This window comes from Melanerpes formicivorus, unplaced genomic scaffold (genome assembly GCF_026170545.1).
Source record: "Melanerpes formicivorus ecotype bairdi unplaced genomic scaffold, bMelFor1.0.p_v2 SCAF_32, whole genome shotgun sequence".
Lineage (NCBI taxonomy): Eukaryota > Metazoa > Chordata > Aves > Piciformes > Picidae > Melanerpes > Melanerpes formicivorus.
The window spans coordinates 5,560,474-5,704,652 of record NW_027142384.1 but is presented as its reverse complement, the minus strand read 5'-3'; the positions used below and the strand labels follow the sequence as shown (position 1 = coordinate 5,704,652).

The 144,179-nt window shown below is 39.2% G+C and overlaps 2 protein-coding genes across 7 annotated transcripts; one reads left to right on the top strand and one right to left on the bottom strand.

Annotated features, from left to right (window-relative positions):
- Positions 1–51,018: 51,018 nt before the first annotated feature.
- EFR3A (EFR3 homolog A) lies at positions 51,019–117,799 on the top strand. 5 transcript variants are annotated; one of them, XM_068155527.1, is made up of 27 exons: positions 51,019–51,082; positions 55,935–55,988; positions 62,811–62,900; positions 71,831–71,907; positions 73,746–73,873; positions 75,377–75,527; positions 86,898–87,019; positions 87,732–87,881; positions 90,100–90,237; positions 92,963–93,041; positions 93,844–93,979; positions 98,205–98,369; positions 98,835–98,949; positions 99,493–99,544; positions 101,960–102,132; positions 102,568–102,643; positions 103,783–103,944; positions 105,345–105,476; positions 105,957–106,024; positions 107,135–107,262; positions 109,256–109,291; positions 111,348–111,436; positions 113,198–113,246; positions 114,513–114,616; positions 115,209–115,258; positions 115,935–116,029; positions 117,711–117,799. In XM_068155527.1, exons 3-27 carry the CDS (start codon positions 62,888–62,890, stop codon positions 117,713–117,715), a joined length of 2,493 nt encoding a protein of 830 aa, XP_068011628.1. In that variant the 5' UTR covers positions 51,019–51,082; positions 55,935–55,988; positions 62,811–62,887; the 3' UTR covers positions 117,716–117,799. The 5 variants fall into 5 exon arrangements, with proteins under 5 accessions (XP_068011628.1, XP_068011627.1, XP_068011624.1 ...); XM_068155526.1 differs by having other exon boundaries at positions 90,103–90,237; positions 115,935–117,790; XM_068155523.1 differs by having other exon boundaries at positions 115,935–117,790.
- A 2,558-nt stretch (positions 117,800–120,357) lies between these two features.
- On the bottom strand, positions 120,358–143,289 carry OC90 (otoconin 90). 2 transcript variants are annotated; one of them, XM_068155522.1, is made up of 13 exons: positions 143,262–143,289; positions 138,805–138,870; positions 138,094–138,268; positions 134,427–134,539; positions 133,031–133,159; positions 131,382–131,423; positions 130,501–130,557; positions 128,361–128,411; positions 127,745–127,801; positions 124,987–125,136; positions 122,596–122,770; positions 121,454–121,560; positions 120,358–120,985 (listed from the first exon to the last, which is right to left on the bottom strand). In XM_068155522.1, exons 1-13 carry the CDS (start codon positions 143,287–143,289, stop codon positions 120,675–120,677), a joined length of 1,461 nt encoding a protein of 486 aa, XP_068011623.1. In that variant the 3' UTR covers positions 120,358–120,674. The 2 variants fall into 2 exon arrangements, with proteins under 2 accessions (XP_068011623.1, XP_068011622.1); XM_068155521.1 differs by lacking the exons at positions 138,805–138,870; positions 143,262–143,289 and adding an exon at positions 138,524–138,744.
- Between the last annotated feature and the right edge of the window lie 890 nt (positions 143,290–144,179).

Sequence of the window (144,179 nt, the reverse complement as noted above, 5' to 3'; positions counted from 1 at the left end):
TCCAACTCTACCCAGGTGAAATTCTCTCTGAGGATGCTGTTTCAGCCACGCCTCTTGATTATCCTTATCATTAAAAAATGTCTTAATGTCTATCCCAAAATTTCCCCTCTTTATTTTCAAGCTATTGCTTCTTATCACATTATATTATCCTCTGAGAATGGTCTTCTTTATATTTATTGTTACACTGAAGCTATGCATAAACTATGACCACAACCTTCTTTAATCTTCACTCTAATACATTGTATAAACAGAGCTCTCTCTCTGTCTCCACACACAATTTTTTCTCTAATACTTTTATCTTTCTTGTCATCCTTTGTATTTCTTTGGTTCTCTGCTGCCTTTCTAAATGCTGCCGTTCTTTTGCTGACAAAACCTGGGTTTTTTTACCAATGGCAGTAGAAAAATGAACAAAGAAAAGAAGTCTTTTGACACTCTCACTTTTCCCTTTACTAAATCAGATAGATTAAAGGTAAAATTTTCTAGTTCCATTTTCTGCCTGTGGTTGTTTCTATCTTTTGACCACCAGGAAAGATCATAAATTACCTGAGAGTTACAGAGCTTTAACTGTAGTCACTGTCTACAGCAGCTATCTGTTTCATACTCATTAAGTTTTCCTTTCCAGTACATTTCTCCAGGGACAATGGCACAAAATCTAACAACAATAATAACCATTGTGGGGAAAACTGAATAGTCCAGGGACACTGTTTTCAGCATATCTTTCAGAGATATGTTCATCAAAGGTCTGTAGTAACTTAATGTTTCTGTCATCAGAGATGAAAGTGTGTCTGTATGTAAGCAATGAAATGGTCTTTGCAAAGCTGCTCTTCCACAAATGCAAATGTGTGAATTTGTAGAATGAGCTGAAGATGGAATAATGTTTTCTAACATTTCCCACGGAAATTAGTTTAGTTCCTAATGGCCCTGGGCTAAATTAATAAATATTGCATTTCTGTCTATATTGGCATTGTTCTGCTTGGCAGAATGAGTATCTTTGAGTCTCTGCATTTGGATGTGAAGTTGATCACTACTTTTCCCAGCATTTTTGTGTCCTGGTATAACTAAGCCTCCTCATGAAAGCACCTATATCTGTAATCTTTGCTCTTACCAAAACACAGGTATTCATTGGTAGTATGACAAATATCAGAGGCATCTGGTTTTCATTACTTTTTCCTCTGCAGTCTAGATTATTCCGGTGCTAAGCTTACATACTTATACATCGGTTTTGTGCACTAGAAATTCTTTTGGAGAACCTGTGGAATTTCCTGCTGTTCCTGAGATCCCTCTGTCTGCTGAGGACAGGAATCTGCTATTACACCAGGATTTGGGAGGTTTCTTCTGTTATCAAAGGGGAATATGTGGTTGTTGAGTTATGAGGAGAAAAAAGGACCAAATAATTCACCTATCAATATTGTGAGGTTCTTAGATTCTGATTTCTCAAATACAGAAGAATAAACCAATTTCTGATGTTCTGTTCATGCTAAGTTCAAAAGGAAAGAGAAAGTCAGGACTGAAAAAAATTTTAAAGGTTTCTTTTTCCATATCCATAATCCTTTCATTCCCCTGAACACAATGTATAAACAGCTGACACTGTATACTTTATTTATTGTGTTTTCTCCTGCAGCAACTATCCAATTCATCTGCAGAATTCGCTAATGGGAGGCACATAATATTTGTCACTTTGATGTATAAATACTAACTAATCATGAGGTGAGATGGAAATGCATATATATATATATATATCCTTTGACTAGGAAGCCCCTGTACAAAGCTAAATGTGAGGAAGAATTTGAGGCTTTTAGAAAGATGGCTTTTGTTCTGCTGTTATGTACTGCTCTGCCCCATTACCACAAGTTCAAACCTCACATTAGTGAATCTTTACACGATGCCTATGTGATATAGCAAAATAGCATGAAAATGTGCAGCAGCAGAGAGAGAAATGAGGTTAACACACCTGCAGGCAGATCCTGTTTTGGCACTGTCAAAAGTAGCCCTTAGACTGTTTATAGCAGAGTGTTTCATTTAGATCTTTAAGCATTTTGCAGTTGTCTGGTAATGTGTTTTATCTGTGGTATTGCTAATACTGTTACTGAACCTAGAGTTGACCGATTGCCTCTTAATTTGAAATAAATCACAAGAATTGAAGTTTTCCCTTGCAGCAGTCACCATGGTAAATTTTATCCTTCCAGGAGCAAATACTCATTATGAAGTGAATAAAACAGTTTGGTCTTTAATATTGCATAGTATGCTTCAGGTAACTAGTTGCAGCAGAAGGTAGAGGCAATTTTGTTTAAGGGAACTGAAGTTCACTGCTTCTGTAGTTCAGGGATAAGGAACAGGACAGCCATGTGGAAGACCTTCACTCTTCTCGGTTTTCCTGTTCACTTTCTCCAGCACCAATAATAGGCGAGTTAGCATCTTCAGACGCTGAGATCCCGAGCCTTTGTATTTAAATACAACCAAGATGAAGCAATGCACTTTGCTATGTGCTGTACAACACGACTCAGTGAGCCCCCCCGTGGTTTTGAGGCTGTCTAGAGGAACTGAAACAAAACCACTGAAATTGTACCATTTACTGATGACAGTTCAGCCATAATTATGGCAGCGTGACAGGGAGCACAGAGGAGTTACCACCCTATTTGCTGCCTCTGACTTTTCTTGATGTGCACTTGCTAAGGATATGTGTATTTATACATATTTATATTGTTGTGGATAATATGTAAAGAATATAAAATAAAGAATTATCTGTTATCTACAATCTTGATGCTAACTCTTGTTAATAGGGAATCTTGGTTAATAGGGAAAGTTTCACTAACTCTTCCCATCAGTACAGAGATACTGGACTTGCCCAAGCATTTTGATGAGTTTAAGGGGTTTTGTGAGGCACTTCACAGTAGATATGAATAAAACAAAATAACCAGGAACTGTATTTTTTTTTCAAAATATGGATGTGGAAAAGTAACAACTTTGCTTACTTATTTTATTCACAGTGCTCACTAGAAGGTTCGTTTAGATATTGCTTGTGAAGAAGATACTACAGAAATGGGCATGGCCCATGTAGCCTCAGAAAAGTAAATGGCTTTGTGCTTTGTTCTGAGAAAGGCTGTCATTTGGATTTGAACCAAATGGCTTCACAGGAAAAACACTGTCTTCTTGTGCCAGGGAAGTCTGCAAACAAACACTGCATTTGAAATTCATCTGAGTATGGAGAAAGTTAATCTCTGTGACTGTGCTCTTCTGAAAGCTTATGTACAATACAAAATCACACCTTCACTCTTTCCCCTTATTTAGCTTGGAACATCTTTCTCAGTTCTTGGACATATTAATTATAAGGACAGGTTTAATTGTGCATTCCACATCCTTACTGTTGATTTTTGATTTTTGACTTGAGAATAAAGCTGTAAAGTTGGTATGAACCCACAGTGAATTGTGAGTCTTGATGCTTATACATCTATAGCCACCAGAACACCAGATGGGAACATGAATCCAGCAGTGTCTTCACATCTCAAGAATCAAAAGTGACTAAAATGCCTCATGATTAATAGTGCTATGTACTGCATGATGGTAAATAGTGGGATGATGACCCTACACATCCCCATGACTATACAGCCTGGAGTCGATATGACTGTTCCACTGACTAGCTAATGGCTGCTATAAGTCAGAGGCTGAGAAACCACAAGGTGATACAAGAATAAGTGTAGGTCATAGAGTGGTTCAGAAGGATAAGTGTGGAGTCCTGTACCTGGAAGGGAACACCATGAACCAGTACAGAATAGGGGTTGACCCACTGGAAAGCAACTCCATGGAGAAGGACCTTGGAATCCTAGTGGACAGTAAGTTATCCATGGCACAGCAATGTGCCCTCGTGGCCAAGAAGGCCAGTGGTATACTGGGATGCATTAAGAGCATGGCCAGCAGGTCAAGGGAGGTTCTCCTCCCCCACTACTCTGTCCTGGTGAGACCTCATCCAGAGTATTGTGTTCAGTTCTGGGCTCCACAGTTCAAGATGGACACTAGATAATGTCCAACAGAGGCTAAGAGGATGATTAAGGGACTGGAACATCTGTCTTATGACAGAGACCTGGGGCTGTTTAGTCTCGGAAAGAGAAAAAAAAGGTGAGATCTTATTAATGTTTATAAATATCTGAAGGGTGGATGTGAAGAAGAAGGTGTTAGTGCACATTATCAAAACTCCACATGGGGAGACAAAGAGCACAACCTTTAAACAACAAAAGGAATTGAAACACATCTTCATGAGTGATCATGACAAGGATACTGACAAGCCCTGCCATCTGCAGGAAGTGGGGTCATTTGCAGAGGAGCATATGATCAAGGAAGCAAAGATTTATGGGTTGGTTTCCCTTCACCAAGTTTCATACCACATGTGCAGTGGTGACATTTGGCCAGACCGACTGAACTTTAACTCACAGACATTTCTCTGAACTACCTGTAGCAGAGATGGCAAAGATTTAACAGAAATCACTTTAATTTACTGATCTACTTCCATTGTGCTAAATTTACTTATAAACATACCTATAGACCCCAGCACCTATGTGCTAAAGTTCTTTCTAAACAAGTGCCCAGAACCTGGAGACAGCATGGCAGCCCTTGAGGTTTTGGAGCAGAGTGTGACTTCTGCCATTACCCAGGTCTGAACAACTGTGCAAAGCCAAGAGCTCATAGATACCTGTGAACTGTCACAGTATTCATATGTCAGAGTTTGTAAGCAAACCAACTTTTTCCAAAAAAAAAGGCTTTCCAAAAGCCTAATTCTGATCTGGGTTTCAATAGTCCCATGTCTACAGAGGTCCTGATTACATGAATATTCAAAACCTAAAAATCCACCTTTTGAGTGAGAAAACAGACTGACACTTTTAGTACTGCATTTTCCATATCTTGATGAATACATCCAACAGAGCTGTCATTCATGGAACAGCATGATGGTGAAAAACAGTGAGTTTCTCCATGATCACTCTTACAGGGATGGAAAGCAAAAACCTCAATTTCTCAGAAAGCCATTTTCAGTTTGCTCCAGAATGTCATTAATATATAACAAATGTGAGCTGGCAAGCATCTGCTTCTTAGCAGAAAAGCGGAGTATTTTGTTAGGGCTGGGAATAGTTTAATATCTGTGATAAATCATCTGTAGGAGGTAGGGAAAAAGGAAAAAATAACATTGCTACAGAGCTTGTGCAGAGAAGCACTGTGACTGTCTAGCAGTCATAGCAGAAATTATTTATACTAACACCAGGAGCTTTGAGAGATCACAATTCAGTAGCCAAATTTTGTTCCACATCATAGGAATTTAAACATGTAAAAATTAAGCTAAATGTGGTCACTATAATGAAATTTCACCATTACAACCCTTTTTTTTTTGGAGAAGAACAAAACACAACCAATTAAGCTCCTGCTAAAGGGATTACACAACTACATTTGGATCAAAGAACATGGGTCAACATGAAGAAGAGACTAGAAGAAGAGACTAGAAGCTAAATTAAAGTAACAATGGCAACAAATCAAAAGAATAGCTTTAGACAGTCTGAACTAGAAAAAGGCTGCTTGTGCCAGCATGGGAGAGCTAGTCTGCTTTGCCATATTCTTAGACAGTACAATAAGAGAGTATAAATAGACAGACAAGTAGAGGTAACCACAGATTCAGAATAAATATGAGGTCGATGAACTCCACACTTAAAAGATTTCTCTCAAATTACCCTGGCACATTAAAAGCCACCAAAGTCTGTCTTTACCTTTATCCATGATTAGTATCCAGATTATAAACTGCTTTGTACTTCAGAGCCTCGACTCCTGAATATAAGAAGTAAAAGGTGAGATGAGGACATCCCAAATAAAACAACAACCAAAAAAAAAGCTATGCCTTATTATGCCTTCCAGCCTTAGAGTGCTCTGGTTTCTCCCTCACAAAAGCAAGCAAGAAACAAGGAACTGAACTTTTCTGAATCCTTTACTGTGGATCAGCTGTCAAGAGACTTCACAAGGTGTGGATATTTCCACAGCCTGGTAGAGGTACATTTTATTTTTAAAGAGGAGGTAAATCTCTACTACAGGGCCAAAAGCTTAGCTGACAGAAGATTATATCTATATCTATATCTATATCTATATCTATATCTATATCTATATCTATATCTATATCTATATCTATATCTATATCTCTATATATCTATATCTATATTATTATTATTATTATTATTATTATTATTATTATTATTATTATTATTTTAAATAAAATCATTATGTAGGGGTCTGTGGGCATAAATTAATTTCCTTAGATATTGTGCAATTCCTTCCATCTTAGACAGATTTTAGGTCAGCTTCCAAACTACAAAACATTCCTTTAAGGTTTCCCCAAGAATTCTTTGAGTGCTTCCACTCATGACAGAATGCTATATTTCAGAGAAACAAATTCAAGTCTAATAGAGTTATAATCATACTGAAGAATCTCATATGATTGTTCTTAAAGTCAAGAGGACGAATTCTCAGCAGCAGATACTTCATGTCAGTTATCATACAGAAACCCTGCTTGAGATTCCTCTGGGCTAAATACTGTAACACTTTCATTTTAGGCACTTATCCTTCAGAACAGGATCCAAAATCCAGAGCTGGAGGTCCTGAAGGAGGATGGGGAGGTATTTTTGACTGCAGCCTGATATAAATTTGTCTTGTCAGAACTGAGCCTGAGAATCAGCATCCAAAGCCCTGGACAGGTGTCTTTCTTAGCCATTTAGTGTGCTCAGGGACATGACACCTGTCTGTAGATTCAAGGTCTTGAGCTACTCAAGAGAATCATTCCCCTGGTTCCCTCTCCTGAGTTTTATCTCCTCTCCTGAAAAATGTGTTCTTAGAAAACTCAGCTGAGAAACCCAACCTCTTGCCTGGAGCATCCTACGGGATTTCAGAGCATTGTCAGGATATCACTCCATGTTTTCAATGTCCAGGCCACTAGATGGAGTGGTTTCTGTATAAGTTTTGGAATTAAATTGGGAATTGTCTGGAGGACAGAAGACTTGGGGACATTTCTAAGCTAGGAAATGAGCCAACAAACTCCACTGATGCCTTTTGAAATGACTTGAAATAAACTTTCAAGTTTATGTCAAACATTTTATTAATGGATGTGTAATTCAAAAAGTATTATTTCTCCCAAATAGTTTCCTAATGCACATTCCACTGCACTTCTAGTTCTCAGATGCATTTTGCCTTTTGGGCATCTTGGGCAGAAAAATATTCAATTAAGGGCTGGCAACTGGCAGCGCTCTCAGGATGGCATCGCTCTTGCCCACGCCTGGCATATTGCTTAGCAACACCAAGGAACATTTATTGCACATCCTACTATTTATGTTTCATGCTTCACATGTTGACTTTCTCTCCTGCCTCTAAGTTCCTCTGATGGAATTGCTGTATGTTAGATGCCCCAACAGTGATGGACAAACATGAGCCCTTGTTCTGTCCCTCTAAACTAAGCAGGCAAAGAATTTAACTTGCTGTGACAAGCCTGTCAGCTCTCCCTGCTTGTGGTTATGGAACATTGCAGCACATGATTGATATCTAGTATACACTTGTCATTATTAAAGTAATGCTCTGTTCACAATTACAGTGAGAATGCTTGCAACCTTTGAGGCTGATAACAATTCCCCTAGAGTGGTTTTTAACACAGTAAGGCATTAAATTTCAACAAGGGTCTGCCTGCACTGCCCTGTTCACACACTCCAAAAGATCTCCTTGCCCTTTGGTATCTCATTATTTTAGTGGTACAGCTGCACCTCCATACTGGTATTGCGCTTATGCACTTCTTCCAAGGAGCACAGATGACTGGGAAAGACTGGGAAAGACTTGGAAGCAGGAGGCACAAGTAGCTAAGAGTGACCAAGAACACCAACTCCACTCTTTTATAAATATTTTTACTCTTCTTGTTTTTCTGCCTTTAGAGTGCACATCAACCAAAAGCCCAGAATGGCACCGTAACATGCTATGCTACAGCACAGCAGCTGCAGTGCCCATAAAAGCAGTAAGGTCTGGGAATTTTTGTCTGAGAGGCTTTATATTTTAAATACATGATTCTGTTTACAGCTGTTGAGAGATCAACAGCTCAGCATAGGTGCAGAGTAGAAATTTACCCTGCTGCTCCCAAAAGAACATTCATTGGGGAAGAAGGAGAGAGGAAATGCTCTTTAATATCCAGGTGAATTTCTCCACAGTGAATTAAAAGGTCTAACAAAGGACACAACCTGTATGTACTGAATAAAAAAAAAAAAAGTGGAAATGGAGAGGAAAATACCAATGATAGCTGTCTGAAATGAAATGGACTAGATTCATAGAGGTGTGTGGAAACCTCTTTTTGGTCTCATTTCATAGTACCCCCACAATTTCACTTTGGGAAGTGGGGCTTCAATTTGATTTAAAATAACTATCTATGCAAGAAGCCAAGCTATATTCTGGGAACAAATCCCAGTAATTGAACATGAAAAATAAACTATGACTATATACCTGATGCACTATTTCCATTTTTCTTATGCATTTGACTGGGGAAAAAATGAGAAAGAGCATCTTATGAAAGATTTTGTATTCATTTAAGATAGTCATATGTAGAATAAACATAGGGAGCTGGGATTGTTTAACCTAGAGAAGAGGAGGCTCAGGGGAGACCTTATTGCTGTCTACAACTACCTGAAGGGTGGTTGTAGCCAGGAGGGGGTTGGTCTCTTCTCCCAGGCAACCAGCACCAGAACAAGAGGATACAGTCTCAAGCTGTGCCAGGGGAAGTTTAGGCTCGAGGTGAGGAGCAAGTTCTTCACAGAGAGAGGCATTACCCATAGGAATGGGCTGCCCAGGGAGGTGGTGGAGTCACCATCCCTTGGTGATTCTGTGATTCCGTGAATATTGAACACTGTGACTATAACACAACTCAATTTGAACTCTGATGCAAATGGAAATTACTTGTATATGTAGTCAAATGCCACATTTCTGAGGAAGAATGGAATACTCTGTGGGAAAAAAAAAAAAAAAAAAAGCATATTTGTTTGGAAGAAGGATATTAAGTACAGTTGGGAATATAGACATTTTCAGATTAAAATCAAATAAATTACACTCACATAAAAATGTGTCAGTTGTCATTATAAAATAAATGAAAGCACAACAGTGGCAAAAATTCTATTACAAGAGTCAGGAACTCAAATTTCTCATAGTGTTTAAGTGCTGTGAATTAGAGTACATGCACACAAGGTATTTTAGATTTTCTACAGAAATTGCAGTGAAATTAGACATTTTGCCTAAGTTTTCAAGGCACATCTAACTGAAATGTCTTTGGGATGCAGATAAACTTTACAGTTGTTTTGGTGTTGTCTTGAAAGAATCAACATAGATTTGAAAGGTAATGATGGATCACTAAGAGAAAAATAATTGCAAGGGAGAAATTGGCATGCATATCCAACTGTTCATCACTAAATGCTGTAAGCCACACAGCAAGCCTCCTCAACAAAGAATCTAAAATAACAGTAACATCCTACTCAGTATATGGAATAAATGTGGGGAAAACAGCATGGACATATGTATCAGTTAATGTCAGTGCTCATTCTGTCAGTGTCTGAAGATAGGATTGAGTGGACTGAAGAGGATGAGTGTGTTCAAAACCCATACACTCAGGGAAAGTGGCAGTTCACTCACTCTCATGCAAAGTCAAGAGGGGTAGGGTCAGCATGAAGTGCAGCAGTACAGGCTTGGGAGAAAGGCAAGGCGCCCTGCTTACAGCAGTGGCCCCATCAGTGATGGAGGCTCATACTCTGTTCTGTGAGCTGCTAGAATGGGGAGGTCCAAGTAGCTGTTTATCACCATCTCCAGTGAATGGTAACATACATACACCAGCTGTGGCCAGAAGCAGTTCTCATCAAGAAAAGACGGCAAGAACAGAAGGACATATTCTAAATTTCTGGTGCAGTCTCAGGAAGCCTTAAAAGCTCAGCCTCTGATCTGCCTGGCCACTGTCATCACATCATCTCTTCAGACAGAAGCTTTCTGAGGCTAAAGACATCTGAAGACAGATAATCTATAAAGTTCAAATACATCTTGAGCTGCTGGTAGACTACCACAGATGGCAAAAACCATAAGAGAGGTAGAAATATAGTAAGGGTGAAAGGATTTAAAATTAAGTAGGGACTACTGCTAGTCAGAAAATGCAGGTCAAGGTGGTACAAGCTTTCAGGAAACCTTATGTCCCTTCAGGTCTCCTAGTAAAATATTTGAAAGGAGCTGATAAACATTTGCTGGTGCAGAAATGTTCTTTCCTTCAGAGACTGCAGAAAGTGCAAATTGTTTTTAAGATGGATTCACTACCTCTTCCAGGAGAATTCCAAAGATCTGCTGACACCCACAGGCAGAAAGGTAAATTTTGTTTTAATTCCAAAAGTTCATGCTTCTCTCTCTCCCTAAAAACCAAACCAAACCAAACCAACCAAACAAAGAAAAAAACCCAACAAAACAAAACAAAACAAAAATCATCCAAAGTAACTCAGGAGGTGGGGGCTTGCCGTTTTGTCCAACAGGACTGCAAAAACATCCCAAAGTAGCTCATCTGTAAAATACTATGCTCATGGCTGTAGATAACAGGCCACAATTCCTGCTCTGAGGACCCTGTAACAGAAGTCTGAAATAGGATTTATTTACTCCTTTATACTTGGCTTTCTGGAGCTTTATATCTCTCTAAAACTTCTCTCACTAGACAGTGAAAACTCTCATGGTGAGAAGAGCTCAGGGGGCCCAAAGCATGCTTCAGGAACTGCTGAAAACCATGCAGTAGGTGCCCTTTGGTGGCTTGCCCAAAGGAGTTCCTCACCTGAGGTTAGCCGGTGGTACACAGGCACACTGCCTTTTAGGAGAGAGGTGCTTTGAACTATCTCACTGGTCAGAAACACTATAGTTGTTTCATGTGTTACCTATTATCGGCTCTGGGAGAGATTTAGCCTAAGTGTATGATTTGGGACCTCACTGCTGAGCTGACATTTGCATTACATCTGTTGCCAGAAAAGCAGTGACAACAAAGATCATTGAGACTTCACCTGAATATAAGAATTGAGAAGAACTTCAGAAAGAAGAAAAACAGAATATGTGGATGGGAAGAGGGGTATGACTGGGAGGAGCAGGATCATTAAGTATCATTAAGCATCTTCATGAAGTCCAAATGAAGTCTTAGCAGATTTTCTACGTTGCCAACAAAGTAGTCAAAGTCAAACAGGATGGCCAGGAAAATTATGTCCCTGCAGCTATGATTAATGTTTGCCATTCAACCAGACAGAAAGAACTTTCTCAAAATAGAGATAGAGCCAATAACAACTATTGGAGGACAAAAAAAAAGACTGAAAGATTAGGTCCAAGCTACAATTAGAGGCATCACTTTGTGCTGATCTGCAGAACCCCACAGTGGTATAAAAATCTGCCTCTTGTTCTGCAATCAGCAGTCAAATGTGGGAAAAGAAAAATAGGGAAGCATTGTAAGGTGAAGCCCTGAGGGAAGGTGCAACAGTCCAAAGAACTACTTGACAACATCCGTGAAGTAAATGAACAAAACATGATATTAGGTTTATTTGGAGAGCCCATGTGAAGAAAACTACTTTTTAAAACTTGTGCTTCTTTTAGCCAGTATGTCTCTGACTCACTTTAGTTTGGGAAGAAAGGTGAGGGAAGTAACCTAGCAGAGAAAGAGAAAAGAGTGAGTAAAACCAAGGCTGAAAAGTCAAACCAAAATCTAAAATGTATGTTGTGAGGTTAATGAATACAAACAGCTCAGCTGGGGTGCTGCACATTGAAAACTAGTGATCACGTAGAACAAAGGAATAATTGAGAAAGGATGAAAGAGAAGCATACGGGGCCATGTTAAAAGCACATTTACACTGTCTTGATGGAAGTCCAATGCTTTTTCACAGAGCTCATTCAGTGAAATTGTGGAGATGATTCAGTGAAAATGTGGTCCAAATTTGGAAAACATGATTTGCCACTTTTTTTTCTTTTTCGAATGCAAACATTTCTGCTATTCTGATTTTTGCATAAACAGCTGTTTGTACAAAATAGCTTGGTTTTGATAGCCAATTTTAATCCATTAGCTTCCCTCCAAGTGCTCCCAAAGCTAAAGGTGAAAACAACAGCAGTCTACAAATTACCATTCCTAATTACAGCAGCTCAAGGGCTAAGGGTTTGAATGGACACAGGACAGAATAGCAGGGTTCATGGACTGATTCATGAAGGGACACCAGCAGAACTGAAAACCTACAAACCCACCTTATAAATGGGTACAGGAAAAAGCAATGAGCCATTAATTGTATTTAAACAGCCTGGACAGGTCCCTGGAGGTGTTCAAGAGGGGATTGGACATGGCACTAGGTGCCATGGTCTAGTAGTCATGAGGTGTTGGGTGACAGGTTGGACTTGATGATCTTTGAGGTCTTTTCCAACCTTGTTGATTCTATGATTCTATGACAGCAGGTCTGTGCACAACTGCTGTGCATTGAAGAGTGGAAACCTCACAGCAGGACAAAGTTTGAATTTATGATAAATATGGTAGCCAGGTATGTCATACCTGAAGGAATGTATCTGATGATGGCTACTGCTAAGTACACAGGCTGCATTCAGTTTCTAAGAGAGGTTTCATTTGTTCTAATCTATGAAACAACAAATAGAATGGGTTGACATAAGTGTGTAAGGAAGCAGTAGCCTTTCCTATTAATATCACCTGGGGCACATGCTTTGCATTGCGTTATGTAGAGGAGCTTTATGAAACTAAGCCTTCGTCCTTCCCAGCTCCTGGTTAAAATGCTTTGGACACTTACAACCTCAGAAATTTCCTCTGTACTTGCCTTGGACATTGCTGTACACCATTCAATGAATGTGAAATTAATCTTTTATATTCTTTAGCAATCATGGTAAAAGTACTTAAGCATAGGGTCAAGATAAGGTAAACAGTATAAATCCATCACCGAATGGTTCTATTAAATCAGGATAATTTTCTTAGTAACAGTTATGCAGCTTTGCAAATCTGTCTTTACACTGCTTCCTTCATTCTATTGGTTTGTAGGTTCTTGTTTCTGGGTTGCTGCTTTTTTTTAACAACATTAAAAAAGAACAAAACACCAAAGAACTCACACTTCTGATATAAGTGAAGATTCCTGAGCCTAAGCATGATCAGAGCTTTTGTTTGTCCCATACAGCTTTGTACCTTGTTATCTATGATTTTTGCACGGTCATGGAAGGATCAGCTTTTGACAGTTTTTAAACTGAAAGAAGCTTCTGAGGAGCATATTTTTAATCTGAAAAAAAACACAACCCCTCATTGAAGTTGTTTAGCCTGAAGGAAATGAGATGGGATGTGTTCTGGTGCAAGACACAATTGGAGACTTCATTAAAGCCTCTGGGACACAGAGACTGCCAGGGCTCGCATCTTGCAGGAGATCTGGGTTTTATCAGACTACCTGCTGTGGACCTGTTGCATTCAAGCAAATGAGTCTTTGGAGGTTTGTTTGTTTTGCTTTGCTTTGTTTTTTAATTAAAATGTTTCCAGGAAAACGTGTCCCCCAGAAGAATATACCTGGTAAAGCAGAAAAGCCTACCTAACCAAAAAAAAGCTCATTGTAAAATGACATATTCCAGGTAACAAAATCCCAGAAATAAAACTGCATTTCCTCCTTCAGAGCTCAGTAATGGTGTTTATAAAAAAAAATTGACTCTGCTGTGGCACATGTTCAACACTCAGTTTTGACCTTTGGTATTGGCTTAGAGCTCCGTGCTATAAGATTTCCAGTACAGAAGGATACAATACGATGGTACAAGACAATCAAAAGAGATATGTAACTTTATAATCTTTATTTGAAACTTAAATGAAGGATGCAACAAGGGTTTCTGATGGCTGTGCCTGAGTTTTAAAAAAATGCCAATAAAAGGAAAGACAAAGATCACCCTCAGAGCTCAGAGTATGCTTTGTAGTGGGGGTTTTGCCCTGGGATTTTCTTTCTAAGAGAAAGACAAATAAAACAAAGGAAAACAAGCTCCAGCCGAAGAGTGGTAAACAGATCCATAAATGTGCACATTGCTTCCAAAGCAAGGTGGTTGAGGTAAAAAAATATTGGAATCATTGAAAACAGATTAGAGGATGCCCTAGGGGAAGTGGAGTAAGACAGCTGGACAAACCTTGATGGGCTGAGGGACTTGACTCATTCCCAGAATGACTATACAGTGTCCTCCTAAGAAGCCATTAAATTACACTTCTGAAATTGTGTGGTTTTGAGGTCTGAAAGGGGCTATTAGTCTTTTCTCAGTAAACCCAGTAATAAGTCGGTAGACTCAAAGATACCTGCCTGAAACAGTGTTACCTGGCACATTACACACAGAACCTTTAGAGAGTTTACTTTTTAAAATGGGGAGACAGCAGAACTGCAGTTCAAATAAGCAAAAAAGACCAGTACAGTGTTCAAAGTCTCCTAAAGTATTAGGAGCAAGACAAGCATTTTTTGTTGTTTATTTTCTTGTGTATGACTCCCATACTGGTAAAACCACCCTGAAAATTAATTACCAGTATTATCTCCCATCATTGGCTATCCATTCCCTTACCAAGGAAGACGCATGGGATGCAGAGGTGGGAATGTGTGTGCAGAGGGAAATTTCACCTTTCTCCTGGATAATTAAGAAGTCCCACCAAACATCTTTCTTAAACTGAGGGGCCCAGAACTGGACACAGGACTCAAGGTGTGGCCTAACCAGTGCTGAGTACAGGGCAGAATGACTTCCCTGCTCCTGCTGGCCACACTATTCCTGATGCAGTACTACAGGCTAGGGTCAGAGTGGCTGAAGAGCGGCCAGACAGAGAGGGACCTGGGGGTACTGGTTGATGGTAGGCAGAACATGAGCCTGCAGTGTGCCCAGCTGGCCAAGAAGGCCAATGGCATCCTGGCCTGCATCAGGAACAGTGTGGCCAGCAGAAGCAGAGAAGTCATTCTGCCCTGTGCTCAGCACTGGTTAGGCCACACCTTGAGTACTGTGTCCAGTTCTGGGCCCCTCAGTTTAAGAAAGATGTTGAGTTGCTGGAGCGTGTCCAGAGAAGGGCAACAAAGCTGGTGAGGGGTTTGGAACACAAGCCCTATGAGGAGAGACTGAGGGAGCTGGGGTTGCTTAGCCTGGAGAAGAGGAGGCACAGAGGAGACCTTATTGCTCTCTACAGCTACCTGAAGGGAGGTTGTAGAGAGGCAGAGGTTGGGCTCTTCTCCCAGGCAACCAGAACCAGAGGACACAGTCTCAAGCTGCACAAGGAGAGGTTTAGGCTGCATGTTAGGAAGAAATTCTTCACAGAAAGAGTAATTGGCCATTGGAATTGGCTGCCCAGGGAGGCGGTCACCATCACTGGAAGTATCAGTATCAGTATCACTATCACTATCACTAAGGTTGGAAGAGACCTCAAAGATCATCTAGTCCAACCTGTCACCACAGACCTCATGACTAGAGTAGGGAGGACACTACTGCCCACTGCAGGCTTGAACTCACGACCTTCCACATTAAGGGTCTTATGCATTACCAACTGAGCATTTAAGAAGAGAGCTGGTGAGGCACTTAGTGCCATGGTTTAGTTCATTAGACAGTGTTGGGTGATAGGTTGGACTTGATGATCTCAAAGGTCTTTTCCAACTTGGTTAGCTCTGTATTCTGTCTGCAGCCTGATTCTAAAAACACAGCCTTGTGTCAAACCAGAAATGCAGGATGAAGACATTAGTAGGCATTAGCATTTTGAGATAGTTTATTTTCTTCATAACGGGCTTTCAGCAAGCAGATGCAGTCCATGTAAACACGGTATTTGGTGTCAGTGCACAAGCATGACATTGTCAGCTCTCATTGCAGCAATGATGCTAGCAATGCGAAGAACTCTGTGAGTGGGAAGAGCAAGAGCAGAGCAGTGCATTGCTGATAATTTCTTATGGATGCACTACTTTTTGTCCAGATCTTGTGATATCTCCAGTATTGTCTTCAGTATAATTACGACTGCAATTACCAGCCTGCTTTGCTTCTCTATGTCTGCCAAATATTGTCACATTCTCCTTCCCTAGAATAAATGCTAGCTTATCTTCTTGATCTTCAAAGGCCTTCACTTGCTTCTGCCCTACCTTTCTTATCAGTCAGTAGCTAGGTTGCTTCCTTCCATTGCTCTTTAGGTGGCTGTATTGTAGATTTAAATCCTCCTCCCTGTCCCAGATTCTTTTCTGCCATCATTTTTTTGTGTGAGATAAATACAATTTTAAAAGTTTTAAGCCTGCAAGCCTGTCTGCACCGTAACCCCACCTCAAAACACACTTTGGCTTAAAGCAGCAGCTGCCATAAGAAACCAACTGAGCTGCTGGTGCATTGTCGCCAAATCTGTTGACTGGGAATTACAAACACAGTTGGTTTGTTTTGATGTTTCCCATTAATGTTGTTACCTCAAACTTTTTCCCTACTGTTTATTATTATTTTCCTTCTTCTGTTATAATTTCTCAGAAAGCTGAGTCAAGTGTTTAGTGCCTGGAGCTAAAGTTCACTGTGCAGTGGGATGAGACCTGGCCAACATTCAATTTGGTTGTCATGCAAAGGAAGGGAAGGGACTTTTATGTTTAGGAAACATTGTGGATTCTGGCAATGAAAAATGTAACAAATCTTAGCTGTCACATCCTAGCAGTTTACAGGCAAGGAAATGGAAGCCTTTATCCAACCAAGTATAGCAGAATTTTGATCATGGATATACTAAAATATTAGAACATTTGTAGCCTAGCCATGTGGAGGTGGTGTTCAGTGTTTACCTCACAGCTTGATTCTCCACAGCCTCTCCACTGCAGAGACTGCCTGAAAACAAAAGGCATCTTATTCAGTTTCCCATATAAGAAGCTATTCTTTGAAGAGATGCAAAGAGGTTTTCACAGCTGTTAAAAAAGTAATGCCAAGACACTTGACATACCTCTCTTCTAAATTATCTCTGCATTGCAGAAGGGCTAGAGTATTTGTACAAGCTTATGTTGTGCTGCATCTGCCTGCAAAAATATGATTTTGTGGGTTCCTAGTGAACTGTACTTTAAAATATCAAAGACCTCACTCTTGCTTCTCTTACATCTCTTACAACTTCAACTTGCTATTCTTAATCTTCCCTCTAGCTACCACCCACCTCCTTGCCTGCTGTTCTCAAACTGGTCTTCATTAATATGTGCAGAGGATGAGCAGAGCCTGTCAAAGCAGGGGCTGAATTAGACCACTTCTGTGGCACTTTGGTGCCATGTCAGTCTGAGGGAAGGAAGAGCTCTGTGGATGGTCTGCAATAATCCCTGCCTGCAGCTGTCACCATTCTGTACCTGATATATATGGTCTGTGGACCTTCAGTGCACAGATCAAGCCCTTCATGCCAGTCTGAGGTAAGGGAATTTATGACAGTGCTGGCTCCTGAGGAGCAGACAGTGAGAATGATCATTCCCTTTCTCAGAGGCATGAGTGGCAACACTGAGCTTCTGTTCACCAGTACTGTCCTGGCTGCCCACTCTGGCTCTAAGTAGGGTCTATTAGAAATGGTTACATTGTGTGCCGGGTGGAGGTACCTGGCATGGTGCCACTCACAGTCCCTTTCCCTCCTCTGCCTATTCTGCTAAGCTCACTTTAAGCAGTGATGAAGTTTCATGGAGACATGGAACCAGGAGACATGGATTGAAGAATAGCTGTGGAAATGGCAGCTCCCTGGTCCTGATAAAAGCTGAGAGTTTGAGGAAACTGATGTTTGCACTCTCACGGTCATGAGATGGCTTCACAAAGGCCACCAAGAGAAGAGCTAGGTTAGGTAGTGGGTGATCCTAAGAAGCTTTGTACTGTGATGATGTTTGAAGGAGGAATAATTCCCAATTCTCTTTACAAACACAGAGATTCTTCTAATTTCCAACAACCTCCAGAGTGCCCACCCAAAGTGAAGTGCATGGTTCATTCTATTGAGGCAGGTGTCTCTTTGGGTCAGATAGGAAGGGAAGAAGTCATATTTTTTGCCAGGTAATAAGACAAGCCCAGTGTAAAGATCTCTATAGCTCTGTATGACAGCCTGAACATCCTGAAATCTGTCTCTTATATCCTGCTTCTTTATTATTATTATTTGTGATTTCCAAAGTAATTTTTATATATCCCCATTCTCCATATATAAAGCAGGAATAATTATTTCTTCTTTCTTTCCTTCCTTATAAACTTGGTAAAGACTAGTCAGTAGGGGTCTACAGTAATACAGTCATATAGAGATTGCAAACCAGATAGGTGCAGAAAAGTCATATGCGTTTGGGTTAACATGGATTTTACTCTGCCTTTCAGCTATCAGTGATGTCACTGACTACCAGTGCATTAGGAACCCTTAGAAAATTTCACTGGTTTCCACAAAACAAAATGTGATCACATTCTTTTGCCACCATCTCAGAAGCTGAGTGGTGTCTAAAGAAAGAAAGGTAACAACTGGTTTTCTTTGGAAAAACACATTTAAAGCCTCAGAGAAGCTTTAGAGACAGGGTAACATCTGTCGTTGCTAGAGAGGTCCATATTTCCTCCCCAGCACTAACTGCTATATAAATATCTTTATAAATGTCAGCATCTCCCTCAGCAACAGCCACCCAGTCTACTTTTTCAGGCTCTAGAACAGGTACTAGCCAGCATCAAATTTGCCACGTTTCCTGCCCATGCTCTCATTTCAAATATTTATGCTGTTCTTCATGTAGATTTAATATCACTCACTAAGATGTTGCTAATGAAATAAAAAAGCTCAGAAACCTCCTCTGCAAAGACCTTGAATAAGTGTAAAAATATGCAATTTCTGCATGTGAAAGAAACAGTTTTCCTCTCTAACAAAAGGTGCGAACTGCAGCATTTTGTTGATGTCAGGAACTTAACTCATGAGAGCCACCTTGCTACTGTGAAGGGGACAGCTCATGGAAAGACATTTGTTCATATTTTACTTGTTCTGCTTCCCACAGTTCAGGAGTTATTATTATCTAGTTCCTCAGCACTACACATTTTAAACTGAAGCTCTAGCACAGTTTTAAGATGTGCAAGTTCCAGTTCAGTCTGCATTTGCTATAATTTTACTGGGGGCTTTCTAGCAGTCCATCTAGTAGGAGACTCAAAGACAACTCATAAGCTACTGCTCACCAAAACAATTGTCAAGGGTGTACTCTGACACTCCTTCCCTTCTTTGTCCTCAAACCTACCTCTTACTATAAAACTTTCATTTGTGTTCAATTTGTGGCAGCTAATACATTTCACTTGGGACAGTCAGTGATTACTGCCAAGAAGCAAATGTTATGTAATAATTTCAACATCTGCAGACGTGGGCTGTTACACATTTTCAGCAGTCCTGGCTCACTGGAGATGTCCCAGAGGACTGGAAGCTGGCCACCGTTGTGCCCATCCACAAGAAGGGCCGGTTGGATTAGCCAGGGAATTACAGGCCTGTCAGCCTGACCTCAGTGCCAGGCAAGATCATGGAACAGGTCATCCTGGGTGCAATCACACAGCACTTACAGGATAGCCAAGGGATCAGGCCCAGCCAGCATGGATTTAGGAAGGGCAGGTCCTGCCTGACCAACCTGATCTCCTTCTACGAGCAGGTGACCCGCCTGGTGGATGTGGGGAGGCCTGTGGATGTAGTCTACCTGGACTTCAGCAAGGCCTTTGACACCGTCCCCCATAGCAAACTCCTGGCCAAGCTGTCAGCCCATGGCTTAGACAGCAGCACTCTGAGCTGGGTTAGGAACTGGCTGGATGGCCAAGCCCAGAGAGTGGTGGTGAATGGTGCCACATCCAGCTGGCAGCCAGTCAGTAGTGGTGTGCCCCAAAGATCAGTGCTGGGCCCCATCCTCTTTAACATCTTTATTCATGATCTGGATGAGGGCATTGAGTCAATCATCATTAAATTTGCTGATGACACCAAGCTAGGGACAGGAGTTGATCTGCTGGAGGGTAGAGAGGCTCTGCAGAGGGACCTCGACAGGCTGGACAGATGGGCAGAGTCCAACGGCATGAGATTTAACACATCCAAGTGCCGGGTTCTGCACATTGGCCACAACAACCCCATGCAGTGCTACAGGCTGGGGTCAGAGTGGCTGGAGAGCAGCCAGGCAGAGAGGGACCTGGGGGTGCTGGCTGATAGTAGGCTGAACTGCAGTGTGCCCAGCTGGCCAAGAAGGCCAATGGCATCCTGGCCTGCATCAGGAACAGTGTGGCCAGCAGAAGCAGAGAAGCCATTCTGCCCTGTGCTCAGCACTGGTTAGGCCACACCTTGAGTACTGTGTCCAGTTCTGGGCCCCTCAGTTTAAGAAAGATGTTGAGTTGCTGGAACATGTCAAGAGAAGGGCAACAAAGCTGGTGAGGGGTTTGGAACACAAGCCCTATGAGGAGAGACTGAGGGAGCTGGGGTTGCTTAGCCTGGAGAAGAGGAGGCACAGAGGAGACCTTATTGCTCTCTACAGCTACCTGAAGGGAGGTTGTAGAGAGGCAGAGGTTGGTCTCTTCTCCCAGGCAACCAGTACCAGAGGACACAGTCTCAAGCTGCACGAGGGAAGGTTCAGGCTGGAGGTCAGGAGGAAGTTTTACACAGAGAGAGTGATTGCCCATTGGAATGGGCTGCCTGGGGAGGTGGTGGAGTCACCATCATTGGAGGTGTTCAGGAGGAGACTTGACAGGGTGCTTGGTTGCATGGGTTAGTTGATTAGGTGGTGTTGGATGATAGGTTGGATACGATGATCTTGAAGGTCTCTTCCAACCTGGTCTATTCTATTCTATTCTATTCTATTCTATTCTATTCTATTCTATTCTATTCTATTCTATTCTATTCTATTCTATTCTATTCTATTCTATTTGTTTGATAAATAACGCTGTTGGCTGTTAAGGTTCAGATAGGCTTTGGGTGCCCACAACAGAATGGTGCGAATCTAAAAACTGGAGAACGTGTTGATTTTCTTTTTATTCCGAGCTGTAATTGAAAATACAATTCAGTATGTGCTAAATTAATGATCACAGGCACGAATCAGATGGTTGGTACAGGAAAAAGAATCCACGCGCCATGTGCCTGTTTCTGCTGCGATGTGTTGGTAATTAGTTTAAATATATCTGTTACATCTGTTGATTTTTGGTTCCACTTTTGAGTTACAATACAATCTTCATCGTTATTTGAAAAATAATTTAATTCCATATTGCAGCAATTTTTTGTACAATACTGTAAATAAACCAAAATGAAGTTTTGCCATGTCCCAGGACTGTAGGGGCATAAATGAAGGGATGGATAACTCATTTTAACACAGACATAAAATACTGTTTAGGCTGGCAAGGTGCTAGGTTTCTCCATTTTGTCATAAACAACATTCAAGATTACATAACAGCTGTAAATATAGGACAAAAGCCATTCATGGTTAAAATAGGACTGTCAGAAATGCTGCCTTTCTTAATTATTCATCTACCTGATTTAGAGAAACTTTGTTGTTCCAGCAGCAGATTTCTCACCTCCAGTGTAATTCTCACCTGTGCTGAGCACCCAGTAAATTGAGGTATGGTTTGGAAAAGATGAATTTATCTCCTCTTCCATGATAAACATATTTTGTTACTCTTTGTCATATCTGAGTATGCTTCTTTGTTCATAAATAGTATTTATGAACAAACCAGGCATCATTTTGTATGCTGGTTGTCTGTAAAGACCTTAAATATGCAGCGTTAGCTCTATTTAGGACAATGTTCAAGCACCTTGTATTGTGTAATCACACACACGGATGCTTTCCTGAGCTGGAAATAGATAAATATGTCCATACCTGAGTGATATTTACCTTTTTGTCTATAGCAGCTATGAGAATATTCCCTTGCCTTCTATTCTAGCAGGAGAGTTGTGTTTACACAACAAGTGCTAGTTAAGGCCTTCAGGCCCTAATGCATGACAGCATTTTCCACTCCTCTTCTGTGTGTCTCACATATTATTAGAGCTACATCAAAACCAAAAAGCTTGGTAAAGAGTCGAGTCATGACCATATGAAGCCATGGTTCTGTGACCTGACTGTCAGGGATTTACAGGTTGGCATTTGAAGTGTTGGATTTGATGTTTAAACACCCAACATATTGAAACCCACTATTTAAATGAACTGTCTTGCCCTGTACATCCTCCTGCCATAGGAGAGATCCTCAGGGGTACAGAATTACTTCAAAGGAAGGAATCAAAGGGGACACTGCCCACCCTTGCGGACTGGCTGGGGTAAGAATCTACTTGTTAAGTGTGTCTCCAATAGTTCAAATACTTTGATCATAAAATTATGATTTTCCTTTTTTACTCTGATAGTCAACATTGGTGGTCAAAGAGCCTTTAAATGGAATGAGGCTGGAGCACAAGCTTAACACCTTAAATGGATCTGGACCACAAATTGTATCTGCCATTAGGTTACCAAGCTGTAGGAAATATTTTTAAAGCATAGCTAAAATCTGTCAGACCTCAATAGTTCAGAATTTAATCTGTAAAATCAAAATGGATGCAAAATGTTTCACTTTAGAAACTGAAGAACTGAATCAATTCATACAATAAAGTCAGGATTTGTCCAAGGAACAACAAAGGGTAGAGACAGGAGGAATGTACTCAGAGCACAGTACAGTAGTGAGAATCAAATGGGCTTAAGCATAATTTTTAGGTTGTGATATCCCTGAGGACTGCTACAGAATTGATGTTAACTGAGTGGAAATGCCATTCTCACTGATTCAGTCCTAAAAAAATGTTTGTTTCAAAAAATCCATTTCCGGAGAAGGGAGGAAGGAAGTGGAGCAGAAATGGAATTTCACCTTAAACCTTTGTAAGCAGCTATACTTTAAGAACTCAGTCTAAATATAAAAAATAAAATCTGCAAAGAGAGTGAGAAGGGTGCATAAATATTTCTCTCAATAAGCATGTTCCTGAGTTTTACATCTAAAACTAGTGAAAAATTTATATGAATGTGATACTAAAGGAATTCACATTTCTATTAATATTTCAGGAGCCAAGCTTACATATTTTCCCAAAAGATATTTGATATTCTTGTCTGGCTTAAATGAAATATTTTCCTCCAATCTTTAAGAATGTAGATCAGGAGAAGAACTGCCTTTTTGGTTTGGTTGGTTTGGGTTTTTTTGGTTTTTTGTTGGTTTGTTTTCCTGGACAGAAAGGAGCATTCATGTGACTTTTATCCATTTAGGACAAAACCAACGAGCAATCCAACTTCCTGAACTTACTGCAATCTCAACTGCATACGACTTAGATTGTCAGGTTCACAGAAAAACAAATTACATTCTGACTGATGGATTTATCCTTCCTAAAGATGTGAATAATAAAAAAGAATTCTCAGGATGCATTTATTTTTTGTGAATTTAATGGGATTTTCAACATTTCATAGTGTGGAAGTACCTTTTTTGATGGGGAGATGGATCATTAGCTCATTAGTTAGGAATGGGTCTAGAATAATTTCACCCTTGGCAAAACTGCATTATCACTTCTGAGTGTATCACAGATGGATCCAACTGCACTGCTCTTTCAGTTATGGCATCACTGTTTCCCACTGCTTCATGAAAGTAGGAACAATATACTTAAAATATTCTCCTCTGTTAAAGTTTAAATTTTGTTTCCATGTAAATAATGCATGTGTTCAGGCACTAGTGCTACTGTCATTAACTGTGAATAAACCTGGAGCTTTCCTCTCTGAAAGTACAAATCCACACAATTGGAGCAAAAGCAGCAACTCTGTCACATGCTATCAAATAACAGGCTGCTATAGTCACTGCTACTCACCATAGGGAGGATAAATCTGCATTCATTAAACACTGTTTATAACATTGAATATGGAGATGCTAGCAATGTAGAGACTTCAACTGATCAGTTTTAAAGGGTCAGAATGAAGCATGGCGTGAAGGCACGTTGCACATAGCTTTGCTTGGAAGTACTTCTACCTCACTATTGATTTCTCTGGCTGTGCCACAGTCATTAACTAGGGTAGTTGTGTTATTCAAAACAAAACAGACTAGAAGCAGCAATTGCAAATGAAATTAATAAAGTAATCTCTGTTTTGCTGAATGTTAACAGGCTAATTGTTCTACATACACTTACTGAAAGGCTGTGCCTTTTTTGTGTGTGAAAGTTTACTTAAAGGCCGAAAATGTGCCTTAAATGATCAGGCTACAGCCACTGCATGCTGCAGTGGGGAAAGCAGCAAAAAATGCTTTTTTCTCAAGACTCAAAGTCATGAAATCTCGATTTTAGGGAAAGGCTGTCTTCAAATGCCTGAGAAATAACCTATTGCATTGATATTCTGCCAGAGCCATCCATCATTGAGGATACAAATGTAGAACAAATAAATCTCTTCATTAAGGAGAAAGCCAATGTCAATACTGTACACAATGTTTGCAAGATCAACTCTGTGCTCTCTACAGGCAGGTCTGTTTATAACTGCTGTGTTCAAAACTGAAGCCCACTGTTATTTCCATGCTCTGACAGCAGTTACTATCACACTGAAATCCAAATAGTAAGTTGCACCAAGCATTCTTCAAAGAGAGGTTTTTGTTCTTCAGGGTTAGCTCCAGAGAAAAGGAAAGAAATGTCAGCACAGAGGCAAACATTAAAACTCATTTGTGCTCTGGGAGAGCAGGAGTCCAGAAATCACACTGCTTTTTCTATCACAGAAACAATTATTTTGCAAACAATTCTCATTTCTCTAGTTGTCATTAACATTTTCTCTAACATTCATTGTATTCTTCTGTGCCTGAAGTGGAAGAATCCCTTACAACTTTTAAGGGTCTCTCTACCTTCCTATTCCACTTTCAAGCTCTGTGAAGAGGGCAAAATTGAAGTGATGCACCACCCAAGGACAAGTGGATCCCTATCATATGCTGGGTAACTGACATTTTCACTTAGTGAATATACAGATTAAAGTGTATATAGCTCTCTTTATCTAACCAAACACACATTCTCTTCTTCATCACTCTGGAAGAGGCTGAATGATGTTCCCACTGTTAGCTATGTCCATTCCAAGAAAAGGGGACAGAGGAACAGGGTTTAGGGTCATCAGTGACTCTAGACAGCAGTGGATCCAGCTACTAGGATGCCGATAAACAGGTGATGGGTATCAGCCTTAAACCCTGAACCTGCTGAACACATTTTTGAATCAATGATGCAAGCAGAGAGCAGATGTTTAGGCTGTGGATGCTTACTTTGTTGATATCAGTATGGTTGAGTTGCTCTGTTCTTTTACCTGAGAGAAAATAAAAGGTGGTTTGGAATACTACCCCTGACTTTAGGTGGCAACCACCAGTCTGATGAGGAGTAGTCATGACCAGTAAACTGCAACATGTTAACTGGGTTGGGAGAAATGGGCAAAACTATCAACTTTGCAGTATAAAAGAACTCAGTGAACACCTTGCCAGTTTTATAGTCTCATTAAATTAAACCAAATTACATCAAATCACCTCTGAGATCTAGAGGGTAGAAATGTGCACAGCAGATCTGCCTATGTTTTAAATTCTGCATGAACTATGGATAAGAGGAGTGTGTCTTTGCAGCTCAGTTTCATTGATGTCTGAGCTAGTATTCATGTCAGGTTTCTTTTAAGGATACTTGAATGACTCTATTTTTAGATTTCACTGTGATCCCATTTCATCAGATATTGCATGCATAATGCATTCTCAGCAACAAAAATTTTAATCATAGCATAAATCAGCCGAAAGATGCTACAAGAAATCAAAGTCCTAATTGTTCTGCATGGGAACTTGAGTAAATGGATTCTGGTTTTTAATTCCTTCACTCAGAAAGGATCTATGGAGTATTCTCCCCAGATATGTAGGTGACTGGGAAATATGTGTTGCAGGGCCCCTCAGATTCAGTCCCAAAACACAAAATTTCATAATTTAATCTGAAAGCAGCTTTTACCTTGACAGATTTGCTTAAGAAAAATTAAGACTAGAATTGGGATCTCTCATCTGCATAATTCAGAGGAAGTACCACTTCTCTTTGATGGCAAAAGAAACCGTCGCTGATCATTCACAATTTCCAAACCAAGGAAGAAAAATCTGCAAAGTAATTTCAGTGCAGTCCCTCATGACCCAGAAAGCAAACCCTTCACAGGCACAGAAGGCTCAAATACATCCCATTTAATTTCCAGTAACAAAGATTAAATATTTATGACTGTGTCCTGTTAATGTGCTAAGGACATAGAATTCAAATCAGACACCTTACAGAACATCAAAGAGCATGGAATAGGAATTTATAGACCTGTTTTTCATCTAGTAAGGCTTTTTACTCATTGTTTCTCTTTCAGTATGACAATCCAATTAACATAACTCTAAAGCTTTAAAAAGCAGGTCCATTATGTTATTTGTGGGGTACAGATTGTGTTCCTTTTCCTTACAGTTACATGGAAGTGACAGCACCAGCCATTTCAGCTCAGCTGTTTGTGCAAGCAGGTATCTGCTCTGTGTTTCATCTTCTCTGAGAAGCAGAGGCAGGACCAGCTCCTGAGATGCCCTGTACAAGGACACTCTGGTCCTAAAATAAAATACTCAGGGATTAGGATAGGTCTTGTTGCTTTAAGAGCCACTCTAGGTTGGATGGATGAACCAGATGTAAACTGCAGGTCAGCAGCTGTGCTTCTCTGTCTTACTAGAACAAATGTTGAGGAAAATTACTATTTAATCTATGGCCATAACTATGACAGCAGGAGTACTCTTTCCTGACCTCAGTGGCTCTTCTTCACCAAGTGAACAAGATTTCTCTTCCACAACCTCTGCAAGTTGGAAGATACTTTTGTATTTCTCTGCTTCATGGTTCCATCACATTTTATCTTGAAATTATCTCTTTCCTTTGATTAGCCATTTTATTTCTCATTCCCCTGGGTTTTCCATCTCTGTTTCTATTGTATATAAATGAGCTGCTGAATGCTCATTATTAGTCCCTAAAGTCACATAAAGATTTCCAGAGCATGATAAAACTCTCCCTGAGTATGTTTTGGATAGATTAGAGCCTAAGAACTAAATGGAAATGGAAGATACAATACCTCCCATTAGTTTAAAAAGAATTGGAGAGGAAACATTTATCTTTTCATAAGGGAAAGGAAAGAAGGAACACACTGATGAGTGATAGGGAAGGAGAAAGAAAGTAGCCAGGCAGCTAGCAAGAAGGGGAAAGAAGACTACTTCAGCCCAGTCACTGTGATGTGAAATCCTTTCTGTCCTGACACCATTATGTTTACTCAGACTATTGCATCACTACTTGGTAATGATATCATAACACAGCGATTTTCAAAGAAGTAGGGGTAAAAAATTCAAGCAACTATCTTCTTAGTCAGTCAAGCCAGAAAGAAGCCCTCTCTGCAAGCAGAGTAGTAATAGTGCTAGCAGTGCTTCAGCCAGCCAGCTGTTAATGTGAGAGGAGATTCTGTGTTCCTAAGAAAACATCAACACATTATTTCCCTAGTTAGAGGCATGATTTAGTTCCTCAAGGATCTTAGTCCCAGCAGGGCATGAACCTGAAGCAAGGGAAGGCTGTGTGCAGCCGGTCACCCTGCCTGCTTTGAGCCCTGTACCAGCAGTCTCATTTCTCCTGGCTGGGTATAGAAGCAGCAGGGAGAGCGGCACTCCCAGAGGGCAGTTCACAGCAACTGGAATTCTCATCCTTAGCACCGACTGCTTGATTCATCCTTGATGAATTCCCCATCACATATTGCAGCTTATTAGATGAATAAACATATCAGGAAACCATGTCAGTTTGGAAAACCAAATCAATCTCTTTTTTTCTTAATAAAAATACTTCCATGGTAAGAGGAATTTGAACAGTTTTGGATTTGTCAGGCAAATGTCATCTCTGGCTGTAGTAAATACTTCTAATATTCTCATTTCAGTTTGACCTTTTTGTACTTAGTGCTGTATAAAATACTCCCCAATGTCTGTGGTCAAGACATTAACTTAGATCTAAGTCCAGGGATGTAATGAGTATTAAAAAGCCAGAACAGGAGAGAATGAAAGTTTCCAGCCTTTCTAGGTGGGTAGAAGAGCATATTCTTGAGTGGGATACAGTTGGACCAAAGTTTCCTCAAGTGCAGGGTAAAACTGAATCTTATCATCCTCTCCACTAGTGCTTGTAAGAACTTACATCATTCTGCTGCATTTTCCCAAGCCCTTCCCCTCATCTGAGGCCATTTATACTATCGAGGATCTGTGCAGTCAGTGCGTTACATACACTACAATCATGTTAAAATCATCATGAGGGTTTGCAAACAGGTTCTTACATTTGTATACACAAAAGACCCATGGTGAATCTTTGCATCCACAAGAGCAGACAAGCAGTATTTACACACTGCGAGGCAAGGACAGGATGTATTCCCATGATCATCCCTCTCTCTACATACCCAAAGTGGTTCTCAGCACTTCAAAACTGCCTGTAATGCTAGAGTCCAAGATGCATTGTCAGTTAAAAACCCAACTGAGTTGTGTTACAAAAGTCATATTAATTCAAAACAGTGCCTTACAGCTGATGATCTGTCCATATGACATTTCATTTGCTGCCTTAGGCAGTTTTCAGAAACAATATATATTAATGACTCACATATCAATGAATTAAAGTCAAGTCAGAAAAAAATACTGTGTGTAAAACACTATTTTTAATTGGGAACGTGAGATTTTATTCAGAAACTATAAAATACCCATTATTCAAGCAATGATTTCTTACCAATCAAATGCAAAGCTTTTTTTATTGCCTTTTGCTGTGTTACTGAAAAATGCCAGATCTGGCCCTAGAAAATCATTGTCATACTTAAAGTTTGTAGTTAAAAAGGGAAATAACTTTCACTCAAATACTTTGTGTGTTTAGAATCTTTCTTTCAAACCAAACAAAAGTAAAATTATTATATGTTGAGAGAAACTCTTCTGAGCTCATGAGCTGCTGCTACTTGGCTTAAGCACTTTTCCCTTATTTTGTCATTGGTTGTGCTGTGTCAGGTCTCAATATGAGGGTCATGACAGAACAAATGTTAGGAGTTTTACGAAGTTATTACGATACTTTATTTTTTTTATTTACATGACTTTTATAAGGCAAGTTGGCGTACTGCTGAGCTTGCTAAAAGACAATAAGAAAAAAAAAACCAAGCTGGCAGGTAAAGATGTGCAAAAGAGCAACATAATGGATCATAAGAAGGATTGCAGAGAAGGAAAAGAAAAGATATAGCCATTTAGTTTAGTGGGAGATGTCCCAGTAACCAATTAGTGAGACCAGTGGACATACTTTCTACAACAGCTGAGTTAGCAGAGAGATGTAATCACTAAGCAGGCAGAGGAAAAGGGGGGTCAGTGGTGGAAAGTAGTTTACATGTTCTGAGGCATCCTTTGTATGTAACTGTGTCTCTCCAAATAACTGTAGAAATCCTAATGGAAACGGGGGTGGGGAGTGGGGGTGGGGTGGATAACCCTTAGCTGAAGAAAAGCAAAGTCAAACGAAGTGAAATGCATAAAACTATGGGATGCAAAAATCCATTTTGACTTTCCTTGTTTACCCTTTCACCTGTAATTTTTCTGCCAAACCTGGAAGTACTCAAGAGCTAATTCAAACCAGCCTGTAAGGAAAGCACAGAATTTGACTAAATGGCTGTGGTTTTGTGTTTTGGTTTTTTTCTGTACTGGAGAGGCATCACTATTTGGTCAAATGGGTCCAAGCAATCCCAAGCAGAAATACAGGCTTGGCAGAAGATGGATAGAGAGCAGTTCTGAGGAGAATGACTCGGGAGTGCTGGTTGATGAGAAGCTCAACATGAGCCAGCAATGTATGCTTACAACCTGGAAAGTCAATTGCATCCTGGGCTGCATCAAAAGAAGCACAACCAGCAGGTCAAGGAAGGTGATTCCTGCCTTCTACTCCCTTCCTTCAAGACCTTACTTGGAGTACTGAGTCCATCTCTGGGGTCTTCAGTATAACATTCAAAGGAAAAAATCCAGACATTCAGGGAAAATTAAACATCATATGAAGTATCACTCTTATTCTCTTTAAGAGACAATTAAACTCAGGATTTTTTAATTTATTCTATGCATTAGTAGTCGCAAGAAAGAAACCATTATGAACAGTATTGAAGGTATTATAGTAGCAAATAATAAGTCCTGAGAATTGTGAATTAGAACTGCGCACAACTGCGCATCAAATCTAAACGAGCTATAATTACCTTCACTTTTCACACACATGAAAATAAATAAAGGACATGTTGAATTGTTATATGTAACCAGTTATAAAGGGCTGTATTGTGGAAATTTAAAGTATGGTAATTACTCAAGTATTGCTATAAATAGCACACTATAAATTTCTCCGTGACAAATATACAAATATGTGGCATTTGGTGATGGTGTTTCAGAAGGTGTCACTGTGGAACTGAATCAGATCTTCCTTGGGGGGGGGGGGGGGTGGGGGGGTGAGAAAAAAGAGCAATCTGTAACTCTGACAACAAGATTTAGAAAGTTTCTGAGCCATAATATATAGCACAATATTTTTGCCATGGAGCAGGTCAGGAAGGTAGGGACAATTTTAGAAAAGGCAGAGAAACTGACTCCTCACCACATTAGCTATGTCTACAAGTGCAAGTTCCAACACCCCAGGCATATTGCAGTTTGGATAATTAAAGTGTGCATAGCTAAAATTCCTTTCCTGGTTAAGTGGACATCACCTGTCCTTACTGGCTTCCTTTAGTACACTTGCTTTCCAGGTTTCCTCTTCTGTTTGCATCTCTTTCTGTTTTCAATTTCTTTCCTCTTCTGTTTTGAATTTCTTTCCCCATGCATGTGTCAGCTTGAGCCTTTTTCCATGCTGAGTTTCATTTTGTTATTTTCAGCTCGGCTTTGAATGAGCTAGATTATGCTTATGCTGCAGAGCTTTGCCAATCTTGTCATACCATCTGTTTCAAAAATTAGAAGAGAACTTGAATCCCTTAATGGGATGAAATAACTGTACTTTGCTCTGGGAATTTTCTTCGTGGGTTATGTTTTTTGTTCACTTGTTGATAGTTCCTTCTTTATGGCTCAGTAATTTAAATACCATTATGTTCTCTGCTATTATGTCTCCCTGAAAGCTTCATTTTGCCTATGATTGCTGACACTCTATGCAATTCAATTTATTTTGCAGTTCTGAACATGAAATCTACACAGGTTTTCTAAAAAATCAAGCATTAATAAAGAACAGCATATTTGAGATGAAAACTATGGGTGCCTTCTATTGATAGGTCATATAGATTTCAAGGACAATAAGGAACAATAAAGGGAAACATTTTTAGTACTCCTCTTCTAAAGCACTTGTGATTTTTACTTAAAACTGATTTTTAATCAGATTTCTTTTGTGAATGCAATTGCTCCTTCCTGTAGGAAATTAGATCTAGAGGATTTCTGAGGAGTCAGTGGGCATGTGCTCATCTACTCCCACAAATGGAAAGCAGGCTGAAAAAAGGTGCAAGAGAAAAATGAGAGGCCCAGGAGCCTGATTAATATGTGACAAAAGGAGTGAGTAAGAAGTGTTTCTCCTAGAGTCATAGAATTGCATCCATCTTTGTGTTCATCTTAGCAAAGTGTCAGTAAATGTGAGCATGTAGGTCTGCAACAACTATACTGTTAAAAGCTATCCTTTCTACTAACATAGCCCCACGTATGTGTGAGAGTGAGGGTTTTGTTTTAAAAACCATTCATTCATTTCAGCATTTTCTAGTGACAGATTTGGACCTGTTTCTCCTCACCTGAGGATGAACAAGGCAGCTGAGAGCGGAGCTGAAAGAATCCTTCACGGCATGGGACTTTCAGCAAAAGCACCACCAGACATTTTCAAGTCTGTAAAGAAACAAAAACCCTGGGTTTGTTTTTGATTTTTTGTTTTCCCTTTGAGACTGAGGAAGAATACAACAGTGTCAGGGGATTCAAGAGAGGCTGAAGACTTCAACAATTGTGGGAAGTGTAGAAGCCGATGACTGAGCTCTCTATTTCAAGATCAGTTGCAAGCTGCTATCAATGGGAAACATCACAGGTCTTGCAGTCCTTACTCTCTCCTCACTAGGTTTATCTTCAGCACTTTAAGCTTTCTTCCTCCAATTGAGTTTTGTCTTCTGTTGGTCTCGCTGGAGCTGTTCTGGGAAGATGGCTGTAGAAATATATACTAGAATAGGAAAGAATGAGTAGGAGTGAGTGAGTAGTAGGGGTCTGTGCTGTCCCTAGAGTACATAAACCATCAGCAGTTAGCCACCCTGAAAAACACAGTGGGCACAGCTTTAGCCCATCACCTTTAGACAGTTATGTATTTCTCTATTGCCTGGAGCTGGGCAGAAGAAAAGTCACTAAATATTTCTTACTTCCTTCCTCTTTGGTTTATTCAAACAGAACAAAGATTATAGTTAAAGTTATGGGCATGGATTCATTTCCAGAGTCAAGTGAACTTAGAGAAGTAAAACCAGCAAGTTCTTACGGCATCATAATCCTTTGCAGACCACTGTTCTTGTGTTTGTTTTGAAGGATAAGATGGTACAAAAACAGGGTCAGAAAATACTTGTGTCTATTAGGAAGGATTAGACTAATGCTTCATTTCGAGAAGCAGTTTTTCAGATAGTATCATTTTTAATAAAGTACTCATTCTTTCTTCAGCCAATCTCATCTTCTAAGCCCTGAAGTCTTCTTTTTCTTGTTCCTGTGGAAGTTTTGATTGCACAAGGGCTGCATGTGTTTATGAGGTTTAAGTTGCTTTTAATTTTTTACATTACTCTTTGTGATTAATGATTTATATGAACTTTGTGGAAAGTTTATTTTTCAAGTTTGGTGTTACTAATTCAAGGCATCTATTCTTTTTTTTTCCCTCCCCCTCTGGATTCTTTTAATAGTGCATTTTCATGCAGTTCAGTTCAATGAATAATGAAGCCATGTTTCATTCTAATTAGCTGTCACATTTTTTAATAGCCCACAAAATAACAATAACAAAGTGATTTAATTTTCTGAGACAATGTCCAGAAGTTTGGTACATAAACTCTAAACCATTGTTTACCTTTAAACCATAAATCAGAAGCCTGTGGCACTTTACTATGTTAACAGCACAAGATTATAATGTGATGGACTACACACAAAGAATTTTAAGTTCCTGCAGTGTCAAGTTTTGGTAACAGAACGGTATAAAGATTATACCAGAGACTTCACGCTCACTAAAAGGATGCATTTGTGTTTTCTGCACTGTGGGCTCTGCACTGACAGAAAATAACCTTTTCTTCTGTTCCTTAAATGAAAGTCATTATAGAATTTGAAGCTCTAGAAAATCTGTTGCCTCTAGGACTTCCTCAGAATAATAATGTTATTATGAGCAGTGTTGGATTTGTGCCTGATGGGGATTTGGTAGCTGGGGAGGGGTCTACTGGTGGGGCTCCTGTGAAAAAGCTTTGAGAAGATTTCTCAGATCCAAGCTGGGCCCAAAGATGGGCCAAGCTGACCAAGGCTGAGACAGCCAGTACTTCTGTGATAATATATTTAAGGCAGGAAAACCTTTTGGGCAAGTTCCTTTGTTTCAGGAACTCTTCTTTTGGAGAGGAGTGAGACATGAGAGAGAGGACCATGCAGACACTCAATTTGGAGATGAAGGAGAGCAGGAGGCACACCTGAGCAGCCATTCACTGTAGTAAGAATAGAATAGAATAGGAATGGAATGGAATGGAATGGAATGGAATGGAATGGAATAGAATAGAATAGAATAGAATAGAATAGAATAGAATAGAATAGAATAGAATAGAATAGAATAGAATAGAATAGAATAGATCAGGTTGGAAGAGACCTTTGAGATTATCAGGTCCAACCTATCATCCAACACTACCTAATCAACTAAACCATGGCAACAAATGCCCCATCCAGCCCCTTCCTAAACACCTCCAGTGATGGTGATGGCAAGCATTGTGTGGATTACAGCCCAACAAGATGACCCATAGAGATGGGAGAAGTTTGTGGAGGACTATCCTGTGGGAGGGATGCCACACTGCCACAGGGAAGGACTGTGCAGTCTTCACCCTGAGGAGGAAGGAGCAGCAGAAATTACATGGAATGAACTGGGACTGACTGCAACACCCCATTCCCTACCCTGTGCACCACTGAGGGGGAGGAAGCAGCAAAGTTGGGCCCAGGAAGAAGGGAGAAGTGGAGGAAGGTGTATTTAAGATTGGGTTGTATTCCTCACTGTCCTCCGATTCAACTGGTAAATTTGTGGTGGTTTTGTTTAAATTACATCGATTTTGTTTCCCCTAAGTTGAGTCTGCCTTTTGCCCAAGACCATAAGAGAGTGAGCCCTCTCTGTCCTTTATGTGGACGCTCGAGCTTTTTCTTGTATTTTTTCCTCCACAACACGCTGAAAGGAGCGAGTGAACAGCTCTGTGGTGCTTTGTTGTGGCTGGGTGAGTGAATACCACAATTTGAGAATATAGTCAGGCAGCATTAATCTTAGGTCCTCACAGATCTGAGCTCCTGGTTCTTTGTGCATGAAATGAGCCATACATGAATTCGTTTTCTTCAGAATTTTAAAGTGTATGAAAGCAGTAAATTGCCTGCAAATACCTATTTATGCCAGTCCGTTGGTGATGATACTTGTTAACCCTTGATGCTGAAAGAGAATTAGTCCTTGACAAAATTAAACAAAAATAGACAATAGTTATGAGATTCTCATAGTTTCTATAAACATCTAAATTTTAGATTATTTATATTTGTAGGTACCTGGATTACAATAGATCCATGTTGGCTTTTTTCTTTTAATTGCTAATAGACTTCCAGGATTCTCTCACCCTTATGGCCCTACTTACTGAGAGGATTTTTTACTCATTTAATGTCTGTTGAGAATGAGTCCAGTTCAAAGCAAGGATCAATCTTTATAACAAACTAGAGAAATTCCAGAACAAAAGTTCACATAAAGTGGGCTAACATCATCAGGATGATTGATTAGAACCCCGTTGCCCAATTCTAGTTTCATTTAAGATGCTGTATTGGTTTTAGCTGGGATAAAAGTTACAGCTCATATGGTGCTGAAAACAGTGCTCATAACACAGGGATGTTTTAGTTATTGCTGAACTGTGCTCGCATAGCATCAAGATCTTTTCTGCTTCTTACACTGCTAGGGGATAGGCAAGAAGTTGGGAGGGGATGCAGCCAGCCCAGCTAACCAAAGACACATCCCGTACCATATGATTTTGTGTATGTTGTGCTCAGCAACAAGAACTGTGGCGAGAGGGAGGGAAGCAGGGGGATGTTCAGAGTTCTGTGTTTGTCTTCCTGAGTAACCATTACATGTGATGTAGTCTCACCTTCCTGGAGATGGCTGAACATCTGCCTGCTTGTTAGAAGTGGTGAACAAATTCCTTGGTTTGCCTTCCTTCAATATGTAGCTTTTGCTATACCTACTACATTTTTTAAATTCAACTCATGAGTCTTCTCACTTCTACAGTTTTGATTCTCTCACCCATCCTACTGAGGGGGACAGAGCAAGCTACTGGCCAGAGTTAAACCAGAACAGATGTCCTTGCATATCTGGAGTATCCCTGGGCTGTCGGCATGCGGCCATCTCCACGAGAGAATTTGCCTACAATTTGACACTTTACGGGACTTGTGTGGGCAGACTGATCCTGCTGCCTGCAGCGACGGCAGAATAACTGTACTGTTATAAATTCATCACAGCAAAATATTGTGTTACTTATCCCAGATTTTGATTAGATTTATCAAAGAGGTAGGGAGGTTAGAGGAGAGCTTTTCAAGGATCACACTGCAGAAAGTAATCCCATCGAGAGGTGGTGCTGTATGTTCATTTTAGAGACAAGTTTTACCTGATGTTCAGTGCTGGTTAAGAGAGGTGGGAAGCAAGTACCATCCACCTACAACACGGTTGTTGCAATCAAACCATTGAACTCTTCACAAGAGCTCTGCAATATTTGTTGCCCTACTTCTGCCTACGGAATCTATATGCACTCCCACAGAGAGATTTGTGCAGTATAAAGTGTGCATTAGCTGATTTTCACCTGTACTGAACCCTTTTTTTTCAACTGAAGCGGTCCACAGCTTTAGTGGCAGATGCTTTTACTGTCAGTGATACAAAACTTGAACCTTTATTACTGAAATTATATTCTGTACACCTCATGGTTCAGTTAACCATTATGGGTAGCTGTTCTATTAGAAAACTAGCAGACAGAAACTGGAAGTTATTCTTTAAATATAGCGTATATCTCATTTGGCCAAGGAAACACAAACCCCTGTTTGAACCAATGTGTTGAGTGTGATACTAAGCAATAGATTTGCTACCATCTTATTTTATTGAAGACAGACTCCTAGGACTGGCAAAAGAAGTAAACACTCTGGAAAGATCAAGAAGAACTAGGACTTATAGGCTGGTCAGCATCAACTTGATCCCCTGGGAAAGTCTTGCACTTTGGGAGGAATAAACTCAAGCATTAGTACAGCCTGGGAGACAACCAGATATAAACTGGCTTGGCAGGAAAGACTTTTTCACTGTGAGGATGGTCAAACTGTGGAATGGTTTTCATAGAGATTGTGGATTCTCCATACTTGGAAATATTCAAAACCAGAATGGACACAGTCCTGAGAAATGTGTTCTACTTGATTCTGGTTGGATTAGATGATCTCAAGAGGTCCCTTCCAACCTCACAGATTCTGTGATAATATTCTATTACTGTATATGTAAAGCTATTTGTGTGACTGCCTGTACCAGCTAGATTTTTCCCCAGTGACATGCTCTCTATGGAGTCTTCTTTATTACAAAATACAGCAGAGCATGATGATGCTAGCTACAAAACAACTGTTCCTGGTGTGTAACATAAGAAATTATTTCATTTTTTTCTTAACAAGAAGATATGAACCTCCCAGATAAGAAGTTATGTCAGAACCTCTTCTAGAAAACTCCCAATTAAATTGGTTTTTGAGTTGGTTTTTTTTGTTGTTTTGTTTTAAGAAAGACTCACTAGAACTCACATTTGTTTCTCTTCTTATTTTCAGAAGTTAATACTGTCAGGAGCAGCATGTGCCTGCTTGAAGACATTTATAGATGTGATTATGATTTCATGAGTATACCATTTTAAAAATGCTTTAATTGCTTTATTAAAGTATTCCATGGGGCAAAGTGAAGCAGCATGCATCACAGGGTGTAATTTGTGCTACAAAATATGTTTTCTGCAGTTTTTAATTTGCTTAGTTTCACAATACATGCTGTTTCTGGAAAAGTGGGTTGTTTTGCTACATTAAAGCTGTTTGAGCTGCTGCAATTATTATGGCAGCTTCTTCTGAGTATCAAGATAAATCTTTAAGACCAAATTCTAACAAGTAAATTCCTTAAGTCGTGTGGTGGCCTGACCCTGGCTAGCTGCCAGATGCTCACTCAGCTGCTCTCTCACTCCTGCATCCTCTCAAGGGGGACTGAACTCCGTTTGCAAAAGGAACACAGTAATTTGAAAAATCAGAAATCAACTGAAGTGCAAAGCAGTTAACCTCCAAGAAGTAAAATATGAAACTAGAACTAATGCAATGTTCACATTGTGGTGTATTAGAACATGAAACTAGAAATAAGGTAATGCTTCACATGTTGGTGAAAAGAAGGCTGTGCACCACGTGCTGTGATTTTGGACAGCTCATGTTATTTTGTGTGGCAAAGCCCTGAGTACTGGATTTTAGAACTAATGCTTCATATGAGTCATGAATAAAAGCTTGAAATATGACACAAGTGTAACTGTCTCAAATATCTGAAGGATATAAGAGAAATCTAATTCTTGCTATTATTGCTTACATCTTACAGTAGTTAAGCCAGTTTCATGGTTTGGGAGAAGCAGGAAGTGGAGTAGATTAATACATTCTTAGCGCTTGGATTGCTAATGCTATGTGTGCTTTAACTGGCCAAATAGCAGGTGGGAGGAAGGCCAGTTTGCAATCTTATCAGAACATCTTGCTCCAGTACAAGTGCTTTTGCATCACTGGAAGTGAATGTTTGTTGCAGAAGATGTAACAATTATTGATCTCATTTCAAGTGTAAGGAACAGGAGAACACATGAAGTGTCTTGCCCCTGCGTACATAGCAGGGCAAGAGTCTGAGTCCTGCTCACGAAGAATGCTTTTATTTACGGTAAGAGTAGTTTATAAAACACTGTATTTTTCAGCCCGCAAGCAAATTTAGCAGGAAAGATAAGTTTGCAACAAAATGTTCTCACATAAACTTTATTCCCTGCAGATACATTTATTAATCAGAACTGGAGGATGTATAAAAATGTTTCTGCAATCTGACTGCAAGATACATTGTAAAAGTAGGAGCTACACATCAGTGTCACAGCATATCTCTAGAGATCCTGAAATTAATAGCTCTATTTATAACTGAATTATATTCTGAATCTTGGCAATGGCAGGGGACATTGTGTATGAACTACACCATGTTGACATTCTAGTGAGATACTGTTTAGTTGAAGAACTGAACTGGGTCAGCCCTAGCAAAGGCAGAATCTATGTCAGGGAGAAGGATCATGCTGTCCCTTAATAATTTCTGAAATTTGTTTTCTTCCTGTGGGCAAAACACTAGGAATTTGTTCTGCAAAATGCAAATATTCAATTACCAGTGAGTCTTTCTCATTTTTTGTCTCCTACGTCTAAATGTACCTCACAGCTTGCAGGCGCTTTTTCTTGTCTTGTTGCTTTCTGCACTTTCCTTATTCCCATCAAATTGCAGACCCTGAAGGGTGGAAGAAGTACCATGGAGAACAGACTGGAAGACTCCCTGGCGCTTGAAACCTGCAGGATCAGTAGAAGTGGGTGATAAAAGAATGTACTAAAGTTCCCTTAATCCTTTATGTTCCCCTTACTCCAGCTTCATCTTACTTGGGTTCCCTCCAGAGAGAGAAGTTACTAGAAGAAAGAGAATCTTTAGCAGTGCAAGTACATTTATCTTAACACTGAACTGAGTTAGTGTGTTACAAATGAGAATCATGTACTGCTTCTCATCTACATTCAAATGTGTCATTCACCTCAGCAGATGCAACAATAGGCCTAAACCAATTCATTTTATAAACGAATAATTCTGTGACAGAGAATTCATTAGCACATCCCTCAGTATGCTGAATCAGCAGGAAGCTTAACAGGTCTTCGTATGTTAGGGGAAGAGCTATGCAATAGGTGGCCTTTTGGAGCTGTTCATCATTTTTAATTCAAAGTCTGGGTGACATAAGTTGCTGGCCTCAATCCCTTCCTCATCAGACTCATCATCATATAGGAAATCAACTACCATATCAGGTAAACAGTGTGACTGTTTAACTGAGATTTTAATATCTTACGGGAGTCTCCTGATCTGTTGGGTGTTCTTCCTCAGCAAAGCACGGGATGGAAATGTGTGTAGGTTACCTCTCCAGCCATCACATCTGGGGATGTAGATGGGAGGGCAGCCTGAGGCTGATTCAACATTGAGAGAGCAGCACTGAGAAATTATTCCTAGTCTGGAAGTTCACCAATCTTTACCTCCTATCCTCTACCTTCACTCCTACCCTGCCAAACCTTCACTCAGCCACAGTTTAATTAATGATATAATCATAATTAATCCTCAGAATTAAATAAAGCACTTTCCCAAGCTATTCTGATTTTAAAAAATAATTTAAAAATATCAAAATCTGTTGAGAGTTTCAAAGACAAGGAGAGTCATGGACAAATATTATTCAAGCTCATGACAGACAAGAAACCAGACAAATCCATTCCTTATGAAAGCTACGAAAGAATAAAACCAATCTGATATGAAGACATCACAAAACCCTATCAATTCCACCTGTTTTGGAGAGCCATTTTAAAACTCCCTAATGTGTTTTTTAGTTTATCAGTTGTCTTTGAGAAGTAAAATTAAGGATGAAGTCACAGCAACTATCAGACAAAAATTGCCTTTTTTTTCCCCATTTCAACTTGCTTCAAATACAAGTGACTGCCTTTCATTATCCTGATTTGCTTCTTGCCACTGTACAGTGTTCCTGCAAAAAAATCTTTTCCCTCATTTATTTTTATTCCTTCTTTTGCTTTAAGAAGTTTTGCCCTGTGCAAGAGAGCAAAAAGATAATCTGTTGCAAGCCAAGTGGAAAGGTATAATTTTATGGACCACTTCCCTCTGGAACAGGAGTGATAAGGTAGGATGCAGTGTGTCTCCTGTTCTGGTACTACACCATAGCTGGGAGAAAAGAAATATTTATGCAAGCCTGTTCCTCTGAAATGGTCACAGACGATGACAAAATGATTATGTGACATCAGTGCTTTCTGTCTCGCCTTTCAAAGAGTATAGAAGAATACAGGGAACATTGAAGTATCTTGTGAATCAATAGTAAGGAGATGCAACATCAAAGTGAATGAGTAATCATGTCAGAAGTTTGCAATCAATGACAAACATCTGTAGTATGAGAAGATGCAGGGTGGATTAATCTTTTTGTATTTTATACAATACTTACCAAAAAAGGGGAAGAAAACAGTTTGCCTTTAATCTCACAGAAAATCTTTTACTGTTAATATAATAAATAAATATTTCTCATTGTTGCCTTTCTGTTAACAATCAGATGCACAAGTAGCAGTTGTAAACTAAGAACTGCTCTCTCCACAGTTTTTGTGCATAGAAACAGAGTAACACCAAGGCTGTACAAAGGTGATGCCTTATTATTTTCATACTATAAGGAAAGCAAATTTTAGTATTAGGCCTACATGAGATACATGAATTTTTCTCCTTTTACACTAGAATATACGTAACAAGGTTCATTAATCGTAACATGAAAGTCCAGTTGAGTGCATGATGGAACTTCCATTCTGCTAGGCCTTACTCCTTGTGAAATCAGCTTTTCTGTTTTCAGAAGCCATAAGGAAATAGTACTGTCATCCATGACTAGTCATACTGAGGTAACATATGATGGACCTATTTTCCAGGTGCAGAGTGAATGTCATCACAGCTTCCAGAGCTATCCTGATACACAGAAAAGAGAAGGAGAGAAGGAATGAGAGAAGGAGAGGAAGAGGTGAATCTGACAGATCTGTTTACAGAACTGATTTCAAGTTCTGAACATTTTGTTAATATTTACAAAAGGAAAAAACAAATATCTATCTTTACGCTGCACAATCACCAAGAGAGTGATTATGTGTTCAATTCAAATCCCACACCCGTATCTTGATGTCACAGAAGCATTTATACAGCACTTTTTTTTATTAATAAGGTCCTGAAGAAGAACCTTTTGGTGTAGATGACCTGCATTTTTCTGCACAGACTTTTGCCACACATTTTAATGATGCACACATAACACTTCACATCTGTAATAAAAATACAACGCATTGCAAAAGATTTCCCAGCTAGACACCATTTTCATCAGGTAATTCTATCCAATTATGTGAATAATAAAACCATTTTAGTGGGAGGAAATAGATGACTGCCATCAGAGTAACCCAGTTATTCTTCCATAAATTAAAAGTAAGAAGACTGCATGATACTGCAATAGTTACAACAGGATATACTACTTCTAGGAGTTCTTTGAGATAAAAGTAAAAAAAAATCACTTATTTGGTTCCATTCTTCTGAAGATACAAAACATTACATATGGATTAAAGTCTATACTTAAAGAAAAAATCAATCTGAATTCAAAACTCTTCACACGACAAACCAGGAATGGCGCTTGCAATTGTCACACCTGTTTGATTTCCTCTCCATATACCAGCAGGTTGTAAACAATACTCTGTAAAGGAAGCAATAAGTTGCCAATCTTTTCTGTCCTCCGTGCAAAAAGACCATGATAACTCCTCAACAAGGTAACTGAGGGTTCAGGTACTTTAAGAACATGATGCAACTACCTTTTATTCACTGACCTATTTACAGTTTAAATAACTATATAACTATGTGCAAGGCACCTTAGGAATGACTGGAAGCTAACTTCCAGGGAAGAGATTCTTTCAGAGTCTAATATTTGTAAAATCTTTGGATACAAGGCATTCAGTTTGGTGCTCATGATTTAGGAATAAGTACTACCAATACCATTTTTGCATCTTTTTGTGCTTTGTGAATGAAAGGCCGTGAAGAAAATGAATGATTTCCTTTTAGAAAACTCTACTAGAAGCAGAAATTAGCAAACCTAAGGCCTGTGATTAGTCCTGTTCATATCTGTGCTGCAGCAATTTGTGAATGAAATCGTTGTTCTGCTAAAGCCAAGGAAATATCTTTCAGCTGGATGGTGATTTCTTCCTATTTACAGATTATGATAATAAGGATTTAAAAAAAAAATAATTAACTGCTATTGTTGTAGGAGCCGGGAACTAGGTTTGAGGATCAGGCACAGCAATTCCTTTCATCAATCACTTTTTACTGGGAGAAAGGAATCATATAATTATTTTAACTCAGCTAGCATTTTTGTTTGTTTGTTTTCAATACTAGGAGGATTGGAGTTTAGATGACTAGAAATGTATGCAAGCTCTCCTGCTTGAGAAACTTTGATGTGGAAACTAGTTCAAGTATTGCAAAATAAAGTTTTTATTCCTAAGAAACAACAACTTCTTATTCCTGAAGTTAAAGTAATTTATTCTGCAGGCTACTTCAAAAACATAAAGTAAACATCTCTTTCATGCTCTCTTTAAAAGGATGCCCATAAAGCTGTAGAAAATAGAAGCAATTGGAATATATAAGCAATTTACATACACTTGTTTAAGCTCAGAAATTACCTGTCCAGTAGAGACAGAACTGGTTAGTAAGGGCTATCGGTAACGTCCTGTTTAAAACTTCAAAGATGTGCTAAACAGTGTGAATGTCATTATCAGTTCCTCTCTCAAAATCATACCAAGATAAAGGACACATTATGGTCAAGCAACTGACAGTATTTTCTAGACAGCAGTCATAGCAGATGAACCTTGTATAAAGCAGATGACATAGGAAATCAAACCTGTTGGTGATTTTCTGAAAAAACATTTCCTAGAGTGGTTTTAGAAGTCAGCACTGTCTAAAAGCTCAATTTTAGCACTCTGTTCTCTTCATGTTTTGAGTGGGTTTTTGGTTTGGTTTTTTTTTTTTTCAGTCATATTACAGACTATCTAAATGCATCCTCACTCTTTCATTCTCTCATTTAGCTTTGAAAAGTCAGATAAATTTGCTGCTCCCCAACCTGCTCCCTGAAAGCAGGGATACAACTTATTGGATCACAAATTACATTGCAGGACATGGCACTTGGCTGTGCAAGTTCTAGATCACTTCATGCAAAATTAATGAATTCCAGTGCCTAAAGAAAAATAATATGAATAATAGACAGCATCGGGCTACTTTACTGACAGCAGTAATACAGCTTTGGAAATGCTGGCCTTACTGGCTGCCACCTTTTTGATCAGTTTTGGCCCTGAGGAATTTTCTTTGGTGTGATTCCTCATGTGAATCCTTCATGAAGGACATATGCCTTACAGAATCAGGCTGTAAGCATGCAGGATGCCTGGCATACTTGAGAGTAAAAACTGAACCTAGTTTCAGTTTTTAATAGTGATAGATGTCACATCAGGTCATGACCTCTTTCTAGACTGCTGAGTCCAACACAAAGTAGAAAAAGCAACACCTTTATCAGTTTTCTCTTTATGAAGTTGGCATATTGGCTTAACTAAATGCATGAAGGGGAGAGGAAAAAAATAATGACAAAAAAAGTTGGGAAATACTGTCTAATGTTTGTCTTTTATTCAGCATTTCAGCTCTGTACAGCTTGGTAGCAGGGGTAATGTGGAAGGCAAATGCGTAAGAGGAAAGCTGGTAGGAGATAACCAAAGAAAAACATGAGAAATATATATGGGGCTGGCAAGACCAAGGGGTTGTGAGAGAATTAGATTAATTTTAGTGGGCTTTTGGTAAGAGGCACTGATGCTGGCATGGCTCTGAAAGTCTCTGAGGTAAAAAAGATCAGAGTTTTTGCTCTATCCACATTTATTCTCTCCCACCCTCTCCATACTTGAGACTCCCTCTTCTTGTTTTAATTCCCCTGAACTATGGGACTCTTCACCTCTCCCACAACCCACACACCCTATCTTGCCCTTAGCAACTACTTAATGGTTTGTTGTTTTTTTTCATTTCTCCTGTAAATAATCACATCCACTCCTCTCCACCTGTGTTGTTGAGAAGGATTAAGAAAGGAAAAGATGGACTTTAGACTTCAGATACCAGGACAGAAGGTGAAACCACTGGAGATACTGGAAATAACTGGGTAGATATTGGGAGTATTCCAGGGGGTATTTCATACAGCAGAAGCAACTGCCTGTCTAAACAATACTCCAGAAGAAAAAACAACCAAACAGACATGTTTTGTGCATTGCAAACTCTCTATATCCCACACTTTAAGCTCTCTGTATCTCACTTTGAATGAGGTAAAAGTATCTTATCTACTCATTTCAAAAAGATGCTATGTAAAGCAAATTAACATGCTACATTTTGTGAGGAACTCAGACAGATACCGATAAGCACTATGCAAAAGTCTACATGGAAATTAAGTTTCAAAAGCAAAATCTGAAGAGGAAACAAAGGTTCCACTCAGACACACATTGAAAAGTGACGAGCAAACAAATTAGAGAACAGTTTCTTATTTGGTAAACACTAATTGGTATGTACATAAAACGTGGCAGAAGTCCGAGTCAAAGCAAATACATAAAGTATCTGCAGTGCAAAACTCTGTGCTTGAATTTGAGGGAGCAAATGAAGTAGGCACACGCCATCTCCTGGCATATCTTAAATAGAGCTCTACAACTTACATATTTCCCACACTGTAAATTTGCAGGAAAAATGGACATCTGACACATGGGCCAAATAATTATGACTGTAAGGAAAAAAACCCAAACAACCCTCCACATCCTCCCCCCAAAAAAAAAACCAAAAACCCAACAGCAACAAAAAGCCAACAGGAAGAAAAAATGTTGCACCTGTATTGTTATTTGCATTATGAAATCTCTCGAGGGCTTTGCACGCTGTAGCATTGTCTGAAAATTGACCAAAAGAGACAGAAAAGGTTAAAGCATTACAAAACATCTGAGCAAAAAGGTTTGGACTTTTCTGAAGCAGGAGAGGGAGGAATTTGTTTTAAAAAAGAAATGAAAGTACATGAGTAAATCCAAGTAATTTGTTAGCTACCTTGAACTGCAGCATTTCAATCAAGCAGCACTTAGGGCAAAGACCAGCTAACACAGAAAGGGTGGTGGGATCTATTATAGAGAACCTAGATGACTGTGTATTTCAAACACCAGTGATACCCAGGATCCTGTCCCTAATGTCACTCATGTTTCACTACACCACTGACACCTCCTTGCAGTCCCAGTCTCTCCCTTGCATCTATGCTTTAGGTTTTTATACCAGACCAAGACTTCTTGTCAGACTGACGTTACTTCCTGTAACAGGGTAAAGAAAACCAAGAAATGTTTTGGCATAGAAAGGGATGAATCTCCTACCTATATTTGATATTAGATGTTTAAATAGTTAGTATTTTCTTCCTCCCATTTCCTATCACAATGCAACAGCTTTTCATATGTAACTTTATGTCTATTTTCCCTAAACCTATTCCTTTTTTTTTTTTTGTTTGTTTGTTTATTTTCTGCATTTCCTTAGAAGTATTTTGAACAACTTAAACCAGTAGGCCAATTGGCATTAAGTCAGCACAACTCAACTCATTTCAGATTAATCCTGCCAGTTCACACAAGCTGAGAATCTGGCCCACTGTGATAGGAAATTAATTTTTTTTTTCTCAGCAGAGGCTTTTACCCACAGGCCTTTCAAAAACTTATTTGGTTACTTTAATGGATGTGACATGTCTTTCTCCAAACAGTATTAACAGGAAAAATACTGTTTGTCCTGTGATCAGTGGAACTAGTGCAACCTGACTGCTCATAGATTTGTGCTCACATACCTGTACCTCCACTGTGATAACCTCAGTTGCTCTCTTATCTTCTTAATGTTCTCATTCATCCCTCAATACTTTTAGTAGCCACCCCCCTCCCTCATTCCCTCATTGCCATCTGGGAAGAAAGAACACGTCAGGCCTGGCTCAGTGCTGTATCTATGCTGTTGGTCGTATCTGTAGCTCAGATGCACAGCATGCCTCAGCAGCCCAGGCCAAGTAACATTAAAAACATGTTGAATTCATGTGATGCTTTTTTCTCTCAGTGATAACACTAATTCAGTTTGCTTTTGCTTAAACTTTTACAGATTTTCCATAAAACTTCCAGAACCATCTTACCTGTGAGACTTCTATGTCTATCCATGGCTGAAATCAGCCTGCTGGTTCTCAAATTACTAGGGGATGACCAGTGTGATTAAAGAAGTCTTAGAAACCAAGGAAAAAGAGACAAAAATAAGTTGCATGAAGCATAATGTGTATTATCTACTATCAGAACTTTAAATGGCACAAAGTAAATGTTCTTTGCAGAAAAATTAGAGCACATTTATTCTTTTCTAGAGGGTTCAAATTGATTCCCCAAAACAAACAAACAAAAAGCTCTGAGATTGAAAATTGAAGAAAATAATGAGATTGTATTTTTGGATGTTATAGTAATCAACATTCCTATTATAGAGCAGAGGAAAAAGAACGCTTCGGGTGAAGATATGCAGAATATGGTGAGCTTAGTGGAATGGAACAGGGACTCCACTAAGACATGATGTCACTGATTTGCTATAGTGTGATCATCTGGGACCCATACAAACAGCCAGCTCTCTTTGCAGATAACACTTCACGAAATATGAGTTTCACATATAGTATCTGAGACATCACATTGCCATCTGTATTGGTGGAAGTTCTGCACCTCGTTCTCCTTCTGTCCTCAGTTGGACAAGTAAGGTAAATTGTAGTAACACAGACCTCATTTAAACATGGTACAATAAACCCATTTACTGTATAGAAACACTATCGATCCTAAAAATAAAAATCTGTCAAAATTTCTCCAATGTGTCAGAAAAAATATAATTGTAGAGACTTCTACCAGAGGATATTAAAATATCCTAATCAAAGTATGAGAAATATGCAATCCAATACAATAAGAATGCTTGTTTCCTGTCTGAATAATCTTGCACAATCTCTTTGAGTTTAAGACAATCAATGATGTAAAATCCAGCATCTGTGAATCATTTATATTATAAACTATTATTTGTCTTCAAACACATACATGTGTCTATATATATAAATTGTATGAGAGCTTTTCTTCCATGCTTGAGGATTCTGCAGTATTAGTATCTTTAATCTGCATGTGGATTTTATTCTCCAAGTACATATGGCTATAGTTTTGAAAAATATTTGGGGATTTTGGATGCAATTTGAAGATTCTTGCTCTGAGACATTTGCAAGACACTAACTTTTCTGACAGAAGCTGCTCAGCACTTTTTGAGAATTTCTGAAAAACTGTAATCATTCCAACCTATTTTTGCTGTCCCCCTGACAGCTGTCTTCCTACTGAGCATAGCTGTCACTGAGGACTCTCACTTGAGAAGACACTGGGGAAAAAACATCCACCAGGGACTGCTGGATGGTTTGAGGGGCTGAACTGGCATGAGCTCTCTGCTCTGCTATCAGGGCTGGTTAATATTGTCAGTTTGCATCCACTCTGCCTGCTGCCAAAATGAACAATGGCAGAGTAAATGTCTTAACACAGGCCCTGAGGATGTGATCTCTGCAGTCTAATAATGCATGATAGAAATAGCTTCTATCATCAACGACATTGGGATAGCCTTTAAATATTGTAGCTACCAGACATTAATAGAATGAACCATAAAAATAAGAGGTTGGAAAAATATACCACCAAGTAAGTATAAACAAAATGATTATTTAACTTGCAATTGATTATACAGATGAAACATATTTTAATGAAATGCATGTGAATGGTTTTCTTTACTGGTGGCTGAGCAAGCCATGGAGTCACTGCTGTGAAAACTACTGTTTTCTCACTATTGAAGGTCAAAATTAATTGCTATAATGGATTTTTACAACACAATGGTGAGCAGCTGTCAACTACTAATCAAGCTCTTGCTTGTTTCTGTCGATAAGTATTGTGTATTTCCTTATCTAAAACATTTTAAACTTCACTGTATCATTCCTGCAATATGTTGCTACATTAGTTGATACATTAATTCCTTTGGGAATTTTCCCTTTCTCCTGGAAAAGAGATCATAGTCTTCAACCATCTAAGACTAGTAATTCCTGTTGCCCTTCTGAACCTCCACTAGCATTGCAGAATAAGGTACTTTTTTGCTGCTTGCTGCAGATACTGAACATTTGATTACACATTTAAGTGAATTAGTAATCCAATTGGAAAACACAGAACTGCTACTGCCAAATTGCTCATACAGCTCACATTTTATTATTGGCCACAGAACAGGACGTTTCTGTCTCACGCTTCAGATATTTCTAGAGTGAAAGCTCTAAAAGCTGTGTGCACATTATGGTTATCAATAATAAAAACAAAAAGTCATGTCACATGGGATACATAGTTCTGCTCATGTGTGGATCAATACAGGCATGAATTGTTGATTCAGAAGATTTAGGCAAGAGTGGCCAGTCCACTTAGACAGGCTTAGGCTGAAGGGAAGTAATACCAGGCAGTCTGGCTGCAAGTTAGCCAGCAGCAAATCTGTATCAGTGTAATTAAACTTTTTCTTAATCTTACTGGGTACTTTGATTGTCCTCCTAGGCATGGTCAAAGGATCAAGTCCATCTTTCATTGACAGCAAATTAAAATTACTAAAAGATGGATATTCCTCTGATGTCCTCATTATAATGAAAAATGTTTGTATTCCACAACTAAATTTGCTACTCATTATATAACACATAAGGAACCTCAAAGGGATCAACACATACATATTCATAGACTACAGCTGTTTGCTCTGTTTTGAAATCGAATTAGGAAAACAGTTGTTTTAAATAACAGCACTACAATTATGCTAAGGGATTTACTGATTCTTATTGAATATTAGACACCACATGGTTTATGGAACAATGTCAGAAAAGAGGCCTGCTTTAAAACATACCAGCTCTTTGCAACAGTCTCAACACCTAATTGTTTTCTATGATTTGAGCTTTTTAAAGTTTACCACATATTTACAGATGTGACACAATAAAAATGGATGAAAACATTTTAGAAACTCTCAGAGAATTGAAGGTACTTGGTAAACAAACAGCAGCTGTAATGTCAGACAATGGAAACTTTGGTTTTAAACAGCTTTAGTGTTTCTTAAACAACAAGAAAAACAGAGTAATCAGGACATGCACAGTGTCACGTTTAAATCAGCGGCTGATTGAGCACCAGCCTGGCTTGCTGCTTGTCTCATTCAGTTCCCTAGTAAGAACAAGTCACTGCACTATTTGCCAGCATTTTCCTGAAACCATATGGCATGACAAGTATGCTGGAGATGGCACTCCCTTATGCACTGCTAAGAGAAAGATGAGACCAATAGCTTGAATGAAACACTTCAACAAAGAGAGCAAGTTGTCTTTAGCTGGTTGTCAGAAGAATAGTCTTTGAATTTGAAGCTGCTTCTGACATGAGGAGTAGAGACCATGACATGGTTTTATTTTTTTAAGCTGATGAAAAATTTATTGCAGCTTTCTTCTACATTTCAGGGAAGACCAAGGAGGATTATTACCACCAGCTATACTTAAAGCACAGATGTAGCTATGCAGAATTTCTCAACACTGACCACTGTTGGCTGAAACACTAATAAATTGTACTCTAACCCCAACAAGTATTGATGGGCAGTTTATAGGCAGTGACTCAATATGCCTATCTGTTGAAGGCAGGCTGTTCACTTTTTCTTAGCACTTTATATATTCCCAAAAGTTCAAAAATATGAGCTGTATTTCAGAAACCATAGAAACAAAAAAGGATTTTATTTTACTCTTTTAAGTCCCCTGGTTGCACCTACATGTGACAGTCTTGCTAATTCTATCAAATTAACATATGTTTTGGATACTGCTGAAAACTGTGAGATATGGAGGTCTCTTACTTCCCCAGTTTCACATTTTTAGGGAATATTTTTAAAATAACACAAGTCAGAAACACTGATCTTGCTTGATGACTAAACTTGGAGAATAGTGTGGACTCGTCTATTAAACTTCATAGTTGGGATGGAACTTCTTCCTTCATGACCTCAAGAAGCTTGTCCCTTCATGAACAAGCTAAATTGTGTGAGCTGGCACAGCACAGATGGGACACAGGAACAACCACAAAACCATGTTTGAAAAGCAGAGAGTAGATTTAGTCTTGCTACCTCATGAACTGAGAGATTGTAGACAGGCAGGGGTTGGTCTCCTCTCTCAGGCAACCAGCACCAGAACAGGAGAACACAGTCTCAAGCTGTGCCGGGGGAGGTTTAGGCTGGAGGTTAGGAAGAAGTTCGACAGAGAGAGAGTGATTGCCCATTGGAATGGGCTGGCCGGGGATATGGTGGAGTCACCATCACTGGAGGTGTTCAGGAGGAGACTTGATAGGGTGCTTGGTGCCATGGTTTAGTTGATTAGGTGGGTTGGATGATAGGTTGGACACGATAATCTTGAAGGTCTCTTCCAACCTGGTCTGGTCTATTCTATTCTATTCTATTCTATTCTATTCTATTCTATTCTATTCTATTCTATTCTATTCTATTCTATTCTATTCTGCAGCAGCGCTTGGGCAGGGGCACATAAAGGGGGGAAACCCAGGCACCATGGAGTTTAGTGCTTGCTACAGAGGGGAAAAGCTTTTGAACATGGGGTTTTTTCCTGTACATCAGAGGTTCTCAAAGATGTGGCTTCCACTGAGCTTATATCCTCTCCACGCCTCCTGTCTCCGGGCGCAGGCTACTCTGTGCCGCAAAGGCTGCTGGGAGTCGTGTCAGGCCGCCGCGCCGTGTCAGGACTGCTTATTCTTCCTCCCTGAGTCCCGGTCGTTGCTGTGTGTGGGAAGGGATGGGCGGAGAAAGGACGGGCACAGCTCCTCACAGAACTACCATTCCCGGCGTGCATTGCGTCGCGGGAAACTTCACGGTGGCGGGGGGGGGGGAAGATGGCGGCTGCTAGACCGAGTTGGAGAGGTGGCTACGGTAAGTCTGGGGCAGGGAGGAAGCGGTCCCTTTACTTGTTTTCGCCTTCAGGGCGGTCTTCTTTTCACGTTCCTCTGTTCCTTTCCCCGCTGTCTTTAGGAACGAAGAGGACGCACCAGATGCGGGGGCGAGGAGGGGGTCAGAGGGAGGCTAGGGCCGACCCGCTGCAGCGGGACCCTTCAGGGTGGCAGGGGCGGCTGGCGGAGGACGGCAGAAAAAGCTGCAGGACATTGTCTTAACCCGTGACCCGGCGTCCCGCACGCTGACGGCCGGGCAGCCGGCTGGGCTGGTCCGTGGGCGCTGCTAAGTGCTGTTCCCGGCGGCTGGGCACCCCGCCGTCCGTGTGGGCGAGCTGCTCACCGCAACAGCTGTCCCGGCAGGCTCGTAGCAGCGGGCGGAACCACTCTCGCCTTTCCCGGGAGAGGGCCTGAGGTCCTACCGCCGTTGAGTGATGCCTGTATGAAGCTTCTTCGGAAGGTCCTACAACCTTCCGTGAGGCCACCATGAACAAAACCTTGTCAGGAGGCAGTTGTGCCTGATGTGGTCATACTTCCCTGTGGCATCAGTAGAGCAGCGAAGCAGTGCAAGACTGTGGTTTTGGGATCTCCTTGATTTGGCTTTCTTCAAATGGACCATAATACAGTGAGGTATTACTGAGCATTAACTGAAAGCAATGCAAATTTATGAAAGGACTACACTGTGAGCTTTCTTAAATAGCTTCATCTTTCTTTAAAGTTAATTGTGCAGCAGGGAGCCATGCTCTAGATAATTGAACTGCAGTTTCACAAATCCCATTGCTGAGAACTAATATTCTCTTTTTGGTAGGCTGAATACATCTGGGGTGGTATCCTGCTGTACTTTAACCTCAGATACTAGGAAGAAAAGATCACAGATTATGTCATGGATTGAGAGATCTCCCAGATCTGTTGGAGAACTTGTGGAAAAGCCTGTAGCAAACCAGGCTTTTAATTCCTAGATCAAAATTGAGTTCACTAGCTCACATGTTAAACTTTGTAAAGCTACATAAGAGGTTTGCTGTGAAGATAGAGTAGGGAAGCTAAAGCAAGAGTAACAGCCAAGGCATTGGGGAGATATAGGTAATATGCTACTTTCTGAAGGCTATGCAGTGCATTCAAAATAATTGGAAATGTGTTCTAGAGTAACAAGTATTCAGGGCATCTTGCTGAAGGACTTAGTATATGGATGCTCTTAACATGTGGTAACATTTCCTTGAGAAATTGATGGTGTGGGGTGAAAATCCTAATAGTGGTGTCCTATTATATGTAAAGGCTAATGCATGAGTTTTGTTGAAGCCTTTTAATAACACTTTAGCTAGAATAGGATTAATTTCTGATTCAGCAAAAACCTCACCAAAAGTGGGAACTGGAATATGTCTGGCAATTTAACAACCATTTAAAAATTAAATGTCAACGTTTGGCATCCTGTTATGAAAATGCTTTCAGTTAATGATGAGCATTAACTTCTTTCTACATTTGATCCAAACTTGTTTGGGAGAAAAAATAAACATGTTTTATGTTACTTGCAAGTGGAAAAGGGCATCAGAATACTTATCAGACTTGCTAGCTAAACTTCAGTTATAATGAGAGAGGATTACGCTTCTGGTCGTGAAATCTATGTTACAAAATGTACAGGTTAGAAACCGCTTTGGTCGGTATCAGTGACTTTAATTGCCCAGCCTGACTAATGAAGTAATTCCTGTAAAATTACTGTACATTTAAAAAGTAGTAATATTCCCCTGTGGTGGGAATAGAGAAAAAACTGTTTGTCTGGATTTTTAACCTGCCACTGGCAGCACGTGTACCTAGGTGTAGGAAAATTGCTTTTCATTTTGCCAGTGAAATGGATATTGAGTTAAACGAGTGTTTGAGATGGTGGGAAGAGTTTCCAAGGAACACTTATTTCGTGTGCAGGGCTTTTCCTAAAGCCATCTGCTCAAAATTGAATTCTTTAAGGTGATGCAGGATAAATATCCTTTTAGCTGTGCCTGTTTAGATGAACTCATGGGTGAGAAAACAGGGTTTGCCTCATTAATACAATGGACTCATGCATGGAATTGCTCCTCTATCTGAGAAAGTTAACTGAAAATAGTCAGGTACAGATACTTGTCACAGAATTGCACTGGCCTTTGTAAATCCATCTTAAATTGCTTTCTTTTTGATTCTGGGAGTTGTATCTGGAGCTTAGCTGCCTATATTTAGGAGTGAGTGTGTGACATTAATCTTGCATTGGATTGGACATTTGTCTACCTTCCAAACTAAAGGCATTGATTAATTTTTCAAACAGGAAATATGAGTGGGGAACCAAATGATATAAAGACTTTGTGTAGTGGGTTCTTTTTATTTTTTTACATCATGCCTACCCAGTTGGATTTTTTTGACTCTTAAGGGTGCTTAAACCAGTATTCTTCTTTGGCTTAATTTGGAGGAATGGATAGGTGCCCAGCTGGTAATTGTGTCCCCTCCCAAAATCTTGCCCACCCCTCAGCCTACTGTTAGGAGGCAAAATGCTAAAACCCACAACCTCAGTGTGTTATCAACACTCAGCCACAGCACTGCAAAACACAGCACTAGGAAAGGAGCTCTGGGGAGAATCAGATCTCAGCCAAACCTAATACGGTTATTTAAAGTAGTGACAAAAATCATATATAAGCATATAACTGTAAGATGATCAGAACTAGTAAGTAGAACAAAGTGTGTTCTTACTCCTCTGTTAGTGCTGGAATATGAGAGAATAATAAATTGATGTTGGATTTCCTTATCCTAATGAAATTGCATAGAATCTCCTTTAAACTGAAAGTTCTTAAGAAGAATCACCTTTATTCGTCATACAAATATTGATCAGCCTTTTAAGGTACAGTCACTAGCCCTGACTGTCCTTTGATTATGTTTAGAATTACTATTACATCCTTGGTAAAACAAAATAACTTTTAATCCTTCATAAAAATAGACATGACTCTTGTAATTTACTCCTTTAAAACCCAATGCAGGAGGCATCATATAGGTACATAATATCCTTAACTTGCTTCTGGTGATCCATCAAATGTCACTGAAAGACATGGAACATATCATGGTTTATCTTATGGTTTGTAGCCAAGTTCTATGTCATCAAATTCTGCATTATATCTTTTTTTCACCTCCTCTTGATATGTAAAATTTAATTCAGTGACAAACAGCAGAGAAGACTCATAGTGGGAAGCTTCTTACTTTATTTTATCTCTGCTTCACTGTAACGGATGTCAGCATCTGTGGGGCTACATTTTGCCCTGGGGGTAACCAGCCAGTGATGGAACACTTCATGGAGAGGAAATTGTGTAGTCTGTTCTGCATTTGTAAGGCAAAGCACTCCATATTGAATTTACAGTTCCCGTTACATATCAAAAAAGATCATAAATCCAGTGAACAACATGCTTTAAAAAAACAACCAAAACCACAATCTTCAGTTTGAACACCTGTCTTAGTTGCTTATACAACTTTTCTAGTAATTTCTGAGGTTTTTTTATCTGTAGTTAGTGGACTTTGCTAGGGGCAGCAGTGATAATGTTCTAGCACAATTTATTGAATTCCTCATTGCTAGTGTTGGTCAGTAAAATGCCGTTGAGTCTCTGGCCCTTGACTCCCTTGAACCTCTCATCAGGGTTGTTGCAATTTTATGTTGTAATACTTCAGCAAATCTTTCTGCTGTAATCTCACAGCTAAATTCATAACTAAGCTCCGATTTAGAGATTTCACTCTTCTATGTGTCTGTTGGAATCAACAGCACATTTTTTTTTCTTTTATAAAATTATGCTCCTTCTAAGTTTATCCTTGGAGAAGGACACAGAGCTTTGTAATAGAACAGGGTATTTTAAATAAATTACTTTGAAGTACTATTTTTAGTCATGGTTGCTATTAGCAATTTGGCTGAAGTACATATACAGTGAGAATAAAGTCTATTTTTAGAACTATCAACACTGCTTTAATGCTTGATCATTAAAACCTATTTTGTGACTAAATAAAACATTTTTTTTTCTTACATTATCCTTACCAGGGGTTTATTTATTCTTTTGGGTGTACATGTACAAACTACTATTAGTTTAATTATTAAAAATATTTTACATTTTATTTTATCTCTGAAAACAGCAACACTCAGGATCTTTGAGCATTTTTTTCTCATTAGTGACTAGGTACATTTTCGGGGGGGTTACGTTTGACAGTTAATAAAATTCCAGTGTGCTGCTTTAATATAGAAAATTCTTCAGATGCTTTAATATTAACTAGATGGTTGATTAGGATATGTTAATCCCTAAAATGGATTCCTGTAACTTTGATTAGTTGCATCAAAAATACCTAATTGCATCAAAAATCCTTTGAGCAGCTACTGTTTGTAGTAGTCTGTTCTTCAATCTAAAAAAGTCTGTGTTGTTTGATCGTAGGACAAAAATGTCTTGGGAAGTTTTACTCAGAGTTTTCAGCATATTTTTTCATTGTATAGGACAGACACCTTCCACAGACATTTTCATGAGGAAGTGCTGTCATTTACGTCTGCAGAAGTGTCCTGTAAAGCTGTACACCTTCAGCAGCATGAATAGTGGCAGTTTAAAAGGTCATCCCAGTAAATAGAGAGAAAAATGTTTACTCTGGCATCAGATGCAAGAAGAGAGCGACTAAATTTCAAGAACTGGAAAAACCTACATATAGACTGGTCAGATAAAATATTTCCTGGGTTTCTGTGGTAACAGCCTCTGGTATTGGAGCTTAACAATGTGGCTTTGGCTTCATCTGCATAAGTTTCTACGTATGTTTGGGTGTATTCTAAAGCTGCTGTCTTGACTTAAATTTTGTTTTCTTTATAGCTTGTTACATTTTTGCAAAATAGAAGACAGATTCCTGATGAACAATGCCTGGCAGTAAGTATTGTTACCTTAAATACATTAAGACAATATGTAGGGCTGCTTACTATTATGATGTTTTCTTTGGGGGTTAAAAAAATCGACCAAAATTAAAATAGAAAAAAAAAAAAACTAAATTATGAGGCTGCTATTTTTTAGATATTTAAAATGTGACTGTTATCCAACCTCTGCCATAGTAAATCTCTATATGGTTTTCAAAGGAACCCAGTATGGGTTTTGCATTTTCCTTTGCAGTAAGAAGTTCACAGTTTAACATTGATGAGTTTTAATATTTACATTTTATTCAGACATGAAAAAGATGTTATGATACAGCTCTATAACCCTGGCTTTCAAAAATTACAAATATTGTTTGTTGAAGATAGAATTTTTATTTAGGAGATAAAGTGATTAGACTGCTAACAAGTAATCTGATTTATCCAGAGGCTAAAGGAGTCTTCATAAAGTTACAGTCCCAATTATATTGAGTGCACTTTAGTTCTGGGTTTGTAATGAATTTCACAAATGTCTAATTTGATGAGGAAATGTTTGAGTACTTGTTTTTTGTGTGGTAACTTAAACTGTGCAATAAGATGTGACTGCTGGGTACTTAAAAATGTCTTACAGTAATTCTTCATTGTGTTGTTTAACCACTGTTATGTAAAATATCTTACTGAAGTATTAAGATGTTTTCTGCTTTTCTGGTGTATAGTTGAAATTATTCCTCTGTGTAGACCTGACATTTTATAACAAAATAGAGGGAAATACGTATCTAATATATTCTGTATTTGCAGCTGCCATGAGTTGTTCTGTCTGAACTGTGCTTCACCTTTTATGATAAAAATGAATCACTGCTGTGCTTCTATTGCAGTGTCTAGCACTATTAAGGTCTAGTATTAAGATTTAGTACTATTGAAACCTCTGTTGTGTTACTTTTACAGGAGTGTGTCTGGGGTTCAAACATTTTGCCTTTTTTTTCTAAAGCAAGTATGCTTATGTTCAGGATCATTATTAACATTATTTACCCTAATGCATGTAGAGTCTGCATTACTGTAGAGTCAGATGGAACTTAAAGAACACCTAACAACTGATTGCAGTATTTCTCTGCAGTGAGATATTCAGGACTATGCAGCCATTTATTGCTCTTCTGTGTGTAATAATGAGTTTTTAAAGCATATAGCTGAAGGGAAGGTAACCTTTCAGACGTGTGTGTATTGCAGTTCTTACAAAATCACAGTACTTAGTATTTTCCTTCCAGAAATTGTGGCAATGAAGTGTCACTAGATTTTAATGTAAGCAAGCATCATGGGTACTTTTTATCAATGCACACAGAGACAGACTTCAAGACGTAAGCTTTGTTGCATTTGAAAAGCGAAAGTTCTGCCTCCTAATTTTGTCTTCTTGAGATTCTACAAGGTGGTTCTTAGAGCATAATGACAAAGCAAGTTGCTGTTATTTAGTGTTACTTTTGAAATCTTAAAAGTGTTTGTCTCTGAAATCTGAAAAATTACAAAGGCTGAAAGGCTGGCATTTTGGTTTTGGTGTTTTTTTTCCACACGGTGTTCTCTCATCCCACACATCAAGATGTGTGTGTAACATCTTTTGGAACAAAATGTGGAAAAGGCTGTTAGAATGAAATAATTTCCAAATAATTTCTGTCATGCTGGAATGAGTTCTTCATAAACAAAGTAGACTAATGTCTAGTTAAAAGGAAAGCTTTCATGGAGTTCTTGGGTCATCCTTACCAACTCTTTTGGTAACCTACTGCTTGACTTCCCAAGTCTCTACATTAGTTCCTGGTGAAAGTTACCCTGTTTTTGCAGTGAAGCAGTTGGGGGATGTCTAGGTCTAAAAGTTTGGGAGGTTTGGATTGGGAGGTTGGGAGAGGCCAAGATATTGGTGTTATGGGAAGAGTGGTCAAGGAGATTTAATTGGTCTTTCAGGAGACTTTAGCTATTCCTAGACACCCTTTAAGAAGTCAGTCTTGAAGTTACTGTATTTGAACATTCAGAAGACAGTAACTGTCCAATAAATAAGCATATTGTTAGAACTGGGATGTAGTATTGGGAAGGAGAGAGATGACATCAGCAGATAACCAAAAATATTGTTCTTCTCATTTAACCATTGCTAAATGGATCTTCATTGCATGTACTGATCTCTGCAGTAGTTATGTATGGGATTATCAGATTTCCTATTGATGTTGCTCTTTAGTAATCTTATCAAAGAATGTGGGGATGCTAGTACTCCAATGAGTCCTTAATGAAACAAGGTTTTGGTCACAATACAGTAATAGCCCATAAACAGAAATTTTCCAATCTGCTCTCTGAAAACATAAAAGTGCCTTGTTTTGATTAGCCATGACATGCGTTTGTATCGATACCTAGTCTGTAGTGGAGGTGTAATGCTATGTAATTGCTGCAGCACTTGTAGCAACCTCGCAAAAGCATTGCTTTTCCTTCTATTCTTTGTTGCTATAACTCTGTGTAGCTCCTCTTGTGCAAATAACATAGAGAGTGATGTAAGAAATGCTTACAGAATGTTATCTTCATCTGAAGTTGAAATGTAAGTTACTAAATGATTTATCTGTGGCTTATCAGAAGGAAGCTGTAGATTAATGAGTCCATTTATTTAAAAGCAAACTCAAAATCCTGTGACCAGATAGCCTTTGCAGTACAGGCAGTGTGTGTTTTTCATTTGTCAGTGTGCTCTCAATTTCTCTATTCAATAATTTGTGCAGATAGTTTCCTTTAGCATACTTCTGTTATGGAACATGGATGGTTCTGGTAGTTTGGTTTTTTTCTTGTTGGCTGCGTATGGAACGAAACATTACAAATGCTTCTGTTAAGGAAAAGAACATAGCTGAGGCCTGTATCAAAACATTTCTTTAGGACTTTTTTTTTTTCCCATTGGACATTGTGTTCCAGATATTCACACTTAATCAGATGCTTGAAACAGTTTGTTAGATAATGAGTTCTTTCCGAAACAGCTAACCTACTTACTGGCTGTATTCCCTGATTTCAGTGAAACATTTAACTCAAAGGCAGATATTATGCTAAAATTGCTTGGACTAGAAAAATTATGTAATTTGGGTGATAATGGCTGCTGACTATAATAACTTATTTGACATGTAGCTATGTTTGTGATTTCTATGTTGTTTTTTTTTCCTTACTCTTTTCTCTTGTTTATACCTATCCAGTAGTGACATTTTTCAAAGTTTACAATAGTTGCATTAAACTGAGTTTACCAGCAGATTAGCAGATCCTCATATGATTGACAGTAACATGCAGATTAACAGAGCAAATTAAAATGAGGGCTTTGACAAATGTATTTTTCCCCCAGTCTTCCCTTAAATTTCTGCTGTGAAATGTAGTAATATAAATGTATCCTCCTATGCTATCCTGTCAAACACAAGGTAGAAAGGGACCACTCTGATTTAAGAGACACATGTATCAGTTATGTGGAAAGTCTTTTGTGATTTGGCCTGGTTTTGATTACAGTGAAGTGACTGTTTGGGTAACTTCAGGATGTTTCTGCAAGTATGTTCAATGCATTGTTTGCTTCTTATTAAACTATGTAGTAACGTTTTGTTTCCTCATCTTTCCAAACATCATGTGGCTTTTTACCAGTTGCCTTTGCAGAGACTACCTTTGCAGTTGGTGTGTACTGCTGGCTTCCTTAATTTGTGAAGTGAAAGTACATTTGAAATAGAATAACGATTGTCTGTTTTCTTTGTTCTTGGATGTTAATGCTTTCAGTTAAGTTGTGTCAGGTCTTTAAACAAATGATCCATTCCTTCCCCCAAACAAAAAAAAAACCCAAAACCAAAAAACCCCAACCAAACAAAAAAAAAAACCCTTTTAAAATAGCAATTTTAGTTTTGAGTAGAGCTTCCTTGCCAATAGTGGGAAGAAAAACTGCACTTGAAATGGAATTTAAAATGGATGAATTCTTTGCTTGTATTTGTGCTTAGTGCCATGCTTTAGTTGATTAGATAGTTGATAGTGATAGATTGGATGATAGGTTGGACTTGATGATCTCAAAGGTCTTTTCCAACCCGGTCCCCTTCCCCTTCCCCTTCCCCTTCCCCTTCCCCTTCCCCTTCCCCTTCCCCTTCCCCTTCCCCTTCCCCTTCCCCTTCCCCTTCCCCTTCCCCTTCCCCTTCCCCTTCCCCTTCCCCTTCCCCTTCCCCTTCCCCTTCCCCTTCCCCTTCCCCTTCCCCTTCCCCTTCCCCTTCCCCTTCCCCTTCCCCTTCCCCTTCCCCTTCCCCTTCCCCTTCCCCTTCCCCTTCCCCTTCCCCTTCCCCTTCCCCTTCCCCTTCCCCTTCCCCTTCCCCTTCCCCTTCCCCTTCCCCTTCCCCTTCCCCTTCCCCTTCCCCTTCCCCTTCCCCTTCCCCTTCCCCTTCCCCTTCCCCTTCCCCTTCCCCTTCCCCTTCCCCTTCCCCTTCCCCTTCCCCTTCCCCTTCCCCTTCCCCTTCCCTTTCCCCTTCCCCTTCCCCTTCCCCTTCCCCTTCCCCTTCCCCTTCCCCTTCCCCTCTTTTTAAGAGGCAGATAATCTTTTGCATTTCTAGGTGTTTGTAGTTGTTTTTTTTTATTCCCCACCCCCCCGCCCAGTATATAAGAAGCCAGTAATAGCAGGACTGCTAATGAGAAGGGAAGATTTATTTCCTGGTGAAATACAGTTCTTCCTAAATATATGTGTATAAATATTTCATGAGCTAAGCATTCTAATGATTTTAGTGAAAATTAAGCCACAGTTCTAATTAATAACTTTCTCCACTCTTTCTGTCCAATATACCTTTTTCCTCATCTGGACTGTGTTTCTTGTGCACCCTTGAGACTTTTAAACCCTAAATGGGACCTTCCACTTAATGAAGCATTTTCATAATTGCTTTATATTATAGGCAGTAGAAACCCTGTTAGTTTTCTGACAGTATTGTCGACTACTTGTAGTGCATTTATAATACATGATAAAATTTTCATATTTTGGCTATTATGGAAGAGTTGTGTGGGGGATTATTTCAAATAATTGTCTTCTGCTTGATTGTAATACTTCAGAGTATAAGAGACACAAACACAGCCCTATATCAAGTCAATATTTCAACTGTTAATTTAACCAACACAGGAACAGGTGCCAAGGGTATGTCATGGTTTTGGCTTCCTTTGACAGCTTGGGAAGATAACTGTACTTCAGCATATCTGAAGCTAGTGTAATACTGTGGTCACAAAATATATAATAGATTTTTTTACATAATCATAGAATTGTCAGGGTTGAAAGGGACTTCAAGCATCATCAATACTAAGACGCAGACTTTTTCCTGGCCTGCATCAAGAACAGTGTGGCCAGCATGAGCAGGGAGGTCATTCTGCCCCTGTATACTGCACTGGCTAGGCCGCACCTCGAGTACTGTGTCCAGTTCTGGGCCCCTCAGTTTAGGAAGGAGGTTGACTTGCTGGAACGAGTCCAGAGAAGAGCAACAATGTTGGTGAGGGGTTTGGAACATAAGCCCTATGAGGAGAGGCTGAGGGAGCTGGGGTTGCTTAGCCTGGAGAAGAGGAGGCTCAGGGGTGACCTTATTGCTCTCTACAACTACCTTAAGGGAGGTTGTAGACAAGTGGATCTTGGTCTCCTTTCCCAGGCAGCCAGCACCAGAACAAGAGTATGCAGTCTCAGGCTGCGCCAGGGGAGGTTTAGGCTGGATGTTAGGAAGAAGTTCTATACAGAGAGAGTGATTGCCCATTGGAATGGGCTGCCCGGGAAGGTGGTGGAGTCACCATGATTGGAGGTGTTCACAAGGAGACTTGATGGGGTGCTAGGTGTCCTGGTTTAGTTGTTTAGGTGGGTTGGATTGGTTGATGGGTTGGACGCGATGATCTTGAAGGTCTCTTCCAACCTGGTTTATTCTATTATTCTATTATTTTTAAGTAACTGTCTTTTCTGCACTGAGAAGGTAGTGACTTCTCTAAATGTATCCTTTGCTTAAGCTAAGAAAAACAAAAACAACCCCCAAAAAAACCAACAGCAACTTGTATCTGGAAAATAGTAGCTTGTTGTGCATCTGTTTATTTTACTGATGATACCCTAAGGAACTTGATGTGCCAGTGAGGTTATTGCTTTCACATATTCTTTTATGAATCTGCATTGATTTCTTTAAGACTTGTTAATTCTGAAGCAGTTGTTTCCTGTTAGCTGTTAATTCTCTCTATGTATGCATCATCCTAAACCCATTTGGAAAAGTTAATCGTTAGGAGCAATTCCATAGAAAGTGAAAATCACTCATATTGGTGTGTTGTCAACAATGTCTGCTAAAACCATTAACATCTAAACATAGGAGGTTGCACCTCAACATGAGGAGATGCTTATTTACAGTGAGGGTGATGGAGCACTGGAACAGAGTGTCCAGAGAGGTTATGGAGTCTGCTTCTCTGGAGGCTTTCAAAACCTGCCTGGATGCATTCCCATGTATCCTGCCCTACGTGATCCTTCTTTGGCAGGGAGGTTGGACTTGATATCTGGAGGTCACTTACAACTCCTAACATTCTGTGACCATTCTTCCTTTCATTCCTTCTATTTGTTTTGAACACTTCATAGCCAAGCAATGAACAATTTTATTTCATTCATTCATTGTCAAAACCTGAAGAATTTATTTTTTAAAGCTTTTCTTATTTATGGGTGCACAACCTGGGAATATAACACAGGAAATTGAATATCTTTAGAGGTTTTCTTCCCATCAAAGCTTTTGTGTGCTTTTAAGCTATACATGAACAGTTCATTGAATGTTAAACTGCAGTGAAATAGTTTTTCTTTCAGATTTTATTAAAATATGGCTGTTGTTGTTATTTACAGAAATAAGTTTGCAACTGGTTTTCCTATCAGTTGGTTAACCTTCATGTGCAGCATTGTTTGCTGCTGATTTCTGAGTCATGGGACGAAAGGGTAAGGAGGCTCATGCTGATTGTGCATGCAAGTGCCCTCTTTTTTAATGCATGACAACAAAGAAAAATTGTTTTTTTGGGGAGGGAGGGTAGGTTTTCCACTCAGTTATTAAATGCATGTCTCTGTGGAAAGTTCAGGGTAAATTGCTCTAAAAAATACTTTGGCCTTATCTTTACATGATACATGGACTTACTTTCCCAACTATTGACCACTAGGATCCACTTGCCACTTTCTTGAATAGGAATTTAAGGAGTGAATGTGTTTGTGTAGTGTGAATGTTGCTGTGCTCCAACTTGCATGCTTTTAATTCAGAGCAAAAAGGTTTCATTGTAGTAGGGAGCGGTTTCATTGTAGTAGGGAGCGGTTTCATTGTAGTAGGGAGCAGTAATTGCTCAAATAAATGAGCTCATGCAATGAACTCTGAAGTCCTGGTGCTCTGTTTAGAAACTTTCTTTCAAATACTGAATTCCTTTTCTAAACTAGAAACATGGCAGTAGGAATTAATCTGTAAAGATTTGTACATCTGCAGTAACTATGTGAGAAAAGGCAGTATTTGATTTCAGAATATTTTTTTATTCCTTATAAATTCAGAGATTTATTTCTTTTAATAGACTTCTTAAAAGATATCACAAAGTCAGAGCAGAATTCTAGATCCAAAGGATAAAAAAATAATTGTTTGCATCTGGTCAGCCTTCCTTATCGTGTCCATCTTGAACTATGTTGAAAGTCTTGGCCCTTTCATTTTCCAGAGCACAGTCGTGATTCTAAATTCTAGTTGGACATGTCACAATATTTTACTGATTAAGGTTTGTGCTTTGATTTCACATGGGCATCTGCAGTCTTGAATTGTGGCCTGTGAATGTTTATTCATTCCTTAGTAGGAGAACAAGTAAGGAATTTCAACCTAATACTTAGTTATATTATGATACCAAATTACTTCTGCTTCCTGATAGGTATGTTTTAAGCTATTAATATGCAGTGAAATAAGTGAAGATAAATATTCACAGATGTTTTTGTGGTTGTGCTTCTGTAGTTCTGATAAATATGTAATAATTTATGCACTTAAAACAGATTAATTTTCATTAAATAAGAACATAATTGTTTAATAGGCTTTAAGATGCTGATACCCTACTTTTGAACTTCATAGGTAACAAAATATGGTTAGTTCTTAATTATAATTGATCTGTCTGATACAACTGAACTAGCAGTGTTCTCTTGTCTTATAATAAATGCAGTGCAAGCTGGATCCAAGACACATTTTTTTTAAAGTGAGCTTGTAGTGTGTTATTAACATTAGTTTAGACATGAGCTTAAAATGCTTCAGAGCTGACAGAGCATTAATTTTGCAAAGTGTATCTAGACCCATATTCTTCTCAGACTCCTGTTGGTGCTCTTTTCTTTCTCTCATGTTCAGAATACACTCATATACAAGAGGTGTTGCTTTAAAGGCAGCAGCATAGTATCATAGTATCAGTCAGGGTTGGAAGAGACCACAAGGATCATCTAGTTCCAACCCCCCTGCCATGGGCAGGGACACCCCACACTAGATCAGGCTGGCCAGAGCCTCGTCCAGCCTGGTCTTAAACACCTCCAGGGACGGCGCCCCAACCGCCTCCCTGGACAACCCATTCCAGGGCTTCACCACTCTCATGGTGAAGAACCTCCTCCTCACATCCAGCCTGAATCTCCCCACCTCCAGCTTCATTCCATTAGCATAATCCATATGGATTTCTGTAGCAAAACAGAAATGATCAGCAAGTGTTAAAACAACACAGTAACTTTCTTCCTTGTTAGGAAAGAGGACTGTGTCCAGTATTCTATGAGGAAATGCAGTGGGATGGAGAGTGTGGAACATCTAATTTAGCACTTTCAAAACTAGAACTGAGCACAAAGGAGGTCCCTGGGCACAAAGGAGGTCCCTTGTTGCCTGGAGCTAGAACTGCAAAGAAAAAGTATGATCAGCTTGAACATCTGGGATGAGTTCTGTAACTTGGCCTTAAGTAGCAGCCACCAAAGCTTACTGGAGGCATTTAGCAAGTATGTTTCTAGCTGTAGGTGGTCAATCTGCTGATCAGACATGTTTGAAGGCTCCAGTGGGAGACAGTGACCTTTTTGGAATAGTTTTGTCACTGGCAGCCCTTGAATACTACTTGTTATGAACCTCTGGCCACCCCGAAGGTAGGCTAAATGCTGGTTGTCTTGGAAGGAGGCTGCTGAATTAAATAGGAGGTAAAGGATATTGTGCTGGCTCTGTGTGTTACCTAATGAGCCCTTCAGCAGTTTTTTTGTAACCATTGTTACCATGAATCTGTTCAATGGAGGAATAATGCCAATCATGCCTTGGAGATTGTACTATATACAAAGAGCTTCATTTTCCTTCCCCTTCTCTTTTAGTCCATTAGTTTGCTCTGTTCCCATTTTGCACTGATTTATGAAATGCCTTGCTGTGAAATTGGTGTTTATTTAGAAATAGGAGCATCATACAAACCCTCCCTTTTTCTCTTTCTCTGGGTTTATCACCTGGAATTAATTTCCTGACTGCAAACCCAATATTGAAAGGGGGAATGTACCCAGTTTGGATTTTTTGTGTGCTGAGAACAGGTTATCCATGCCAGCTGGAATGGAGAGTGATAAAGGAGATTTATTTAGTTCTGTCTTTCCAGGCATCTTCTGAAGTTACAGGAACAAAATTTCCTTTTGTTACTGCTTTAGTGGTGAGAAGTGAATGACCTTGTAATGATCAGCTTAATAGGAAGATAAGTAAAGACGAAAACTAAGAAGTAAAATTCGTAATAAGCCATAGAACTTATTTCATTCAAACCAGATCAATTTTAGATACTCTTAATGCTATATTAAAAATAGAGAGTGCTGGTATTATCTCTGAGTAGGAAAGGAGGAGGCAGTGTAGGGAACAGAAATGAGCAAGTAAAACAAAGTTACTGTGTGAAAACAACAGAGGTGGGGGTGAAAGAAGAGACGGTACGGAAACACTGCAGGCAGTGGAACTTGTGAAGAGTGCAACTGGAGAACTTAATGTAATGGAAAACTTCCTTTTAATGGATTAGAAATCTTTAAAAGGCACTGTCCTAAAGATAATAACTTCCTTGGTGACTTGTAATTGCTAATGGTTCTGAAAAGAATGTTTCAGTAAGAAGCTTAGTGCTATGCTTATTTGACCAGGCTGTTTTGGGTTGGTTGATTTGTTTTCCTTGATTCTTACTAGTAGCTTGACATTCATTGTCAGGTTTTGTTTTCATTAAAAGCTTATATTCGAGGTAATTTTTGCTGACATTGCACTGTATCATGTGCATCTCTCCTGTACTGCTTCAATAGTAGAAGACACCTTGAAGTCATATCGTGCCAGAATTTGCTGTGTAATTATCTTTACAATTCTACTGAAAGAACAAATTCTTGGGAAAAAAGTTGTTTGTTTATTTGTTTGGGTATTTTTTAAATTACTTATTTCAAATTATCTGAACACCACTGTAATTTTTAAAATAAATGTAAAATTGTGACAACTGGGTAGTGGATGGAATTTTCCATGTGGGCTGTTAGTGAAGTTTTGCTGGTATAGTTGACATGAAGATGAATATTGTTCTCAAGACAGAAATTTCATCTCCCTGTTGGACATTTTCTTTGTTGCATTTTGGTGGAGAGAGGCTAGAAACCAGTTGTTCAGAAGTCAACAGCACTCATGTGGAAGGTGAAGAGGCTTGTCTGGGGGATGGGACTTCCTACTATTGAAATGATGAGTCCTCTGTTCTCTCTGGGAGTGTATTACAGGGACATTGCCACGGCTGATGAGTATGTCCTTACAGCAGTTGTTCTTTTTATAGAAGCTTGAAGAATGTTTTTAATTATTTCCCTTACATGGCCAGAATAATTTCCTTGGTCTAAAATATTTGATTGGCTTTTAATAGTTGAAGGGGAATGTCCTTGAAAATAGTTTGTCTGAATTAAATGCATCAACTGATATTAACAGTACAAAATTAATCTGATGTAGTTAGTGTAGTGGTTGAAGAAGTTTGGGGTGGTTTTTTTTATGCTCCTTTCTGTGAATATTTGAAGTTTTTTTTCTTTTATTTCTTAAATACAGAAAAATGAAAAGTTTAATATCCAAGGACTCAATTTTTACAGAGTTGAGCAATCAAATGTATTTTTTGTGTTGCACAGGTCATTAATATTATAAAAACATGCATTTCTCTGTGGATTCAAAATTCTTTGTTAGTTAAACTCCCAACTACTTTTTGATAGATTAGTTTATTTCTTTATGGAATCTTGGAAGAGAAAAAAATAATATAATGGGCAACCAAATCTAAGCCTGGGATGTAACAAAAATATTCAGTGAGTGAACATGAAATCTTAATTCAGGTTGTTAATGTTGTGTAGACTGTTGACAACAACATTAGACAGCTCTACAACAATTTGGAAGAAATTTTAGCTTTAGATGAATAGTACAATCCACTTGTTTTCTATTCTGCTAGGTTTTAATGAAGAGAAAAATAATCTGTTGCTTTTAAACTTGATGGTCTGAACTTGCTTGTATCTAGTTCTGGGCCCCCTCAGTTTAGGAAGGATGTTGACGTGCTGGAGCGTGTCCAAAGAAGGGCAACAAAGTTGATGAGGGGCTTGGAACACAAGCCCTGTGAGGAGAGGCTGAGGGAGCTGGGGTTGCTTAGCCTGGAGAAGAGGAGGCTCAGGGGTGACCTTATTGCTCTCTACAGCTACCTTAAGGGAGGTTGTAGACAGGCAGAGGTTGGTCTCTTCTCCCAGTCAACCAGCACCAGAACAAGAGGACACAGTCTCAGGCTGTGCCAGGGGAGGTTTAGGCTGGAGGTTAGGAGGAAGTTCTACACAGAGAGAGTGATTGCCCATTGGAATGGGCTGCCTGAGGAGGTGGTGTAGTCACCATCACTGGAGGTGCTCAGGAGGAGACTTGATAGCGTGCTTGGTTGCATGGTTTAGTTGATTAGGTGGTGTTGGATGATAGGTTGGACATGATGATGTTGAAGGTCTCTTCCAACCTGGTTCGTTCTATTCTATTCTATTTGAAGTCAAGTTGAAGGCTTTGTTTTTCTGTAATTTTGTCTGAGTAATCTGTGGCAATGAATACTCAGACAAACTCATTTGAAATCTTCAGCAAACTGGTGACAGTTTCTGTGCAGATCAGTGTTTTCTCTGATTTTATTTGCAGTAAGCACTATTTTATTAGCAGTAGTCTCTTAAGTTGAATTAGTATGGATTTATTATTTAGTGGAAATTAAGTAGTTGGGACTTTATTGAAAATGAGATATTATAATTTCCATGATTTATAAAAACATCTATATGAAAATTCTGTGTTGCATAAGTGGAAGTAATGTAGGAAGTAATACGATAAAACGAGACATAACAGTAAGCCAGAAAGTAACTTCAGAAAAACTTGATTCAATATTGATTTTCTGCCTGATATATCACAGCCTTTGAATAAGGATGTCAGGGATTTAAATTCTGTAATCCTTGCTTCTTGAATTCTGAGATGTAGTGTTAATTTCATTAACCTATTACTTTTTATGTGCTTCTCTAACTTTGAGATAAACCCTTCTGTTTAAAAAGCCTTTTTAGTCAGTAATATGCCTTAAATTTTGGCATTTTTCCCTGACCATTCTTCAGTAAGGTCAAGCAAGTCTGTTTCACTGAAATGCTTATCAGTCCACTGATAGGTGGCTCCTAACTGGGTACAATTTTTTCTCAAGCTGTAGTGACTCTTTTCCTTCTAGTCCCAGACCTGATGACCTGCATGTTCCATGGAAGTTCAAGTAAGGAAACTATATCCATCTTAGTTCAATGAGCTGTGAACCACATACTGAGGGTCTAGCTTTACGTTTATTCTTTTCTCTTGCCTTACGCCTGGTCTCATTAACAGAATTTGATACTGAAGTTTTACACGTGTTTGGTGGCTTTATGTAAATTTCACAGGGCTCATTAGATAAGCTTACAGTACTGCAGAGCCCTCGTGTGAAGTAACTGCTGCTGTGCTAGCGTGAGAGCGCAAAATTCTGAAAAGCAGAGAGTATTGGGGGAGTGAAATCACATCCAGAATGAGGCAGTATGTTCAAGTTCCAACTATAGAGCAAGAAAAGGCCTATGATTATAATTCTGCTTTTGAACCAAGACCATGTATGTGTTTGGGTAGGTGAAATTACCATTTTCTGATAATGCAGGCTGTTTCTTCTTACTGCTGTCGGGTAGAATGTGTGTAAAAAGTACTTGCATAGCTGGGAAATGTGTAGCGTCTTAACATGTAAAAGGCAGGACTCCTTTAGTGTAAGAGAATATGCATGTTTTAATTTGGAAAATCCCACGGCAGCAGAAGGATTGTTTTATGTTGATTGTCAAGACAGTGTACTTCTCAGTAGATAATACTTTAACCTTTGTATTAACTTGAAGTAAAGATATCTTGGAGGGGGAGACCATAAAAGGCAAACACTGCCTGATAGTGAAAGCAAGTTGTCATAGGATTTTTGTTGATAAATCTGCATAAAATGGAACAGGTTCTTTTTTACCTGACTTAGTGACTGCATTCTGTAAACCTGCCAAACAACTTCTGTGTGTGAAACAAATCTCTTTATTTGGATCAAGTCCTATCTGGGTTAAATTTGTGTCGAAGAAGCAGAGAATCGGTTTTCAATTGCGCAGCTTCTCCCTGTCTTTTAAAACAATAATATTTTCTGGTCTACATAGTGAAATGTTCCTAGATTTATAGTTTTGAAGTTCAATTTGGTTTTGATGTATATTGTTAAGGTTTGGGGTTGTGTGTGTGCTTTTGTTTGTGGTTGTTGGGGTTTTTGGGGGAGGCTGTTTATTTTTAATTACTATATTTTCACACTTAATTTTAAAATCCTATTCCTGTGTTTTTATTAATCTTTCCTGGTTGCATCAAAACACTGAGCAATGATGAATAATTTCCCCACGAAGTGTATCTCATAACTATTAATTGTGGTTTGGGGTTTGATTTTGGTTTTATCTGTTCATTTCCTTTTTTTTTTCCTTACAGTATTCTGCTTAAATTATTTGACTCAAAATATGTTTGGAGGCTGAAAGCTTTGATAGGTTAGCTTTCTGATACTTGAATGTTTTGTTTAACTTAGAAAACTCTTGTAATAACATGACAATTCATATTAATTTTGCATTTATATTTTGACAAAATTGTTTGCAAAGGTGTTGGGTTTTTTTTATGTAAGCTGCTGTATTAAAATACACAGCAATGCAAATACACTCCTGAAAATCCAGGATGAGGAGAGAATTTTCAAATCTTATGTAATACAGTTATTGTTAAGCCTTTTTTAAACATCCAAATGCACTGTGTGCTATAAATTTCAAGAGCAGTATTTGAATACTATTGTGTTTCCATTAACTGAAACTGTTGGTAATGCTGTCAGAATGAGTTAGTACTGTTACCTGATATTTCTGCCTTCTCGAAGGAGTGACTTTATCTGTGTTTTATGCTCAATTTATGTAGCTGCCACAGTTCTAAAACACTTTTGAAAAACTTCAGTTGTGGTTCTTTGCAAGTATTATCACTCTGGTCATTTTAAGGAAGAAACTATTTTTAACTGCCTCTGCCTTGCATGCAATATTTTGCAATATTTTTTGTTCTTACTAACTTTTAAATAGCTGTAGACAAGTATTTATTAAATTTATTGTAAGAATACATTGTTATATCTATGAAATCAAATGTCAAGTAAGCTTTGAGTAACTCTTGACCAGTAGAAAATCAAACAGGAAGGCACAAATACAATGACTGTTGTGCCAGGTGCAGAGCCCCGTACTAAGCTCAAGAAACATTTGGCAATGTTAGGTCTTGTTTTGGTGAATATTGGTGGGCTACTTGAATTTCTGAATACTGAGTAATAAATACATGATACACTAATGGGATACTGCTTTCTTATTATGATTTTACTTATTCCTAAACTTCTACACAGCATTGCTCTCAGTATTTGTACAACTGTCCGGATTATTACTGGGTTAATTCAAATAGGTTTATGACCTCTTTTGATATTTTGTTTTGTGGGGGGTTTGTTTGTTTTTTCCTAGTGACATAGGAAATAGCATTGAGTTTAGCTACTTAGGGCATGCCCCTTATATGTAAATTTAGATTGATTAATTATTTTTTTTATTAACTGGCTTGTGTGAGTAGGAGATGTCAACAGAGAAAGAACTTAATGAGAGAAATCCAGCACTGTTTCACACAAGAGTTCTCAATATTCCAGTTTAATCATTGCGTGTTAAGTTGTAACTCTGTGTTCAGCTTACTGGTGATACAGAGTTGAGTTAAAAGACCACTGAAGAGCACTTAGACTTAAATTGTGCTCATGCACCAAATGCCCCATAATAGGTTTATCTTTAATAATTCTTTCTGCTGAAATAGATTGGAAGAGTTGTCAGAATACATGAGTAAAGCATAGCAGAGTGGAAGTTATCACAGCAAAATATCTTTCAAGCAACTCTTTCCTATGATGCCCAGTAAGATAATGGTATAATGAAAGGAGAGCTTGTTTTATATGTTGGCCTTTATATTGTTTTAAATGGTTGCCTGAAAGCCAAAGGTTTTGTAGTTGACATTTTTAGTAGAGGAGTGAATATAATGCATGTTTAGATGTGTTTGAAGTTGTCATTCAGAGTGAAGGTAAAATAGCAAGTGAAATAGTTTTCATTAAAATATTACTAAGTTTTGCCACATCTTGCTTTTTCTGCATGTTTTTAAGTATGGCTGGATGAGAGGTGCATTTCTAGTTTCCATCAAGTATTACCCTCTAATAGTAGTTTTACTCAATTGACTTCTCAGTCATTTTTATTTACCTTAACTGACTGCTTGTCAGCTCATCGCTTCACATGAAAACACCAGAGTTCCTAAACTTAATTCTAACTCTGTTGGGTAAATCTCTCCTCAGGAGTGTGCTGTTGCTGTGCTGCTTTGCGACCTCGCTACAAGCGTCTGGTAGATAACATATTTCCTGAAGATCCAAAAGTGAGTGATAAGTTTTACATTTTAAGGAACTGACTTCTAAAAATTGTTGGTTAGTAACTACTGATTTAGTAATTTTTTTCCCTTTATTTCTGTTCTGTTTTAACATTCTACCTTAAATTCATCTTTATCACTTAATAGCTTTAATACACATTAGCAGAATGACTTAGCTGGAAAGGGACCTCAGTGGATCATCTGGTGTAATTCCCTCTTCAAAGCAGTGCTGTGCATATTGAAGAGTAAAATCAGTGTGTTTTCTTCAGAGAAGGAGAGATTTAATTAGTATTCTGCAGCAGAGGTAGCACTTAACTTGATAGCTGTTTTGAACCACAAACACATTATGGCTGCAGGTGTGAACATTTTCTGGCTCTCTACAAGATCTTATATTTTTAACTCTCAATATATTGATTGTGTAAGTTTTTATAGTTCTTGGTAGACTTTTGTGATCCAAAAGAGGTTTTTATTGTTGTGTTTCCCTTCCCATTCTCCAGTTATTCTTGTACATTTTTTTCATTCCACTGAAAATAGTCTTGGAGTATTTCATAATCTAGCTCTTGCTTTCTGTGAAAATAGTTAACTTCTGTGTTACCTTATAGCAATGCCTATATCTGTACATAATTGCATGGTGGTACAGTCTGACCAGGAGCTTATGTTTCTGCTGCTGTATTTTTAAAATATATTACCACCTTTTGTTATCTTGTATTAAAGTAGAAGTGAACAGAACAGTCAGCATTTGTGTAACACTTGGCTTTTATCTTACATGGGCTTTTTTCCAAACTGTGGTATTAACTAGTGTTAGTCACTATACAAGTGCATCTTCCTGGCTTTGAAGGAAGTGTTTTCTGTGTGTACAGTAGGTTGAAAGAATGGAACTGGTTTTATAGTTCTGTTTTGTTTAAATTTATTAATCTACTTGTTTGCTGCAACTGTAGAAACACCTGAAATTGCTACAGTTGTAGTCTTACAGCTTCATTATCACTCAGAAGCTGAGTTGGCCTCCTTAGTCTCTGCTTTTGTTAATACTAGTTAGCTCAGTGCAGGACCCAAGCCAGTCCCTGATGATTCAGAGTTATAGGCATTTCTAAAATGTGAGAAAACTTGCTTGATAAAAAAACATGAATTAATCATGAGTGTGTAAAAAGTTTCAAAGTAATTTATTTGAAAAAAGGTAATATCTTTGTGAACTTACAACAAAAACAAACAAAAATCCCTAAACACCAAAAAGCCTTTTCCTTCTTAACTGGTAGTTATATCCTCACCTGTGGAGATCCATATCACAGTTCACACTGGAATTAATATGTTAATCTTTGATTATGTTCTAACAGTTACCCTTTAGATACCCTAAACATCAGCCTTGTTGAAGGTGTGACACTGAAGAAATAAAACATTTGGGCTACAGTCTAAAATACTTAAACTATAGTGTCAAAATTATGCATCAAATGTTCTTTTTCGGGGGGGGGGGGGGGGGGGGGGGGGCGGGGAAATAGCAAGAGAAAAGAAATTACATTGCATACTAGTAGGAAAAAAAGTGTTTCTTGGACCTGGTGACATACCTGATCAGATACCTTCATTGGTAATACCTGTTCTACCCTGAGAAAAACAATGAAGATAGTTACTTCATTTATTTAAAGAATATATTACTTAATTTTTTATGTTCTTGATTTTGTGCAGCTAAGTTGTTGACAGTTTTGCTCAAAAGTTGTTGGTTGGTTTTTTTCAGTAGCTTCTTCCCATCTGTATGGCTTAGATCTTTAAATATTGAATAGGCAACAGGAAAACCACATTGAAATATTTATACTTTTTGTGAAGTTTTTTTTTATATGTTCTATGCCTGGTTTTAGGATGGTCTTGTTAAAGCTGACATGGAGAAGCTGACTTTCTATGCAGTTTCTGCACCAGAAAAGCTGGATCGGATCGGTGCTTACCTGGCAGAGAGACTGAGCAGAGATGTTGTCAGACATCGCTATGGGTAAGGAAATGAGCCAGCATTAAGAATAGATGCTAACGTGTGGCTGCGTTTCTTCATGCGTATTCTGATCAAGTTAGAAGGCAAGACAGACCCAGTCTCTTTGTAGTGGGTTAACCTTGTCTGGCAGCAAGGTGCCCACCTTGCTACTATATCACTTCTCAGTGATATGAGGGAGGAAATAAGATGAAAAAGCTCATGGGTCAGTGTGAACTCAGGGGTCACTCAGCAATGACTATCATGGGGGGAAAAAAAGACTGAAATATGGGGAAGAATAATTTGATTAGTTTCCAGTTAGTAACAGAGTGGGATAATGAGGAATAAAAACAAAGCTGAAAACACCTTCCCCCTTGTTTCCAGACTCACCTTTGCTTCTGACTCCCTTACATCCTATCCCCAGAGCAACACATGAAGATGGGGAATGGGGGTTGTGGTCAGCTCATGACATTTTTGTCTGCTGTTCCTTCTTCCTTACGTTTTTCCTCTGCTGTAACATTGGGTCCATCCTGTGGGAGACAGTCCTTCACAAACTGCTCCAGTGTGGGTCCTTTCCATGGGGTATAGTCATTCAGGAATTGATGGCTCTGGTGTGGGTCCCCCAAAGATCATAGGCCCTGACAGAAAAGCTGTTCCTGTATGGGCCACACCACAGGGCCACAGCTTGTTCAGGAGCGTGTTTCAGCACGGCCTGTCTCTTGACTTCCTTCAGGGCACATCCACATGCTTCAGTGGGACCCTTTGTGGTCTGCAGTATGAATATCTGCTCCCCTGTGGTCCTTCATGAGTTCTGCCAGTACTGATGAAAGGCACAGCTTTGGGAAATGATGAGTCCATCTTGGAGCTAACTGGAGCTGGCTCTGTTCAACATGGGGGCAGCTTCTGGTGTTTTCTCACAGAAGCCACCTCTGCATGCAGTCCACTTGCTACCAAAACCTTGCCACATAAATCCATTACACCCTTGAATGTCATTCAGGGTGTCAGGAAATGAATAGGTATTTGTTTTTTTCCAGCCCTTTTGACTAAATCTTATTTAAATGGGAACTTGAAAATTGTGTCTTACTATAAGTTCTATATGAGCTAGAACTTCTAAAGAATGTGGAAATGAGTAGGAAAATCCTGAGTCTAAGAAGTGAAAGTAGTTGAGGGGGGGGAGGGAAAAGGCAGTGTCTGTCACAGGCCATCGTTTTTGGCCTTCATGATGTAGAAAACTGTTATTTATAACTTTGTATAATGGGACAATGGCCTTTCTTTAAGATAATTTTCTTTGCTGCTTTTCTCTACTTGTTTTTCATTTATTTAGTGTGTTGTCTGCCTCTGCAGGAGCATGGATAAGTTGCTGGCTTTCCATGCTGGATTTGGATAGACAGAGGATCTGTAGACTGGGAAGTTGGGATTTATAATTGAAAACAAATTGTGCAAGGAAAGAAAATGGAACTGTGTTTTCTCTGTTACCAAGTGTTATGACATCCCTCCTGAAAACACTCAATTTCCCCCCTTAATTTTCAGATACGTTTTAATTGCCATGGAGGCATTGGACCAACTTCTAATGGCTTGCCATTCTCAAAGTATAAAACCGTTTGTGGAAAGTTTCCTTCATATGGTGGCCAAGCTACTGGAATCAGGCGAACCAAAGCTGCAAGTTCTTGGAACTAATTCTGTGAGTAAAAATAATAAATCAGAATCAATTTCTGCTTACTTGCTGTGAGAAAGTACTTTTCAGAAGTCACACAAAGTATCTGCCAGTTATCATGAAGTGAGAAGATTCTGTATGTGGCAGGATATACCGTTTGGGTTTAAAGACAGAGCAGATACCAGCTGGAAGCAGGAAAACGGTTTTGAGTGTCTAAAATTCTTTTGATGGCTCATCCCTTGCAGAAATAACTTCTCCTGGAAGGAACAGGAAAGCTGTTCTGTCAGTTCTTATTTTGAAACTTTAAAAAAAGAGACCTCCTGTATAGGTAAGACAGTGTTTTCTTGCTCTCCAGCAATGAGATGGTATGAGAAGGAGGAGATAACATCCTTCTCCACAGCACTAATTCTACGCAGAAAGATTTCTATTAGCTGAAAATCATCCAGGAGGTAAAAAATCTTTCCATATTATTGAAATGTCAAACTGAAGGTTCCTACATTGTGTTTTCCAAATAGTGGTGATTGTGATCAGTATTATGTCTTATTTTCCTTCTAACCATCATATTCCCCAGCTAGTACCACAGGAATCTCATAAATACCAGGATTGTGATGGGGACTGTTTTATCTTAGAATGGTTGCTTTTACACGAGTGGAGAAGTAATGCTTGCATTTCACTGTTGTTAGCAGTGTAAGGGTTCTTTGTGGATTCTGTAAAACTGTTGGACTTTCCTTTGGGCATGATTCCCAGCTGATGAAATTAAATGGAGTTGCATTTCAGGGGAACAGGAGGGTGTAGCAGAGTGATGCTACTTTAGAATAGAATTTCTTATGCTGAAACACAGAGTGCTTGCTCTGATGTAGGAGGGGAGCGTCCCCTTGTGCCCCAAACAAGGCTTTACTGAGAGTAATGATACATTTATGTATTTATTCCTTCACTCATTTATTTATTTTAATATCTTTAAGCCAGGCTACCCTGCCTCTTTTAATTTGTTTGTAGAGTAATGCCTCGGCAAGACTTCTTTGGCAAACAGCTTTGTAACTTAGTTTTTGGGCTGTCAAATGCAAGATGCAAGTTGTTTCCCAGTTGTTTAAAATCCTTGGTGGCTGTTACTCCCAGCCTTCCTTGTGATTTACAAGGCATGTTTCACTACCAAACAAATGTCATTGAACAGAGCTCTACCTTATGGTAGTATGTTTGATATCCCTGTCAGTTCCCTGTGAACTTTTTTAATGAGCAAAGCAGATTAGTGGACTTCTTTAATTAGGAGATAATTTGTACTTGTCTGTTGTAAAACTGAGTAGCCAAAAATAATTACTTTTTCCTAAATCAGATGTCAAATTCTGTGAGAACAGAGAATCTATATGGCCCTTCATCACTATTCCAGAAACTAATTTTAGCCTGATTATGCTAATTTCCCTAGATGCTTTCTATAGTTAATGGAGAGGAAAGAAAATCTTTTTGCGTTGACTCAGAGGAGCAAGATTTATTGGCACTGACAGCTTGGCTTTTACCACGGATGCTGACATCCGGCGTTCTTAAATTTTGTCAGACACGGAGGATGTTTACCATCATCTCTAGCCTTTTTTCAGTTTTTCCTACACTCTTAAAGGAAATTAAAAACCCAAAAAGAGCAGAGAATGTAGAGTGCCTAAATAATCTTTCATGTGCTTTATTCTGTTGTATCACTTTGGAGTGGAAACTGCTACTGTCTGGAAGAGTAGAATCAATTGCATATGAAAAATACCTTTAAACTGGTGAAAATTCAGTGAACTTTTGGAATGGATTCCATAATTTTTTCTATATTAAATTCAGTTTCTTACCAATACAAATCTGTAGTCTGCTTACACTCTAAAAGATATGGGGTCTCACTGTGGCTACAAATAGATCTTGGTTTTTTTTTGTCCCAAAGCTGACTTTTGGAGCTTCATTGATCTCTTTCAAGCAGGATTCAACTGTCTTATTTGAGTTGTAGTTTTTTCTCCTCTCCATATGCAGATCTTGCTTCAACTGTGGAGACTCCTGTGATTACTCAGAAATCAGGATTTCAAATGAAACAAATCTCTTTTTAGTTAAAGCCTTGGAAAGCTCCTGTTTTCCAAGGTTTATTCCCTTGATACAGAACTTACTCTACTTGATACTCTTGCAAAAAGTCTAAAGTTTCATTCAACATTTTGACAAGTCCTTTTTTTTGAAGTTAAATTTAATTTTTTAAGTTTGCTTAAAGAAAAGCTGAAGATGACTGTTTCAGAGAAACAATTGTTTGGTTTTTAGAATAAACTTAGAATAAACCAAACCAGGTTGGAAGAGACCTTCAAGATCATCACATCCAACCCATCAGCCAATCCAGCCCACCCAAACTGCTAACCCATGGCACCAAGTACCCCATCAAGTCTCCTGCTGAACACCTCCAATGACGGCAACTCCACCACCTCCTTGGGCAGCCCATTCCAATGGGCAATCACTCTCTCTGTACAGAACTTCTTCCTAACATCCAACCTGAACCTCCCCTGGTGCAGCCTGAGACTGTGTCCTCTTGTTCTGGTACTTGGCCAGGAGTTTGCTGTGTAGGGACGGTGTCAAACGCCTTGCTGAGGTCCAGGTAGACTACATCCACAGGCCTCCCCACATCCACCAGGCGGGTCACCTGATCATAGAAGGAGATCAGGTTGGTCAGGCAGGACCTGCCCTTGTCCAATCATAGAACCGGTTTGGTTGGAGGAGACCTTTGAGTTCATCAAGAGAAACCATTAGCACTACCAAATCACCACTAATATATATTCCTCAGCACCACATCTGCCGTCTTTTAAATACCTCCAGGGATGGTGACTCCACTTCCCTGGGCAGTCTGTTCTAGTGCTTTACAATTCTTTTGATGAAGAATATACTTTCATGCCTGATCTTCAGGCTACATATTACTAATTCCCATTACTTGTTATATGCTACGTTCGTAGATTATGTTAGGTTAGTTTGTACAGCAACAATGATTTAGTTGTTTGTTTTGAGTTGTGGGGGTTTTTTATCATAATGGTAAACCTCCTTATATAGGCAGATACTTTTAAACAGGTGAAGTTCAATACTCAGTATGTTGATATTCAGATTGGCAATTCAGATTTCAAATTGGCAGTGTCTGTAAAGTTCACAATGTCTTTTTCTCTCAAGGAAGATATTTTTATTAACCATATGCTAGGATAGCATATGCTGGTGAGGAAACTGAAAAAAATGTGCTGGGGAAAAAGTAAGATTTCCTTGGCTAAAGTTTTACAGAATCTGGAGGCTGATTGCAATAAGCTTTTACTTTGAAATTTGCAGCAATGCTACATTTTATCCTGTAACCATTTTGCACAATTTCAGTAGCTAAATTTCATGTAAACTATCTAAATCTCTCACATCAAATCATTAAATGTATTGCTTATAACCGTAGCAGTTATATTACTGGGATAGAATGGATTCATTATACTTATTTTTCCTGTCTAGGAGTGAACAGATGACAGATTTGAATCTTTTAATTTGTGGTAAAACTTTTATGCTTCCTTTATTTATAAATGACATGGCAATATCAATCAAAATATTAATAACCTTTTACTAATATGAAAATTGCCAAACATATCAAAAGGTTTGATGTACAGTTAGAATATATTTACAATGGGGATATACATTTGGGCAACTCTAACAATTTAACTATTTTATGCAAACCAGGAGGAATGTAACAGAAAGAGAATACCCTGGAAGCAAAATGGCACTCGACCACAGTGAGGGGGGGAGGCTCGACAAGAACAGTTATGCCAAAGAGGCAGTGAATTAATTACTCACAACTGGTTGTACCCAGGTAGAGAGTGCTCCTGCTGTGTATTAGAGGCTTTAGGGCGCTCTCACGTGCCAGGCACGGCAAGTTGCCAGCAGGAATGCCATGCAGTCTTTGATGACTGGTCTGGCTTCAGCAGACTGTTAACAACGCCTTTCCACAACGGGCACTTGCTTTGTCCTGGGGAAACTGAGGCACAGCAAAATGCTGGTTGCAAGGGGAAGCAGGCTTGGCTCTGACTCCTAAGCTCGTGGCTTCGCTTGTGGCTTGCAGTGTGTGCGCATGTGGCTTTATCCTAGGTGCTGGATCGGGCAACTCAAGGCTATGCAACTTGAGGCAACTTCATGCCAGACAAGGTTCAAGCATGCAAGGCTTGAGCAAGGCACAGGCAACTAGAAATGAGCCTGTATATAAATCTTGCCCAAGATCAATGGGCCAATAGGGTATTGAAACCAGCACATAGTTACCCAGTGAGAAGGCGTTCTGCCAGGCTGTGGCTAGAACACATCACAGTATCACAGCATCACCAAGGTTGGAAGAGACCTCAAAGATCATCGAGTCCAACCTGTCACCACAGACCTCATGGCTAGACCATGGCACCAAGTGCCACGTCCAATCCCCTCTTGAACACCTAACATGCCCTTGAACACATGCCCTTACTATAGATACAGGGCTATTTACCAAGGCACACATGGTCCTGTCCCCTTTGTTCCTTTTCCCGTGCCATCATGGCTTTCTGCAGGGAGGACGGGGGAGCGGGGGACCATGTCTAGACACCTTAGTGTCTGTCTGGGTTTGTGCTGGGGCTGTTTGGCCCTACCATGACAGTGTCAAGAGATAATTTTTAAAACTAGGTTTAATTTTCTGCCAGGTGGTGGTTTTTTGTTTGTGTGTTTGTTTTTTTCCCAGAGAGGGTCCAAAAACTAGTAGGCAACTAAACAAAATCAATACGATGTGCAATTTAGCATAACCTTCATCTTAAACTGTGGTGATAAAACTTGTTGAATACAAAGCATTTTAAGCTAATTCTGAAATATTTTTCTATGAGTTTTTCTTGTTTTTTTGATAGTAAACCATTGGGTTTGTTTCATCTGAAAAATAGCTGATAGATGTAGAACCCAGTGTTATCATGTTCTAAATTAATTACCACAAATGCTTTCTTTAATTGATAGGGCACTTCATTTTATAAGGGGAAGTTTGTTGGGAGCAGTGAGATGGGCTTCCTGTCCATGTGAAAGTGACTGTTTTTGCTGGTTGTCATCATGATATTGTAAGGAAGGCAAGCAGTGTCCCAAGTGACAGGTTGGACTCGATGATCCTCGAGGTCTCTTCCAACCTTGGCTATACTGTGATACTGTGAAGTGGAGAAGTGATCAGTCAGTACCTGATAGAACAGTAAGATTTTTGTATCTGTTAGCACTGGCTTATAAAAGCAGTTGCTTTTGACAGAAATGAGTGCATGTATGTATAAAAATAGTATAAAATGTCAAGACTGTAAAATTGAAGAATGACAAAATTAATATTCCTGGTAGAGTACTCATCTGTCTTGTTTGTCTGCAGCATGCTAATCTGGAAGTATGTATGTTATTAAATTACCCTCTAAATTAGATGTCTGCATCTACTAGAATACGAGAGGTGCTGGTTAAGTCACTTTTAGGGTCATTCTTAGTTAAGTACTACTTCTCCCACCTCATCCTTGTGGTCTCTCAAGTGGTCTTGAAATTTCATAGCCATGCTAATGAAGCCCTTTAAGCCAATGTAGCACTGCTGCTTTTGTTACACAGTTGCACATGTGGCATTCAGGATAACTTTCCCAGAATCACCAAGGTTGGAAGAGACCTCAAAGATCATCAAGTCCAACCTGTCACCACAGACCCCATGACTAAACCATGGCACCAAGTGCCACATGCAATCCCCTCTTGAATACCTCCAGGGATGGTGACTCCACCACCTCCCTGGGCAGCACATTCCAATGGCAAATGACTCTCTCAGTGAAGAACTTTCTCCTCACCTTGAGCAAGTGGCATGGAATAAAATGGCATGTGAAGGTACCCATCCCTTTCCAGTAAAACTCAAAATGAGAACTGTCAGTGACTGTAACTATTAATAACTAAATCACTGATTTCTATTGCAGCCCACCTTATGTTTTATTATTTATTGTGGTCTTTTTAATACTGTGGTTGTGAAGTCAATGCAGCAATCCAGTATTTGAAAGTTTCTGTTTTGTCTGTCTTTTTTTGCATGCTTGGTGAAATGCATAAACAAATTCACACACTTCTCATCAATGCTGTGCTGTGTAGTTTTATAGAAGTCTTATATATGAAAACATTATATCCTACAAACATGATAGTTTCAATAACAAGGAAATACAGTAGCTTTATCTATAAAAGGCGGTAACTATCAGCACCTCCTTTCCTCCATCTGCAACTTGAGACAATTGCAGGCTGTGGAACACCAGACTGGAGAGCTCAGATGGGGGGAAAAAAAATAAAAATGCTGTTCTTGCTGCTTTTCTTTTTTTTATTATGGAGGGGTATTTTAAACAACATAACTCAAACATAAATATGATGCGAGGTTGCTGCAAAACACTGACCTTTAAAGACATCCAGCATACATTAAAAAGTATAATTTATTTTTTACTCTACTGGCCATCTAAAAGTGATAAGGCAGGTAAGAAAATATGTCCTTAGGAGTTTAATTTGAGAATTTGCATTATTTACTTACTGGACTCACACAACCTCTCTCCCTCTTTTTGGCAATGTGAGCCAACTTTCTTGACTCATTCTGGAACAAACATCTTCTGAATAGATAATATGTTCCCTTGTTTCATGATAGATTTATGTGTTTTTATACTGACTGAATTTTACTGTTTTCAAAATAATAAGATATTATCAATGTAATTTCTGGTTTTATACTTTCTGCAATGTACAAATATAGAAGATGTTTGCCCTGGTAAAAGTGCTGTAAATTACCAGTAGGTGATTGCAAGCATTTGCTATGACTAAATGACATGTTTACAGCTATAAAAGCTTTGTAAATGTATCTCAGGCAAGTGCTTGGACTTTGATAAGTGTTTTGTCCTTTTGTAGATTTAATAACTTTTGTATTTGAAGCATGCTTGAAAACATCTTAGGTGCTTAGGATAAAATATTTATTGAGAACAAGAAGAGCTTAAGAGCACCACTGCTAAACAAGAAGAAAAAACTCTATAATAAAGTAGAATTGTATACTTTACTGAAGGACAGAGCAGCTCAAAAGAGTGTAGTCACAGTTGGCTTTCCTGTGGCCTAAATGTTCAGTCATGTGAGTACTAATCCTGGAATATGCCTCAGAAATACTGTATGTTCAGTGGATGAAATTGCTTTTTTCTACACATGAGGAAATAAAAGAAATAATTAACCTTTCTGAACATTCATGCCATTTGTGCCACTTAGGGAGGTATAACTTTCAGGTACTTGCTTCCCTGCCACAAAGATCTGTTGTGGTGTCGCAGAAACATCCGGAGAAAGACATTGACACTGTCTTCACTTAAGTTTGTCATTTATTCCTAGAAAGCCAAGGGAGGTTTAGGCTGGAGGTTAGGAAGAAATTCTGCACAGAGAGAGTGATTGCCCATTGGAATGGGCTGCCCAGGGAGGTGGTGGAGTCACCGTCATTGGAGGTGTTTAGGAGGAGACTTGACAGGGTGCTTGGTTGCATGGTTTAGTTGATTAGGAGGGTTGGGTAATAGGCTGGACACGATGATCTTGGCAGTCTCTTCCAACCTGGTTTATTCAATTCTATTCTAAAGTAATGTATTGGTACAGTAAATTTCCATTTAGCAAAGTAGTATTCAAAGTATATAAAGTTTTGATTTTTGACAGATCCTGCGAATCAAATAATGTTGAATTTTAGTTAATATTAAATACGCTAATATGAAATGATAGGTGAGTTTATATTCTTGTGGCTGCTCACATGGTGGTTTGTGTTCTTTAAACTTTTTTCTTCACTACTTCTATATGCTTTGAAGTTTGGTGGTGAATCAGTTGTAGGCTTGGACATCTGAATGTCTGAAATGCTCAGATCCTAATGTTTGGTTGGTTTTTTCCACCCCTGGATTTTATGAAATTCTAAGGACTAAATAGATTCTCCTCTTGAAAAATCTTTGGAAAATCTGTTTCTGTTTTGGTAACTGACAATTCTGTGAAGCAAACCTGTGAGACATTAGACACTTAAAGCATTTCCAGGGGCTTTTGGGAGAGAAATTATGTTTTTAATAACTTGCTGTGCTGAAAAAAATGATGGTTGCTGTTAGTGAATTATCCTTCAGACTCTGGCAGTAGACAATACAGAATTGGCTTTTGGATGTTTTTCACTTTCGTATCACCTGACTGTAGAAAGACATGTAACGGGTCTTGTTCAATTTTGCTCCATTTTCAGTACTGGCTGAGAATATAGTTTCATAGACTAACATTTTCAGCTGTGTCTGTAGCTTTCAGTGAGTCAACTGGTAGTGCAGTTGAAAGGCTGTATTGGGTTGGACTGAGCTGGAGTTAATTCTCCTCACAGCATTTTTCTAGTGCTGTGGGTTTTTTGCAGCAGTAGTTCATAGCGCAGCAGTGTTTTGGCTACTGTTGAATCCAGTATCCAGGCTGTGTCCTTTCACTATTTCCCTGCCCCAAGAGTACATTGAGGGGTGGGCAAAATCTTGGGAGGGGACACGGCTGAGCCAGCTGACTCAGACTGGCCAAAGCGGTATTCCATACCATATGACATCAGCTCAGGTATAAGAATGAAGTGAAAGAAGGAAGTGGGGGGATTCGTCCATGGCATCTATCCTCCCAAGGAACCACCAAGCTTAGAGAGCCCTGCTTCCCGAGACCGACCACCGTCCTGCTGATGGGAAGTAGAGACTGACATCTCTCTCTCTGCTTTTGGCTTCCACGTGGTCTATTGCTGTTTGCTTATTAGTGTTATTAAAATTGCTCCTATCCTATTCCTGGCTTCTGTTTGTTTTTTTTTTCCCCTTCTTCCCCTGCTCACTTAAGAGGGGGAGTGATAGAGCGGCTTTGGTGGGCATCTGGCCTCCAGGCCAGGGCCAAACCACCACTAGATAAAACAGGAAAAAAAAACAACAACCCACAACAAAACAAACAAAAAAAGCAAAACACAAAAGAAAAAGAGTAGGAAAAAGTGTTGGTGTTTTTCTGAAATGCAAAGCTTCCACTTTCAGCTCACAAAGCTACCTCAAAACTTGCACACATCAGTGTGCTGTAAATAAAGTACTTTTGGCTTGTCTAGATGTATGTGGATGACCTGCTGATAAAAGTAAGTTCTGCATCTCAGTGAGTGTACAAGAGATGCTTCAGCCTGTGCTTAGCAGCTGGTGAGGAGAAACTGGGTGGTAAAAGGTGGAGGGATCTTAATGGGACATTTGTCTGCCTTGGGGCAGAATTGGCCAATGTTCAACCTTTCTCTTACCTTTTTTTCCTTCTCTCTGTAGTCTGTTCTTAAAACTGCTGTTGACAGAGAATCCAGAATGTCTTCAGGCAGTTTGCACCCTTTAGAAAAGAAAGGTTTTATAATGTCTAACTTAGGTAGCTTTGCTTCAGTGTAAGCCCATTATTGCTTTTTCAATTACCAACAAAGAAAACCATTTATTTATTTTCTTTTTAGAGCTACATTCTGTACCTTGTAAGATAAATACCTTTTAGGCAGCTCTAGACTAGATAATTTAATGTCTTTCTGTCTTTTATAACAGGTGTGTGCTTAAAGCTTTGTTCCTCCCTTGAATAATTGAAAGACTATCAATTAATCACCATCTTCAGCTCTGATGCTTAAGCTGGACGCAGTACTTCATCTAAGAGCTTTAGTGCCAATTTGATGGCAGAAATTTCTTCATGGATGTCCTGGGCAATATAGATGTATCATAATATATTTTCTTTTTCATACCAGTAAAACAGCATTGACTTGTTTTAAATGTGCAGTTTATTGTAATCCAAAGTTTCTTCTCTGCATTTAGCTGTGTCTGGCTTGTAATTGTACAGCTGTCCTAAAATTATATTTTTGCATTTGTCACTGACAAATTGCTTCCTTGATATTTTGGGTCCTATTTCCAGTTTGTCAAGAATCAGGCATAAAGAATGCCTACAGCTCTGGCCAGCCTAGTGCTCTTTGCAGATTTGATGAGCCCATTCTGTCATCCAAGTCTGTGCTTCACGAAACTCAAATACTACTGTATTCCTGACAAGCCCCTTCAGTTCACTCAATACATTATTTTAGTTTGATGATTTACAAGTGTTTCTGTGTTTTTTTCCAAGCCCTTTTGCATCTGTCTTATGAAGAGTGTTATTTTGACAGTGTATTTCTAGCTTCCCTTTGACAATTTTGTCTTATTTTTTTGTCAACAGCGTCACTGAAGTTAAAGTATGACAGATGCTGCCTCATCTGGATTAAAAAAAAATATTTCTTTGTCCTAGGAATAATTTAGGCTGGATGGATGTGATTTGTTCTTGACAAATCTATGTTGACTGTTACTTACTCCTTCATTAGTTCATAGATGTTTGTAAATTGGATTGTTTTTAGGTATTTTTCTGGGTATCTTTATGTGACTGAAATTAAAGTCAACTGCATTCTAATGCCCTGACTTCTCCTTTTTCCTTCTTGTAAAGACAGACAGAACTGATAGGGTGCCTCCAAGTTTATTTCCCTTAAATCATAGAATTATCCAGGCTGAAAGGACTTCTGAGATGAGCAAGTCCAGCCATTTTGCCCACTCCAAGTCTGTCACTACACCATGTCCCCAAGCACCAGATCCACATGACTTTTAAACATGTCCAGGGATGGCAATTCAACCACCTCCCTGGACAGCCCGTTCCAGTGCCTGACAAACCTGTTCCATGAAAAGTGTTTTCCTAATGTCCAGTCTAAACTCCCCTGGGGCAGCTTGAGGTTGTTCCCTCTTGTTCTGTCACTTGTGAGAAGAGACCAGTGCCTACCTCTCTACAACCTCCTTTCAGGAATTTTGGTAAACCAGAATGTTCTCAGTGAACCTTCTAGTGAGAGTGTAACATTTGAATGCTTAACCAGCTACCTGAAAGCAGGTTGTAGCAAAGAAACAAGTAATACGGTGAGAGGAAATGGCCTCGGGTTGTGCCAGAGGACTTTTAGATTGGATATTAGGAAATATATTGAAAAGATTACCAATCTGTAGACCAGGCTGCTCAGAGGAGTAATTGAGTCACTGTCCCTTGAGGTATTTAAAAGGTGTGTAGGTGTGGTACTTAGGAACATAGTTTAGTGGTGGACTTGACAGTGTTAGGTTAATGGCTGGTCTCGATGATATCAAAGATTTCTCCAACCTAATTAATTCTATGAATTGATTACCCTTGTTGAAGTGTTCAGTGTTTCCATATTGCATAGTGTGTTTCACCCTTTCATAATGATCTGATGAAGTTCTAGTGGAAAGGTTCTAATTTTGAGAAATGGTCTCCAGCTTAAGCTTTTCTTCTCTGAAGTTAAGTATTTTTGCCACTCTAAAGCTTAGTACTCATTACTCATTTTTGGGAAATCAGTATCAAAAGCTTTTTTTTTTTTAATGTATTTCATTTTGCCAGTTTGTCAAATTTGCCAACATAGAAGAAGACACGCCATCATATCACAGACGCTATGACTTCTTTGTGTCTCGGTTCAGTGCCATGTGCCACTCATGCGACCACGATCCAGAAATACAGACTGAGTAAGTGCCATTGTTTTATCTATTACAGAAAACTGTTTTTAACACATTAATGTAGTCTGTAACACAGCTGGTTTTAAGGCTGTTTAGTGGAGTAGTTCATTCCATAGGAAGAAAATGAAAGTCTTGACTTTTTTAAATAGGACCAAATCTTAGGTAACTAGACCTCCTAGAATATTTAAGTGGAATTTTACCTGCCAGATTGCATGGATTCTTTCCAGAAAGGCATTACTTGTTGCTGTAAATGTATTTGAATTCTGTAACTCATTTGAGAAATTAATGGGGCTACTCTTGTGAATAGCAAAAGCATATTTTGGCTCTACACTATTTGAGAATTGCTCATTAAAATTGAATTCTCATGATGTCTGCAGTATGATACTTTGTGTGAAACTGAAATGCCTTCATGAATTAATACTCCAAATTTTTACATAATGCAAGCACCACAAATTTTTTACTTCAGCTCCCCCTAGCGATGTGTTCTTTACAGTTGTTGTCAATCAGGACTTAACTCCTGAGCACTTCAGAAAACTTAAAGTTTTTCACGTTGTACTATTTACGTCTCTGTTGTACTCATCTTTTTCTGTATCTGTGCGTTGAATTGTTTGGGCAGCTGTGAAAAATCTGTGAGCTGAACATCGATTCAGCTCTTTGGACTGTTGTTAGCTGCATTTTTCTTAAAAGCTTGCAATTTGAAGGATCTTTTCTCTTTCCTTAGGATCCGAATTGCTGGAATCAGGGGCATTCAGGGAGTGGTGCGAAAAACAGTTAATGATGAACTTCGAGCAACTATATGGGAACCTCAGCACATGGACAAGATAGTACCATCTTTGCTGTTTAATATGCAAAAAATTGATGATATTGACAGGTATTTTTATTTCTGCTCACTGATGTTACCAGAGGCAACAGGGTGTTTGTGTTGCAACTTTTAGATCAAAGACAGTTGGGATGGGACTTTGAGCAACCTGGTTAGTGGAAGATGTGCCTGTCTTTGGCAGGGCTGGTTGGAACTAGATGCTCTTCAAGGTCCCTTCCAACTGAAACCATTCTATGATTTCAAGAATCTTAAAGCACGGGAACATCTTTTACTATCAGAAGATATTGCAACTATGATATTAACATGTTCATTTGACATGTGGCATTTCAGTATTTGACTTTATAGGGCTTTAAAGCTAAGGTTTTATGATGCTGAAGAATGAACATTAACTAAAGCAAATGATCTAAGTGAACACTTTTACAGATACTTAATGCACAACCTTGCACAGCAGAACTGAAAGTATAATTAAGGTCCTGGTGTACTGCAGTTGACAACAAATCTAATGTGTAGTTGCATAATGCTAATGTAGATGACAGAATCCCTGCTTAAGTGTCTATAATGTGTTTTGTGCAAAAAAAGTTTGCCATCTGTAAGTACAGTACTTCTCAATTAGTAATATTACACCTTAGGTTGAAATACTGTTTTCTTTTTTCCTCAATCTCCCACCTCTCAACAGGTCAGCTGAAATATTAGTAAAAGCCTAATGGCACGATGCCTCAAGCACTTCAATTTAGAAATGCATATAAAATGCCTTTAATTTGTTTTTAGTAATTCAGGTCTCTTCTGTGCTGAAAAGGAGATGACTTTGGGCAAAGAAAAACTAGCAGAAATCCCCAGAGACAGCAACAACAAAATTTTTAAAAAAGAGAACCAAAAAAATCAAACCAAAACAGAAAAACAAAACACAAAAGATGAGTATGGGAACCTGGAAACTTCTGGAAAGGCTTTACTTTTCACTGTTTATAGTGCAGCTGCTGGTTTTTGGTTATTCCAAGGTGAGGACAAGCTATTCCTTTCAAAGCTTGGTGGTTGAATTCAGGCCTCAGTAAGTTTTAGTTTGTCCAAAACAGTGAGTGTTTTCTTCAGTTTTCCTACTCTTGTGTTGGGATTCTGCCTTTAATTCAACATTTTTACTCTCCTTTTGTACCATGTCGATGTTAAATAGTCATCCTAATTCCCAGTCACCAAGAGAGGAGGAAAACTAGAAAGTTAGAATATTTGAACTTTACAGAACTTGGTCATTACTATAAAACATTAGCTTTGCACTGCAAGAGTTAGTAAGCCATAAATCAAAATCTCCATATCAAATGAAGTTAATACTTTTTGGTTTTGTTATTTCTTCAGTCAGAAGATCAGTTACTGTATTTCTTTCAGAGCAATGCCTTTAATGGAAAAAGAACCATTCAGCAATAAATAAAGAAAGGAAGTACAGGGAAACCGACCTCAGTATTTACATCTTAAAAGCATATTTCCAAATGTGAAAGGTGTTTGGGTTGCTTTCCTTTACAAGATTTTCATAACATATTGTGTTACTGTCATGGAAATTCAGTTGCCCAGTGGTACCATAGAGGTAAAGAATACTATGTAACAAAAATGAGATTGATGAAATATTATATTTTAACTGAGATTAAAAATTAGAGGTTTTTATGTACTGATGAAGATTTTATAGTAACTATTACACTATTATACTGTGTTTTCCATAGTAATGTTGGGAGGCTGGTAGTTAGAAGGTGACTGGCTTGTACACACTAGCTGGAGGTACCTGTGTGGGTGATAATGTTGCAGTTAGTTCAGTCAGATTTTTTTCTTTTCAATTTGCAAGCCATCTGTTTGTACAGAAGTATTGGGGTTTTATTTAACACTCACCCACACAGTGTGAATTCAGTGGTGGGCTTCAGTATGGGCAGGTGAACAAGATCATTAGTCTGAAAAAAAAATGACACTCTCTAACTTTTTGCCTGATGTCATGGCTTTTGTGCATTGGATCAAAATGCAGTGGGTAACCAGTTAAATCTGTATTAACAGCCATTGGTTTTGCCATATAAATAATTGCTCGTAGAGCAGTTAGCAGTAAGTGGGCAGATGCTGATCTATACTCCTGCTGGGTGAGAGTGAAATATTTTATTCAGAATTCTAGTTTGATGCATATTTGAGATAGAGTTATGGCCTAGCTCGAGAGCATGACTCGTGGTAAAGCCAAGGGTGGCATATAGTAAGGAAAACAAATATTAATCATTAATAACATCAATGTGGTTTTGTCCTATTTCAGCAGAATAGGTCCTCCATCCTCTCCTACAGGAGGAGAGAAAGAAGAAAATCCTGCTCTGTTGGCTGAGAATTGTTTCAGGGAACTCTTAGGACGAGCAACCTATGGAAATATGAATAATGCTGTCAGACCAGTGTTCGCGTAAGTTGAAAATTCATGGAAGGTCTCATCTTAAAGGTTTTTGTTATTTCATCCTCTAATTATGTTGCAGAAATTCATTCCTCCTTTACAACCCAAAAGATTTTATTCATGTTTCTTCAAAAAATTGCCCCTCTTTTTATCTCACCTCCTTGTTGCCTATCTTTTAACTTGAAGGTGCTTATGGAGAAATGTGTATCACGTTGTACCAATTTTAGAAGTGCATCGTAATGGTTTCGATAGGTTGATGCCTCAGCTGGCCTTTCTTTTGAATATGGAGCTGCTTGTTCAAGATACTAATGTCCCAGAAGTGACTGTTGCAGTCAGTGAAGAGACCAGCCAAATGAAATACAAGTAGCACAAAGGAATACTGTGCCTGGACTAATGTAAAAAACTGAGATTTCTCTTTCTTGCAATTTTCTTCCAAGATGTGTTTTCATATTCTTTGAGGAATGTCTTTTACAGCTCATTTGGTTGTGAAGAGTAGATGTGCACACAGTATGCACATTATGCACGAGTGCTTACAGTACAAATTAGAACTCTGTATTAACTATGAAGTTCAGTGTTTTTCAGTTCTCTACATTGCCCTAGTTGCTTCTTAAAACATGATGTGAAAAAAAAACATGGAGATCACTTAAATCTGCTTTTCTCACCCCTGCTAGAGTCTACAAAGTAGCCATGTTCTCAGGAGAAACCTTTGCAGGAAGCTCTAGATTCAGTGATACTGCTTGCAAACCCTGGCTTTTCCTGTTGTAGATTTTCAAGATACCAAGCTGTCATGTGAATGGCCTAGTTCTTTCCACAAAGTCTCAAGTATTCCATTCATAGATTGAAAGGCTTTCAAGCTGCCAAAAGCCATTTTCAAACTGCTAAGTATGAACAGACATACAAAAAGAAATTAGGGTAGATATTGAGAACAGAAAACTTTGGGAGCCCCTTGTTTTACACCCAGAAACATTAAATGCAAGGAACTGTGCTATTATCTTACTTAACCATGTATACCTATTGTACCAGTCCTGTAGGAGTCTAACTGTTGCAAAGTTGAGTGTTTCCTTGAAAAATGTTTCTCAGTCCTCCAAAATACCTGGGGCTAGAGTCTATGTTGAGCTACTAAACAACACAAATGGATTCTTGCTATTGGTTCAACTACCTGAAGCAGCTAATATCTTGCCTTTTTGGAAGAGGAAAATTGTGTATCTATTTTGAGAGGAAAAGTCTTTGTGGTTAACTGCATCTATCAAGTTTTTTTTACTCTGGCTGAATGGATCTTTGGGGCATGTAAAGAGAACCATCAAGGGTAACAGAGTGCATGTGCTTCCCTGAAATACTACAGGATCAGTTCCAACCAGGAGAAGATACTGGGGAGTATGCTTTTATATTTGATGAGGCAAAAGCTAAACAGGTTAGCTAAAATAAGCTATCATCTAGAAAAAATAATGGACTATACCAGAATGATATTTGGAAGAAAGAAGACCTCAATAAATGTGGTATGAGCTACTAAGCCTTGAAGGATTTAAAGAGGTAAATTTCTTTGTGTTTGGAATGTGCACAAGAAAGGCAGCTATCCCTAACAGGTAGTCCAGCTTAGTATTTGGTAGTGCAAATGTGCTATACTCTTGGCACTTTAAATGACACTTTAAAATTCTTTCCTGTAGCAATTTCTGTTAAAAGATATGAAACATGTCAAAACCGCAGTGTGTTTTCTTAGCTCTGCAATGGACTGCAAAATAATTTAGGGCACAGGAGAGAGGGTAGTTTTATGCCAGCAGGTTTAATCAACCTTGAAGGAGCACTGTGTACTCAGCTGAGTCACTAGACTGATAGCAGCTGGCCAGTGAGTTAATTGAGACCTCCAGATTCTAGGCAAAGTTAGTTAAATAATCCAGTCACTCTTGTCCTTTTTTCTGGTCTTTTTTTTATTTTCTCCTTTGCAGAGTACTGACTGCTTTTACCTGTATGCTTTCAAGTATGGTGTTTGAGGCATGTTTGGATTCCGTAGGAAAGGGCACACTTTTTGAGGTTTTGTTTGGTGGGTTTTTTTTGTTTGTGGCTGTGGCTTTTTTGAACTGAAATCATTCCAATTAAAAGGCATCCCAAATAATTTTTTTTCTGTCTTCTAGAATTAAAAATGCATTTATTTTTTGTCATGTTTTTCAAATACTTGGATATCCTTTCTGGAAAACTTGATGTGTGCTATTTTGATAGATTTCAGCATAGTACTTAAGCAGAATTTCTTGTCTTTGCTGTAAGTGATGTTTTTTGTTGGTGATTTCTGTCCTAGTAAAAGGCAAAGTGATCCATTTATCGTTTTGATTCTGATATTTCTTGCAGAAAGTGTTGAAATGCTTCAGAGTGGTAAAGGGGCATATATACAAAGAGTAGCTCCTTTTGTTTGTTTGTTTTCTGTAAATATTATGAAACTCCTGTGAAAAAGAAAAGAGTTCCTAAAATCTCTGTTCTGGATGTAACATTCAGCCTTTAATTTCTTCATAGCTCTTGATTCAAAACAAATTCTGCATCCTATTTAGAGTAAAAATCTATCAAAATATTAAATGTTTTGTTATCACTTCCTAAAACCTAAAACCAAATCCTTTTTCAGAAGATTTAGTTTTCTGCTCTAGGTAACAAGTCATTGTTTAGAAGCTTTATGTATGGAGAAAATCCCTATGAGGTGAATTTTGAGAAAACTGCAAGTTGCCATTTAGTCTCTCTTCATTTTTTGTTACAGGCATTTAGACCATCACAGGCTTTGGGATCCCAATGAATTTGCTGTTTCCTGCTTCAAAATCATCATGTACTCTATACAGGTAGGATTTTCTCCAGGGTTAGTTTTCCTTGTGTACTTGCTTCAAGCACATGAGACAGGGTTAAATGCTCACCTCACCATGGTAATTATAGGTGATAGATGGAATCAAAGAATCCAGAAGATCCCTTTCACGAACTCTTATGTCTTAGTCTTTAAACCTTTCACTTAACCTAATCATGGTTTTTGAAGCTTTCTAATTTACATTCAATTAATACACACTTGTAGAAGGGGAAAAAAAAAAAAAAGTTGTTAAAGTATTCTCAATGGAAAGTAGTGTGGAAGTCCTTCAGTACACTCCAGAGGAAGGAGCAGGGTAGGCATGCTGATCTGACACTGTGCTTGATGTATAAATCTCTCTTTAAATTGGTCATTTCTTCATGTCAATACAGCTGTACTGTTTTTACAACTGAAGGAACCAATTTCACATGTAAATGTGTTATGTTGATTGATTTTTTCCTAATCAGTTACAAGCTGTATTGTCTGTTGTAAAACATGATCAAAATTTGATTGTTGGTTTGTTTGTGTCTATCACAGACAAGCAAAAGATGTTCCTGGATATTTTAATACTGTAGGCTTTTGTAGACTGGGATGGATTGACCTCTGTGACCTCATCTGTCATGATAGTTAGCTATTTTAATTCATATTTAATCATGAATTGATGGAAATTTAGACAGGTTCATGAGTAAGAATGTTGCGGAATAGGAACATGGTCATGGCTATAGCTGAATGATGTATGAGTTATTGAACTCACAGATGAAACTTTTCTTTCTGCTTCTTTGTGTTTGGTTTTGTTTTTTTAATAGGCACAGTACTCCCATCATGTAATACAAGAAATTCTTGGACACCTTGATGTTCGCAAAAGGGACTCACCACGCGTTCGTGCTGGCATTATTCAGGTCCTGTTGGAAGCAGTTGCAATAGCAGCTAAAGGATCAATAGGTAAGTTGTTTTAAATTAAAGGCATCAGGTCAAAGGATAGGTTTGAAGAATGGCACTCATTTTTGCTTTATTTTCAGACTAAAGCATATATTTTGAGAAAGCTTTGTAATGATTACTTTTTTCTCCTTTGTTAGAATAGAATAGAATTAACCAGATTGGAAAAGACCTTTGAGATCATCAAGTCCAACCTATCACCCGACACCATCTAATCAACTAAACCATGGCACCAAGTGCCTCATCCAGTCTCCTCTTAAACACCTCCAGTGATGGTGACTCCACCACCTTCCTGGGCAGCCCATTCCAGGCCAATCTCTCTTTCTGTGAAGAACTTCTTCCTAACATCCAGCCTAAACCTCCCCTGGCACAGCTTGAGACTGTGTCCTCTTGTTCTGGTGCTGGTTGCCTGGGAGAAGAGACCAACCCCCAGATAAAAATGCTCTAATTCTTACTTGGTTTACAGATGCATACTTACTTAGTCTTTTGACTGTTTTCCTGTGTATTGTAAAAATATATCTATTCATTTTTTCAACTTTGTGAAAGGCAGGAGTTCCTGTTTGGTAAGAAGTCACAAATCTGAGAGAACTCTGTGTGACTCTACAAAATGACAAGAGTACTCTCACTATGTGATACAGCTGCTGTGAGAGGAATTGTAGGTAATACGGGAGTCAAGAGTAGAATGATCTTTGAGGAGTTTCACCTTAGAGACAGAAGAAGCTGTAATAGGGTTCATTATGTCATTTAAGGTAGCTTTGTCCTTTGACATAGGAGTAGTCATGAAGATACGTATACACGTGTGCTCTTGTGTTGTTTCTCTTTGTTCCACGACTGAAACGTTATTGCTTTGCTTCATTAGCTTGAGTCTGAGCCTGTCCCTTCTCTTTATACAAGACCCACTTCCATGCACCATCTGGTGGAGTCTTTTGTCATGTTACGGAAAGAGTTCATAATTTGGTCTGCTATATTGAACTGGTTTTCAGTAGCAGATTTTGAAACAACTGAAATTCAGGTGTGAGTACCTGCAATTTAACCCACTGCTGGCACTGAATTTCAGCAACCACTCATGTTTTCTTTGTAAAACTGGCATGGAGGACTGACTGCAGCCAACAGCTGTTGGTTCACTCTCTCACAGGCAGGGAGAAGGTAGGAAGATGAGAAGTCTCATGCATCAAGATTACTGCAATAATTACTTGGGAAGACAAATGCCATATGCACAAAACCACCCCACTTCTTCCTCTTTTCCTTGAGCTTTTATTGCTGATCATGACACTGAATAGTGTTGAATAGCCCTTTGGTCAATTTGGGGCAGCTGGCCCAGCCTGTGTCTCCTTCCAGCATCTTGCACACTCCCACCTCCTCTCTGTTTGGACAGAGTGGGAAAAAGAAAAACCTTAACACTTGCTAGCATTGTTCAGCAACAGCCAAAACCACTGGTGTGTTGTCAGCAATATTTTAGTCACAAATCCGGAAGACAGCATCACTCAGTCTGCTAGGGAGAAAGTTAACTCCAGCTCTGCCAAAGCCAGTGCAGCCTGTATGCGCATACATGTCTGATGGCATTTCCTGAGTCCAAAATAATTTCTAAAATACCAAGGTGTAGACACACTTCGAAAGTTTATCCCTAGGCCATATCCCTGTAAACAGTGAATTTCAACTGTTCTTTTAAGATTAATCTGATTTATGCTGAAAAGGGATTGGAAGGTCATTTCTTATTTTCTTGAGATCTTTCCCTGGTGCAAGATCATCAGATCTTGTTCTTGTTGGTGACTTCAACCTCCCAGATATCTGCTGGGAACTTAATTCAGCAGGGAGGAGGCAGTCCAGAAGATTCCTGGAGCGAATGGAGGACTGCTTCCTGACACAGCTGTTAAGCGAGCCTACCAGGGGACAGGCTCTGCTTGACCTGCTGTTCTCCAATAGGGAAGGGCTGGTGGGAGACGTGATCGTGGGAGGCTGCCTAGGGTGCAGTGACCACGAGATAGTGAAGTTTTCAATATGCAGGGAGATAGGGAGGAGCACCAACAGAACCTTCACCTTGGACTTCCGAAGGGCGAACTTCAGCCTGTTTAAGAAACTTGTCTGCAAAGTCCCCTGGGTACCAGCCCTCATGAACCAAGGGGTTCAGGAGGGTTGGACCTACTTCAAACAGGAGCTCTTGAAGGCACAGGAATTGGCGGTTCCCACGTGCCGGAAGGCAAGCCGGCGGGGAAGGCGACCGGCCTGGATGAGCAAGCAGCTCCTGGAGGATTTAAGGGGGAAGAGGAGGCTGTATCACCTTTGGAAGGAGGGGAAGGCTTCTCGAGGTATGTTCAAGGAAGCTGTTAGATTATGTAGGAATAAAATTAGGGAGGCAAAGGCCCAGCTGGAACTGAAGCTGAACACCTCAGTCAAAGACAATAAAAAGCATTTTTATAAATATATTAACAATAAGAAGAAGGGCAGGAAGAGCCTGCACTCCCTAGTGGACCTGGAGGGGAACACGGTGACTGAAGACGAGGAGAAAGCTGAGGTCCTGAACACCTTCTTTGCCTCAATGTTTAACAGCAAGGCAGGAGGAGTTCAGGACGAGTGGCCTCCGGAGCTGGGCGATGGGGTCGGGGAGCAGTGTAATGCCCCGGAAATCCATGAGGAGTTAGTTCGGGACCTGCTGAGCCACTTGGATATTCACAAGTCCATGGGACCGGATGGGATCCATCCTAGGGTGCTGAGAGAGCTGGCAGATGTGCTAGCTAGGCCACTCTCCATCATTTTCCTCCAGTCCTGGCTCACAGGTGAGGTCCCAGATGACTGGAAAATGGCCAACGTGGTCCCCATCCACAAGAAGGGTCGGATGGAGGAACCTGGAAACTACAGGCCGGTCAGCCTGACCTCAGTGCCAGGGAAAGTGATGGAGCAGATTATCCTGGCGGCAATAACTGCGCACCTGAAGGATGGCCAAGGGCTCAGGTCCAGCCAACATGGATTTAGGAAGGGCAGATCCTGCCTCTCCAACCTGATCTCTTTCTATGATCAGGTGACCCGTCTGGTGGATGTGGGGAGGCCTGTGGATGTGGTCTACCTGGACTTCAGCAAGGCCTTTGACACCGTCCCCCACAGCAAACTGCTGGCTAAGCTGTCAGCCCATGGATTGGACCATTACACTCTGTGCTGGGTTAGGAACTGGCTGGAGGGCCGGGCCCAGAGTGTGGTGGTGAACGGTGCCACATCCAGCTGGCAGCCAGTCACCAGTGGTGTCCCCCAGGGATCAGTGCTGGGCCCTGTCCTCTTCAACACATTCATCGATGATCTGGATGAAGGGGTAGAGTCAATCATCAGCAAGTTTGCAGATGACACAAAGTTATGAGCAGATGTTAGTCAGTTAGAGGGTAGAAAGGCTCTGCAGAGGGACCTCGACCAACTGGACAGATGGGCAGAGTCCAATGGGATGGCATTCAACAAGTCCAAGTGCCGAGTGCTGCACTTTGGCTACGGCAATCCCATGCAGAGCTATAGGCTGGGGTCGGAGTGGCTGGAGAGCTCCCAAACAGAGAGGGACCTGGGTGTGCTGATCGACAGCCACCTGAGTATGAGCCAGCAGTGTGCCCAGGTGGCCAGGAGGGCCAATGGCATCCTGGCCTGCATTAGGAATAGTGTGGCCAGCACGAGCAGGGAGGTCATAGTGCCCCTGTACTCTGCTTTGGTTAGGCCACACCTTGAGTACTGTGTCCAGTTCTGGGCCCCTCAGTTTAAGAAGGACATCGAAACACTTGAGCGTGTCCAGAGAAGGGCAACAAGGCTGGTGAGAGGCCTTGAACACAAGCCCTATGAGGAGAGGCTGAGGGAGCTGGGATTGCTTAGCCTGGAGAAGAGGAGGCTCAGGGGTGACCTCATTGCCCTCTACAACTACCTGAAGGGTGGTTGTAGCCAGGAAGGGGTTGGCCTCTTCTCCCAGGCAACCAGCACCAGAACAAGGGGACACAGTCTCAAGCTGCGCCAGGGGAGGTTTAGACTCGAGGTGAGGAGGAAGTTCTTCACCGAGTGAGTAATTCGTCATTGGAACCGGTTGCCCAGGGAGGTGGTTGAGTCATCGACCCTGGAGGCGTTCAAGGGGAGATTGGACGTGGCACTTGGTGCCATGGTCTAGTCATGGGGTCTGTGTTGATAGGTTGGACTCGATAATCCTCGAGGTCCTTTCCAACCTAAGTGATACTGTGTGATACTGTGATTCATTGGTACATGTTGTTTCCAGGCCCAACAGTTCTGGAGGTTTTTAATACCTTGTTGAAGCACTTGCGCATCAGTGTTGACTTTGAGCTGAGTGATAGGCGCAGCTCAGCAGGAAGTGCCACTTTCAGCACAAGCTCCAAGGAGAGCGATGAGAGGATTGTCCAGAATGCTATTATTCAAACAATTGGTGAGTAATGGCAGTGACATAAGCTCATTTACATGTCCCTGCTTCTCCCTTTACCTGAACGCAGCTCCCATGGGTGCGCTTACAGTTGCTGTGCTGTACTGATGCAAGAACAGGACACACCATACAGCTTGACACCTGGGTGGCTGCATATTCCCACCAGATCTCTATCTGGGCAGATGCATTAGTCATGGTGGGTGCAGATCTTAGAGAGGACATGACCACCTGCTGGGTGGTTACCATTGCTCCCTGGTCAGATTTGGCAGAACTACACTTCCTTCCTGTTCACAAAGTGGCCTCCAGTGTTCCACAGGCGCTGCTTTCATGGGTATGAGGAGGGCACAGCTGCCCTCACTCCCGGCCCTGTCCAGGTCCTGAGTCTCTCCAATTCCCTAAGGTTTCCCCCAGTTCAGGAAATTGCTATCTCTGGTTTTGTCAGTGATTTGTTTATTTTTTTTTTTAATTTAGGATTTTTTGGCAGCAATCTTCCAGATTACCAGAGATCAGAGATTATGATGTTCATTATGGGAAAAGTGCCTGTTTTGGGGACAACGTCACAATCATTGGATACCAGTCACCTTGGGTTTGTATAGCCTACACTTTTTAATTTCTAATGAAATAATTAGATTTTATAATCCTGATAAGAAGTGAAAAACATTAAGAAAAGTGAAATCCAAATTCTTACTCATTGGGGGCTGTGTGTGTATATATATATATATATATATATATATATATATATATACACACACTATGCAAACTTAAGCAGGGTCAGCAGTGTGAAATCAGTCTTCAGACTTGTTAACGATAACTGATTGGAATGCAACTTATTCTTCACTAAAACCTTTCTTCTCCCCACATCTGAAATTATCTGCTTAATGGTGGTTAATTCTGTAACTTCTTTTATGTGTGCTTTGTGAATGAGGGAAATTCAACTAGGGCTACATTTTAAATATCTGCAGGATTTGCAAATGGTTATGGTTTTGGTTTTGATTTGTCCTGTACAAGCTGACTTCAAATTAAGAATCAAACTGCAGAAATTCCAGTGAACTTTTGGATTTAGATTTTCCCTATTTATTTAGCAAACTTAGGCAGCAAACTTAATTTTAATCTTTTTTTCCAATTGCAGTGATATGGGAACTAGGAGGATCCAAATCATGTTACTGAGGTCTTTGCTTATGGTAAGTCATCTGAAGTTCAGTATGTTACCAACACACAATGTTTCACTTTCATGTTTACATGTAGAGATTTAAGTGTAGTATTGTAAGTGGTTTATGGAATTAGGCATAACTGCGTATTACATAAATCTGAAGTTCTGCTGGGTAAAATGATGACAGCGCTTTCCCAACTTAGAATACAAGCAGCTCAAGAAATATTCCTCCATCTCTTAGAGCCCTTCAGTGAATATCAGTTATAATTGGAACTACAGATCCAAAAGAACATCATAGAGTAGGCTGATTTGACTAGTTCTGCCAGCAACGCTGGCAACATCAAAGTGAAATCACTTTTGTCTGTGACACCACAGAAACTGCAATTAGTGGAGTGGGTAATATTTTTAAAACTCAAGGAATTCATGCATGTCTCCAAGCCCTTGGAGCCTTAGGCAGCTTTGTTCTTACCTTCCTGGTATTTCCCAATTTTCTTGTAAGGTATGATTAAATGTTTTGTCACAAATACATTTTCAAGTAGAACTTCAAAGAGTATTTCTGGAAATACATCGTGATAAGGATCAGAAGTGGGTAGGAAAGGAGGCTCTTGCATGTAGAATCCTGGCCTGTTTTGTTCCAGAAGCCAAAAAATGTTTAGTGACTGAAGCGGCAAAAATACCGTAAAGAATGATTTGATGACTAAAGCAGAGGAATGCTTTCCTGCAAAATTACTATCTTTCCCAGCTTTGACATGAAATGTCAGGGTGGTTTTAGGCAAATCAGTTAAACTGTTATTCATTTGTCAGAATATGAAATCCTATATTCTGTCTTGCAAAAGAGCTGAGTTTCAGTTACAGCTGAAGGAGAGAAAACAAGTTAGAAAGGGCCGCAGGCGGTCATTTTGCATGTTGTCTTCATTAAGGATAGACTCAACTATGCCTCACTGTTCCTGACCACATTCATCACACCAATCTTAAGAGTTTCCATTGAAGTCAGGAAGAATTTTTCTAATTTTTTGGGAGAGCTGCATGGCCTGTTGTACGCATTAAAAGGTTCAAATAGTGCATGTGGAAGCACTTCAACGTGTTAGATACTGACTTCTGTTTTTCAGATCCTCTTTTAGAATGTGGAAGTAAAATCCCATCATGGCACAAAGATGTGGAAGGGAATGTTTCGATGTTTAGTCAGTTACCCAGGCATGCATAGATATTGGGGAGAAATATAGGAGGAAATTGTGTTCAGAGCAAGGCTTTTGCTGTGGCATACCAGGTTTAATCTTTGTACATAGCGAAGAGCTAGAAACTACTGAATGCTGCCTGTTCTGTCTACTGAGCTGAGCATTGTACATCATGTATTCTTTACAAAACAATAATACTTCATAGCATAATTAGTCTGCTGTCATGCATACAGACAGGCAGACTACTTAATGTTATATAGACAATTAAAATTTGGCACTTTGTTCAAAGTATGCACTTTTATTTGCAACCTTGCTGCTTGTAATATTAGTAATTTTCCACTTTCAGAGTGATAGATTAGAGACCTTCATGTAACCTCACAAAACTGAGAAAAAAAAACCACAAGTGATTAAAAAAAATTAAAACTGGGAAAAAATCCTCACCAAACAAACCACACAAAATAACCCCACTCAAAAATCATCTTCATTTTATACTCTCCAACTTTTTACAGGCTGTTAAATAAAATCCTAAATAATACCTCTTTTGGGGGGTGAGTTAGTGGAGGAACCATCCTGAGAAATACCACTTTAAAACAGATGAGAGAGGTCATTTGAATGTGAGTTTTAAAGTCTTTCCAAATTCATACAATAGAATAGAATAGACCAGACCAGTTTGGAAGAGACCTTCAAGATCATCGTGTCCAACCTATCATCCAACACCACCTAATCAACTAAACCATGGCACCAAGCACCCTATCAAGTCTCCTCCTGAGCACCTCCAGTGATGGTGACTCCACCACCTCCTCGGGCAGCCCATTCCAATGGGTATTCACTCTCTCTGTGTAGAACTTCTTCCTAACCTCCAGCCTAAACCTCCCCTGGCACAGCTTGAGACTGTCCTCTTGTTCTGGTGCTGGTTGCCTGGGAGAAGAGAGCAGCCCCCACCTGTCTACAACCTCCCTTCAGGCAGTTGTAGAGAGCAATAAGGTCACCCTGGAGTCTCCTTTTCTCCAGCCTAAGCAACCTCAGCTCCCTCAGTCTCTCCTCATAGGGCTTGTGTGGAGAGACTGAGGGAGCTGGGGTTGCTTAGACTGGAGAAAAGGAGATTATGAATATATGAACATAATGAGATTATGAATCTTCAAAACTTGATACTTCAGATTGAATCCACCTTTCAGATGCCAAAGCAAGCCCACTAAAAGGTGAATGACAACTGCAAGTAATTCTTAAGGTGCAATATGACGCACATTAATTTTACTTCCAACAATTTACAGGTGACTTCAGGATACAAAGCAACAACAATATCTAATGCACTTCCTCCACCATTTCTGGACCCATTATTGTCTCCTTCACTCATGGAAGACTCTGAGCTAAGGCAGCTGGTCTTAGAAATACTCCATAATCTCATTGACCGGCATGACAACAGAGCCAAGCTCCGAGGGATACGGTAGTTCTTTTTGTTGACTTTGGTCTGCTTGAAATTTTAGTTTAATATCTGAATAAGAACTGTTGATTTTTAAATATTTTTCCAAATGTGAAATGTTAATGCACTGTTTAGATAAATGCACAGTTCTCCCTATCACTGATGACAAGAGTTTCACAGATAAGCCTCTATGCATGGTGCCTTAAATGATTGTTCCTAATACTTGCTGGTTTAACTGTGGAAGATAGAATATGGTATTTCATGTAGATTAGAAAAAAAAAGTGCTTGTCATAGTTCTGTGCATGGTTCTTCCTCTTCAACTGAAATGTGAATGTTATTGTTAAATATGGGTGTAATTAAAGTGGAAATAACTTCTAAGATTCGAGTAGTTCTTATATTTTACATCATCGTCCCTTTCAACTTCTTTTTGCTAAAAGGACACTTTTGTTTCCTTTGTAGAATAATACCAGATGTTGCTGATCTGAAGATAAAACGAGACAAAATTTCAAGGCAAGATGTGAGCTTCATGAAAAAGGTAATATATTTGAAAAGTTAACTTCCCTGTCTAAAAGGAAGATAAAATAACTGAATCAGATGCATTGCTTTTGTTCTATTACTGGTTTTGCAACAAGTTTTCTAAGTGCAATTCTTTATTAGTTAGTTGGATCAGTTCATTACTTTTCCAAATATAATGTCTTTAAGCAGCTAACATTTTATTTTGTAATAGCTTCTGTGTTTTAATAGCTCTTTCCTTTTTCCTAAATAAAATATATGTTTAAACAACTATATATTTGCTTTCAGAAGTAATAAAAAGGCCAATATTTATGCTTTGCTTCAAAAGTAGATGTTAAAAATGAGGGGTATTTTCTCCTTATAAAGCTGACCTAGTACTTCCAGAGATAAACTATTAGTCCTTACTTTGAAAATTATCTGTCATCTGATGCAGACCTGTATCCTCTACAGATTAAGAACGCTGGGGTGGCACTGAGTTGTGTGTTGCATGCAAAACCTACTTCTGATCTTGTCTTTCTGTGTGGTTTTCTTTTTCTGGCGTTGAGATAATAGTTTCTTTACAAAAGATTGGTTAAGCACAGTGTTACAAAGAAAGTCACTCTGGAAGTTGAGTGTCTTTCATTAGATAACCTATATTCTTCACTACAGCTGGAGCCTCTCTCTGCACATAAGCCCTTCTCATCTTCTGAAACACCCTCTAGAATGTTTGCTGTTCAAGACTCGCTTAGTGAAAAATTTGATGTCTTCAGAAGGATAATCCTTGAACCTTCTCCATTACTTGAACATTCTTGAGAGTGGTTCAAGATACACTTTTTATTTTTTTATCCTCCTTTTCATAAAAGGACACTTATTTTTTCTGAATACTTCAGTAGGAATGTGCAATCTTCTGTATCATGTCTGTACACCTCAACATGAAATAGAGCTGTATTATATTTATAAAGAGACTTGGTAAAAACTAGTGCTCTTCTTGATTAATCATGTACTTGTCTGCATAGGCATGTGCATACATATATTGGGTTTTCTTTATCCAAAATGGTCTATTATCAAAGCTGGCCCTTTTTGGAGTAGGGAGTTCAAATATAGGACCTTGAAATATTTTTTTCTAACCTTTATCATTCTGTGATTTTTTTTAATGCTAACTTTCTCTCTGTTTTTTTATAGCATGGTCAGCAATTGTACAGGCACATCTACTTAGGCTGTAAAGAAGAAGACAATGTCCAAAAAAACTTTGAACTACTGTTTACATCTCTAGCTCTTACCACAATTGAACTAGCCAATGAAGAAGTGGTTATTGACCTCATTCGATTAGCTATTGCTCTGCAGGTATCAATCTAAATCGCTGTTGGATTCGTTGCTTGGCAGTTTATATTTGTGGTTGGAAATACAGATACTTACTCTTTGTTTGCATATTGATTTTCAAACTAGAAATTGCAGCATTCAGTGCACTTTTTAGGTGCTTAATAGGGAAGCTTCAACTAAACAGATTTCTTAGAAACCTCTACAGTATGCTCTCATCAGAAAAGAGCAGATAGGTAAATTTGTTGAGACGTTCCCTAGAATAACTGAGACATTCATTAGTGGATTAACAAGGTATTCCTACAACTTGTGATCTTACAGCATTGTTCTATATAAAATATATGCACTGTCCTCACCTTGGAAGCAAGCTTTTTGTTAACTGATGTTGGAAATACGAGTCAAACCAGGCTATTTAATCTCAGCTTGGAGTAAAATTCTAACAGTGTGTTGACAGGCTTTATTCCTTAACATTTCCTTTACAGGATCAAACATTATTTCATGCTTGCTTGTAGTCCTCAGTGAAACTGTTTAACTTAGTAGAAGTATCTGTGTTGAAATTAAAGCATTCAAAAAAATACAGTGCTAGCATGTGCTGTGGAAATTTGAGGAAGTTGTGTTCTCTGTTCCCAGCTCCCTCTGCCACTAGCCTCATTCTTTAGTGTGCACCTGTGTTACGAAACCTCTGAAATGCAGAGTGAGTCTTTAATTTTTAAATATATTACTGAACCAAGTTCTTAATGAAAAGAACTGTGCCAGGGGAGGTTTAGGTTGGATGTTAGGAAGAAGTTCTATACAGAGATTGCCCATTGGAATGGGCTGCCTGGGGAGGTGGTGGAGTCACCATCATTGGAGGTGTTCAGGAGGAGACTTGATGGGGTGCTTGATGCCCTGGTTTAGTTGTTTAGGTGGGTTGGATTGGTTAATGGGTTGGATGCGATGATCTTGAAGGTCTCTTCCAACCTGGTCTATTCTATTCTATAAAGCAAAAATAATACATTCTGAATCAACACAGAAGTGCTAATAAGCATTAAATAATTCTTTTTATGGTACAGTATCTGTGGTTCTAAAGTGATTTTTTATTATTCAAATGCTATTTGTATTTTTCCTGAAAAAATGTTATGATCTGCAGGCAGTAAGGACAAAAGACTACCAGTTATTGACTTCTACCTGAGAAGCAGAACTTTTGAGTTGAGTAGATTTATTCTCTTCATAGAGGTTGAATCCCTCAAGCTCTCTAACTTCCGATCAATATATATTTAATTCAGAAGTGTGCTGGAAGACTAGAATTTGAAGATAAGAACTATTAAATGCAAAGTAACAGATAATGACTATCTGTCAGCTTGTATTACTGCTCATAATGTTGACTTCCATGTATCTGGGACAACCTGTTAACTTTGGGACGTGTAATGCTATCTTTTATATTTCAGGACGTTGCCATCATCAATGAGGATAATCTGCCCATGTTTAACCGTTGTGGTGTCATGGCATTGGTGGCAGCCTATCTAAACTTTCTGAGTCAGATGATTGCAGTTCCTGCCTTTTGTCAGCATGTCAGCAAGGTATCACAGTTATGTAATTCTAGTAATTTAGAATAGTATGCACTCTGTTGTAAAATGGGTAAGTCACTTCTGTCAAGTGGTTGGTTGATGTTAGTCTTCTGTCTTTATGTCCACCAATATTTCTCTTTGTCTTCAGTCACTGGTGGCATTACTTGGTGACTCTTAAAATTATGCACTGAACATTCTTCTCTCAAGGTATAGCATTTTTATTTTGTTTATGGTGCCATATGTAATGTATAGCCGCACTGATTTCAGTAAAACAGTACTGATGTGCACAAGACCTTGAGAAACAGATTTGTAGTCTGAAAGCTGTGTGCCACCATCTCTTTATCTGGTCAAAAGAAATTCTAAAGGCTTTACTTGCAATGAGGTAGATGTTAGTGAACGATTGTTAATCTGCTGCAGTAGAGCTGCATTAAACAACTTAGTCTTTGGAGAAAATAGCGATGAAACTAATCATTTTGTCTTGTTTCTTTTCAGGTGATTGAAACTAGAAGTCTGGAAGCATCTTATTTTTTACCAGAAACAATTTTTAAAGACAAATCCAAGTAAGCAGACGAACAGTGAAGTACCTATTTTACTATTGAAAATTGCAGATCATTAAGGTAGTTTCATTTGTGAAAAATAACATAGAGCTTTAATAGTGCACAGAGTAAGCAGAAGAAAACCAAACATTAAAAGTGCATATGAAAAAACATGATATTCTGAGGTTTTTTAGTTGTAGTCAGAGGCACTTTTATCTGCACAATATGGTGCTTGGTGTGTGAACACAGCAAAATGCATTGTCACTGAATCAGAGTAAGTGAGGTTGGGAGGGACCTCTGAACATCATTGGTGCAACCCCTCTGTTCAAGCAGATGCATCCGAATGTCTTTGGAACATCTCCGCAAACACTCTGGGCAATCTGTGCCAGGACTTAGTGACCCTGACAGTGAGAAAAAGAGGTTCAAAGTTTTGTATTTCAGTTTGTGCCCATTACTTCTGGTCCTATCACTGGGCATCTCTGAAAATAGTATGGCTTTATTGTCTTTTCACACCCTCCCTTAAGGTAGTTGTACACACTGGTAAGAATCACCTTCTTTTCTCCATGCTGAACCATCCCAGCTCTCTGTCTTTCTTCATTAGAGAGATGCCTCAGTCTCATTATCCACCTTAGTGGCCCTTTGTTGGATTCCCTAAATCCATGTTTCTTGTGTCCTGGGGAGCCTAGCCCTATACACACTACTCAAGGTATGGCCTTACTAGTGCTGAGTAGAGGGAAGGATCTCCTCCCTTGACTTGCTGGCAGTACTCCTAACGCAGCCCAGGATACCCTGTGTCCTTTTTGCTGCAAGGGCACATTGCTGGTAGGTGGCAAATACTACTCTGTAGTTTTTTTCTATTTAACAGAGACTATTCTCTCAAGGTGTAGCAAAACAGGTGAGGAATGTATTTCAGATAAACAAGAAGTATTAAAGTAGTTTAAAACATGGCAGAAATAGTCAGTGGACTAATTTGGGGGAGTATATTCATTCCTAAACAAAAAAACAAGCAAGTTCTATTTCCATCAAATCATTGCCACTGACCCTTTCTGGTTCTTTGCAGACAGTGAAAAACTATTTTACTTAATGAACAAATCTCTAGTGATAGATAATAATTTCAAATACATGTTTTGACAGTCTTCCAAAATCCCTAGAGAAGCATGAAAAAGATTTATTTTTCCTGACGAACAAGATTGCAGAATCATTAGGAGGCAGTGGATACAGTGTGGAAAGATTGTCAGTTCCATATGTACCCCAGGTAACAGGTAAGTGGTGATTAGTGGCTAAACTAATCAGTACCAGTTATTAAGAATGCTTTCTTAATGCATTGTGTGACAGTGAACTGCAGTGTGACTACTTATTAGCAACAAAATTGATTCATAGTATAGTTTCATTTTCTCTAGTTTTTTTTCTCATTAGCTACTGTGTTATTGCTAAGAAGTTTAACCTTTGTGCCTTTTAAAGATTTATTTTCCTTTCTTAGATTTACAAGAAAGTTCTTGAGCCTACTTTGACTCTCTTTAATGAAATATTTACTTTAGAAAGGATACCTGGGAAGATGGCAGTGATTGTTACTGGTTTTCTCTATTAACTTGAGTGAGGAGGGATTATGCAGGTCAGCATACTTATCTTTTTTATGTGAACACTGTGTAGAGCATATTCCATCCTTTTGCAGTATGGCCTTGTATTGACTTGAGCTACTGGTCTTAGTCAAATTCTCAATAAGCAGGTATTAATTTAAGCAAGAATGTTACCTTTTTTTCCATTAGTTGTCTATGCTAGCTTAGTGTCAGGTAACAGTGAAAATAAAAGTATGCCTGAAAATTTGTGAGAGTTCATGCTACCCAGCATACATGAATAATGCATGAATGAGTAGCTAGCACATGACATTGTATGTTTTCAACTTTTAACAGAATTTCAACAGCCAGTTGAGCAACTTAATGAAAAAAAAAAATATTTGAAGGCTCTATTTATTAACCTTGTGTGTTTTGTGGCTGTACATAACTGGTTGCTATTGTAAAAGACTATGGAACATGTCAGGCTGAAGCATGACCTTTTTTGTGGACTAAAAGTACCTAGCAGGAAAATGCAATTTCTGTTTTGTAGCTCTTACAGAGAAAGAAGCATTGTGCATATGGGCAGTGAATGGCAGGTCTGTCACACTTGCAGTATGGTTAAGAGACATTGCTTCCTGCTCTTGAATAAGCTGCTATGGGAAGGAACGAGCTCTCCAGCAGATGTGGGTTTGTCTGCTAGCAGGCAGACTAGTGATATGTTCTGACAGAGATGCAGTGTTCATTTTCTGTTGTTGGTTGTCCTCTTGTAGAAAGGCAAACGTTGCTATACTTGGCAGATCATTTTTTTTCTAACACAAATGAAACAGTTAATGTTACATTTTAGTATTGGTGGAAGAAGTAGGTAGCAAGTAAGGAAATGTTGCATTCTCCATTATTTTTTCACTGCCTTTGGGTGAATGAGACTGGAATGAGAAAGTGTGACTTGAAATTTGTGTTAAGCCTCTTCTGAAAACTGAGGAGTATTCATAACCAAGTGACCTTGCTAGAGTTTCCTGGATGCTTCGATAAAAGTGCATTCCTACACAGGACGATGCAAGTTCTGACATCAAGGTTAAGAGAGTTTGGCTGCAAGTATTAGACAGCTGCTTCTTTGTATGCTGAGAAACAAACCTATTTAATGCTAAATCTTAGAATATGTTAATCAGATGGGTTTTATTTTTTTCCTGTAGTCTTTTTGTGACAAGCAGTAGCCAAAACTGATTCCATGTTTGTCATCATGTGGGATATTGAGCTTCCAAGGTTTTCATTTAACTAAATTGGACCCAAGATGAGTATTCTGGAGTTATGAAACTTGTCCTTTTTCGTTTCACTGAAATGTTTCATTTTTACCAGTGTTCCAAAACAACATTACTTTTAGTAAAAGATTGATTCCATTTTTGTATATACCTGTGAAAGTTGTGGTTGAATACAAAGGCCAGTAAAGTTTTTACCCTAATTATTTGTAGTACTTCTGAATATCATTTATGTAATTCTTGACAATGACTTGTAGATATAAAATCATGATACTGGTTTTGTTTCAGGTATTGGCACCTATTAGCCTGAAAAACATTCATATTTGCAACTCCTTGTACCTTTTTGTCTTCCTTACTTGGGATGGGGGGAAGAAGCTATTAAATGTACATGTCATCATTTTCTGTCTATACATGTATAACTTTTTAAAATCTAGCTCTATTTCCATCAGGCAAAAAACCTCATAAATGCAGACACAAGTCAAAAGGTAACAATGAGTTGTAGGTCAGCCTGCTGTCCTGCTAGCTGTGGTGTGTCAATGTAGGATGTGCACAGTCTACAAACCCCATGCTTTTAGAAGACCTTTAAAGCCAGAAATTGTGGTGTACTTAGTGTTTCTTCCTGCCTTTTTGTTTATCTATTTGATATTCCTTTAGCTATGTTAGCTTCTGTAAGATTTGCCTTTGTGTTTACTCTTGATTTGGATCTCTTCAATATCAAACTTCCTGTTTTCTTTTTCTGAGCAGACAGTAGGGCTATCAGTATCGTTTTTGTGATAGTGTTAATCTGACTGAACCTGCCTCAGGCGATGGGGTGACCCAGGTTGCTGCTCCTATTGCCCTGTGGGATGAATGCCACTTCTGACCATGGGGTCAGGGCTCCTAAGAGAGCCCTGGCAGCCAGGGCAGTGGCTATTGGGCTCCCCCATTGCTCTTGTGCCTCTGGGCTCCTTCCTGTGTGTGGAGATGAGCTTTATATAGCGCATAACAAAAAGACCTGCAATTGTCACAGATTTTTACTCATGTAACATGTTGAAATTAAAGACAAATGGGCATTTTTGTTAGGTGTATATAGTGACAGATCTGTTACAAAAATGAATTCTATCCAAAGTGTCTGTGCATCAGTTACAGAGAGAGCAGCAAGATGGCAGCAAAGATGTGGGTTTTGCCTTGTGTTTACTTTTGAGGGCTGAGGTGCTTTCCTCAGACTCTGTGTAATGGGTTGTGTACCAATCAGTGAGCCATCAGGGATTAAAATTTAAGTAAATCCTTCAAAATGTCACTTCAAATGCTTAGAGTCTCCGAGAACCTGGCAAAGACAGAACTCCAGGAGTTTTTTCACTAATCATCTTCTTTCACTGCCTCTTGATCATTTTTATGGCTTCTGAAAGCTATTTCTTGCTTTTAAAAAGCTGAGTATGTTCAGCTCTGCAGGAATGAATTCTGTTTGTTCATGCTCAATATTTGCACTGCAAAAGCACTCTGCTAGAAGTAGTTTAAACAAAGGAAGAAATAGCATAAATTACCTTGTGGTGGGGTGGTAGTACAGTTGTTCTCCTTATCTTAGTATCAGGTGCCTATAGGTGCTTCTTACATTTTGCAGTGCAAGGCTGTTATTTGATAATGATAATAGCCTGATCCTGGGTAACATCTGAAATGTAATATCGTAATTCATGGCTTTGGAAATGCGATAAATGAAAATCAAGCTGCTCGATCCTCCCTTTTTCAGAGGATCCTTGTGACCTGTCTGTAAATGCATTTTTATTGTTTTTTAAAATCTTATGTAAATTTGAAAAGAGAGAAAAGGTTATTGGTGTTAAGGATGCAGTTACAGAAAGAAAATCCTTCAACTGATGGATCATTCAATCAGCCTCTATTTATGCGTTAATGAGCATAAAAGAGAATAAGATGTTCTTTTTTAGTATCAGCACAGTTGGTCTTATTCTGACAACTTTTTAGGCCAGATGGACCTGCTAGAATGTAGGAAGTTAGAAATACAGAAAATTTCTTTTCACCAAGTAGATTTTTCAGACCTGCTTAATTTGATAGTTTGTTGCAACACGAATAGGGAAGGATTGTTACTAATTTCCATTCAGAAATCTCTGTTCCTTCTGTCAACAAATCATCTTCCAAGAAGCCCTCTCCTCTTTCAGAATACCTTCACATTATGACCTTACTACTTCAATTTCATAACAACAAAAAAATCTGCAGTGTAATTTGCAAGTTACTCTGGTGCAGTGTATCATCATGTGCTGTGTTATTTCTTATGCATCTGAATAAGGTCTTACCTATTTTTTCTAATTCTTGACTTTTAAGGGAAAGTTGGCAAGTTACAGGATGAGAGGGGAAAGGAGCAATAAAAAGGTTTTTCCTTTCACATTTAATAACTTAGAGCAGTAACTGATTTACTTTTTTTTTTCCCCACAATGATCCAAATGATAAAATAGATGATATTGGGTTAAATAGGCATATAGAGACAAATTTGCATCTAATGTGTAGGCATTTGGTTGACTGTTCAGCAAGATAAGTTGTTTTTTCCTCTAGATGAGGACAGACTCTCCAGGAGGAAGAGCGTTGTGGACACAATCTCTCTTCAGGTGGATATTCTGCCTGGCAACGGCACAGAGGATAAGGTATGAAAATCACAGGATTTTACAGCAGCAGCGGGGGTGGAAGAATGCAAATGAAGTTTCCCCAGAAAGTTTAATATCTAATTGTCATAGAAAAGTTAAACCATTTTAGCTTTTTTTTAAACTCCTGGGTTTGTAGAAATGTGTTGACAAAGACAGTGGTACTGATCTTGCAGTGTAAAAATGTAAATTATATTCTCACCATATTTTTTTCCAGCTAGTACCGCAGGATATAGGGTAGCAGTACATGTATATGCCCAACAAATAATACTTTTTTTTGAGTAAATACTCTAAAATATTTTCTTTGCATTTTGAGGGATAAAACAAATTCCTGCATCATTTGAAGCATCTGAATGTTGTTTATCCACACAGAGTTGACAGATACATGACTAGTGAGAGATCTGCTGTCTTTGGAAAGGGCAGGTGAAGATGAGACAGACAGCATACACAATGGTGTTACAATGTGACTTTTCCCCTCCAGAAGAGTTTAGCAGGAAGCACTTTACAGTCAAAGGAAGGATAAAGTAGCAATGAACAGTTCATATGTAGGATTCAGGAGCTTGTGCTAATTATCCCTTAGGAAGACTGCTTTATAATTAAAATTATTTCCCATCTTTTAACACTTGACTTAAAGTATTTCCCAAAATAGATTTCTGTTTCTACTGACTCTTTTTCAAGGCTCTGATGATTTTTATTAACCAGATTTCTGCTACCTATGGTGGAGATTAAGCATTGAAAATGAGATGTTTGTACCTGCAAATTGATCATGCCTTTAGCAGCTTCAAGCTTAAAACCAGCTAAGGGCTGAAACAGAATGTCTGGACAGAGTCAAGATTGAATGTTAGCTAAAAATGCAATATAAACATGTTACAAAGAAGCAAGAGCCATCTTGGAAGTTACTGACAAAAGGGAGCTGTGTCTTGCATTATTCTTATTACTCCTTTCTGCTTTGTGTTGATGTTACCTCAAGTTATATTTTCTATTCCCTTCTTGCTGTTGTGCTTTAGCAAGGATACAGACAGAGTACATAAAATATTAGGAGTCAGAAGAAAAAAGCTTTTGAAATACAAGACAGATTATCACAATCTTTAGCTTTGTGAAGAAAGTAAACGCTTATAATGGGATCAGGTGTGTTTGTCATTAGACCCCTTTCTAAAACTATGTGTTATATGTGATTGAGCATCTCTTGAAAAGTAGGATTAAATGAGAAAAGCTTCCATTTCAGAGTTCAAACGATTATGCCAACATTTTTTGCAGAGAATATAGTAGTTGTAGATAAAACAAAATGTTTGTGTGGAGTCCCAGTTTAATGTGGTAGTATCTCAGTTTAATTACTGTTTGCCTCTCTTAAAAGGAAAAAAATTATTAATCAGAAGCACATGAAACAAAGTATTTCTCCTTCAGCTGCTTGAAGGTGTTTGTTTACAGTGCAAAGGGGAAACCATTATTTTCTAATTTTGCTGGCTGCACCTTGATATCCACATCACTGATGACTGAAAAACTCAAACAGTGGAAACAGCTGCTATATTCACAACAGCTGTCTATGAAACAATACTCAGACTTAGCAGCATAGAAACACCTCAGTGGCTTAAAAAAATGAGTTAGTGATCCATCAGCTGTCATAAAAACTCCAGATGAAGCTACTAGAAACTTGTAAGTCAGAAAAACTTTGTAGTTGGTTTTGCCTTATTATTATTGTTATTGCATTCCTTATATTTTGGAAGTTTATATGATGTTGAAGAGGTTTTGTTTCATTGTATTTAGGTTGATAATACTGAAGAAATCACTTTTGAAGCTTTGAAGAAAGCAATCGGTAAGATTGGAATGGGATGCCCAGGGAGGTGGTGGAGTTGCCACCATTGGAGGTGTTTAGGAGGAGACTTGATAGGGTGCTTGGTTGCATGGTTTAGTTAATTAGGTGGTGTTGGATGATAGTTTGGACATGATGATCTTGAAGGTCCATTCCATTCCATTCCATTCCATTCCATTCCATTCCATTCCATTCCATTCCATTCCATTCCTTACAGTCGTGTTTATGCAGCATGGTTCTAGATGACAGTGGAATTGCTGGAGAAAAAGATGCTACCAGAATAACATAATTAGCATTATATATGTATCTCCCCAGGTAGAAATTGATTTTACATTTCCATGATTTATTTCTAAATTCCTGAAATGATCTCTTGATCATTTCAGTGCATTCATTTTCTGAAGGCAAAGCTTTGGAAGTGCCTGTTACCTATGAATGTTGCCCTCATTGGCCAAATGGTAAATAATGAGATTTTGAAGTTCTATTGAGTGATTATTTATAAAGCACCTTAAATAATTTTTTACATATTAAAAACGTTCAGGTCTTCAGTACATTCAGAAAAAGAGATTACATGGTACATATTGTGTTTTTTAAGAGAGTGTTTTTCTGGCAAGTGACCCAACTTCCAGAACTCAAAATTACCCAGTTTCTTTGTTTTATGTCACTATACATAATTGGTAATTAATGCTGTTCAGCCACCAAATTACCATCCAAAAATGGGTTAGACATTTATGTTTTCAACAGTAGACAGTGACATTGTAAACAATAATTCAATCTGAGTTTGCCAAACCTGCCTCATCTATGAGGTGCTTTAATTCATTAGATACTGAGAAGTTCCAGCTGGTTGTAGGTCACTCAGCCTATAGAGTTTGAACTCACTTTTCCCAGATTCTAATAGACAGTTCTACCCACCTGTCTGCATGACACTGGGAGGGAGAACATTCCCTTCTTTTCTCTTGAAGCTGAGCTAGTATGCAGTGAGTGAGAGGTGCAGTCTTGAGTCTAGATCCTAAAGCAAATTACAACATGTAGTTGTAATTAAAGCACGTAGTGAGAGTGGAGCAAAACTGAGGTCCTCAAACCAGCTCAGTGAGGTTGTCTGCCTTTTGCTTTAGCAGCAATGACAGATGACAGCTTGCTTGAGTATGGTTCCATCACTTCGAATACAGTGCTTGTTTGCTTCTGCAGTGCCCATGTGAAGTTTGTCACTTAAAGGCAAATGTAATCTTTGTCTATCAAATTGACTTTTTTCTTTTTTTCATTTTTTTTAAGATAACAATGGGCTGGAAGAGCAGGAGAAAGAAAAAAGACGTCTTGTGATTGAAAAGTTCCAGAAAGCACCGTTTGAAGAAATTGCAGCACAGTGTGAAACCAAAGTGAGTTCCTGAAAAATGTTAGATAGCACTGAAGATATTAAAATAAACATAAATGGGGATGTGCTGGCTAAAGGGCATTTATGTTATCATGTTACTGCTGCTGTTACTTCTAAAGAAGTTCAGTTATTGTCTCCACTATTATCTATGTTGTGAGATTCTAGTTATTTAAAGCGTGCTTTTGACTGTTACAGATGGTTTGAAAAGGAGTGGAGATCTCATACACTCTTCATTTTAATGTTTCTCCTTGCTATCTTTGAAATCTAAATTCACAGTCAATTCATATTTCATCCTGGATAAATGGAGCAGTACTTACCCCATTATGTATCTTCAATAACTAAATATGTTTCCGGTTTTTAAACTTCTATCTGCAACAGCAAAATTTGCTATATAATTCCTGTGCTCCAAGACAGGCTCACTCAATCTCATGTGCCTCTTCAGTGCTCAGAATCATTGCAGCAGTGAGAAAAGAGTTTGAGACAGGAAAAGCTGTGTAGATTTATCATGTGGTTCTGTGGTATGGCCTGGCACATTCATTTTAACCTGGTTCAATACATAGTACTTAATAATGCTTCCATTTCATTCTTTTTCCTAGGCAAACTTGCTCCATGATAGACTTGCACAGATACTGGAACTCACCATTCGGTAAGGCTTTATGCAAGAAGAATATGATAAATGAAAAATGAGTTATAAAGCAATTGTGACTACTTTCAGATGCTCACTTCATAATGTTCTTAAACACATTTAATAGGCAGAAAATAATTAAATATTGTGGTTCAGGATACAGAATTAACCAGGTTGGAAAAGACCTTCAAGATCATAGAGTCCAACCTATCACCCAACACCATCTAATCAACTAAACCATGGCACTAAGTGCCCGATCCAGTCTCTTCTCAAACACCTCCCTGGGCAGCCCATTGCAATGGCAAATCACTCTTTCTGTGAAGAATTCCTTCCTAACATCCAGCCTAAACCTCTCCTGGCGCAGCTTGAGACTGTGTCCTCTTGTTCTGGTGCTGGCTGCCTGGGAGAAGAGACCAGGTAGTTGTAGAGAGCAATAACGTCTCCCCTGAGCCTCCTCTTCTCCAGGCTAAGCAGCCCCAGCTCCCTCAGCCTCTCCTCATAGGGCTTGTGTTCCAAACCCCTCACCAACTTTGTTCCCCTTCTCTGGACACGTTCCAGCAAGTCAACATCTTTCCTAAACTGAGGGGCCCAGAACTGGACAACAGTACTCAAGGTTTATAAATCAGAAAGCAATCCCTGTAATAACAGCCATGATTCTGTGGTAATAAATTTGTTGTATTGATTGTTCTTCTCACAGTCCTCCACCTAGCCCCTCAGGAACGATGACCATTACTGCTGGACATGCTCATTACCAGTCTGTTCCAGTCTACGAGATGAAGTTTCCAGATCTTTGTGTGTATTAAGTGTCTTCTGAAGTCTGATGGACATTATTTAGAGTAGAGTACAATAGAAAGAAAAAGATGAGTTTTCAATTTTACTATTTCATCTAAAATAATTTGATAATGATGGACATGAGCCAAATACAGATTACTCTAGCCAAACTCATGACAGTGTCTTGAGTTGTCCTGTAACGTATTTGAAGTTAGGTTTCTCATATGTCATGTTTCTTCATTTTCATATTTCAGTACATGTAAAAGTCACATTTAAAACTTGTCTTGCCATATTGGTGAATATTTCAGTTACTCTAAGAATCTGTATTTCTGTAAATTCCTTTTAATTTGAGGCATTGTAACTGAAGAATCTGTTAAAGCCTTTTTTCTTTTCTTTTTGTTTTCCTCTCCATCTCAATTACAAGTGTAAATAGAATGCTTTTGACTTGCTTCATCTCATTAAATGTAACCAGTGGAGCACTGCTTCAGCTCCTTTTTGTTCATGCTACCGTAACTGATCAACATCCTTATTTTGGAACATAGGAAAAACCAGTGTCTTACATGTGTTCAAGTACAGTAAATTAATTAATAGACACTTGTTAAGTATTTTTTGGATGCATCACATAACATGCTTTTTAGAGATATATGTCCTGTGTTTCTTGTTTCAAATTAACTGCTTTGTGTAAGAGGGGAAATTTCCTCTGGAAGCACTGAACTGTGCAATATTTTTCATGTCTTAAGGCGTATGGTTTACAGACTGTACTTCTGAAAATGCAGTAGTATTTTACTGTCTGCTTTAGTATAAATACACGAGAGATATATTTAGTATAGCAGAAAATAAACTGAGAGCATTTAAAACCATAAATATAGAAATTACAGATATATTCTACTATTTCTCTGTAGTTTGTTACAGCTTTTTAATGGTATTTTAGAAACTGAAAGAAAACAGGATGAAACAGTTTAAAGTCTAAGAGTTTATTACATATGCTTTCAAGCAGAAGCATTTTAGAGATGCATCTCTGTTCGGTTTTGTTTCTTTTCTCAAACCTTTCTAGAAACCATTAACTTTCATAGGTTTATGTATCTGAGTATGCAATCAAAATGTAAATACTGTGAAAGTGATATAGTACATCACTGACGTTTTGATGATTATTGTCGGCTGTCTTTATGACTCACTAAATTCCACAGGCAAAAGAAAAGACAACTTTTGTTGATGTCACAAATAGGAAGTTAATGTTTGAAAGCCCTTGATCTATCCAAATCGGAGTGAAGCAACACAGCCATGAATAAATCTTCTCAAATATCTGTAATAGATGTAAGATAAGTTAGCCAGCAGTTTAGATGAAGTGATCAGGCCGTGAACACAAAGTGATCTAACTTGCATTAGCCCTGCCTTAAGCAGGAGCTTAGTTTAGGTGACCTTCAGAAGTCCCAAGCTAAATTAATCTATGATTGCATAATTCTAAGATCTGAATGTTATCAGGCCAGCTAATTTGCTGCCTGTTTCGAGCATTTGCAAACCTACTATAAAAAGGATTTTAAGCTTTTTGAACTGTAGTGCAGTATTCCACTGAACTGCTTTTAAAAGCGTGATGCAATGCAAAATCAGAGAAATATCAGCTACCTAAACCTATGAGATAACATGCTGAGACTTTCAGAAAGCATTCACAAAACTCAAAAGGTAATTGAGACCTTCTTTTCAGTTTAACAGTGCAATCACAGCTGTTAGTGGATGACGAAACAGCCCCTTATCTACAGCATTCCGTTGTGATTTTTACTGCTGCAGCGTGTCAGCCTGATCAGACCACAGTCTACACATAAATAGGACTCTAGCTTTTAGTTTTCACTTTTTGTTTTTTTAAGGTAAGACATAATAGTTTTCTGGCCTATATGAAGAGTGTAATTTTTTAACAATAAATCTATCCAAGGGATACAATGTGAAACACTTATCCACTGTCATTTTATAAGAATAACACTGTGCACTTTTGTACAAATAGAAAATAAGGAGTCTCAGAAATAACGGATGTACTTCTGTTTGCACTCTTGCAGTATGGAGACTGTGCTGTAAATACAGGATTGTTTCTGTGGTTGAGTTCTGTTGCACGAATGCTGCATGTGGAAATGTTTAGTTTCAGCATTTCATTTTCTGTTTATGAAGTATTTTTTGGTTATGGTAATGATAGGTTTCCATACTTCCAATATTCATATGAGCTTTGTTTGGGAAATGCAGGTGTTGTGCAGGTATTGTGCAGGGATTTAAGAGCTTGTAACACTCTGTATGTTCACTTGATACTTCTTCCTTTCTGGAAATTCAGGGAGTCTGTAAGTTAGTAATTGATTCACTTTGGCCTTTCTGGACTGCTGCAAGATGGGAGTGACTGTAAAATGTATTGTTTTGGTAGCTATTGTTATATGTAGCTAATGAATCAAACCAAATTAATTAAGAATGCTATTATACAGGGTAAAGCTGCTTTATTTCATTTATCTCTTTATGTTCTTGAGACAGGATGCAGAACATAAAAGCTCTATATGTATACTGGCCCTGTGTTACCTGCAACACGTGGGAGTACTGTCACTATGTTTATAAATTGGTATCCAGCAGTTTAAGTGTGTACCAGCTTTTGCTTTGGGTTCTCTTTCTCGTTATGTCATTTTCAAAAATTACAGCTTTTGGTATTGGATCACTTTAAGGTAAATTAAATCCATGTTTATTTCAAAAGATAGGAGTAGCCTGTGTCAGAATCAGAGTAGGGCAAATTTGTCTGTTGTTCTGATGGTCATATATTCTGTACTGTATGTAATGAACCAGTTTCAGTAAATGTAAGAACACACTGTGCAATCTATATTTAAGCAATAAAATAAATCAAAACTTAAAACGAACGTTTTCTAAGGTGTCAGTTAATTTTTACTGCTCACAGTTAAAATGTCAGTGTCATCATTTTTTTTGCATTTTAAAACAGGCCTGATTTTACATGCTTTTGCAGATGCCATAGCATTCAGCAGCATGAAATTAATGCTTTTTATTTATGATTAAACCATTACTATTACTAAGACCACCACAATTTGAGGATGCACAATACAAAAATCATTTCCTAATATTATATAAGATTTAAGAAGATAAAGTAAGCCATGCTTTTCAGGCCTCCCTCGTTAGAAAGCATACTGGGCTTGAAGTATCAGTGTCAGGGAATCAAGCTGTCCTTGTGTGTGAAGGTCTGTAGACAGTTTACCCATAGGTAGCATTCTTCAAACAGTGATGCCATCCAGTGGGGCTGAGTATTATACTGTTACTGGTTACTCCCTTCTTTATTTTCAGGAAGCTAGGATCTTTTCTAACTCACTTGAGATACATCTTAATATTGAGAGGTTTGTATTGTCATCTTTTTTTCGTGTGCACCTCTGTTCCTCATTTCTGCAGGCATTAATTAAAACTTCATGTATGCTTAGGAACTTTTAGAAGGTTAGGCAGCTTCTTTCTATAGTCTATGACTAATTGTAGACTCATCACAAAGGTGATGATGGGGTTGGGGCACCTCCACTATGAGGAGACACTGAAAGAGTTGAGGTGAGTCATCTTGGAGAAGGGAAAGCTCAGGGGAGATGTTCTAGTAGCCTTCCAGCCCTACAGGAAAGGTGGGAAGGGACTATTTATCAAGGAGTGAAGGGATAGGATGAGGAGTAATGATTTTTAAACTCAAAGAGGGCAGATTTAGATTAGATATAAGGAAGAAATTCTTCACTATGAGTGTGGTGGGACACTGGAACGGGTTGCCCCAATAGGTTGTGCCCCATGTTGGGGTGGAAAGGGGTTTGAGCAACCTGGTCTAGTGAAAGGTGTCCCTGCCCTTGGCATGGGGGCTGGAAATAGATAACCTTTAATGGTTCCTTCCATCCTTACCATTCTGTAATTCTATCATATTGTCTCATAAGTGGTGAAACCTTACGAGTGGTAAATTTGGGGAAGTGGGAAGAAAAAAGAACACCAAAACACCAAAAAACCACAACCAAAACAAACCAAAAACCCAAACCTGTATCTACTAAGGAATACATTCTTGCCTTTTTCTTTTTTTTTCCTGATTCCAGGAATAAGAACTTTTTCATTTATTCCCTTTAGCATCCTGAGACCTCTCAAACCTAGGGAGAGCTGTGCATAGTACACAGCTTTGGGGCAAGGAATGTGTCTTTTACTGTCATGATCTGACCAACAGAAGCCATGTTGAAAATGGAAGTTGGATAGAAGAAAATGAATTCCTTCTTATTTTGAGTGCTTTGTGCTAAGTTCATTAAGCAAAAACGTCTGCAAAAGAGTTTGGAGTAGTTGCAGATTGATTTAATTAAAAACCTGAAATACTTAATCATCAGCAGCAAGATGCAGTCTGAACCATCTACACAGTGAACAAACATCAGTCTTTGATCAGAACAGTTTTTATATAGAAATCTAATGAAACTATAAAGATGCTGTCAATTATTTAAGGCAATATCTGCTCTAAACAGATGGTCCATAGTGCTGACTTCATTATAGTGAAGAGCCTAACATTTAAAACTTAGTCTATGATTTGCATGCTGGAAAGTGTACTGCAGCCAGTAGAGTGGTGAGGCAGAGTAAGGTACACAGTGGCTGACTGAAGGTCTCAGTGCCGTTTCTCAGGTGTGCACGGTGTGGTTGGTTATCTGCCTCCATGTTGCACAGTTCTGGGGTTTCCAGCAGCTTGGAGTGTCTCTCTCTTTGCTCTTCTTAATACGCTCAGCAGTGGACCTTCCTCCTCACTGCTCTCCTCGGAGCTGGAAATCTCAGTGCCTATTTCTGTGCCCACTGAAGGCCTCTCATAAGGATCTTTTGGACATGAGATTTTCTCCCCTTGGCACTCGTGCCTGTGTGGAAACTTCAGGCTCTCATTGAAGAAGGCAGAAGCCATGCACTCAGCTGTTGTTTTAGCACAAACACATAGTAGTTTCTCACATATGGTCCAACCGATACCTTAAAAGGAAATTCAGAATTAATGTTTGACAGCCATTGCAATTAGTCAATGTGTAATTTTCCAGGGGTAGATGAGCTTTGGGAAATAACATTTTCAAACCTGCCTTGAGTTTTAGTCTCCAAATTCACCTTTAGTTACCTAAATCTAAGCCTGACACCAGGGTGCTGGGCAGCTGAAGGTCTGACTGGCTTTAGTTGAATTTCTGATTGTAAAGACAACAATAGGCTGATTTCTGCCTCCCATTATAAAGTATCTGAACATATTTTTTCTCAGCCTGACCTGGTGTAATAATCTTGATTTCAATTTTTTTCTCTCTCAGGTTATAGTAACTATTGATAGCTCTGTAAGCCAATTTTTTTCTGTCTCCATACTCAGCTCAAGCAGCTCACAGGCATGGTGACATTTGGTCTGTAATGCTTTGGTGCTCTCTCATTGGGACACAAGAAAGTTCTCTAATACAAACTTACATTTTGGCTTATGATCAAAACAAACAACTTCAGATCTTGAACTTCTTTCTGCAGGACATCCAAGTTTCTTAACTTGTTCCATGCAACAATGATGAGAGAAGCAGCACCTGAAGCAGTAGACATAAATGGAAAAAACATCTGCTCTTCCTGTAGCACAGAGTATTTGCAACTATTTTGTCTCTTTCTTTGCAATGGCCATTAAACCTGAGGAATTTGAGATTTCGTATAACAGAAAAATCTTTTCCATAAAGCAGAAGGAAAACAATCCAAACTGTTCCTAGTCTCCTCCTATACCCCTTCCTAATTTCACTACCTGCTTTCTAATTCTTTTTGTATCCTATGTTCAAAAGTGCTGTAGTTTTCTGGGACTGGGAGGGAGGTGGTGGTGGTGAGGGTGGTTTCATTTTAAACTAGATAATTACAATTGTAACTGACCAAATCCACTGTGAGAAGGGTCTTCAAGTGTTCAAATACTGTTGGCTGTAAATCTGAAAACAGCATCATGATAGCCAGAGCCTTGACATGCCTGTCACGTACTGTGTGCAGTCTCCTTTGTGTGCAGGTATGTGCTGTATGCTGAGTGCTGCACTCAGACCTGATATGGCCCCACCTGTTGTGAACTTCTACCAGGAGAGAGGGTTTTGGTTGTATATGCAACAATTTCAGCAGAGATTAATTTGGTTGAATTTTCTGCATTACTCCAGAGTTCCTCCTCTTGTCAGTCATACCATGACAGCCCACAGATGACCATGGCAGGTCTCTTGGGCTGCAGCTCTGGCAGTACTTCACCCAAGATCTACTCTATTCTGAGGGATAGTGTGGCATTGGGTGTGTGTTAAATCTCCATAAATCACTTTCCAAACCACCTCTTAGCCAAGTTCCATTGCAACCCTTATCCTCATTTCTTTTGATACTCTTCGTTCTGCTCTACTTACCTTCCATTGTTCTCTTTTCTTATTTTGAGTTAGTAACTCCCCTCTAGAACATGGATGTAATAATAGACTGTGTCTTAGTGACAGTGTTCTCCCAAAATGTGGCCTGACTGCTGATAAATCGCTATACAAGGCCAAACAACATCTTTGTGGGCCCATAGCACCCCAATAATAGCCACACTTAATGGCAGATTCTAGAAGAGCCCACACCTGTCCAGAGCATCAGTAGGATAACCTCTTCCTTCTTGGCCACAGTAGCAACCATAAGACTCAAAGTCCTCTGGGCATCGCTCGGTTAAACAGAACAGCATTTCTCCTAGCTGGGGCAGCTCCCTCTTCTCTCTTCCATTGCCTCTCTCTTGAAGAAAGGTTAATCGCTCACATACTGTAAAGCAAAAAATACAGTTTGACACATCATGTTTTCACTGGATCCTGGTCACCATAGATTGAATTTAGAGCCATCAGAAACCTTTAAGGACAACATTTTGCTGTTTCTAAATTATTGTTCCAGTCCATGACCTATGCTTTTTAGAATACTTCTGACCAAGATAGCTGAAGTGGAAGGAAAATATTTAAAGGGGAGAGAGATCCCTATGAAGATAGGGCTGCAAGTCAAATTGGATTGCAATGAGTGCCCTTAATATCCTTTGTAATCCTTCAGAGTTACATTTTTCTTCTAGAATATTCAAACCTGGATTTCACTACACTCTGTCTTGATTAATTCAGAAAGTAGAGTCCTAACCTTCTGTGCTTGCACAACAATAGCTGGGCAATAACTGTTGTGCTGGAGGAAAGAATTTCTTTCACTTGAAGTATAGCTCAATTCAAGCTATGATGCCCCCTAGCCCTAATGCAGGAGCAACCTCTTGGCATGGTCACTGCGCTGTTGACATTTTGGCGTTTCTGTGTCCCAACCCTAATGCCTCTGGGGCTTCACCCACTCTGGAAAACTGATACTGTGGGCATCATCTATAAGATTTGAGAGAAGACTGTGCTCTGTATCAGGAGGACAAAAAATAAATAAAGATGTTAAGAAGACCTCTTTCGCTGCTTTTCCAGGAAAAGGACTTGAATAGGCTGATGGTTGGATTGTGGGAGAGAGGAAAGCTGCTGTTTTCTGTGCATACTCCTTGCCTTCATGAATTTTCTCTTCTTTTGCAGCAATAAACTGACTCTTCATGCTTCTTCCAGGGACAACTCTCGGTTGCTTCCCCCAGCAGGATATTCTGCCCATACACCTGCTTGAGTCTTTGCTCAGTCATGTTAAGTCAGTAAGAACAACCACCAGCTTCATGCACTGATGCACAATTTCAATAGCTGGTGTGTTGCAATTAAATTTTCCAGTTTGATGAAAAGCTGGGTTGATTCTTCGTGCCTGCTCTTTTCCAGTTCTGGGACTGCTTCTCTCCCCTGGGAAGCCTAACAAGATGGATGGGACAATCCACCAATGTGAATTTAGACCAGCGACAGGTCTGAAATGTCTTGGGATTTCTGTGAACTCTGAGCAGGAGTTGAAACATTATCAGGAATGGTGAGAAAGAGGCTGACTGGCAAGATTTTGGCAAGAGGCCCCGTCCCTGGAGGTGTTTAAGCCCAGGCTGGCTGAGGCTCTGTCCAGCCTGATCTAGTGTGGGGTGTCCCTGCCCATGGCAGGGGGGTTGGAACTAGATGATCCTTGTGGTCCCTTCCAACCCTGAATGATACTATGATACTATGATAAGAGTCAGAGTGAGGAGCAGGGGAAGTTCCTTTCATTGCTGCTTCTGCTTGTAAAATACAGTAACTCAAAGATGTGATTAAAATACTGCCTAAAACAAAAGCAATGGGAAACATTTACTGAGCTCGTTTTAGATCTTGTACTGCATTAAAAATGTGCTTGTAGCCTAATTATAGATAGTTTTTGTAAGTGTTAATGATAGCACATTGCTGGAAGAGGTTAAACTGTTGGAAGCTTTTCCAGATGATGACTTCTGCTGCTCTTACAACTGCCAATACGTATGTGCATGCCTACCTAGTTTAGTATAACTATTTTTATATGTAATAGGAACCTACCTTTGTTTTAATAGACAGGTAACTGAATATTTCATTATATATAACTAGAAAAAAAACAAACAGACAGACAAAAACAAGAAAATTATTTACCTTTTCCTTCAGGTTCATTTGGTCCCCTATCAGACTGCACTAGTTTGAGACCTATTCCAGAGGAAGTTGTGCTCTGGCTACCACTTGCAGGGCTTGTTTCTACAGATGACATACACATAGATAAGACTTACAAAGGTAGAATAAACTCTTCTTTCAGTAATGTCTTCAAAAGTACATATTCTGAACCATAATCAAGTGGCAGTCTTCTAGCATATGTTTATTTTGTCATTGAAAGACTGTTTGTTAATGATTAGTTGAGCTTTCTTGATCAATGTTTTACAGGGAACTGCCTTTTCCAGTACAGTAAGTGGTATGCACCCTGTATTCTATGTAACCTGTCCAGATTTAAGGAGAAAATAGTGTTATTTTATGTATCTATGAGAAATGCTGAAACTTTGGATTGCTGAAAACAGGAAGAAGGAATTGCTGTAGAGTAGGTATAATTCAGGTTTTACTTGCCTTTTTCTTTTGCCCTTGTAGATGTGGCTGTAAGAATCTTTGCAGTGGGGACAATTTTGACTTGCAATGAGTTAACATCTCCTGGGAATGGGGCTGGGGAGGTGGTTATCTCTTCTACCGGGGCCACAGCTTCCATAAATCCATCCTGTTCTGATTAAGTGGAAAGAGAAAAGCAGAATGTATGGAAAATAAACAGCAAGATTTCAATTTTAGATAAGCAGTCACAATAATATCCTCAGGCAGAACTGGTGGGGATTGATGATCATAGAGGAAAAAAAACAAAACACTTTCAGGATGAGAATGGGAAAAGCAATGAATATTCCTACTGGCTGTTTCTTCACATCTCCTATCTTTCAGGAGAAGAGATACTGGTTACATTATGACTGGTTTAACTGCTGATTACCTCAGTGTGTAACATACAGAATTAATAAAGAGCTGTGCCAGTTGCTGGTTATATGGATTGCTGGTTAGTCAGCCTTACAGAGAGATGAAGTGAAGCTGAGATGTCCTAAGATGTCATTTTCTGAATAAAATTGCTTTTAAAAAAGGTGTCAGTTCACATGAATTTACCAAAACCAAGAGCAACATTATTAAATGGAAGAAGATTATTTCACTGACGCAGAGCTGGGCAACTGAAGAATTTACTATGTTGTAACCACAAGGAAACATCAAGGGGAAAATAAGTGGAGATTGAAAACAAACAAACAAACAAAAAAACAGCCATAAGGATATTTTTTTATCTTAAACTGATATTTATTTTTATATTATCTGAGGCTTTATTATTGGTCAGGAGTGTTTTAGGATAGAATAAAATAGGATCAATAAGGTTGGAAGAAACCTCAAAGATCAAGTCCAATCTGTCACCCAACACCTCATGACTGCGAAACCATGGCACCAAGTGCCACGTCCAATCCCCTCTTGAACACCTCCAGGGACGGTGACTGCACCACCTCCCTGGGCAGCACATTCCAATGGCTAACAACTCTCTCTGTGAAGAACTTTCTCCTCACCTCCAGCCTAAACCTCCCCTGGTGCAGTTTGAGACTGTGTCCTCTTGTTCTGGTGCTGGTTGTCTGGGAAAAGAGACCAACCCCCTCCTGGCTACAACCACCTTTCAGGTAGTTGTAGAGAGCAAGAAGGTCTCCCCTGAGCCTCCTCTCCAGGCTAAACAATCCCAGCTCCCTCAGCCTCTCCTCATAGGGCTTGTGCTTGAGGCCTCTCCCCAGCTTTGTTGCCCTTCTCTGGACATGTTCAAGAGTCTCAATGTCCTTCTTAAATTGAGGGGTCCAGAACTGGACACAGGACTCAAGGTGTGGCTTAACCAGTGCTGAGTACAGGGACACAATGACTTCCCTGCTGCTGCTGGCCACACTATTCTTGATGCAGGCCAGGATGCCATTTGCCTTCTTGGCCACCTGGGCACACTGCAGGCTCATGTTCAGCCAGCTGTCAGTCAGTACCCTCAGGTTCCTTTCTGTTTGGCAGCTCTCCAGCCACTCTGCCCCCAGCCTGGATTACTTTGCATCTTTTTTATTTCAATATAAACTAACTTGTAAATAAAAACTGTTGCAAAATGGAAATAAAATGGTTTCATTTATTTCTAAATGTCAGTACGAAGAATGTGGCACTTCACAAACAAAACAGTTTGAAAATACTCTTGAACTTGTGTTTCCACATTTTTAAAGCCTTTGTTTTTTTAATTCCTTGGCTGAACTTCTTCACAGGATTAAATGCAAATTCATTAAGTTTTTCCCCTCTCAAGTTCTGGCTTTACTATGTGATGAAAATATCCTGTCCTAGGATAAGAAACTAGATTAAAAACGTATGAAAGTACTGCTAAGAACACAGTGAAGCCCATGAAAGGCTGCAAAAACGGTTAAAGAGCAACACAATAGCTCAGCAAGGTTCACATTTTCTGCCACTTTGTTTAACAGTGATGTGTTGAAATGAAAGAGATTCCTGCTTGATGTGGGAAATAAAACAGGAGCTTAGGAAATTGTGTGGTTAGCCTAAGAATAGACACTACAAATAATCTGCTGGGAGCTGTGGTGATCTTCAACACAGCACACAGATTTTCTGATACATTCAAGTTAACGGAGAAGAGCATTTAATGATTTTGACCAGTGCTTAGTACAGCAATGTCAAATTTCTGTGATGGGAGACATGGATACCTTTCAGATGGTATAATCAGGATCAAAAAATTACTACTTTCTGCTCTTCATATTCAGTGTTCCTTGACATTTTTCTGGTGCATTTCAGTCTGTTTGAATAATCCTTAATACATAAAAGAGACCACTAAAACCTTTCAGGTCTTCCAAGGTGGCATGCTTCTAAGCTGTAGCTACTGGTGTGGCTGTACTCAAAGCACTAACAACTGCAAAAGCTGAAATAGGTTTTAGACTGGGAAAGAATTCTGTGAAATTCTGTTTATAAAAAAGAGGAGGCAAAACCAAAACAAACTCTTCTGGCAGCAGATGCAGTGAAGGTAACTTAAAAACCAATCATTATATTAGAATACCTTATGTGAAGAGGTACTCACAAATACTTGTATGAGGAGTGCAAATGAGTAGCTGGAGGCAATGAACAGCTAGTGCTTCTCCATCTGCTTTTATTGTTTGTGTATCTGCTATCTGACCCTGATCTAAATTTGATTCCCTGGCAGCCCTGTCGTCACTGTGCGTGGATTTTTAACTATGATGCTTATAGATGAAGTATTGCTGTGTAAGTCAAAGGAAAAGGAAAGCTGTGAGTCACTGACCTTTTACTGAGATGATGGGAGGAGATGGAGCTGTACCTTTGTGGTCCTTCATGGTAACTGTACAAAAAACAGAGGCATCATGCTCATGACCTACCTGCTGTATTTTTGCAATGAATTTCTGGAGTGATGAATAGAATAGAATAGAATAGAATAGAATAGAATAGAATAGAATAGAATAGAATAGAATAGAATAGAATAGAATAGAATAGAATAGAATAGAATAGGTTGGAAAATACCTTCAAGTCCGTCTAGAAGAATAGAATAGAATAGAATAGAATAGGGAATAGGAATAGGAATAGGAATAGGAATAGGAATAGGAATAGGAATAGGAATAGGAATAGGAATAGGAATAGGAATAGGATTAACCAGGTTGGAAAAGACCTTCCAGATCATCTAGCCCAACATATCAGAAAGCTTAACCATCACTTTTAGCCTTGTTTTATAAAGAGGGTAATTGGGAGAAATGTTTTGTTGAAGGATGTGGAAGTCAGCAGAAGAACTAGAGAGATTATCCAGAAATATTGTGCTGCAGATTTTTAACTGTGATGGCACAGAGCTTCATAAACCAAAATCAGGAGTGCCTGATTTGTCAGCAAAAGTATAATCAGACTCTTACCTCTGTCTTTGGAAGTCCCTAGGACAACCTCAGTAGGCTCAAAAGAAATCTCTGTTGAAAACAGAAAATGTAAACTTGGAAAACAAGTTGTCAGCACAGACTCTTAAGATAAGTCAAGCAGCTTTTTTTCAGTAAAGCAGGAAGATCCAGGCATTTCATCTACAGAGATTTGCCTTGTTTTCTCAGCAGTGCATTGATCATTGTAAACAAAGTGATATAGATACAATAATCTCCTTCCTGCATTCAAATAATGTGCTTTACACTAACAAAGCGGGAGCATAAATATGACTGAAGTCTCAAATTCTTTATTAAATCTATTTGACGAATACCCTAAGCAAGATTAGGTCTCTAACAGTGAGATCACTGCTGCATAAAGATGCCACATTTCACGTGAACACTTTGCCTTCATTGAAAGTCAAATATGGATAGAGAGCTATAAGGCCAAATACTTCCCTAACCTCTAGTTTATGCCTTTATCTGATAAAATTTGTCAGCTGTGTTTTGATAAACACACTGTCAAATGATCAAAAAATTTCAGCTTCTTTTTGCATTTTGTTAGGAGGTTGCAATGTGAAGAATAATGTCTTTGCCTTTGAAGGAGTTTCTGAGCAGTATTTAGCTTTATTTTCATATATTTCCCACAGCTGTCAATGTTGAAGCTTCTTTGGGCTTAAATGGGGAGACAACCATTAAATGGCAAGTGGCTCTCCAAAAGTTTCCTTCAAAGTCTGTCTGTGATACATTTTCAGCTTTCTAAAATTCCTACTGAGGCTTTTGATGATCTATGCCTCTTTGGAGAGCATGAACAATTTGTTTTTACAGGATGATACTTACAGATGTGCAAATGCAAGTGCACTCACTCCTTCAGGAGTTCTCAGTTTTCTGTTACCAAGCTTCCCAGAAGCAGCAACATGAACCAATATTTGAGCTGTTGTTAAGCAACAACAAAAAATATCTGCTAAAACCCCAACCTTGATAATAGGTATGAAGGAACAGCAGCACTTATACTTGGCACAAAGCCTTTCCAGGCAGGTACCCTTGTGCATGTGGCCCTTCTTAAAAACTGAATAAATTAAAACAAAACAAAACAAAACAAAAACCAGAAAAACAAACAAACAAACAAAACAACAAAAACCCAAAGCCTGTTAAAGTCTAGAAGCATTTAGGGCAATGGCTCACACAGAGTAGCATGGTGCCATTTGAAATTGGGTTCTTAAGTTCTCAAAAGTACAACTTACCACTCTCCACTCCCCTAAAATTACTTCCAAATTTCTCTGAGCTGAGCAGAGTCTTTGTTGCATTCACGCAGTGCACTACAGGATGGCTTTATTTGCAATGAGGCTACTGCAAGAGTGCACCAACAGAACTGGACAATGGCTGGTCCAAGACTGGTCTCCTTCTCTATTTCAATACTGTATGACTTGACCCTCAGTTGCTAGGTGTGCCCTCACAGAGCTAACCATGGTTTTGGATGACTTCTGTCCGTGGCCTCTTGTGTTGTAGTGCACACCATGCAGGTAGGGAGAGAAGAGCTTTATCACACCTCAGCTATGAGATTTTGCAAGCATCCATTCCTGACTATGATAGCTATTGATTGTAGCAAAAAAGAATTAAGATTTTTAGAAGAGCCACTTGGTCTCATGGTTTAGGAACTCACCCAAGACACACCAATAAAAGGGACTTCAGCCTGGACCTCTACATTGTAAATAAATAAATAAAGCACAAAACCATGCTGAAATTTTCCTCATGCCTCTGCTTGTTCTTGTATAATTAAATGTCTTTTTAAAGACAACAAATATGCAATTGGCTGTGGGTCCAGTGACTGACACTCACACAGCATGTTTCTGCCAAACAGCTCACGTGCTGCAACCTGTGTTCCCAGGGTAAAAAAAAGGTCTGTTTGGGTGAAAACAGGGTTTGTTGTAAAGTGCTCATTCTGAGCCCTTGGGAAACTTACTGTAGACAGTGGGTAAGCATGTCATGTGTATACACTGGAAAATATCAGCTTCTCATTCAGTCTTGAATTCGATCACCAGACCATTATATCTACTTTTATATCAGGGCATAAAGAAAGCAAACAATTTATTCTTGAGTTTCAGTCTTTCAGCTTTTGAGAGCTTCTTGCACTGTAATTACAAACCTTCTTCTAGGGATGCAGTCACAGCCTCTGTTTTGTCAGTCCCATGAAGAAGGAGATCTGCAAACGTAAAAGCGTTCTTACTCCAGAGTCATGCCATAGGATGCTCATTGGAGTACTTGATCTCAACATAACAGGATCAGAGGCCATCCAAATGGAACTTGTTTCTAAATATTACTACTGTTGTGCTTTCTGCACAGTTATTATATGATACAAATATAGCAAATACAAGCCTAATTATTGATAATTACTTAACTATTAAAATCCTGCCTTAATAGTTAGTCATTCGCTTATACTAAACTCTATTCAGCAGTGTACAGTACAAATTTTGTTTAAATGCCTAAGCCAAATTAAGTGTCAGAGTCAACAACAGAAACTGGCTAGAAATCAGCATTCTTTAAATTGTCATTTCAGTAGATATTTTAATATGTGGCCTGTAGTGAAGGTATTGAAAGAATTAAACCTTTAGACAGAAAGCTTGAATGTTGAAGTCCAGGTGGTTGGCTCAGGACCTTGTTGAAGCAGAGCCTTAAATGTGCATGCAATAGAAAAAGATCCATCTGAAAATATTTTAAAGTTGCTTTCAATGTGTTTCTTATTCTGCTTGTAAATAACATTCAGAGTTCCCTTCTGGATTCCTTCTCAGAAAAGAATCATTTGGCTGAAATTTTCCTGTGCACCTGTGTAAAAGCTTGTCACAAAAATGGTGCTTTAGTTTACCAGACTTTTTTTTTCCCCTCTTACATATTCTGACATCTTGCTAAAATTTTTCATTTCTTCTCAAAAAGGAATTCAAAGATTTCAAAAAACCCCTATTTTTTCTGAGTACAAATTTATCTCAATTCTTATACTCCAGTCAAGGTACCACAGAGATAAGGACATACCCTCCGTGTGAAGTGTTGTCATCACTCTCTTGCTGGTGGTTTCTGAAATGGATAAAGTTCTCTTCACAGACTGAAGTGTTAGAAGGGAGTTTGTCACTGTTTAATCTGGACAGTATAAATCAGGAGTTCATGGTGTTTATTCATCTTGAAGCAAATATTTAGGCAAATAGATCCCCATTGCATTCAGGGGTTGTTTGTTTTTTCTCTATAATAATCTAGTGAAATCCTGTTCCTGGAAATTTGTCAGCTGGAGTGATTATTTTTTCAAAGCCTCAACCTGGCAGAACAGCTACACAGAAAGGTAATAGCAGGAGGGAACACCAAATAAAAATGTTTCACTCAAAGGATTATTTTTTTTTTTTTCCTTTAGGAAATATAATCAGGAGCCTAAAAATAGTGGAGGTATTCAGTGAGCTGAAGTTGAATCTGTCTTTCTCAGCAGTGGTAAAACCAGCATGATTTTCCTGTTAGCACCGCACAATTTCCCCTTTATTTGTAATGTGCTGGAACTGCCACACTTTATATTAGAGCCATCTGATCCCAGTGAAAGATTACTGGGTTACATGAAACAATTTTCTGGCTTTGATGCAAACTTTCCTGTGGCCTTTAATTCTGCCTTGAACTATTCATGAAGGGACGCACACATCCAGAGGGTGATAGAGATGTGTATATATGTCCCTACCACTGCAGGATGTGAATATGAGCTGAAGGATTAGAAAAACTAGCATCACACTTTCACATCTCTCTCAGCTTGGGAGTTAAAGGGTCCTCCCCCTGCTATGCTCTGATTGCAATCCATATGAATTAAGATTTTAGTCCTGCCCTTTTCCCACAGGAGAGATATTCAGTTTTGCAAGGCTGTAATTTTAGCTCCAGAGAACAGATTAGTGTATGACAATGGAGATAAATATCCCCTTCATGTATAGAAAGGATTTTCGTTCCAAGATGGAAGCCAAGTAGCAGAGGAGGCCTATTTTCTGCCTTCTCAGGTAGTTTTTGCATGATTTAAAGGGAAATTGAGCTAGCAGTATTTTCAGTTTGGCAATCCTGCTAGTAACCTTGGTGGGTCACTAATCACCCCAGGTATCACCCATGGATTCAGGTTGGCAAAACCCTCACAGGATTGGCAGGAGCCTCCCCGAAAAAAAAGAAAAAAGAAAAAGGAAAGAAAAAAAAAAAAAAAAAAAAAAGAATTGAACAAAATAAATAAAAAGGGGGAAAAAACCAAACCAGAGAGTTTTCATACCTAATTGCAATTTCCCTATTGCAGTTTTGTCTTCTTCCTCTTGTCCTGCCCTTGTGCACCTCCAGGAAGGGTCTAGCCCAAACTGCTCTCTACACTCCACTAGGTATTAAGGACAGCAAACAGATCTCCCCATGTCTCCTCTTTCATCATGTGCTTCAGCCCCCTCAACACCTCAGTAACCTCTTCTGGACTTGCTCCAGGATGGCAATTAGTCCACTTTGTTCTTCTGTCTCAGTATTCACTTGAGTAGCAGTAAATGGAAAAGACATGAAACAGAGAACAGGACAGACTGCCAGATTTAGTGCAGGAAAGCACCCAGCTACTGCTTCATTTTTGTTGGGTCAAATTTGATGCCAACATTAAAACTAGCAGGAGAGGCAATCAATCAGATCTTTATTATTACCTGTAACCAGAGATAGACAGAAGGAGACATCCAGTCCATTCAAGGAAGAGTTAATATGTGCATTCACAAAGCATTCAATGGCATCTTTGTCACAGCTGCAAAGGAACTGTTCACAGGGATCCCCAAACTCTGGAAATAAAATAAAAACCCAAACAAAGTGCTATTGAAATATCTTTTCCACATCCTGCTTCTCCCTCCCTGTACTGTTTGTGTCTGTATTAATTAGTCAAAACCTATTTATATTGTGCTTCATCAGGTTAAACACAGTCAAATTTCATAGTTCAACAGCTTGTTTTCAAAACACCATCCAACATAGCGTGGCACTGCTGGCAGCAGATTTCTTGCCTGTGCCAATTCATTCTGAAGAGCAGTGCTTTGCTGCCTCCAGTTTATCCATAGAGAATTTAATCCAGTTGATATAAGATGTGACATTTCACAAACTTAATTTAAATATTCCTCATAACCTCAAGAAGTCACAGTCCACAAGCCAAGCCATTCATGGAATTTGTGGTTTGCTCTTTATAAAGGATATGAAATAGTTTCCCAGGAAATACTATTTTCCCCACTACTAAACCTTCTGCCTTTCAGGGTTTCAAAACACAATGCTGAACTTTCACAGCTGTCACACTTCTGTTTCAGGTTTTGATGGGGACTGGGTTTTTTTCTGAAGTGTGGAAAGAGGTGGAAAAAGTACTATTCATATTTAAATTCACTTGGTTCAATGAGAAACAAGAAAAGGAAACTGGATCTGACCGTTGCTTAACAAGTGGTCAAGGCACTGGTTTGTGGATTCTGCTCATCTTTGCTGGGATCCTCAAATCATGCTGCAGTATGTAGTCTTTTCTGCTTATCAATATTTACTGAAAAATTATGTTAGAATTGATTAGGCTTTAAAGAGCTGCCATCCACACTTGTCAGGACTGTATTAGTTTTGCATGGAGTAACTCTTGTTATAATAGCATGGCTTCTGCACTGCATCCAAGGAGTGTCTATGATGCTGTGAGCAAAGAATATGATATGTGAATATTTGGCCTTGAAACTTCAGAAGGGATGTGTTCTTCAGACCTTTCACCAGCAGCCACTGCATTTTTGATGTGTGGAGATACCTCAAACAATGCTTAGTGGTCCTGCAAAGTGAGGGAGACCTCAGCAAGAAACTGCCCATTAAAGAAGCCCTGGCAAGTTTCTAGTCTTCAGTTTTCCTACCTAGTTGGACTTTGTACTTCTGTGTATTCCTATTTCCATTTGCCCCTGAGCAGAAAACTTAAGCCCTTAAAAATGCATACAGGGGGGTTGTTTCTGCTTAATTTCTATATGACTTCTTGTAAATACACCATAAAGAACTTCCTGGTCATGGTGAGCTTCAGCATTATGCTCATGCACAGGTTAATCTTACCACAGGTCAAGTTTTCAGTAGAGCAGCTGACATCTGTAGAAATCTTTGATGGATCCCACTCGCAGTCCATCTCCACTGCTTCCTCATAGCACTTGCGGTGCTGAAAACAGCAGCTAAAAACATGAAATAACACAAAGCTCACATGGTTTCGTTTCAGTTCAAGATCAGACTGCAATTCTTTCATGTCCTTCTTACCTAAGAATGAAAAAATAATGCCAAAAGAGGTCTGCATGCTGTGGGAGACCACATTTACTTTTCTTGCAGAAACTGAGTTCTTACATCTCAGCTCTAAAGCCTTGGCTCCAGCTCTTCCAAAAATCTTTCTCTCTGCAGATTTGGAGAACTACACAGAGGCTAGTGTTCATGGAGTATTAAAAGTCTCTGCAATGCCTTGTGAATTCCTTGTCTCATCGAGATTATATAAATACATTCAATGTTATCCTCTGTTTCTTTCTCTTCTGTACAACAATTGGAACTAAAATCTACCATCTAGCCATCAGAAGGAGAAATACTTTCCTCACACTGGAGTAAAGCAGATTTTTCCTACCACCAAACAACAAAGACAGTTAGCAACCTTGTGTCTTCATTTCAGCTATGAATAGACATGAAAAGTGAGCTATAACAACAAGCTCCCCATAAATCAGCTATTTTTGAACAGGCAAGCCACCTACTCCTATATTATAGAAGCATCTATCTTCACTGACATCATCTATAAATGCAACACCAAGAAAACACTCGGTCATCATTTATCCCACATACAATCGGTACATAAATAAAGCAGGGTCTTGCTGTTAGACTTAGGTTGAGAAATCCTCATTTCAGAGATGTGGACTCAGAACGTGGGTCTCTTATTTAATTGCCATTGGTCTTGACCTTGCTGAATGTAAAAGACAACACTGACATTTAAAGGAAGGATAAACTTGTGATCACAAGGTAAGGAGTTACCTTTAATTCAGCTCATGGGGGTCTTTTGCTAAAGACATGGTGAATGTGTTATTGCACATCATCCACAGCCCTGAACAAGACCCTGAACCCACCACTGTACAAAACTCCTTCACTGACCACAGCAGGGAGCAAACATCTGCCCCTGGCCTTCTAGGCTACACATTAACTTCCTCACTTCCTATATTTAGGAAGCATTTAATATTTAATCACTCACTGTATTAATAAAAAAATCCAAAACTATTACAATATTTAGTTTGTCCTCACAACCAGTGACACAGTCCAAGTCCTAACTGTGATCAGAGTTTTTAAGGTTTGCCAGCAGTGAATCAGAGCTCATGAACATTGTTATCTCAGCTGATGAAGTCTCAGAGCCCAGTTTGCACTCAGTGTCTCTGCTAACTAGTAGCAGTTTTGCTCCCTGCTGTAACCTGCTCTAGCAGAATGCACAAATGTACTAATTAAAGGAGAGGGCAAATAGCATTCAGCAGAGCGGCCTTGATAGTCCCTCTGCACCACAAACACTGCTGTGGCTTGTTTCAGAGGTGAGGCTGAAGTTTGTAAGCTCCATCAGGAGCAAAGTTTTAAACATATATCTGCAGAATTGTTTTGGGACCAACTCCTGTCTCTCTCTGAGTACCAGTGAGGTGGCAGCACCTGAAAACTCCTCTAACTGCATAGTAAATCTAATACAAACTCCCTGCAGCTGTTGTTTGCTAAGTGCTTCACAACTACATCAACATTTCCTGAACAAGCAAGGGATTGTAAAACATGGATTGTCCTCTGGACATACTTCTCTTCCCCTGTGGAATATGGAGGTAGACTGGGCTCCTAACTTAAGACAATTGGCTACTCTAGCAAATGGGAAAAGGTTGGGCTTATGGGCATAAACATTTTCCAGTGCCTTAAAACCTGCAGCAAGATGTTCAGCTCTTTTCCAAGGAACAGAAATGGCAGCAAAAATCCCCAAAGTTTGAAAAATTATTTTCTAAGCAGCACTATAGGAACTGTGTCTGAGAAAGACATGTAGCAGCCACCGTTTTGGAGGAGAGTCTCTTGAACCAAAAGCATATCTGTGTCAGGGGCAAACCAACGATCAGTCTCCGCTTACTGCAAAGTGCAGTGGGGGTGCCATGCTCTGCTAAGGAAATGTCACTCCAAGACTACTAACCAATTTGTAAACACAAAGTGACTCTGTGGATGTTTCTCGGGACAAAACTGATGATGGAACTTCCTGCTATTTCTGTATTTATGCTGTTCTGCATTAAAATGAAGCTAAGTGAAGAATAAGACCAGGTGCTCAGCTCTTCAGGTATCAATCCACTGATCTAACTTGAGCTCGCATTTCAGCATGTCATCATGATTGTTCAGAAAACCTTTCATAAGAAGTCCCATGGCTTTTATTTTTTTTTTTCCATTAGTAAGGCTAGAGCTTCATTTTCCCAGCCATTGCATGCTGGAAAGTGGATGGATTAATTTCCATCTAACTATAGACATTAGTCCCTTCTGAGTCGTTGCGGACTTCACTCAGGGAACTAATCAATTACTTTACACTATAGAAAAATTTCTTTGCTATTTAGATGTGGATGGATCTTTATTCCCTTTAAATTTCTTTTCATGCCTCCTGCCATTACAAGTGAACAATCATTTGATTGTCCTGGCCTGAGATTACATTTTTATCCACTAGCCCCTCAGGTTATGGGGCAGTATCCCTCCAAAGCACAGAGTGGAGTTTGGAGGAGTTTGTTTCTGGGAAAAGTCATTGAGCTAGATTGTTATTCTCTGTGCCTGGATGCTCCAGGGTCTTAAAATCTCTGCATGTACAAAGGTATTCAGGACAACCTCCTAACTGCCACTTGAAGTCATACTTATCTGTAACCTGATTTTGTTGATGCTTAAATCTCACTCAAATGTTAATATTTTTATTGCAGTCCACTAGAGCTTACATTGCTGCTGTATTGCACAGCTCCCAATGCTAACACTTTTGGAAGATTGTAAACCCACTAAATTGCTCAGATTAGTGCTCACCCACTCCCCCTATTAACAGCCCTCCAGTTTCTGGCACTGACTTAAGTGTGAGAGAAAATTCCATAGTACAAAGAAATGAATGAGGTTTTGTTCACAAAGAGCTGTTCAGAATTTAGAGACCACTGAGTAGCATGTGTCAAGGAGATGGATATGTAGTTAACCTGTTACATTAATGACCGCTCTTTGTAACCAGTTTAAACCAGCTGTGTTACCAGAGTTGTACTGGAGGAATTATACATAGCTGTGGAGGACTCTGCTTTTATCTGTAGGATGGGATTATTTCTCCACTTCAAAGTGTGTGAAAATAAAGAGGGACTCTGAGCTATGAGGAAAAAGAAGCAAATGGATCACTACATCTTGTAGATTATGATCATCTCAACTACAGCTGTTTCCAAGACAGGGTTTTGGCTCAGCAAAATGACAGTGCTCACTGTCAGGTAAGGATTGCACAGAATAGGGCTGATAAATCAGAGTCAAAAATTATCTTTGGTACATTATATCAGATATTTAGGTTGCAAGTAAGTAATGATTAGATTAAACAGACATGAATCATGTAGGATCCACTCTGAAGAATTCTTCTAGTTTTTTACAACTATCTTTAAATCATTTGGACAAGTGTTATGCTTCAGGTCACCAGAGCATGAGGGCATTGACAGCCAGTGGGGTCAGAAGAGAACAGCTCATGGATAAGACTTACTCATCAGCTTCATCCACAGGGAACCCCTCCATCTCAAAGCGGCAAGAGCAACCATAGTCTTCAAAATCCCTGGGACATAAACCGGTAACACACTTCATTTTGTTCACAAAGTTGAGCAGGGCAGGGAAGTTAGTGAAGATGGACTGTAACCAGGTGAAGTGAGAACCCAGGCAGTCTGGAAAGAGAATAGCAACAAAGTAAGTGGTAAATGGAGGTGAGGCAGGTGTGTGATGTTTGTGCTAATGCAGAGTCTAAACAAGGCAGTAACACAGGAATATTGAGCAATGCTTAACATTCAGCAGTATTTTGTATTGTAATAATCTTTGGGGAAATCCAGTCTCAAAAATCCCTGTTCCTTTTCAGTATGTTTAAAAGGAAAGTCCATGGGATTTCTGTTCAGTGCCCGAGTACAACTGGAACATGTACTTACCAAAAAACAATGCAACACTTTCCACATTTTGAAAGACTCCATTGAAGAATGTGGCATTGTCTAAATGAAAAAAATAAATAAACCACACTTCTTTTGAAAGAAGTAAGTGACAAGAACTGTCCCCAGACTGCCCCTGGTCTCGCTTCATTTGTTAAAACACTTTGAGATAAGAGTTAGTAGCTATGTGCTAACAGCACACTTCCCCACAACGCTCCTGGAGTGTGAGTGATTCCCCACTGCCTTGCAGATATTGCAGAAAATAAAGCTTGAACCATTCTTACGTAAGATTCTTTCAGGCGTGTCAAGAAGCTCTGGCAGGAATGCTGGTGGCTCCAATTTTTGGCCACCTACCTCGGCAAGCAAAATTAAGAAGAAAAAAGATTAAAAGAACAAAACCAAAAACCCAACACCTCAAACCAACCCACTGAAACAACAAAAGACAGTAACAACAACAACAAAAAAAACCAAAGAAACAAAACCACAAGCAAACAAAACACACCAACCAAACCAACCCAGCAACACCAGAAACATCTACTTCATTATGATGCATACACCACAGGCATTTTCAATACCTTCCTACACCAGCCAGCTGATTTATCAAAGTCATGAAACACTTGCCCAGCTCCATCTGCACCAAGGGAAGCCCAGAATTGTATGGATAAGTCACGTTGACAACATCTTTAAAATCAGTCTTCTGTTAAACAGGTATTGCTGCTGAGGATGTGCTAACCTGTATATTCCTGTGCTCTTCTGAACAGTAGCTCTTATTGGAGTAAATCATCAGAATTGTATAAAACTGGTTTAGTTGCACAACTGCTTGCATTGTCCCAGATTTTTCCACTCTGTAACCTTGTGCTCCTCGCTGACTTGAAGTCAGCAGGTTTAGTTTTCTGAGTCCTCATTACCTGTTGTCTTTTAACCTCTTTTCATATCACTGTTTCTCTCTTCAATTCTCCTTTTGAAGTTACTGTGGTAGATTTTACAGACTTTATTTTTGCTGTTCACCATCTCTTGAACCAGGGTAAAATCTAGTAACTGTTGTCTCCCCTCCCATTTTTTTTTCTCCTTATATTCTGCATGATTTTCAGGGGAAATGTTTTACTTGGTAACTATTTAAACTTACACTTTTTCATAGAATCATAGAACCAAAAAGGTTGGAAAAGACCTCAAAGATCATCACATCCAACCTGTCACCACAGACCTCATGCCTACTAAACCATGGCACGTCCAATCCTCTCTTGAATACCTCCAGGGGTGGTGACTCCACCACCTCCCTGGGCAGCCATTCCAATGGCTAACAACTCTCTCTGTGAAGAACTTTCTCCTCACCTCCAGCCTAAACTTCCCCTGATGCAGTTTGAGATTGTGTCCTCTTGTTCTGGTGCTGGTTGCCTGGGAGAAGAGACCAAGCCCCTCCTGGCTACAGCCTCCCTTCAGGTAGTTGTAGAGAGCAAGAAGGTCTCCCCTGAGCCTCCTCTTCCCCAGGCTAAACAATCCCAGCTCCCTCAGCCTCTCCTCATAGGGCTTGTGCTTGGGGTCTCTCCCCAGCCTCATTGCCCTTCTCTGGACACGTTCAAGAGTCTCAATGTCCTTCTTAAATTGAGTGGCCCAGAATGACACAGGACTCGTGGTGTAGCCTAACCAGTGCTGAGTACAGGGGCACAATGACTTCCCTGCTCCTGTTGGCCACACTATTTCTGATGCAGGCCAGGATGCCGTTGGCCTTCTTGGCCACCTGGGCATGCTGCTGGCTCATGTTCAGGTGGCTGTCAATCAGTACCCCCAGGTTCCTTTCTGTATGGCTGCTCTCCAGCCACTCTGACCCCAGCCTATTTCTTTAAATACAAGAAGTCAAGGGTATTTATTGTCTCAAGAATCTAAAAAAAAGTAACATTAAATTCATGACATAGTTGGTGGTTATAAATAAATACAGATGTAAGAGAGCAAAGGAGAGTAGTGGGGTTTTTCAGATTTAAGGCTTAACTCTATGTTTAGCAAAGGGTTAGTAAAATATAGTACTTTCTCTTTTTTTAGATTGTAGATCTGGGCCTTCTCAGAATGTCTACAACTTTTGTGAAGAGAACAAGATGTTCACAGTAACAGTTACATGCCTCCAGCAATTAATTTGTCAAGTTTTGTGGCAGATATGGATGTGGGATTGAGGGTGGCAGGAAGAGGTAGTTCATCTTATGTTACTCTTTTCCTGAACACCTTGGTCAGAGTGAAAAGCCTTTAGGTGAACAGCAATTCAACCGAAGTGTCCTTCACTGCAGTGGGTCCAAGGGAAAGTGCCTGTTTTCCACAAAGGAGAAGAGGTCTCCAAATAAAGGCTGGACTGTCAGGAGAACTGGAATAAGTCTGTTGAAAGCTTGACAGCCATGAGGAATTCAGAGTCAAGTGAAATAATGGTGAGTCTTGCAAAATAAATAGCAGTGAATACTGTATAATGTACATATGTTTGCTAAAGGAAAATTGCCTCTTATTTACTGGCCCAAAGCCTCCTTCTCCCAAGCCATGTTCTATCAAGTGCATCTAGAGCCAGTATTCACCTTGCATAACACTATGGCTCACACCCAGTGTGGGCTGGTGGATAGCCATTGATCATTTAGTTCTTTCAGCAAAAACTTTGGCAACTCTCATTGAGTTGAAATGAGACAGACAAGAGAACAGACAAAGCTACAGCACAGAACTGCTGGAGGTTGTGATGGCTCCAGTATCCTTCACTTGCCCTTAGTTCTTCCCAGCAGACTTAATTTGCACACACCAATTAACACATAAATATTTGAAGCACCCCTGGAGAAAAATCTCTGCCACAGGGTCAGTAGCTTGGCAAATCTTTGGCTCTGCTAATCCTTTCATTACAGAGAACGATATTTCTAATTGTCTCCAAGTCAAGATCAATGATCCAGTGTTTGCTAACATGATTGCTTCATTTTGTTTAAATTGTTGAAGGAGGAACAAAGAGAAAATACTTCCTGGATGATTTTCTTTTCTTCTTTTGGTGTCATGTCTTTTCTATGCTGTTGGTCCTGCTCATTCCCTGTGCAGCTTGTGAAAGGCTGCACTACAAAAATCAATCCTTTAAACCTCCGAAGTCCCTGGGGAGGTCAGCTTCTCTTGCCTTTCTCTGAAGCCTGCTAAATGACTTGGCACATATCCTGAGATGACTGGGGCTTTCCAGTTGTTTAACATAATCATAACATTTATTTCATCCCTCAGATACATATTAAAACGTTTCTGGACTCTGTCTATGGTGTTGCTATGCTCACAATGCTTTTCTGAAAAGCAATCTGAAAAATCCCATCAAAAAACCATCAGTGCACCTGCAGTTGTTTTCTGTAACCATGGCTAATTAAAACATCATAACACAGGGCATGGGCACACACATAGTAATCCTCAGCAGTAGAAAGCTTGACTGTGCCAGGAAAGTCAGTGTGCAGCAAACCCAACCTATTTGATTTATTCAGGGTAAATCACGTTAGCTCCTCACAAAGATGCCAGTTCATGCACAGGCATTTGCTTCAGCCTCAAAGCAGAGATAGCAGAACAGATCCCACATGATTATAAATCAATGATCCTCTCTAAACCTCTGAAATGGGAGCATTTTAATTCTTTGTGCTCAGATTGTGCTGGGCCTGGGTGAAAAAAAATCTAAAAGCTGCGGCAGAGATTTTTTGGGTTTGGGGGAAATCTCATTCCAATTTCTGAAGGTGAAAATATTTCTGAGTGCAATAGAGGTTCTCTCTCTCTCTCTCTGTGTGTGTGTGTGTGTATATATATATATATATATATATATATATACACACACATACCACTTTACATCTGGAGACTAAATAACCCTTTATTTTTCATTAATAAATGGTATAGATATTTTGTGTCTGACACTGCTGTGAAAAATGCTAATATTCTTACAGGTTTCTATTTGTATAGTAGGAGTCTTCAGGTTTCAGCTGGATCAATACATATCAGCCCATGTGTTCTGTGTAAGACCTATTTATTTACTGATTTCAGATGCATACAGCCTCTTAAAAAGGGAGCTACTGGTGAAGTTGAAGTAGGTCAGTGCAGAGTTTTCTCTACACCAAGGTCCTTAGCTTTCTTCTGCCTTTAGAAACATCACCATGCAGTGACCAGAAATGGAGTTAGACCTTCTCAGAGTCCTTATCTTCACTGCACACTGCTACTCTTAATGACAGTCCTAGAGAGTGCAGAAACTGCAGAAATTTGAAATGTTTGCCCATCCCTGTCACTGGGAAGCTCCTCCACCCATGACAGTAAAATCTAAAGAGTTACATGAAGGTTAAAAAAAGTAATCCTATTCATAATAAAATTTAGAGGAGGAGCTTTAGCTGAACATGAATTAAATTTCAAGATGCACTGAATGTTTTGGAGAATTTAGGCAATACACCTGCACTTAAGGAGTGTAAGCTTGCAACTTTTTTTGGAGTCTAAAGAACTTAAGTAGTGACAAATGCTAGCAGAAGGGAAGTCACAAGTTTTTAGTTATATTTTTAAGCCCACTAAATATTTCTTGCTTCACTACAAATCCTGAGGAAATTGGTTTATAATTACTCCATAGGTAAACATTTCAGTATATTTGGGTGTTGAACAACTAGGTTTGAGGAGACAGAAGGCACACTTTTAAAGTATTGCTTCCAAATGCTCACACTTAGAATAGTATTTAAGCATAAATGCCAAATAATCAAAAAAATAATCATAAAAATACATTGTCACTCACCACTGTACATCACCATTGACAGGGACATCAGTAGATTTACAATCATTTTGTGTTTAATCCAGTGACAGGAAAACATCATACAGCAGCCTGGCGTGCCTGGTAAATTAAGTAAAATATTATGCAGAATTATGCAGATATTGTAAAAGATAAATGAAGAGGCATTCTGGGATTACTTCTATTGAGCCCAGTTAATCTGTAAGTCATGATATTACTTTGCTTCACACTACAGTCACAGTTTACCCTATGTTTAAAATGATGTCTAAGTCAAGCATGGAGTTTTTTACAAGACAAGTTTACAACCTGTTGTCTCAGATCTTTTACCTGTACTTTAGTCTCCAACTCCACAGTCCCAAATAGCCTACTCTACATTGTCTTTCTGATTCCTGTTTTACGGAATACATGTAGAAAGGCTTACCTTGAGGGAGGCTATTCAAAAGCAGTTGGATGAAGAACAAATGGATTTCAAGCAAGTCAGCACTAAGTTATTTATACTCACTTGGATATATACCTCACCCATGTGATCACTTCCTTTATCAAACCCAGTTCAATATTTATTAATTAATTCTTCCATGAAATTCCTTAGAGTCATTATGCCCACAGCGTGTCCCAGTAACATAGCTCCAGCCATGTAAAGGATCTATACTGAGAAGTCTGTTCTGCAGGTGCATTCACTGTATAGTAACTTTCCCTAATCCTCTTGGCTGTAATTAAATAACAATCATCTCCTTGTTATTAATCACTGACAAAATCTCTGGGGCATCTGAATGTGGCCTTAATAGCCTAGCAAGAGGCACCGTTCAGTGATGAAAGATGAGTGAAAATTTATACAGCTTTCAACACTGGTATTCCTCGGGGTTTAGAAATCTGCTCTCATCTATCCACAGTGGCTGTGATCCAAAGCTGAGTGAAATCCAGGGG

Bases quoted from the DNA above. Each gene is read 5' to 3' on its own strand.
- EFR3A (XM_068155523.1), top strand. The intron at 87,882-90,099 runs GTATTTTTATTT...GTCCTATTTCAG, and splicing joins AAAATTGATGATATTGACAG to CAGAATAGGTCCTCCATCCT. The intron at 93,042-93,843 runs GTAGGATTTTCT...TTTTTTTAATAG, and splicing joins TCATCATGTACTCTATACAG to GCACAGTACTCCCATCATGT.
- OC90 (XM_068155521.1), bottom strand. From the start codon at position 138,671: ATGAAGCGAGACCAGGGGCAGTCTGGGGACAGTTCTTGTCACTTACTT. The intron at 125,137-127,744 runs GTCAGTGACTCA...CCACTTAATCAG, and splicing joins TCCCATCATCTCAGTAAAAG to AACAGGATGGATTTATGGAA. The intron at 122,771-124,986 runs GCAAGTAAAACC...TTTGCTTTACAG, and splicing joins TACAAGGGCAAAAGAAAAAG to TATGTGAGCGATTAACCTTT.